Consider the following 141,077-nt stretch of genomic DNA (forward strand, 5'->3'; position numbering starts at 1 on the left):
AGCCTGACAGTCGGGCGACGGGCGCGCGCTGGCGGCTCGGCGGGCGAGGTCGCGAGTGGGAGAGCCCCGGTCGCAGGTGGACCCGCGGGCACCCGCAGCTCGTCGACAGAGTTAGGGAAGTGGGGGGAGGGGATAGAGCCCCGTCCGGCTCGTCGACCCGCGGCTCCTGGCGGCTCTGCGGCCGAGTTAGGGAAGGAGGGGGGGAGGGGCAGACTCCCTGACAGCCGGGCGATGCGCGCGCGCCGGCGGCTCGGCGGCGCAGGTCGCGAGTGGGGGAGGCCCGGCCGGCAGGTGGACACGCGGGCACCGCCAGCTCGGCGGCAGAGTGAGGAAAGGGGGGGGAGGGGCAGACACCTAGACAGCCGGGCGACGCGCGCGCGCTGGCGGCTCGTGACCAGAGGTCGCGTGTAGGGGAGCACCGGCCGGCAGGTGGACCCGCGGGCACCGCCAGCTCGGCGGCAGAGTGAGGGATGGAGGGGGAGGGGCGGTTTCCAAGCCAGGCGGGCGACGCCCGCGCGCTGGCGTCTCGTCACCAGAGATCGCGAGTGCGAGAGGCCCGGCCGGCAGGTGGACACGCGGGCACCGCCGGCTCGGCGGCAGAGTCAGCGAAGTGGGGGGAGGGGATAGAGCCCCGTCGGGCTCGTCGACCCGCGGCTCCTGGCGGCTCTGCGGCCGAGTTAGGGAAGGAGGGGGGGAGGGGAAGACTCCCTGACAGCCGGGCGATGCGCGCGCGCCGGCGCCTCGGCGGCACAGGTCGCGAGTGGGGAAGGCCCGGCCGGCAGGTGGACACGCGGGCACCGCCAGCTCGGCGGCAGAGTGAGGAAAGGGGGGGCGGGGCAGACACCTCCACAGCCGGGCGACGCGCGCGCGCTGGCGGCTCGTCACCAGAGGTCGCGAGTGCGAGAGGCCAGGCCGGCAGGTGGACACGCGGGCACCCGCAGCTCGTCGGCAGGGTTAGGGAAGGGGGGGAGGGGATAGAGCCCCGTCCGGCTGGTGGACCCGCGGGCACTGCCAGGCGGGCGACGGGCGTGCGCTGGCGGCTGGGCGGGCGAGGTCGCCAGTGGGAGAGGCCCGGCCGGCAGGTGCCCGCGGGCAACGCCAGCTGGGCGGCAGAGTGAGGGGAGGAGCGGGGGAGGGGCAGACAGCCTGACAGCCGGGCGACGGGCGCGCGCTGACGGCTCGGCGGGCGAGGTCGCGAGTGGGAGAGCCCCGGTCGCAGGTGGACCCGCGGGCACCCGCAGCTCGTCGACAGAGTTAGGGAAGTGGGGGGAGGGGATAGAGCACCGTCGGGCTCGTCGACCCGCGGCTCCTGGCGGCTCTGCGGCCGAGTTAGGGAAGGAGGGGGGGAGGGGCAGACTCCCTGACAGCCGGGCGATGCGCGCGCGCCGGCGGCTCGGCGGCACAGGTCGCGAGTGGGGGAGGCCCGGCCGGCAGGTGGACACGCGGGCACCGCCAGCTCGGCGGCAGAGTGAGGAAAGGGGGAGCGGGGCAGACACCTCGACAGCCGGGCGACGCGCGCGCGCTGGCGGCTCGTCACCAGAGGTCGCGAGTGCGAGAGGCCCGGCCGGCAGGTGGACACGCGGGCACCGCCAGCTCGGCGGAAGAGTCAGGGAAGTGGGGGGAGGGGATAGAGCCCCGTCGGGCTCGTCGACCCGCGGCTCCTGGCGGCTCTGCGGCCGAGTTAGGGAAGGAGGGGGGGAGGGGCAGACTCCCTGACAGCCGGGCGATGCGCGCGCGCCGGCTGCTCGGCGGCACAGGTCGCGAGTGGGGGAGGCCCGGCCGGCAGGTGGACACGCGGGCACCGCCAGCTCGGCGGCAGAGTGAGGAAAGGGGGGGAGGGGCAGACACCTAGACAGCCGGGCGTCGCGCGCGCGCTGGCGGCTCGTGACCAGAGGTCGCGTGTAGGGGAGCACCGGCCGGCAGGTGGACCCGCGGGCACCGCCAGCTCGGCGGCAGAGTGAGGGAAGGAGGGGGAGGGGCGGATTCCAAGCCAGGCGGGCGACGCGCGCGCGCTGGCGTCTCGTCACCAGAGATCGCGAGTGCGAGAGACCCGGCCGGCAGGTGGACACGCGGGCACCGCCGGCTCGGCGGCAGAGTCAGGGAAGTGGGGGGAGGGGATAGAGCCCCGTCGGGCTCGTCGACCCGCGGCTCCTGGCGGCTCTGCGGCCGAGTTAGGGAAGGAGGGGTGGAGGGGCAGAATCCCTGACAGCTGGGCGATGCGCGCGCGCCGGCGGCTCGGCGGCACAGGTCGCGAGTGGGGGAGGCCCGGCCGGCAGGTGGACACGCGGGCACCGCCAGCTCGGCGGCAGAGTGAGGAAAGGGGGGGCGGGGAAGACACCTCGACAGCCGGGCGACGCGCGCGCGCTGGCGGCTCGTCACCAGAGGTCGCGAGTGCGAGAGGCCAGGCCGGCAGGTGGACACGCGGGCACCCGCAGCTCGTCGGCAGGGTTAGGGAAGGGGGGAGGGGATAGAGCCCCGTCCGGCTGGTCGACCCGCGGGCACTGCCAGGCGGGCGACGGGCGCGCGCTGGCGACTGGGCGGGCGAGGTGGCCAGTGGGAGAGGCCAGGCCGGCAGGTGCCAGCGGGCAACGCCAGCTGGGCGGCAGAGTGAGGGGAGGAGCGGGGGAGGGGCAGACAGCCTGACAGCCGGGCGACGGGCGCGCGCTGGCGGCTCGGCGGGCGAGGTCGCGAGTGGGAGAGCCCCGGTCGCAGGTGGACCCGCGGGCACCCGCAGCTTTTCGACAGAGTTAGGGAAGTGGGGGGAGGGGATAGAGCCCCGTCGGGCTCGTCGACCCACGGCTCCTGGCGGCTCTGCGGCCGAGTTAGGGAAGGAGGGGGGGAGGGGCAGACTCCCTGACAGCCGGGCGATGCGCGCGCGCCGGCGGCTCGGCGGCACAGGTCGCGAGTGGGGGAGGCCCGGCCGGCAGGTGGACACGCGGGCACCGCCGGCTCGGCGGCAGAGTCAGGGAAGTGGGGGGAGGGGATAGAGCCCCGTCGGGCTCGTCGACCCGCGGCTCCTGGCGGCTCTGCGGCCGAGTTAGGGAAGGAGGGGGGGAGGGGCAGACTCCCTGACAGCCGGGCGATGCGCGCGCGCCGGCGGCTTGGCGGCACAGGTCGCGAGTGGGGGCGGCCCGGCCGGCAGGTGGACACGCGGGCACCGCCAGCTCGGCGGCAGAGTGAGGAAAGGGGGGGGAGGGGCAGAAACCTAGACAGCCGGGCGACGCGCGCGCGCTGGCGGCTCGTGACCAGAGGTCGCGTGTAGGGGAGCACCGGCCGGCAGGTGGACCCGCGGGCACCGCCAGCTCGGCGGCAGATTGAGGGAAGGAGGGGGAGGGGCGGATTCCAAGCCTGGCGGGCGACGCGCGCGCGCTGGCGTCTCGTCACCAGAGATCGCGAGTGCGAGAGGCCCGGCCGGCAGGTGGACACGCGGGCACCGCCGGCTCGGCGGCAGAGTCAGGGAAGTGGGGGGAGGGGATAGAGCCCCGTCGGGCTCGTCGCACCGCGGCTCCTGGCGGCTCTGCGGCCGAGTTAGGGAAGGAGGGGGGGAGGGGCAGACTCCCTGACAGCCGGGCGATGCGCGCGCGCCGGCGGCTCGGCGGCACAGGTCGCGAGTGGGGGAGGCCCGGCCGGCAGGTGGACACGCGGGCACCGCCAGCTCGGCGGCAGAGTGAGGAAAGGGGGGGCGGGGCAGACACCTCGACAGCCGGGCGACGCGCGCGCGCTGGCGGCTCGTCACCAGAGGTCGCGAGTGCGAGAGGCCCGGCCGGCAGGTGGACACGCGGGCACCGCCGGCTCGGCGGCAGAGTCAGGGAAGTGGGGGGAGGGGATAGAGCCCCGTCGGGCTCGTCGACCCGCGGCTCCTGGCGGCTCTGCGGCCGAGTTAGGCAAGGAGGGGGGGAGGGGCAGACTCCCTGACAGCCGGGCGATGCGCGCGCGCCAGCGGCTCGGCGGCACAGGTCGCGAGTGGGGGAGGCCCGGCCGGCAGGTGGACACGCGGGCACCGCCAGCTCGGCGGCAGAGTGAGGAAAGGGGGGGCGGGGCAGACACCTCGACAGCCGGGCGACGCGCGCGCGCTGGCGGCTCGTCACCAGAGGTCGCGAGTGCGAGAGGCCAGGCCGGCAGGTGGACACGCGGGCACCCGCAGCTCGTCGGCAGGGTTAGGGAAGGGGGGGAGGGGATAGAGCCCCGTCCGGCTGGTCGACCCGCGGGCACTGCCAGGCGGGCGACGGGCGCGCGCTGGCGGCTGGGCGGGCGAGGTCGCCAGTGGGAGAGGCCCGGCCGGCAGGTGCCCGCGGGCAACGCCAGCTGGGCGGCAGAGTGAGGGGAGGAGCGGGGGAGGGGCAGACAGCCTGACAGCCGGGCGACGGGCGCGCGATGGCGGCTCGGCGGGCGAGGTCGCGAGTGGGAGAGCCCCGGTCGCAGGTGGACCCGCGGGCACCCGCAGCTCGTCGACAGAGTTAGGGAAGTGGGGGGAGGGGATAGAGCCCCGTCGGGCTCGTCGACCCGCGGCTCCTGGCGGCTCAGCGGCCGAGTTAGGGAAGGAGGGGGGGAGGGGCAGACTCCCTGACAGCCGGGCGATGCGCGCGCGCCGGCGGCTCGGCGGCACAGGTCGCGAGTGGGGGAGGCCCGGCCGGCAGGTGGACACGCGGGCACCGCCAGCGCGGCGGCAGAGTGAGGAAAGGGGGGGGAGGGGCAGACACCTAGACAGCCGGGCGACGCGCGCGCGCTGGCGGCTCGTGACCAGAGGTCGCGTGTAGGGGAGCACCGGCCGGCAGGTGGACCCGCGGGCACCGCCAGCCCGGCGGCAGAGTGAGGGAAGGAGGGGGAGGGGCGGATTCCAAGCCAGGCGGGCGACGCGCGCGCGCTGGCGTCTCGTCACCAGAGATCGCGAGTGCGAGAGGCCCGGCCGGCAGGTGGACACGCGGGCACAGCCGGCTCGGCGGCAGAGTCAGGGAAGTGGGGGGAGGGGATAGAGCCCCGTCGGGCTCGTCGACCCGCGGCTCCTGGCGGCTCTGCGGCCGAGTTAGGGAAGGAGGGGGGGAGGGGCAGACTCCCTGACAGCCGGGCGATGCGCGCGCCCCGGCGGCTCGGCGGCACAGGTCGCGAGTGGGGGAGGCCCGGCCGGCAGGTGGACACGCGGGCACCGCCAGCTCGGCGGCAGAGTGAGGAAAGGGGGGGCGGGGCAGACACCTCGACAGCCGGGCGACGCGCGCGCGCTGGCGGCTCGTCACCAGAGGTCGCGAGTGCGAGAGGCCAGGCCGGCAGGTGGACACGCGGGCACCGCCAGCTCGGCGGCAGAGTCAGGGAAGTGGGGGGAGGGGATAGAGCCCCGCCCGGCTGGTCGACCCGCGGGCACTGCCAGGCGGGCGACGGGCGCGCGCTGGCGGCTGGGCGGGCGAGGTCGCCAGTGGGAGAGGCCCGGCCGGCAGGTGCCCGCGGGCAACGCCAGCTGGGCGGCAGAGTGAGGGGAGGAGCGGGGGAGGGGCAGACAGCCTGACAGCCGGGCGACGGGCGCGCGCTGGCGGCTCGGCGGGCGAGGTCGCGAGTGGGAGAGCCCCGGTCGCAGGTGGACGCGCGGGCACCCGCAGCTCGTCGACAGAGTTAGGGAAGTGGGGGGAGGAGATAGAGCCCCGTCGGGCTCGTCGACCCGCGGCTCCTGGCGGCTCTGCGGCCGAGTTAGGGAAGGAGGGGGGGAGGGGCAGACTCCCTGACAGCCGGGCGATGCGCGCGCGCCGGCGGCTCGGCGGCACAGGTCGCGAGTGGGGGAGGCCCGGCCGGCAGGTGGACACGCGGGCACCGCCAGCTCGGCGGCAGAGTGAGGAAAGGGGGGGAGGGGAAAACACCTAGACAGCCGGGCGACGCGCGCGCGCTGGCGGCTCGTGACCTGAGGTCGCGTGTAGGGGAGCACCGGCCGGCAGGTGGACCCGCGGGCACCGCCAGCTCGGCGGCAGAGTGAGGGAAGGAGGGGGAGGGGCGGATTCCAAGCCAGGCGGGCGACGCGCGCGCGCTGGCGGCTCGTCACCAGAGGTCGCGAGTGCGAGAGGCCAGGCCGGCTGGTGGACACGCGGGCACCCGCAGCTCGTCGGCAGGGTTAGGGAAGGGGGGGAGGGGATAGAGCCCCGTCCGGCTGGTCGACCCGCGGGCACTGCCAGGCGGGCGACGGGCGCGCGCTGGCGGCTGGGCGGGCGAGGCCGCCAGTGGGCGAGGCCCGGCCGGCAGGTGCCCGCGGAGAACGCCAGCTGGGCGGCAGAGTGAGGGGAGGAGCGGGGGAGGGGCAGACAGCCTGACAGCCGGGCGACGCGCGCGCGCTGGCGGCTCGTCACCAGAGGTCGCGAGTGCGAGAGGCCCGGCCGGCAGGTGGACACGCGGGCACCGCCAGCTCGGCGGAAGAGTCAGGGAAGTGGGGGGAGGGGATAGAGCCCCGTCGGGCTCGTCGACCCGCGGCTCCTGGCGGCTCTGCGGCCGAGTTAGGGAAGGAGGGGGGGAGGGGCAGACTCCCTGACAGCCGGGCGATGCGCGCGCGCCGGCGGCTCGGCGGCACAGGTCACGAGTGGGGGAGGCCCGGCCGGCAGGTGGACACGCGGGCACCGCCAGCTCGGCGGCAGAGTGAGGAAAGGGGGGGGAGGGGCAGACACCTAGACAGCCGGGCGACGCGCGCGCGCTGGCGGCTCGTGACCAGAGGTCGCGTGTAGGGGAGCACCGGCCGGCAGGTGGACCCGCGGGCACCGCCAGCTCGGCGGCAGAGTGATGGAAGGAGGGGGAGGGGCGGATTCCAAGCCAGGCGGGTGACGCGCGCGCGCTGGCGTCTCGTCACCAGAGATCGCGAGTGCGAGAGGCCCGGCCGGCAGGTGGACACGCGGGCACCGCCAGCTCGGCGGCAGAGTCAGGGAAGTGGGGGGAGGGGATAGAGCCCCGTCGGGTTCGTCGACCCGCGGCTCCTGGCGGCTCTGCGGCCGAGTTAGGGAAGGAGGGGGGGAGGGGCAGACTCCCTGACAGCCGGGCGGTGCGTGCACGCCGGCGGCTCGGCGGCACAGGTCGCGAGTGGGGGAGGCCCGGCCGGCAGGTGGACACGCGGGCACCGCCAGCTCGGCGGCAGAGTGAGGAAAGGGGGGGGAGGGGGAGACACCTAGACAGCCGGGCGACGCGCGCACGCTGGCGGCTCGTGACCAGAGGTCGCGTGTAGGGGAGCACCGGCCGGCAGGTGGACACGCGGGCACCCGCAGCTCGTCGGCAGGGTTAGGGAAGGGGGGGAGGGGATAGAGCCCCGTCCGGCTGGTCGACCCGCGGGCACTGCCAGGCGGGCGACGGGCGCGGGCTGGCGGCTGGGCGGGCGAGGTCCCCAGTGGGAGAGGCCCGGCCGGCAGGTGCCCGCGGGCAACGCCAGCTGGGCGGCAGAGTGAGGGGAGGAGCGGGGGAGGGGCAGACAGCCTGACAGCCGGGCGACGGGCGCGAGCTGGCGGCTCGGCGGGCGTGGTCGCGAGTGGGAGAGCCCCGGTCGCAGGTGGACCCGCGGGCACCCGCAGCTCGTCGACAGAGTTAGGGAAGTGGGGGGAGGGGATAGAGCCCCGTCGGGCTCGTCGACCCGCGGCTCCTGTCGGCTCTGCGGCCGAGTTAGGGAAGGAGGGGGGGAGGGGCAGACTCCCTGACAGCCGGGCGATGCGCGCGGGCCGGCGCCTCGGCGGCACAGGTCGCGAGTGGGGGAGGCCCGGCCGGCAGGTGGACACGCGGGCACCGCCAGCTCGGCGGCAGAGTGAGGAAAGGGGGGGCGGGGCAGACACCTCGACAGCCGGGCGACGCGCGCGCGCTGGCGGCTCGTCACCAGAGGTCGCGAGTGCGAGAGGCCAGGCCGGCAGGTGGACACGCGGGCACCCGCAGCTCGTCGGCAGGGTTAGGGAAGGGGGGGAGGGGATAGAGCCCCGTCCGGCTGGTCGACCCGCGGGCACTGCCAGGCGGGCGACGGGCGCGCGCTGGCGGCTGGGCGGGCGAGGTCGCCAGTGGGAGAGGCCCGGCCGGCAGGTGCCCGCAGGCAACGCCAGCTGGGCGGCAGAGTGAGGGGAGGAGCGGGGGAGGGGCAGACAGCCTGACAGTCGGGCGACGGGCGCGCGCTGGCGGCTCGGCGGGCGAGGTCGCGAGTGGGAGAGCCCCGGTCGCAGGTGGACCCGCGGGCACCCGCAGCTCGTCGACAGAGTTAGGGAAGTGGGGGGAGGGGATAGAGCCCCGTCCGGCTCGTCGACCCGCGGCTCCTGGCGGCTCTGCGGCCGAGTTAGGGAAGGAGGGGGGGAGGGGCAGACTCCCTGACAGCCGGGCGATGCGCGCGCGCCGGCGGCTCGGCGGCGCAGGTCGCGAGTGGGGGAGGCCCGGCCGGCAGGTGGACACGCGGGCACCGCCAGCTCGGCGGCAGAGTGAGGAAAGGGGGGGGAGGGGCAGACACCTAGACAGCCGGGCGACGCGCGCGCGCTGGCGGCTCGTGACCAGAGGTCGCGTGTAGGGGAGCACCGGCCGGCAGGTGGACCCGCGGGCACCGCCAGCTCGGCGGCAGAGTGAGGGATGGAGGGGGAGGGGCGGATTCCAAGCCAGGCGGGCGACGCCCGCGCGCTGGCGTCTCGTCACCAGAGATCGCGAGTGCGAGAGGCCCGGCCGGCAGGTGGACACGCGGGCACCGCCGGCTCGGCGGCAGAGTCAGCGAAGTGGGGGGAGGGGATAGAGCCCCGTCGGGCTCGTCGACCCGCGGCTCCTGGCGGCTCTGCGGCCGAGTTAGGGAAGGAGGGGGGGAGGGGAAGACTCCCTGACAGCCGGGCGATGCGCGCGCGCCGGCGCCTCGGCGGCACAGGTCGCGAGTGGGGAAGGCCCGGCCGGCAGGTGGACACGCGGGCACCGCCAGCTCGGCGGCAGAGTGAGGAAAGGGGGGGCGGGGCAGACACCTCCACAGCCGGGCGACGCGCGCGCGCTGGCGGCTCGTCACCAGAGGTCGCGAGTGCGAGAGGCCAGGCCGGCAGGTGGACACGCGGGCACCCGCAGCTCGTCGGCAGGGTTAGGGAAGGGGGGGAGGGGATAGAGCCCCGTCCGGCTGGTCGACCCGCGGGCACTGCCAGGCGGGCGACGGGCGCGCGCTGGCGGCTGGGCGGGCGAGGTCGCCAGTGGGAGAGGCCCGGCCGGCAGGTGCCCGCGGGCAATGCCAGCTGGGCGGCAGAGTGAGGGGAGGAGCGGGGGAGGGGCAGACAGCCTGACAGCCGGGCGACGGGCGCGCGCTGGCGGCTCGGCGGGCGAGGTCGCGAGTGGGAGAGCCCCGGTCGCAGGTGGACCCGCGGGCACCCGCAGCTCGTCGACAGAGTTAGGGAAGTGGGGGGAGGGGATAGAGCCCCGTCGGGCTCGTCGACCCGCGGCTCCTGGCGGCTCTGCGGCCGAGTTAGGGAAGGAGGGGGGGAGGGGCAGACTCCCTGACAGCCGGGCGATGCGCGCGCGCCGGCGGCTCGGCGGCACAGGTCGCGAGTGGGGGAGGCCCGGCCGACAGGTGGACACGCGGGCACCGCCAGCTCGGCGGCAGAGTGAGGAAAGGGGGAGCGGGGCAGACACCTCGACAGCCGGGCGACGCGCGCGCGCTGGCGGCTCGTCACCAGAGGTCGCGAGTGCGAGAGGCCCGGCCGGCAGGTGGACACGCGGGCACCGCCAGCTCGGCGGCAGAGTCAGGGAAGTGGGGGGAGGGGATAGAGCCCCGTCGGGCTCGTCTACCCGCGGCTCCTGGCGGCTCTGCGGCCGAGTTAGGGAAGGAGGGGGAGAGGGGCAGACTGCCTGACAGCCGGGCGATGCGCGCGCGCCGGCGCCTCGGCGGCACAGGTCGCGAGTGGGGGAGGCCCGGCCGGCAGGTGGACACGCGGGCACCGCCAGCTCGGCGGCAGAGTGAGGAAAGGGGGGGCGGGGCAGACACCTCGACAGCCGGGCGACGCGCGCGCGCTGGCGGCTCGTCACCAGAGGTCGCGAGTGCGAGAGGCCAGGCCGGCAGGTGGACACGCGGGCACCCGCAGCTCGTCGGCAGGGTTAGGGAAGGGGGGGAGGGGATAGAGCCCCGTCCGGCTGGTCGACCCGCGGGCACTGCCAGGCGGGCGACGGGCTCGCGCTGGCGGCTGGGCGGGCGAGGTCGCCAGTGGGAGAGGCCCGGCCGGCAGGTGCCCGCGGGCAACGCCAGCTGGGCGGCAGAGTGAGGGGAGGAGCGGGGGAGGGGCAGACAGCCTGACAGCCGGGCGACGGGCGCGCGCTGGCGGCTCGGCGGGCGAGGTCGCGAGTGGGAGAGCCCCGGTCGCAGGTGGACCCGCGGGCACCCGCAGCTCGTCGACAGAGTTAGGGAAGTGGGGGGAGGGGATAGAGCCCCGTCGGGCTCGTCGACCCGCGGCTCCTGGCGGCTCTGCGGCCGAGTTAGGGAAGGAGGGGGGGAGGGGCAGACTCCCTGACAGCCGGGCGATGCGCGCGCGCCGGCGGCTCGGCGGCACAGGTCGCGAGTGGGGGAGGCCCGGCCGGCAGGTGGACACGCGGGCACCGCCAGCTCGGCGGCAGAGTGAGGAAAGGGGGGGCGGGGCAGACACCTCGACAGCCGGGCGACACGCGCGTGCTGGCGGCTCGTCACCAGATGTCGCGAGTGCGAGAGGCCAGGCCGGCAGGTGGACACGCGGGCACCCGCAGCTCGTCGGCAGGGTTAGGGAAGGGGGGGAGGGGATAGAGCCCCGTCCGGCTGGTCGACCCGCGGGCACTGCCAGGCGGGCGACGGGCGCGCGCTGGCGGCTGGGCGGGCGAGGTCGCCAGTGGGAGAGGCCCGGCCGGCAGGTGCCCGCGGGCAACGCCAGCTGGGCGGCAGAGTGAGGGGAGGAGCGGGGGAGGGGCAGACAGCCTGACAGCCGGGCGACGGGCGCTCGCTGGCGGCTCGGCGGGCGAGGTCGCGAGTGGGAGAGCCCCGGTCGCAGGTGGACCCGCGGGCACCCGCAGCTCGGCGGCAGAGTGACGAAAGGGGGGGGAGGGGCAGACACCTAGACAGACGGGCGACGCGCGCGCGCTGGCGGCTCGTGACCAGAGGTCGCGTGTAGGGGAGCACCGGCCGGCAGGTGGACCCGCGGGCACGGCCAGCTCGGCGGCAGAGTGAGGGAAGGAGGGGGAGGGGCGGATTCCAAGCCAGGCGGGCGACGCGCGCGCGCTGGCGTCTCGTCACCAGAGATCGCGAGTGCGAGAGGCCCGGCCGGCAGGTGGACACGCGGGCACCGCCGGCTCGGCGGCAGAGTGAGGAAAGCGGGGGGAGGGGCAGACACCTAGACAGCCGGGCGACGCGCGCGCGCTGGCGGCTCGTGACCAGAGGTCGCGTGTAGGGGAGCACCGGCCGGCAGGTGGACCCGCGGGCACCGCCAGCTCGGCGGCAGAGTGAGGGAAGGAGGGGGAGGGGCGGATTCCAAGCCAGGCGGGCAACGCGCGCGCGCTGGCGTCTCGTCACCAGAGATCGCGAGTGCGAGAGGCCCGGCCGGCAGGTGGACACGCGGGCACCGCCGGCTCGGCGGCAGAGTCAGGGAAGTGGGGGGAGGGGATAGAGCCCCGTCGGGCTCGTCGACCCGCGGCTCCTGGCGGCTCTGCGGCCGAGTTAGGGAAGGAGGGGGGGAGGGGCAGACTCCCTGACAGCCGGGCGATGCGCGCGCGCCGGCGGCTCGGCGGCACAGGTCGCGAGTGGGGGAGGCCCGGCCGGCAGGTGGACACGCGGGCACCGCCAGCTCGGCGGCAGTGTGAGGAAAGGGGGGGCGGGGCAGACACCTCGACAGCCGGGCGACGCGCGCGCGCTGGCGGCTCGTCACCAGAGGTCGCGAGTGCGAGAGGCCAGGCCGGCAGGTGGACACGCGGGCACCCGCAGCTCGTCGGCAGGGTTAGGGAAGGGGGGGAGGGGATAGAGACCCGTCCGGCTGGTCGACCCGCGGGCACTGCCAGGCGGGCGACGGGCGCGCGCTGGCGGCTGGGCGGGCGAGGTCGCCAGTGGGCGAGGCCCGGCCGGCAGGTGCCCGCGGGCAACGCCAGCTGGGCGGCAGAGTGAGGGGAGGAGCGGGGGAGGGGCAGACAGCCTGACAGCCGGGCGACGGGCGCGCACTGGCGGCTCGGCGGGTGAGGTCGCGAGTGGGAGAGCCCCGGTCGCAGGTGGACCCGCAGGCACCCGCAGCTCGTCGACAGAGTTAGGGAAGTGGGGGGAGGGGATAGAGCCCCGTCGGGCTCGTCGACCCGCGGCTCCTGGCGGCTCTGCGGCCGAGTTAGGGAAGGAGGGGGGGAGGGGCAGACTCCCTGACAGCGGGGCGATGCGCGCGCGCCGGCGGCTCGGCGGCACAGGTCGCGAGTGGGTGAGGCCCGGCCGGCAGGTGGACACGCGGGCACCGCCAGCTCGGCGGCAGAGTGAGGAAAGGGGGGGGAGGGGCAGACACCTAGACAGCCGGGCGACGCGCGCGCGCTGGCGGCTCGTGACCAGAGGTCGCGTGTAGGGGATCACCGGCCGGCAGGTGGACCCGCGGGCACCGCCAGCTCGGCGGCAGAGTTAGGGAAGGAGGGGGAGGGGCGGATTCCAAGCCAGGCGGGCGACGCGCGCGCGCTGGCGGCTCGTGAACAGAGGTCGCGTGTAGGGGAGCACCGGCCGGCAGGTGGACCCGCGGGCACCGCCAGCTCGGCGGCAGAGTGAGGGAAGGAGGGGGAGGGGCGGATTCCAAGCCAGGCGGGCGACGCGCGCGCGCTGGCGTCTCGTCACCAGAGATGGCGAGTGCGAGAGGCCCGGCCGGCAGGTGGACACGCGGGCACCGCCGGCTCGGTGGCAGAGTCAGGGAAGTGGGGGGAGGGGATAGAGCCCCGTCGGGCTCGTCGACCCGCGGCTCCTGGCGGCTCTGCGGCCGAGTTAGGGAAGGAGGGGGGGAGGGGCAGAATCCCTGACAGCCGGGCGATGCGCGCGCGCCGGCGGCTCGGCGGCACAGGTCGCGAGTGGGTGAGGCCCGGCCGGCAGGTGGACACGCGGGCACCGCCAGCTCGGCGGCAGAGTGAGGAAAGGGGGGGCGGGGCAGACACCTCGACAGCCGGGCGACGCGCGCGCGCTGGCGGCTCGTCACCAGAGGTCGCGAGTGCGAGAGGCCAGGCCGGCAGGTGGACACGCGGGCACCCGCAGCTCGTCGGCAGGTTTAGGGAAGGGGGGGAGGGGATAGAGCCCCGTCCGGCTGGTCGACCCGCGGGCACTGCCAGGCGGGCGACGGGCGCGCGCTGGCAGCTGGGCGGGCGAGGTCGCCAGTGGGACAGGCCCGGCCGGCAGGTGCCCGCGGGCAACGCCAGCTGGGCGGCAGAGTGAGGGGAGGAGCGGGGGAGGGCAGACAGCCTGACAGCCGGGCGACGGGCGCGCGCTGGCGGCTCGGCGGGCGAGGTCGCGAGTGGGAGAGCCCCGGTCGCAGGTGGACCCGCGGGCACCCGCAGCTCGTCGACAGAGTTAGGGAAGTGGGGGGAGGGGATAGAGCCCCGTCGGGCTCGTCGACCCGCGGCTCCTGGCGGCTCTGCGGCCGAGTTAGGGAAGGAGGGGGAGAGGGGCAGACTCCCTGACAGCCGGTCGATGCACGCGCGCCGGCGGCTCGGCGGCACAGGTCGCGAGTGGGGGAGGCCCGGCCGGCAGGTGGACACGCGGGCACCGCCAGCTCGGCGGCAGAGTGAGGAAAGGGGGAGGAGGGGCAGACACCTAGACAGCCGGGCGACGCGCGCACGCTGGCGGCTCGTGACCAGAGGTCGCGTGTAGGGGAGCACCGGCCGGCAGGTGGACCCGCGGGCACCGCCAGCTCAGCGGCAGAGTGAGGGAAGGAGGGGGAGGGGCAGATTCCAAGCCAGGCGGGCGACGCGCGCGCGCTGGCGTCTCGTCACCAGAGATCGCGAGTGCGAGAGGCCCGGCCGGCAGGTGGACACGCGGGCACCGCCGGCTCGGCGGCAGAGTCAGGGAAGTGGGGGGAGGGGATAGAGCCCCGTCGGGCTCGTCGACCCGCGGCTCCTGGCGGCTCTGCGGCCGAGTTAGGGAAGGAGGGGGGGAGGGGCAGACTCCCTGACAGCCGGGCGTTGCGCGCGCGCCGGCGGCTCGGCGGCTCAGGTCGCGAGTGGGGGAGGCCCGGCCGGCAGGTGGACACGCGGGCACCCGCAGCTCGTCGGCAGGGTTAGGGAAGGGGGGGAGGGGATAGAGCCCCGTCCGGCTGGTCGACCCGCGGGCACTGCCAGGCGGGCGACGGGCGCGCGCAGGCGGCTGGGCGGGCGAGGTCGCCAGTGGGAGAGGCCCGGCCGGCAGGTGGACACGCGGGCACCGCCAGCTCGGCGGCAGTGTGAGGAAAGGGGGGGCGGGGCAGACACCTCGACAGCCGGGCGACGCGCGCGCGCTGGCGGCTCGTCACCAGAGGTCGCGAGTGCGAGAGGCCCGGCCGGCAGGTGGACACGCGGGCACCCGCAGCTCGTCGGCAGGGTTAGGGAAGGGGGGGAGGGGATAGAGCCCCGTCCGGCTGGTCGACCCGCGGGCACTGCCAGGCGGCGACGGGCGCGCGCTGGCGGCTGGGCGGGCGAGGTCGCCAGTGGGAGAGGCCCGGCCGGCAGGTGCCTGCGGGCAACGCCAGCTGGGCGGCAGAGTGAGGGGAGGAGCGGGGGAGGGGCAGACAGCCTGACAGCCGGGCGACGGGCGCGCGCTGGCGGCTCGGCGGGCGAGGTCGCGAGTGGGAGAGCCCCGGTCGCAGGTGGACCCGCGGGCACCCGCAGCTCGTCGACAGACTTAGGTAAGGGGGGGAGGGGATAGAGCCCCGTCGGGCTCGTCGACCCTCGTCTCCTGGAGGCTCTGCGGCCGAGTTAGGGAAGGAGGGGGGAGGGGCAGACTCCCTGACAGCCGGGCGATGCGCGCGCGTCGGCGGCTCGGCGGCACAGGTCGCGAGTGGGGGAGGCCCGGCCGGCAGGTGGACACGCGGGCACCGCCAGCTCGGCGGCAGAGTGAGGAAAGGGGGGGGAGGGGCAGACACCTAGACAGCCGGGCGACACGCGCGCGCTGGCGGCTCGTGACCAGAGGTCGCGTGTAGGGGAGCACCGGCCGGCAGGTGGACCCGCGGGCACCGCCAGCTCGGCGGCAGAGTGAGGGAAGGAGGGGGAGGGGCGGATTCAAAGCCAGGCGGGCGACGCGCGCGCGCTGGCGTCTCGGCACCAGAGATCGCGAGTGCGAGAGGCCCGGCCGGCAGGTGGACACGCGGGCACCGCCAGCTCGGCGGCAGAGTCAGGGAAGTGGGGGGAGGGGATCAGCCCCGTCGGGCTCGTCGACCCGCGGCTCCTGGCGGCTCTGCGGCCGAGTTAGGGAAGGAGGGGGGGAGGGGCAGACTCCCTGACAACCGGGCGATGCGCGCGCGCCGGCGGCTCGGCGGCACAGGTCGCGAGTGGGGGAGGCCCGGCCGGCAGGTGGACACGCGGGCACCGCCAGCTCGGCGGCAGAGTGAGGAAAGGGGGGGCGGAGCAGACACCTCGACAGCCGGGCAACGCGCGCGCGCTGGCGGCTCGTCACCAGAGGTCGCGAGTGCGAGAGGCCAGGCCGGCAGGTGGACACGCGGGCACCCGCAGCTCGGCGGCAGGGTTAGGGAAGGGGGGGGAGGGGATAGAGCCCCGTCCGGCTGGTCGACCCGCGGGCACTGCCAGGCGGGCGACGTGCGCGCGCTGGCGGCTGGGCGGGCGAGGTCGCCAGTGGGAGAGGCCCGGCCGGCAGGTGCCCGCGGGCAACGCCAGCTGGGCGGCAGAGTGAGGGGAGGAGCGGGGGAGGGGCAGACAGCCTGACAGCCGGGCGACGGGCGCGCGCTGGCGGCTCGGCGGGCGAGGTCGCGAGTGGGAGAGCCCCGGTCGCAGGTGGACCCGCGGGCACCCGCAGCTCGTCGACAGAGTTACGGAAGTGGGGGGAGGGGATAGAGCCCCGTCGGGCTCGTCGACCCGCGGCTCCTGGCGGCTCTGCGGCCGAGTTAGGGACGGAGGGGGGGAGGGGCAGACTCCCTGACTGCCGAGCGATGCGCGCGCGCCGGCGGCTCGGCGGCACAGGTCGCGAGTGGGGGAGGCCCGGCCGGCAGGTGGACACGCGGGCACCGCCAATTCGGCAGCAGAGTGAGGAAAGGGGGAGCGGGGCAGACACCTCGACAGCAGGGCGACGCGCGCGCGCTGGCGGCTCGTCAAAAGAGGTCGCGTGTAGGGGAGCACCGGCCGGCAGGTGGACCCGCGGGCACCGCCAGCTCGGCGGCAGAGTGAGGGAAGGAGGGGGAGGGGTGGATTCCAAGCCAGGCGGGCGACGCGCACGCGCTGGCGTCTCGTCACCAGAGATCGCGAGTGCGAGAGGCCCGACCTGCAGGTGGACACGCGGGCACCGCCAGCTCGGCGGCAGAGTGAGGGAAGGAGGGGGGGAGGGGCAGACACCCTGACAGCCGGGCGACGCGCGCGCGCTGGCGCCTCGGCGGCATTGGTCGCGAGTGGGGGAGGCCCGGCCGACAGGTGGACCCGCGGGCACCGCCAGCTCTGCGGCAGAGTCAGGGAAGTGGGGGGAGGGGATAGAGCCCCGTCGCGCTCGTCATCCCGCGGCTCCTGGCGGCTCTGCGGCCGAGTTAGGGAAGGAGGGGGGGAGGGGCAGACTCCCTGACAGCCGGGCGATGAGCGCGCGCCGGCGGCTCGGCGGCACAGGTCGCGAGTGGGGGAGGCCCGGCCGGCAGGTGGACACGCGGGCACCGCCAGCTCGGCGGCAGAGTGAGGAAAGGGGGGGGAGGGGCAGACACCTAGACAGCCGGGCGACGCGCGCGCGCTGGCGGCTCGTGACCAGAGGTCGCGTGCAGGGGAGCACCGGCCGGCAGGTGGACCCGCGGGCACCGCCAGCTCGGCGGCAGAGTGAGGGAAGGAGGGGGAGGGGCGGATTCCAAGCCAGGCGGGCGACGCGCGCGCGCTGGCGTCTCGTCACCAGAGATCGCGAGTGCGAGAGGCCCGGCCGGCAGGTGGACACGCGGGCACCGCCAGCTCGGCGGCAGAGTCAGGGAAGGAGGGGGGGAGGGGCAGACTCCCTGACAGCCGGGCGATGCGCGCGCGCCGGCGGCTCGGCGGCACAGGTCGCGAGTGGGGGAGGCCCGGCCGGCAGGTGGACACGCGGGCACCGCCAGCTCGGCGGCAGAGTGAGGAAAGGGGGGGCGGGGCAGACACCTCGACAGCCGGGCGACGCGCGCGCGCTGGCGGCTCGTCACCAGAGGTCGCGAGTGCGAGAGGCCAGGCCGGCAGGTGGACACGCGGGCACCCGCAGCTCGTCGGCAGGGTTAGGGAAGGGGGGGAGGGGATAGAGCCCCGTCCGGCTGGTCGACCCGCGGGCACTGCCAGGCGGGCGACGGGCGCGCGCTGGCGGCTGGGCGGGCGAGGTCGCCAGTGGGAGAGGCCCGGCCGGCAGGTGCCCGCGGGCAACGCCAGCTGGGCGGCAGAGTGAGGGGAGGAGCGGGGGAGGGGCAGACAGCCTGACAGCCGGGCGACGGGCGCGCGCTGGCGGCTCGGCGGGCGAGGTCGCGAGTGGGAGAGCCCCGGTCGCAGGTGGACCCGCGGGCACCCGCAGCTCGTCGACAGAGTTAGGGAAGTGGGGGAAGGGGATAGAGCCCCGTCGGGCTCGTCGACCCGCGGCTCCTGGCGGCTCTGCGGCCGAGTTAGGGAAGGAGGGGGGGAGGGGCAGACTCCCTGACAGCCAGGCGATGCGCGCGCGCCGGCGGCTCGGCGGCACAGGTCGCGAGTGGGGGAGGCCCGGCCGGCAGGTGGACACGCGGGCACCGCCAGCTCGGCGGCAGAGTGAGGAAAGGGGGGGGAGGGGCAGACACCTAGACAGCCGGGCGACGCGCGCGTGCTGGCGGCTCGTGACCAGAGGTCGCGTGTAGGGGAGCACCGGCCGGCAGGTGGACCCGCGGGCACCGCCAGCTCGGCGGCAGAGTGAGGGAAGGAGGGGGAGGGGCGGATTCCAAGCCAGGCGGGCGACGCGCGCGCGCTGGCGTCTCGTCACCAGAGATCGCGAGTGCGAGAGGCCCGGCCGGCAGGTGGACACGCGGGCACCGCCGGCTCGGCGGCAGAGTCAGGGAAGTGGGGGGAGGGGATAGAGCCCCGTCGGGCTCGTCGACCCGCGGCTCCTGGCGGCTCTGCGGCCGAGTTAGGGAAGGAGGGGGGGAGGGGCAGACTCCCTGACAGCCGGGCGATGCGCGCGCGCCGGCGGCTCGGCGGCACAGGTCGCGAGTGGGGGAGGCCCGGCCGGCAGGTGGACACGCGGGCACCGCCAGCTCGGCGGCAGAGTGAGGAAAGGGGGGGCGGGGCAGACACCTCGACAGCCGGGCGACGCGCGCGCGCTGGCGGCTCGTCACCAGAGGTCGCGAGTGCGAGAGGCCAGGCCGGCAGGTGGACACGCGGGCACCCGCAGCTCGTCGGCAGGGTTAGGGAAGGGGGGGAGGGGATAGAGCCCCGTCCGGCTGGTCGACCCGCGGGCACTGCCAGGCGGGCGACGGGCGCGCGCTGGCGGCTGGGCGGGCGAGGTCGCCAGTGGGAGAGGCCCGGCCGGCAGGTGCCCGCGGGCAACGCCAGCTGGGCGGCAGAGTGAGGGGAGGAGCGGGGGAGGGGCAGACAGCCTGACAGCCGGGCGACGGGCGCGCGCTGGCGGCTCGGCGGGCGAGGTCGCGAGTGGGAGAGCCCCGGTCGCAGGTGGACCCGCGGGCACCCGCAGCTCGTCGACAGAGTTAGGGAAGTGGGGGGAGGGGATAGAGCCCCGTCGGGCTCGTCGACCCGCGGCTCCTGGCGGCTCTGCGGCCGAGTTAGGGAAGGAGGGGGGGAGGGGCAGACTCCCTGACAGCCGGGCGATGCGCGCGCGCCGGCGGCTCGGCGGCACAGGTCGCGAGTGGGGGAGGCCCGGCCGGCAGGTGGACACGCGGGCACCGCCAGCTCGGCGGCAGTGTGAGGAAAGGGGGGGCGGGGCAGACACCTCGACAGCCGGGCGACGCGCGCGCGCTGGCGGCTCGTCACCAGAGGTCGCGAGTGCGAGAGGCCAGGCCGGCAGGTGGACACGCGGGCACCCGCAGCTCGTCGGCAGGGTTAGGGAAGGGGGGGAGGGGATAGAGCCCCGTCCGGCTGGTCGACCCGCGGGCACTGCCAGGCGGGCGACGGGCGCGTGCTGGCGGCTGGGCGGGCGAGGTCGCCAGTGGGAGAGGCCCGGCCGGCAGGTGCCCGCGGGCAACGCCAGCTGGGCGGCAGAGTGAGGGGAGGAGCGGGGGAGGGGCAGACAGCCTGACAGCCGGGCGACGGGCGCGCGCTGGCGGCTCGGCGGGCGAGGTCGCGAGTGGGAGAGCCCCGGTCGCAGGTGGACCCGCGGGCACCCGCAGCTCGTCGACAGAGTCAGGGAAGTGGGGGGAGGGGATAGAGCCCCGACGGGCTCGTCGACCCGCGGCTCCTGGCGGCTCTGCGGCCGAGTTAGGGAAGGAGGGGGGGAGGGGCAGACTCCCTGACAGCCGGGCGATGCGCGCGCGCCGGCGGCTCGGCGGCACAGGTCGCGAGTGGGGGAGGCCCGGCCGGCAGGTGGACACGCGGGCACCGCCAGCTCGGCGGCAGAGTGAGGAAAGGGGGGGGAGGGGCAGACACCTAGACAGCCGGGCGACGCGCGCGCGCTGGCGGCTCGTGACCAGAGGTCGCGTGTAGGGGAGCACCGGCCGGCAGGTGGACCCGCGGGCACCGCCAGCTCGGCGGCAGAGTGAGGGAAGGAGGGGGAGGGGCGGATTCCAAGCCAGGCGGGCGACGCGCGCGCGCTGGCGTCTCGGCACCAGAGAACGCGAGTGCGAGAGGCCCGGCCGGCAGGTGGACACGCGGGCACCGCCAGCTCGGCGGCAGAGTCAGGGAAGTGGGGGGAGGGGATAGATCCCCGTCGGGCTCGTCGACCCGCGGCTCCTGGCGGCTCTGCGGCCTAGTTAGGGAAGGAGGGGGGGAGGGGCAGACGCCCTGACAGCCGGGCGATGCGCGCGCGCCGGCGGCTCGGCGGCACAGGTCGCGAGTGGGGGAGGCCCGGCCGGCAGGTGGACACGCGGGCACCGCCAGCTCGGCGGCAGAGTGAGGAAAGGGGGGGCGGGGCAGACACCTCGACAGCCGGGCGACGCGCGCGCGCTGGCGGCTCGTCACCAGAGGTCGCGAGTGCGAGAGGCCAGGCCGGCAGGTGGACACGCGGGCACCCGCAGCTCGTCGGCACGGCTAGGGAAGGGGGGGAGGGGATAGAGCCCAGTCCGGCTGGTCGACCCGCGGGCACTGCCAGGCGGGCGACGGGCGCGCGCTGGCGGCTGGGCGAGCGAGGTCGCCAGTGGGAGAGGCCCGGCCGGCAGGTGCCCGCGGGCAACGCCAGCTGGGCGGCAGAGTGAGGGGAGGAGCGGGGGAGGGGCAGACAGCCTGACAGCCGGGCGACGGGCGCACGCTGGCGGCTCGGCAGGCGAGGTCGCGAGTGGGAGAGCCCCGGTCGCAGGTGGACCCGCGGGCACCCGCAGCTCGTCGACAGAGTCAGGGAAGTGGGGGGAGGGGATAGAGCCCCGTCGGGCTCGTCGACCCGCGGCTCCTGGCGGCTCTGCGGCCGAGTTAGGGAAGGAGGGGGGGAGGGGCAGACTCCCTGACAGCCGGGCGATGCGCGCGCGCCGGCGGCTCGGCGGCACAGGTCGCGAGTGGGGGTGGCCCGGCCGGCAGGTGGACACGCGGGCACCGTCAGCTCGGCGGCAGAGTGAGGAAAGGGGGGGCGGGGCAGACACCTCGACAGCCGGGCGACGCGCGCGCGCTGGCGGCTCGTCACCAGAGGTCGCGAGTGCGAGAGGCCAGGCCGGCAGGTGGACACGCGGGCACCCGCAGCTCGTCGGCAGGGTTAGGGAAGGGGGCGAGGGGATAGAGCCCCGTCCGGCTGGTCGACCCGCGGGCACTGCCAGGCGGGCGACGGGCGCGCGCTGGCGGCTGGGCGGGCGAGGTCGCCAGTGGGAGAGGCCCGGCCGGCAGGTGCCCGCGGGCAACGCCAGCTGGGCGGCAGAGTGAGGGGAGGAGCGGGGGAGAGGCAGACAGCCTGACAGCCGGGCGACGGGCGCGCGCTGGCGGCTCGGCGGGCGAGGTCGCGAGTGGGAGAGCCCCGGTCGCAGGTGGACCCGCGGGCACCCGCAGCTCGTCGACAGAGTCAGGGAAGTGGGGGTAGGGGATAGAGCCCCGTCGGGCTCGTCGACCCGCGGCTCCTGGCGGCTCTGCGGCCGAGTTAGGGAAGGAGGGGGGGAGGGGCAGACTCCCTGACAGCCGGGCGATGCGCGCGCGCCGGCGGCTCGGCGGCACAGGTCGCGAGTGGGGGAGGCCCGGCCGGCAGGTGGACACGCGGGCACCGCCAGCTCGGCGGCAGAGTGAGGAAAGGGGGGGCGGGGCAGACACCTCGACAGCCGGGCGACGCGCGCGCGCTGGCGGCTCGTCACCAGAGGTCGCGAGTGCGAGAGGCCAGGCCGGCAGGTGGACACGCGGGCACCCGCAGCTCGTCGGCAGGGTTAGGGAAGGGGGGGAGGGGATGGAGCCCCGTCCGGCTGGTCGACCCGCGGGCACTGCCAGGCGGGCGACGGGCGCGCGCTGGCGGCTGGGCGGGCGAGGTCGCCAGTGGGAGAGGCCCGGCCGGCAGGTGCCCGCGGGCAACGCCAGCTGGGCGGCAGAGTGAGGGGAGGAGCGGAGGAGGGGCAGACAGCCTGACAGCCGGGCGACGGGCGCGCGCTGGCGGCTCGGCGGGCGAGGTCGCGAGTGGGAGAGCCCCGGTCGCAGGTGGACCCGCGGGCACCCGCAGCTCGTCGACAGAGTTAGGGAAGTGGGGGGAGGGGATAGAGCCCCGTCGGGCTCGTCGACCCGCGGCTCCTGGGGGCTCTGCGGCCGAGTTAGGGAAGGAGGGGGGGAGGGGCAGACGCCCTGACAGCCGGGCGACGCGCGCGCGCTGGCGTCTCGTGACCAGAGGTCGCGTGTAGGGGACCACCGGCCGGCAGGTGGACCCGCGGGCACCGCCAGCTCGGCGGCAGACTGAGGGAAGGAGGGGGAGGGGCGGATTCCAAGCCAGGCGGGCGACGGGCGCGCGCTGGCGTCTCGTCACCAGAGATCGCGAGTGCGAGAGGCCCGGCCGGCAGGTGGACACGCGGGCACCGCCAGCTCGGCGGCAGAGTCAGGGAAGTGGGGGGAGGGGATAGAGCCCCGTCGGGCTCGTCGACCCGCGGCTCCTGGGGGCTCTGCGGCCGAGTTAGGGAAGGAGGGGGGGAGGGGCAGACGCCCTGACAGCCGGGCGATGCGCGCGCGCCGGCGGCTCGGCGGCACAGGTCGCGAGTGGGGGAGGCCCGGCCGGCAGGTGGACCCGCGGGCACCGCCAGCTCGGCGGCAGAGTGAGGAAGGAGGGGGAGGGGCGGAAACCCTGCCAGGTGGCCGACGGGCGCGCGGTGGCGGCTGGGCGGGCGAGGTCGCGAGTGGGAGAAGCCCGGCAGGCAGGTGGACAGGCGGGCACCGCCAGCTCGGCGGCAGAGTGAGGGAAGAAGGGGGGGAGGGGCGGACACCCTGACAGCCGGGCCACGGGCGCGCTCTTGCGGCTCGACGGGCGAGGTCGCGAGTGGGAGAGGCCCGGTTCGCAGGTGGACCCGCGGGCACCGGCAGTTCGCTGGCAGAGTTGGGGGGGGCGCATAGAGACCCGTCCGGCTGGTCGAGCGGCGGGCGCTGGCGTGTCTGCGGGCGAATTAGTGTTGGAGGGGAGGGGCAGAGAGCCTGCCAGCCGGGAGACGCGCGCGCGCTGGCGGCTCGGCGGCAGACGTCGCGAGGGGGAGAGGCCTGGCCCGCAGGTGGACACGCCGGCACCGGCAGCTCGTCGACAGAGTTAGATAAGGCGGGAGGTGATAGAGGCCCGTGGGGCGGGTCGAGCCGCGGGCGCTGGCGTGTCTTTGGGCGAGTTAGGGTTGGGGGGTAGGGGCAGAGAGCCTGCCAGGCGGGCGACGCTCGCGCGCTGACGGCTCGGCCGCCGAGGTCGCGAGTGGGGGAAGCCCGGCCGGCAGGTGGACGCGCGGGCACCGCCAGCTCTGCGGCAGAGTGAGGGAAGGAGGGGGGGAGGGGCCGAGACCCTGCCAGGCGGGAGACGCGCGCGCGCTGGCGCCTCGGCAGCAGAGGTCGCGAGTGGGAGAGGCCCGGCCCGCAGGGGCACCCGCGGGCACCGGCAGCTCGTTGACCGAGTTAGGGAAGGGGGGAGAGGATAGAGGCCCGTCAGGCAGGTCGAGCGGCTGGCGCTGGCGTATCTGCCGGCGAGTTAGGGTTGGAGGGGGGGAGTGGCAGAGAGCCTGCCAGGCGGGCGACGCGCGCGCACTGGCGGCTCGGCCGCAGAGGTCGCGAGTGGGAGACGCCTAGCCCGCAGGGGGACCCGCGGGCACCGGCAGCTCGTCGACCGAGTTAGGGAAGGGGGGAAGGGATAGAGGCCCGTCAGGCAGGTCGAGCGGCGGGCGCTGGCGTATCTGCGGGCGAGTTAGGGTTGGAGGGGGTGAGGGGCAGAGAGCCTGCCAGGCGGGCGACGCGCGCGCACTGGCGGCTCGGCCGCAGAGGTCGCGAGTGGGAGAGGCCCGGCCGACAGGTGGACACACGGTCAGCGACAGCTTGGCGGCAGAGTTAGGGAAGGGGGGGAAGGGGACAGAGCCCCGTCCGGCTCATCAACCCGCGGGCGCCTGCGGCTCTGCGCCCGAGTCAGGGAAGGAGGAGGGAGGGGCGGGCACCCTGACAGCCGGGCCACGCGCGTGAGCTGGCGGCTCGGCGGCTGAGGTCGCGAGTGTGAGAGGCCCGGCCGACAGGTGGACACGCGGGCACCCGCAGCTCGTCGGCAGAGTTAGGGAAGGTGGGGAGGGGATAGAGCCCCGTCCGGCTGGTCGACCCGCGGGCACCGGCGGCTCTGCGCCCGAGTTAGGGAAGGAGGGGGAGAGGGGCAGACACCCTGACAGCCGGACGACGGGCGCGCGCTGGCGGCTCGGCGGCCGAGGTCGCGAGTGGGAGAGGACGACAGGCAGGTGGACCCGCGGTCACCGCCAGCTCGGCGGCAGAGTGAGGGAAGGAGGGCGGGAGGGGCAGAGAGCCTGCCAGCCGGGACACGAGCGCGCGCTGGCGGCTCGGCGGCAGACGTCGCGAGGGGGAGAGGCCCGGCCCGCAGGTGGACACGCGGGCACCGGCAGCTCGTCGACAGAGTTAGATAAGGCGGGAGGGGATAGAGGCCCGTGGGGCGGGTCGAGCCGCAGGCGCTGGCGTGTCTGCGGGCGAGTTAGGGTTGGAGGGGGGGAGGGGCAGAGAGCCTGCTAGGCGGGCGACGCGCACGCGCTGGCGGCTCGGAGGCAGAGGTCGCGAGTGGGGGAGGCCCGGCCGGCAGGTGGACCCGCGGGCACCGCCAGCTCGGCGGCAGAGTGAGGGAAGGAGGCGGGGAGGGGCAGAGACCCTGCCAGGCGGGAGACGCGCGCGCGCTGGCGGCTCGGCGGCCGAGGTCGCGAGTGGGAGAGGACTGGCATGCAGGTGGACCCGCGGGCACCGCCAGCTCTGCGGCAGAGTGAGGGAAGGAGTAGGGGAGAGGCGGAAACCCTGCCAGGCGGGCGACGCGCGCGCGCTGGCGCCTCGGCGGCAGAGGTCGCGAGTGGGAGAGGCCCGGCCGACAGGTGGACACGCCGTCACCGAGAGCTTGGCGGCAGAGTTAGGGAAGGGGGGAAGGGGATAGAGCCCCGTCGGGCTCGTCGACCCGCGCGCTGGTGGCTCGGCGGCAGAGGTCGCGAGTGGGAGAGGCCCGTTCGGCAGGTGGACCCGCGGGCACCGCAGCTCGGCGGTAGAGTGAGGGAAGGAGGGGGGAGGGGCACAGACCCTGCCAGGCAGGCGACGCCCGTGCGCTGTGGGCTCGGCGGCAGAGGTCGCGAGTGGGAGAGGCCCGGCAGGCTGGTGGACCCGCGGGCACCGGCAGCTCGTCGACAGAGTTAGGGAAGTTGGGGGGAGGGCCAGAGTCACGGCCGCCTCTTCGACCCGATGGCGGCGGCGCCGGCGGCTCTGCGGACGAGTTAGGGAAGGCGGGGGGAAGGGCAGAGAACCTGCCAGTCGGGCGACGCTCGCGCGTTGGCGGCTCGGCGGCAGAGGTGGCGAATGGGAGAGGCCCGGCCGTCAGGTGGACCGGCGGGCACCGCCAGCTCGGCGGCAGAGTGAGGGAAGGAGGGGGGGAGGGGCAGAGATCCTGCCAGGCGGGTGACGCGCGCGCGTTGGCGGCTCGGCGGCAAAGGACGCGAGTGGGAGAGGCCCGGCCGACAGGTGGACACGCGGGCACCGGCAGCTCGCCAGCAGCGTTGGTGTGGGGAGGGGATAGAGCCCCGTCCGGCTGGTCGACCCGCGGGCGCCGGCGGCTCTGCGCCCGAGTTAGGGAAGGAGGGGGGCAGGGGCGGAGACCCTGCCAGTCGGGCGACGCGCGCGCGTGGCGGCTCGGCCTCAGAGGTGGCGAGTGGGAGAGGCCCGGCCGGCAGGTGGACCCGCGGGCACCGCCAGCTCGGCGGCTGAGTGAGTGAAGGAGGGGGGGAGGGGCAGACACCCTGCCAGCCGGGCCACGCGCGCGAGCTGGCGGCTCGGCGGCCGACGTCGCGAGTGCGAGAGGCCCGGCCGACAGGTGGACACGCGGGCACCCGCAGCTCGTCGGCAGAGTTAGGGAAGGGGGGGAGGGGATAGAGCCCCATCCGGCTGGTCAACCCGCGGGCGCTGGCGGCTCTGCGCCCGAGTTAGGGAAGAAGGGGGAGAGGGGCAGACACTCCGACAGCCGGGCGACGGGCGCGTGCTGGCAGCTCGGCGGCCGAAGTCGCGAGTGGGAGAGGATGGCAGGCAGGTGGACCCGCGGGCACCGCCAGCTCGGCGGCAGAGTCAGGGAAGGACGGGGGGAGGGGCAGACACCCTGCCAGCAAACTAGCCAAAACGGCGTGGTCAGGCTCTCACACCCACCAGTTGTAAATAATGACTCTGTGACGGCTGAGCTCATTTACAGCACTGCGCGTGTTGAACAGAAGGTACGTGGTCACGAGGCTGCTTCGTGCAGTGTGCAGACACATGCTCCACCTGAAAAGTGGACGCATTACTGCTGCGTTGTAGTTGCATCCACTGGGTCAACCACGAGAGGAGAGAATGCAGTGTGTCTGCTGCTGTGGCTGCCGCGCCAGCCAGGAGAAAAACACGTCTGCATTTCTTAAGGCTCCTTGAGTTTTCTTAGAGCATCTTAGCTTGCACCTTGTCTACCATGGGCTCAGCAAACAGTGCAAAGAGTGTGATACAGAAACACAGTTGGCGCTGTGAACAGGATCAGCAATCTGTTCAGTTCAGTTCAGTTCAGTCCCTCAGTCATCTCTGACTCTTTGCAAGCCATGGACTGCAGCACGCCAGGCCTCCCTGTCCAACACCAACTCCCGGGGCTTGCTCAAACTCATATCCACAGAGTCAGTGGTGCCATCTAACCATCTCATCCTTTGTCATCCCCTTCTCCTTCTGCCTTCAATCTTTCCCAGTATCAGGGTCTTTTCTAATGAGTCAGTTCTTTGGTCAAATTATTGGAGCTTCAGCTTCAGCGTCAGTCCTTCCAATGAATATTCAGGACTGATTTCCTTTAGGATGGACTAGTTGGATCTCCTTGCTGTCCAAGGGACTCTCAAGAGTCTTCTCCAACACCACAGTTCAAAAGTATCAATTCTTTGGCGCTTAGCCTTCTTTATAGTCCAACTCTCACATCCATATGTGACTACTGGAAGAAACCATAGCTTTGACTAGAGGGACCTTTGTTGTCAAAGTGATGTCTCTGCTTTTTAATATGCTGTATAGCTTTGTCATAGCTTTTCTTCCAAGGAGCAGGTGTCTTTTAATTTCATGTCTGCACAGTCACCATCTTCAGTGAATTCTTAGCCCAAGAAACTAGAGTTTGTCACTGTTTGCATTGTTTCCCCATCTACTTGTCATGAAGTGATGGGACCAGATGCCATAATCTTAGCTTTTTGAATGCTGAGTTTTAAGCCAACTTTTTCACTCTCCTCTTTCGCTTTCATCAAGAGGCTCTTTAGTTCTTTGCTTTCTGCCATAAAGGTGGTGTCATCTGCATATCTGAGGTTACTGATATTTCTCCTGGCAATCTTGATTCCAGCTGTGCTTCCTCAGCTCTGCCTTTCTCATGATATACTCTGCATATAAGTTAAATAAGTAGGGTGAGAATATACAGCCTTGACATACTCCTTTCCCTATTTGGAACCAGTCTGTTGTTCCATGTCTGGTTCTAACTGTTGCTTCTTGAGCTTCATTCAGATTTCTTGCCGCGTCCAGCACAGCAGGTGAGAAAGACCTGAAATGGCAGGAGCGCATAATGAAAAGACAAACACATATAACTTGGCAAGCGGGGAGTCAGGGGGCCCTTCTACTCTCCATGGCAGGAAGACAAAATGGCTCCTTTCAGCCGCACTTTTATTGGTAGAAATCACATGAGACCATTGCTGCTGCTACTGCTGCTAAGTCGCGTCAGTCATGTCCGACTCTGTGCGACCCCATAGACGGCAGCCCACCAGGCTCCACCGTCCCTGAGATTCTCCAGGCAAGAATACTGGAGTGGGTTGCCATTTCCTCCTCCAGTGCATGAAAGTGAAAAGTGAAAGTTAAGTCGTTCAGTCCTGTCCGACTCTTCGCGACCCTATGGGCTACAGCCTACCAGGCTCCTCTGTCCATGCGGTTTCCCAGGCAAGAGTACTGGAGTGGGGTGCCATTGCCTTCTCTGCATGAGACCATTAGGGAATAGCTATACTGGTGAGTTTGACTAGCGCAGGCTCTGCTGTTAACCAGGAATTTCTTGTTTTGTTTCCCTGGAGATGGACGCAGGGGAAGGCAGTGAAGCGGAGCAGGGAGCACACCCCGCTCCAAGAATGTCTGTCTGCACGCCTACTAGGAGAGTCACGAGGGTGCAGTGTGCGCACCCTTGAGTTATGGGGCAGGTTCCGGTCTCTGCTCCGCCAAGCTGCAACAATTTCTCAGGAGGTAGATCAGGGGGTCTGGTATTCCCATTGCTTTAAGAATGTTCCACAGTTTGTCGTGATCCACACAGTCAAACACTTTAGGATAATCAATACAGCAGAAGATGTTTTGCTGGAACTCTCTTGCTTTTTCGATGATCCAACACATGTTGGCAATTTGATCTCTGATTCCTCTGCCTTTGCTAAATCCAGCTTGAACATCTGGTAGTTCTAAGTTCACATACTGTTGAAGCTTGGCTTGGAGAAATTCGAGCATTACTTTGCTAGTGTGTGAGATGAGTGCAATTGTGCGGTAGTTTGAATATTCTTTGGTGTTATTTTTCTTTAAAGATAACTGTCAACTCAGAATGCTATTTATAATATATGTGGCAGAAATCTGAAATTCCTAATAAATAGCATCTACAAATCTGTAATAGAGTGAACATTCCTGCAGAAAAATTGGCAAGATAAACTGGAAAGTTGAAATAAAAAAATACAGTAAATAGAAAATAAAAAAAGAAATCTATACAAATTAAGACTGGGACATAGTTTCCTATTCATATTTAGACAGAAAAAATTTTTTAATATAATATCACACCAATTAGCAAAGACTATGGCTTTCATCCATGCAGATCTATGCGCTTTGCCTTTTCCATGCTTGCCCCGCCCCCTTACCCAGCTGACATCCCAGGATCTGCAGTTGCATTTCCTGTGGGTGGAGGGTCACTTCCTGGAGGGTGGCAAGGATGGTGTGGATTCCTCTGAGGACTTAACCCCTGATTAGCTCTGGGATGGGTCTCTGCACCCTGAAGAAGCTACCACGTGATGGGCAGGAGCTGGAATAGTAGCACTGCACAGGGGTGAGGATGGAAATGTGGCTTGCCTCCCTCCGAGAGACACAGTAGGTAATGGTGACTTGGTGGAGGATGAACTGTGCCCAACTAGTAATGCTGCTCACAATTGATGGGTGCCCTGCATGTGACAGGACAGGGGGCACATGGATAGAACAGCTTCACTCACTGCTGGTTGCTGGGGACACCAACATGAAGGCAGTGTGCATGCATGGAGGCTGTGCATCCTGGGCGGGACCTGATTCCTTCACACCTTGGGCAGCACTCCATAGTTTGTGTTCTGTTTTGCTTTTGTTTTGACTTTTCAGACTTCTGTCATTTGTCTAGTACAGTTTGTTTTTGAATGTTGGTTTCTAAGAAGGGTCAGTTCCATTATTGCTCTCTAGAACATGTCATGGTTTCCTGCATTCCAAGGGTCAAATTCTGACCACAGCCTGTGCTAAGGGCCTACAAGCTAGAAAGGGTTTTCATAATTTTAATTTTTTTAAAAAATTATTTAATGAGACATAAGAATTATATGACAGTCAGATCTATAAATAAGTATCTTTTTGGCCCACAGCCATGCTCCTTGATTTATCTTTTATCTGTGGCTGTTTTTCTGCTACAATAACAAAAATAAGTATATGCAACACAGGTCGTGTGGCAAAATCTTAAATATTTACTGTTTGCCTTTCAGAAAATTTTGCCATCCCTGACTGAAGAACTAGTAGTATTTTCTTAACACTACATGATGAGAGGTTTATTAAATAAACAGTTAATTTTTTAGTGGAGTTTACCACTTGAAATAAACCTTTTTGGGTAAATATAAAACTGGTTACATTACTCTCAGTAATCTTCATTGAAATAGAAGGTAAGACACCAGAATTGCAATTATTCTTGTGCTGGGGAGGGAATCTACCTGTTGCCTTCTTTCATCTAAGAAAAAAATTGTTACCAAAAGAGTATGTGGGGTCCGGCTGCTCATCACTCAAAAGCCAATAAACAGGCCAGTTTGGTGAAAAGGAAAATTTACTCTATTTCAGATCTGGCAATTGATGGGGGGTGTGTGGCAGACATTTCTCCAAAGGTTGACATGCACGTCCCTCAACCCCTACCCCCAGCAAGCAAGGGACGACAGCCTTTATGGACAGAGCACAGTCATCTCTGACAGTCATCTTCAAATTGGCCATCAGTGGTCTGAGAAGCAGCATCTTAGTTGTTTTAGGTACAGTTAATCTTCAGTTCCAGGATCCATCTCTTCCTATTTCTTTGTGGCCAGTTCTTGAAACTGTGGAAGCTTATATGTTGAATACAGTCCGGTCATCATGCAGTTAACTTCTCCACCTGATGTACTAATCTCTGTAAGACAGCTCATAGAACGTGGCTCAGAATATTATCTATAACCCTTGAGAAATAAATAAAGATCCTTGATTATGCTTAATGACTACATTGTTACTATTTAGTCTCCTTTGACTGTTCTTTGTTTCAGCATTTCTCACTTCTCTGGTTAAACTTACTCTTTGATTAAAGTTTCCCACAGACAAAAGGCAGGCAAAGGACATGGTGGGTGGCTGGGGCGGGGTAGGGTGGGGGCAAGGACCATAGAGTCCTGCTCCATTTGAATCCCCCCTTTTCTTTGATACTCCCCAGTCTTGAGGAGGGACTAGTACAGAGCAAGAAAGGGAATAAACTTTCATAGTATCCAAATATTTGAAGATTACTAGACATATTACAATGAAGACAATAATCAAAATGCCTCTTTGTATTATTCTGTCTTAATGAATAAAGCAGATGTAGAGTGTATGTTTAATAAGACACAGACAGGCTGTTTTGGTTAACCTAAATTTCATATTAAATGCTGGATAGGCCAGAATGACTTCCCCATACCTCAATATATGAAAATCTCTTCCATCATTTTCCCCTTTTAGTTGTAATTCCTTCCATAGGAGGCATTGATAATCAATATATTTTTCCAACATTGCCAGAGTGGCTCTTTGGCTGCTCTGGTTCCATCCATGTCCCTTGGTGCTAGGCCTCTTTTTTATTTATAGATTTGCCTAGTTGTCCAGTGGGAGGAAATTAATCAGATATCATGAACAGGCTCAGAAGAATGTTAATAGGGAAATGTTTTATAGGCCATATATTTTATCATCTATACCCAATTGTCATACAAACAATATACATGTGCTTTAAGCAGTAAACATAAAGCCAGCAGTGCTATACATCATGAGTAGTTATACTTGGTGACAACTTCATTGGACAATTTTTCCATCCTGAACATTAAGGTCAAAAATATGACTAGAAACCAAACAATTACTTTCCATTAGAAGTCTCTGTCACCAAAATCAGATCAATATTCCAGGAGAACTCTGCTTTCTTAACAGAGAAAAAGAACAAACTCAGTCTTGCATCAGTTTACCGCTAATAACAAAATTCATATACCTAATTAAATTCAGTATAATTTTAATCCTGACAACATACAAAAATCTTTTCTCAAAGTTTCTTTTTCACAAGCCTTTTATCATTTTCTAGATCCAAACAAATTTGTCCTGTATTTCTTCATCCAGAAACCAAAAACTGTAGGAAAAAATTATCATTTTTCTTTAATAAAAATATCTTTTCTTTGCCAACAACACATATCTTACTTGTTTTACACCTGGAAATGTTTCCCTTATCATTTTTACATATCACAACTTTTGCCCCTTGAAGCCTTAATGAAACCAAGTGATTCAAATATTACTCCAGCATTTTTTTATTGGTAAACTCAAGAACATATTCTATAACTGCTAAAAACAGACATGTTTTCCATAGCATAATTTTTCTTCAGTAATACAACATACAGGTTTAATAAACCAAAACATCTTTAGTTTCCATCTTGTCTTACAACACAAAAGTAAGTAAATTTATATTTCTTTGACTTGTAAGTGTCATATTTTTAAGGCCAATTAAACAGAGCTTCTTTACAAATTAACCTCAGCAATATTATACAAAGACAAACATACATGTTGAGACACACAAACATTCAGACAGAGATCTCATTGTTTCATCTTTTTTACATTTCATGAATTAGGCATTGCAATTAAACTTATCAGTTTATGGATAATAGAATAACCAAATTTACATACTTATTCTTTTTTTTAATAAATTCATTTATTTTAGTTGGGGGCTAGTTACTTTACAATATTGTAGTAGTTTTTGCCATACATTGACATGAATCAGCCATGGGTTTACATGTGTTCCCCTTCCTGGACCCCCATCCCTCTGGGTCATCCCATTGCCCCAGCCCTGAGCATTTGTCTCATGCATCGAACATGGAATGGTGTTCTGTTTCACATATGATAATATACATGTTTCAATGCTATTCTCCCAGAACGTCCCACCCTCACCTTCTCCCTCAGAGTCCATAAGACTGTTCTATGCATCTGTGTCTCTTATTCTGTCTCGCCTATAGGGTTATCGTTACCATCTTTCAAATTCCATATATATGCATTAGTATACTGTATTGGTGTTTTTCTTTCTGGCGTACTTCACTCTGTATAATGGGCTCCGGTTTCATCCATCTCAATAGAACTGATTCAAATGTATTCTTTTTAATGGCTGAGTAATATTCCATTGTGTATATGTACCACAGCTTCCTTATCCATTCATCTGCTGATGGACATCTAGGTTGCTTCCGGGTCCTGGTTATTATAAACAGTGCTGCGATGAACATTGGGGTACACGTGTCTCTTTCAATTCTGGTTTCCTCGGTGTGTATGCCCAGCAGTGGGATTGCTGGGTCATATGGCAGTTCTTTTCCCAGTTTTTTAAGGAATCGCCACACTGTTCTCCATAGTGGCTGTACTAGTTTGCAATCCCACCACCAGTGTAAGAGGGTTCCCTTTTCTCCACACCCTCTCCAGCATTTATTACTTGTAGACTTTTGGATAGCAGCCATTCTGACGGGCGTGAAATGGTACCTCATTGTGGTTTTGATTTGCATTTCTCTAATAATGAGTGATGTTGAGCATCTTTTCATGTGTTTCTTAGCCATCTGTATGTCTTCTTTGGAGAAATGTCTGTTTAGTTCTTTGGCCCATTTTTTGATTGGGTCGTTTATTTTTCTGGAATTCAGCTGCAGGAGTTGCTTGTATATTTTGAGATTGTTTGCCTGTTCTTCGTTTGCTATTATTTTCTCCCATTCTGAAGGCTGTCTTTTCACCTTGCTTATAGTTTCCTTTGTTGTGCAAAAGCTTTTAATTTTAATTAGGTCCCATTTGTTTATTTTTGCTTTTATTTCCAATATTCTGGGAGGTGGGTCATGGAAGATCCTGCTGTGGTTTATGTCGGAGAGTGTTTTGCCTATGTTTTCCTCTAGGAGTTTTATAGTTTCAGGTCTTACAATTAGATCTTTAATCCATTTTGAGTTTATTTTTGTGTATGGTGTTAGAAAGTGTTCTAGTTTCATTCTTTTACAAGTGGTTGACCAGATTTCTCAGCACCACTTGTTGAAGAGATTGTCTTTTCTCCATTGTATATTCTTGCCTCCTTTGTTGAAGATAAGGTGTCCATAGGTGCGTGGATTAATGTCTGGGCTTTCTATTTTGTTCCATTGATCTATCTTTCTATCTTTGTGCCAGTACCATACTGTCTTGATGACTGTGGCTTTGTAGTAGAGCCTGAAGTCAGGCAGGTTGATTCCTCCAGTTCCATTCTTCTTTCTCAAGATTGCTTTGGCTATTCAAGGTTTTTTATATTTCCATACAAATTGTGAAATTATTTGTTCTAGTTCTGTGAAAAATATCATTGGTAGCTTGATAGGGATTGCATTGAATCTATAGATTGCTTTGGGTAGTATACTCATTTTCACTATATTAATTCTTCCAATCCATGAACACAGTATATTTCACCATCCGTTTGTGTCCTCTTTGATTTCTTTCATCAGTGTTTTATAGTTTTATATATATAAGTCTTTTGTTTCTTTAGGTAGATATAGTCCTAAGTATTTTACTCTTTTTGTTGCAATGGTGAATGGTATTGTTTCCTTAATTTCTCTTTCTGTTTTCTCATTACTAGTGTATAGGAATGCAAGGGATTTCTGTGTGTTAATTTTATATCCTGCAACTTTACTATATTCATTGATTAGCTCTAGTAATTTTCTGGTAGAATCTTCAGGGTTTTCTATGTAGAGAATCATATCATCTGCAAACAGTAAGAGTTGTACTTCTTCTTTTCCCATCTGGATTCCTTTTATTTCTTTTTCCTCTCTGATTGCTGTGGCCAAAACTTCCAAAACTATGTTGAATAGTAGTGGTGAAAGTGGGCACCCTTGCCTTGTTCCTGACTTTAGGGGAAATGCTTTCAATTTTTCACCATTGAGGATAATGTTTGCTGTGTGTTTGTCATATATAGCTTTTATTATGTTGCGGTATGTTCCTTCTATTCCTGCTTTCTGGAGGGTTTTTATCATAAATGGATGTTGAATTTTGCCCAAGGCTTTTTCTGCATCTATTGAGATAATCCTATGTTTTTTATCTTTCAATTTGTTAATGTGGTGTATTGCATTGATTGATTTGTGGATCTTAAAGAAACCTTGCATTCCTGGGATAAAGCCCACTTGGTCATGATGTATGATCTTTTTAATATGTCATTGGATTCTGTTTGCTAGAATTTTATTAAGGATTTTTGCATCTATGTTCATCAGTGATATTGGCCTGTAGTTTTCTCTTTTTGTGGCATTTTTGTCTGGTTTTGGAATTAGGGTGATGGTGGCCTCATAGAATGAGTCTGGAAGTTTACCTTCTTCTGCAATTTTCTGGAAGAGTTTGAGTAAGATAGGTGTTAGCTCTTCTCTGAATTTTTGGTAGAATTCAGCTGTGAAGCCATCTGGTCCTGGGCTTTTGTTTGCTGGAAGATTTCTGATTACAGTTTCTATTTCCGTGCTTGTGATGGATCTGTTAAGATCTTCTATTTCTTCCTGGTTCAGTTTTGGAAAGTTATACTTTTCTAAGAATTTGTCCATTTCTTCCAAGTTGTCCATTTTATTGGCATATAGTTGTTGGTAGTAGTCCCTTATGATCCTTTGTATTCCTGTGTAGTCTGTTGTGATCTCTCCATTTTCATTTCTAATTTTGTTGATTTGATTCTTCTCCCTTTGTTTCTTGATGAGTCTGGCTAATGGTTTGTCAATTTTGTTTATCTTCTTGAAAAACCAACTTTTAGTTTTTTGATTTATGCTATGGTCTCTTTTGTTTCTTTTGCATTTATTTCTGCCCTAATTTTTAAGATTTCTTTCCTTCTACTAACCCTGGGGTTCTTCATTTCTTCCTTCTCTAGTTGCTTTAGGTGTAGAGTTAGGTTATTTATTTGATTTTTTCTTGTTTCTTGAGGTACACCTGTATTGCTATGAACCTTCCCCTTAGCATTGCTTTTACAGTGTCCCATAGGTTTTGGGTTGTTGTGTTTTCATTTTCATTCATTTCTACGCATATTTTGATTTCTTTTTTTGATTTCTTATGTGATTTGTTGGTTATTCAGAAGCGTGTTGTTTAGCCTCCATATGTTGGAATTTTTAATAGTTTTTTCCTGTAATTGAGGTCTAATCATACTGCATTGTGGTCAGAGAAGATGATTGGGATGATTTCTATTTTTTTTGAATTTACCAAGGCCAGATTTATGGCCCAGGATGTGATCTGTCCTGGAGAAGGTTCTGTGTGCACTTGGGAAAAAGGTGAAATTGATTGTTTTGGGGTGAAATGACCTGTAAATATCAATTAAATCTAACTTGTCTATTGTATCATTTAAAGTTTGTGTTTCCTTGTTAATTTTCTGTTTAGTTGATCTATCCATGTGTGTGAGTGGGGTATTAAAGTCTCCCACTATTATTGTGTTATTGTTAATTTCCCCTTTCATACTTGTTAGTATTTGCCCTACATATTGTGGTGCTCCTATGTTGGGTGCATATATATTTGTAATTGTTATATCTTCTTCTTGGATTACTCCTTTGATCATTATGTAGTGTCCTTCTTTGTCTCTTTTCACAGCCTTTACTTTAAAGTCTATTTTATCTCAAATGAGTATTGCGACTCCTGCTTTCTTTTGGTCTCCGTTTCCATGAAATATCTTTTTTCCAGCCCTTCACTTTCAGTCTGTATGTGTCCCTTGTTTTGAGGTGGGTCTCTTGTAGACAGCATACATAGAGGTCTTGTTTTTGTATCCATTCAGCCGTCTTTGTCTTTTGGTTGGGGCATTCAACACGTTTACATTTAAGGTAATTATTGATAAGTATGGTCCCGTTGCCATTTACTTTGTTGTTTTGAGTTCGTGTTGAAACACCCTTTCTGTGTTTCCTGTCTAGAGAAGATCCTTTAGCTTTGTTGGAGAGCTGGTTTGGTGCTGCTGAATTTTCTCAGCTTTTGCTTGTCTCTAAAGCTTTTGAATTCTCCTTCATATCTGAATGAGATCCTTGCTGGGTACAGTAATCTGGGTTGTAGATTATTCTCTTTCATTACTTTAAGTATGTCCTGCCATTCCCTTCTAGCCTGAAGAGTTTCTATTGAAAGATCAGCTGTTATCCTTATGGGGATCCCCTTGTGTGTTATTTGTTGTTTTTCCCTTGCTGCTTTTAATATTTGTTCTTTGTGTTTGATATTTGTTAATTTGATTAATATGTGTCTTGGGGTGTTTCCCCTTGGGTTTACCCTGTTTGGGACTCTCTGGGTTTCTTGGACTTCTGTGACTATTTCCTTCCCCATTTTAGGGAAATTTTCAACTATTATCTCCTCGAGTATTTTTTCATGGCCTTTCCTTTTATCTTCTTCTTCTGGGACTCCTATGATTTGAATGTTGGGGCGTTTCATATTGTCCCAGAGGTCCCTGAGGTTTTCCTCATTTCTTTTGATTCTTTTTTCTTTTTTCCTCTCTGCTTCGTTTATTTCCACCATTCTATCTTCTACCTCACTTATCCTATCTTCTGCCTCTGTTATTCTACTGTTGGTTCCCTCCAGAGTGTTTTTTATCTCCTTTATTTCAGTATTCATTATATATTGACTCTTTTTTATTTCTTCTAGGTCCTTGTTAAACATTACTTGCATCTTCTCAATCCTTGTCTCCAGGCTATTTATCTGTAACTCCATTTTATTTTCAAGATTTTGGATCATTATTATTATTATTATTATGAGTTCTTTTTCAGATAGATTCCCTATCTCCTGTTTTGTTTGGTTTGGTGGGCATTTATCATTTTCCTTTACTTGCTGAGTGTTTCTCTGCCTTTTCATCTTGTTTATATTGCTGTGTTTGGGGTGGCCTTTCTGTATTCTGGTAGTTTGAAGTTCCTCTTTATTGTGGAGGTTCCTCACTGTGGGTGGGGTTGAACAGGTGGCTTGTCAAGGTTTCTTGCTTGGGGAAGCTTGTGTCGGTGTTCTGGTGGATGGAGCTGGGTTTCTTCTCTCTGGAGTGCAATGGAATGTCGAGTATTGAGTTTTGAGATGTTTATGGGTTTGATGTGACTCTGGGCAGCCTGTATATTGATGCTCAGGGCTATGTTCCTGCGTTGCTGGAGAATTTTCATGGTATGTCTTGCTCTGGAACTTATCGGCTCTTGGGTGGAGCTTGGTTTCAGTGTATGTATGGAGGCTTTTGGATATCTCTTATTAATTAATGTTTCCTAGAGTCAGGAGTTCTCTGGTGTTCTCAGGTTTTGGGCTTAAGCCTCCTGCCTCTGGTTTTCAGTCTTATTCTTGCAGTAGCCTCAAGACTTCTCCATCCATACAGCACTGATAATAAAACTTCTAGGTTAATGGTGAAGAGATTCTCCACAGTGAGGGATACCCAGAGAGGTTCACTGAGTTACATGGAGAGGTGAAGAGGGAAGAAGGAGATAGAGGTGACCAGGAGGAGAAGAGGGGGACTCAAACGTGAAGTGAGCAGTCTAGCCAGTAAACACTTCCTTATGTGCTCTCCACAGTCTGGAACCCTCAGAGAGGTTCACGGAGAGACATAGAGAGGAGGGAGGAAGGTGATAGAGGTGAGCATGAGTAGGAAGAGGGGGATCAAGAGGGGAGAGAGAGATCTGGGCAGTATTCTGTTCCCAAAGTGTTCTCTGGTGCCCAGAACGCCCACAGAGATTCACAGAATTGTGTTGAGAAAAGAAGGAGGAAGGGGGGAGATAGAGGTTCCCTGGGAAAGAAGAAAGAGAGTCAGTAAGGGGAGAGAGTAATCAAGCCAGTAATCACACTCCTGAGTAAAAATGGGTACTAAAGATTGGGTTCTTAAATGTACAAAATTGATATCAAATATATAAAACAAAGATTAAAAATCTAGAGTAGAGGTTAGACTCTTAAAAAAAAAAAACCATATCAAAAAAAATCACAAAAAGTATATGTATGCAGTTTGCTTTAAAAATAGGGTCTTTTTTTTTTTTGCAAGGTAATAGTGGGTTATAAAAATGAAAATTAAAGGTGTAATAGAGGACTTAAAGAAAAAAGAAAAAAAATTTTTTAATTAAAAAAATGATAATAGTAAAAATATATCCAGGGCTTTCTCTGGAGCTGTTGTGAGCAGTGTGGGGTCAGTTCAGTTTCAGATAGATGCTTGTTCCTGCTTATACTTTTCAAGATCTATAGGCCCCTTTCAATGTAGTCGGTGTTAACTACAGGGATTTTAATCTGTTGACCTGTCACTTCCAAAGTGGTTCCTCTGTTTATTTGGCTCTGTTTGCAGGGCTCTTCAGTGTCTAATTTCAGCCCCGACACAAGGGGGTGGAGGGGGTTTCTTTAGGTTCACTTGTTCAGTCGTTCTGTGGGGAGGGAGGAACACTGCAAATCAATATCACTGGTGTGTGTGTGGAGAGCTTGCAGTGTCTCGGCCGCACTGGGTTTGCCCCCGCTCACAGCGTGTGTCGTGTGTGCTTTCCCCATCTACCCTGCTCAGGCTTCAGGTTACTCTGCTGTGGAGAAGGCCCTGAGATGAGTGCACTTCCCAGGTCTAAGCCGCTCAGGTTCAGGTTCCCGGGTACTCCACAAAGGCGCAGACTCAGTTGGGCCTGCGGTTTGTGCCGATCCCGGTCAGAGCAGCTCAGGCAGCCAGGTGTTTGGCGAGAGCACTCTCCCCTGTTGGGGAGGTGTGACTTATCACCTCCTTGGTCCCCGCCTCGGTTTCTGGGCGCCCCCGGCTCCAGTGTGCCTTTTGTCAGGTCTGGGGAGCTGGTCTCTGGCTGCAATCCTCTCGGCGGATTTCAACCCTCCAGGATCTCAGGCAGTCTTTGCTTAGAAACTGGAAGCCTGTTTGCAGTTTGGTAGGGGGTGCCCTCTCTGGGGCCGAGTTTGCCCCTTTCCGGCTCTGGCTGGCCCCGCCTGTCCACTGCGTCTGGTGGGGGATGGGGCGGTCTGCAGCCGGCTAGCTCTCCTCTGGTATTGCTCAGTCCTTTGTTCTGTGAGTGGGCCAGCAGTGTCTTAGATTTGGGCTTTTCAAGGGATAGTTCTCTCTCTCTGGCTATCCCACAGTTTAGGTAGCTATCTCACGTTAGCTCCCTCAGATTGCCCTCAGGGCATTCGGGCCCGCTCCTCTCCGTTCAGCCCCCACTTGCTGGCGGCGGATGCCAGCGTCTGGGGTGCTTTGTTGGAAGTTGCCTTTAGGCACGTAATCTGTGGGTTTTATTTATTTATTTTTCCTCCCGGTTATGTTGCTCTTCGAGATTCAAAATCTTCCCCCAAACCTGCGGGCGAGAGGGTTTCCTGGTGTTTGGAAACTTCTCTTTTACGACTCCCTCCCTGGGACGGGTCTCCGTCCTTAACTCTTTTGTCTCTCTTTTTATCTTTTATATTTTGTCCTACCTCCTTTTGAAGATAATAGGCTGTTTTTCTGGATGCCTGATGTCCTTTGCCAGCGTTCAGAAGTTGTTTTGTGAAGTTCGCTCTGCGTTGAGATGTTCTTTCGATAAATTTGTGGGGGAGAGAGTGGTCTCCCCGTCCTATTCCTCCGCCATCTTAGTCCTGCCTCCCATACTTATTCTTAAAAAGCTTCCTTCCTTTTTCTTTTTTTTAACTTGAAGTTTTACCCGATTAACCAAAGGCCAAAGTCCCAGGCAAAGTGGGCTATGTTTGTATTTCAAGGATTCGATAAGAGTTAACTTCAAGCTTTCTCCTAGGCATATTTTTGTTTCCTCAGGAGCTGGGAAAACTGTTTTATCAAGCTAGCTTTCCCTAACTGCATATACCAAAAAAGAACCAGTTTTTGTGAATTTCAAGAGTTTCATCTTAACCACTTTTCTCTGAAGTTTAAAAAACAATGCTGCCACTCAGTTGTGTCCTGCTCTTTTTGACCCCGTGGACTGCAGCACGCCGGGAGTCCCTGTCCTTCACTATCTCCTATTGCTATATCTCATCCAAAAAAATCGTCTTTCTTTTTCTTAGTTATAATTTTGTAGCTAAAATTTTTCCTAATTCATTGAACCTTAATGAATTGTAATTTTACATAAGGCAAGAATACCAAGAATACCAATCAAGCAAATGAAATACAGTCTCACACACTGAATGACAGATCAGTCACAAACCCTCTCTGAGGGAGACCAGTACAGAGTCCCAAAGGAACAGTCCTCATGGGTAGCGATGTGACTGAATTCACAAGCCCATGTGCCCGGCGCACAGTGAGGCTCATCAATACTAAACATTATAATGAGCTTGGAACAAAGAAAGGTTTATTACAGATTCATACAAGGAGATGGGTCGCTCATGCCTTAAGAACCCCAAAGTTACTGAAGCCTTTCAGCAAGCCCCTTTAAAAGCAAAAAGTGAGGGATGGGTGTGGTTAGTTGTTGCAGACTTCTTGGGGTCAGAACCTTTGTTCTGAGGTCTGGTCATGGTCAGGTAATGATGTTCCTGTGAATCTCTACCAGATGAATGTTATTCTCTGTCCTGACAAGAAAGGACAATGTCCCAAGGCACATCTTTCACCCTCCAAGGTCCCAGTCCTGGTTAAGAGGAAGCAGATCTCAGTTGGCAGCTCCTTCAGGGCCAGGTTTCCACAGCCTGCTCAGCTGTCACCCCTGAGGGAGCCAGGCACCCAACCCAACTGGCCCTCAGTCTCCTCAGCTGCCCAAATGGGGACACCAGGTCCCACAAACTGACTCATATGGATGGCCACTGCTATTATGTCACAGAGACGGGGTGAGAAAGAGGTTCACCGCTGCCTCAAGGGCTGGGCCAAAGCCAGTGGAGGCCTTAGTGAGGGCTCTGGAGCCCTGCAGGGTGTAGCCCTTACTCTGTTTCTGGGCCCTCCAGCTCACCTATGGACCCAAGGCTGGGGAATCTGGAGGGCCTCCTGGAGAAGGCCTGAGTCTGCCTCTTACCTCACTCTCCACTTGGTGACCAGGACCCCACTGACCCTCGACTGAATCGCTTCCCCAGTGGTCCCTCACTGACAGTTACCAGTGGGCAGGGCCCGCTGTGGTGCTGACCAATAGCTGAGCAGGACAACTAACGGTCACTCGTTGACAGTCGGTTGCTTGTGGGCGGGGCCCGCTGAAGCGCCAAGCAATGGCTATACAAGACCTGTTGCCTAGTAACAGGGTGCAGAGTAGTGAGGCATAGCAATGGCAACCTGATAAGGGCTGCGCTCATCCTGCTCTGTTAGTCAGGAGTCAGAACCAATTGGTAAAAATGCCTAAATAGCAATCAGTGCTCACAAATGATCCTCAACATCAGATACACATCAGGACCAACTGGCAAGAAAGCCCAAATAGCACTAATACTCACACATGAGAAGGTTACCTGTGCTCACACCAGTGCACAGTGGACTTACCCACTCTTGGGGCTAGTCAGCTCCTCCCAAATTCAAGTTTCCATTCTGCCAATAAAAAGCATAAATTGGCTGCCAGTGCCAAGCAGGGGAGAAACAGAGAGGATTCTCAAAACAAATGGTTTTGATAGCTGCTAGGAACATCCCACAAATCCCTACTAGGGGCTAGCTAACTGCAGGCAGCAGTCTCATACACTATCATGGCCATAGATCTCCCCTGGAAAACCCAGGAGAGCCAGGTGCCCTGAAAGCATAGGAGCCGGCAGCAGCCAGCCCCATCCGGGGTGCCAAAATCTGTTACAAAAGAGTGAGTATGGCGTCTGGTTGCTTGCAGCTCAAAAGCCAATAAACAGGCCAGGCTGGTGGAAAGGAAAGTTTCTCTATTCAGGTCTAGCAACTTGGATGGGGAGAAGGTGGCAGACAACTGTCCAAAGACTAACTCCCCCCATACTCAACAAGCAGGGGGTGAGAGCTTTTATAGATAGAATGGGGTGGGACTACAAGTAGAAACAATACAGTTATCTCTAACAGTCATCTTCAAATTGGTCATTAGTGGTCTGACCAGCATCATTTTGGTTGTTTTACATACAGTTAATCTTCAGTTCCGGGGTCCATTTATTCCCATTTCTTTGCAGCCAGTTCTTGGAATTATGACAGCTCATGCCTTGGGTACAGTCTAGTCACCATGTAGCTAACTTCTCCCACCTGGTGTTTTAGTATCTATAAGACAGCTCACAGGATGTGGCTCAGAATATTATCTATAGCCCTTGAGAAAGGTCCGTCTAGTCGAAGGTAAGTCATGTCCAACTCTTGTGACCCTGTGAACTATAGCCCTCCAGGCTCCTCTGTCCCTGGGATTCTCCAGGCAAGAATACTGGAGTGAGTTGCCATTTTCTTCTCCAGGGGATCTTCCTGACCCAGGAATCAAACCAGGGTCTCTTGTATTGCAGGCAGATTCTTTACCCATTGAGCTACAAGGGAAGCCTCTAAACTCTTGTCCTTTGAGCTGGATTCAGTTATACATACATACATACATACATATATATATATATATATATTTCTGATTCTTTTCCCTTATAGATTATTACAAGATAACAAGGTCTCTTGTGCTATACAGTAGGTCCTTGTTGTTTATCTATACGGCACCCCACTCCAGTACTCTTGTCTGGAGAATCTCATGGACGGAGGAACCTGGTAGGCTACAGTCCATGGGGTCGCTAAGAGTCGGACTCGACTGAGCGACTTCACTTTCACTTTTCATTTTCACACACTGGAGAAGGAAATTGCAACCCACTCCAGTATTCTTGCCTGGAGAATCCCAGGGACGGTGGAGCCTGGTGGGCTGCAGTCTATGGGGTCGCACAGAGTCAGACATGACTGAAGCAACTTAGCAGCAGCAGCAGCAGTATTTTTGGCTGTGCTGGGGTCTTTAGTGCTGTGTGGGCTTTTCTCTGGTTGCAGCAAGCAGAGGCTTCACTGAGGTTGTGGTGCCTGGGTTTTGCATTTCAGTGGCTTCTCTTGTTTTGGAGCACGGGCTTTAGATACGCAGGCTTCACTTGTTGTGGCACATGGGCTTAGTTGCAGTGCACGCGGGATCTTCCCAGATCAAGGACTGAACCTGTCTCCTGCATTTGCAGGTAGGTTCTTTACCACTAAGCCAGCAGGGAGCCTTAAACATTAAGTTTTTGACTGAGCACGTGACTGCTTAAGACTAGAGATGTTCCCGGCCTCCTTCTCAAAGAGGTTGTTTGTGAGACTAAGCTCCCTCCAGGATGGAAGAAAATCAAGCTGTGCAACTTCCAGGATGTTTTCTAGGAGGGAGAGGAAGGCCCTTTCTCCTCCCCTCTTTTGCTTCAGGGGATGTAAACCCAGAAACGGTAGTTCTGTCCTACCCCTCATCCACCCTGGGTGACAGAGGAGCTCTCTGGATCAGCCCTGCAAGAGCAGTGCTGGGCTATCTGCCTCGAGATCTGGATGGGAGACAGAGGCACGCTTCTCTTTGCTGTGACTATGTGGGGACTTTGCATATTGTAGGCAAGCTGAACCAGCACAGCAGGCTCTGTGTACTGCCCTCGCCAGGCTGCTCCGAGAACCTCAGCTGTCTGGCATTTTCAGCTCTCTTTTACAAAGGGTGACAGCCAAGCTCAGATCCAATCCACTCTCCTCTCCAAGCACTTCTCTGAAAATCTAATGTGTGAACATGGATGCTCTTAACTCCAAGAATCAGAAGCTGATCCCTTCCATGGATGTGGACATGCTCTCTCCCCTCCACTGTGCACCCCCTACTCTCCTAAAGACACAGCTGGTTTTGAAACATGTGCTCTTCCCCTGCTTACATGGACAATTTCTAACTGCACACCTCAAAGAACAGGCATCTCAAATGTGATGTAACTTGATTATTGCAAGAAAGATGAGTTTGAATCTGGTAGGTTCTCTGTTAAACTGATGCATTGAAAAGCTTAATTTGAAAACCTCAATTTGAAAAACCATCTGAATTTTCTATTTGCAGTAAAAAGCTAGAATGTGGACCTTGGGTAGAGTTCTCAGTTCAAGGAGACATATTTAGGACTTCCCAGGTGTTGGATCTGGTCCGTATAATAATTTCTTATATGCCCTCCATCCTTATGGAACCTGCAATGTTATGGAGAAAGAAAGTCTAATAAATAAAATATTAAACTGAGAAAGTTATAAAAAGTTTTATAATTCATTTGTCCTTCATTTTATCATAGACAATTTTCTACAAAGTGTCTTCTCATTCATGGCTAATTTAAAATATAGTGTAGTAATAGAGTATTTCCTTCGGGTGATGTAAGTGTTATACGAGTGTATACAAGTCAGGTTGGGAGATGAGAGTGGACTCTGGGGAAGCTGCCGCTGGACAGGAACATTCCAATGATTCAGAGCCATGGTTTCTTTCCTTACCTTAGATTTTACAGTGAAGAGTTTGTTTTGTTTTTCCACCAGAAAACCCCCAAATAAAACAAGTCCATATCTTCATGTTTGAGGAGGTGTAAGATGATAGTAGACGTGGTCAGAGTCCCATTTCCACTACGTGCTCAGACTCCAGGGGCACATACACCCCTTCACTAAGACACAAGGCCCTGTCCCCTCCCCTGCCACCCATGTGTGTGTCTGCCTCCACGGGTTTACTCTTCACTCTGGCTGATGGGTCCTAAAAGAGAAAGTGCTGGGAGAAAAACCAACCTTGAGAGCATGTCTTCTTTGGAAGTTAAACCAACAAGAAGTCTAGTTAGGGAGCGGTGGGGGCTGCATCGTACATTCTGGTCTCTGTTTGGTTTAATAGCCTTTTCTTTGTGGCCAAACAGGCATCAGATCCTTGAGGTCTTTGATGTTCAATGGCTTGAATCATGGTTTTCAAGATGGCTAATTAGCACGTAATGTTCGCTGCAACATTCCTGTATATTTGTGTGTGTGTTTGCATTCCCGCGTGCTTGCACATACACTCACACACACATAAACAAGAAAAAGTAAGGAAGAGAGTATATCATCTTTATTATCCTTAAAGGAAACTGTGAGTCCACAATCAATGAGATAAATGTGTCATGTAGGAGAAGATTGTCTAGATTACAATTCTTTCACTAATCAAATTTTTAATTATTAATAAATATTTATGAAGAACTTCTAATATTTTAGAACTTTAATACTTTAGAACTTTGTTATGAGGAGTAAAGTGTGAATAATACAGTGTCCTCCCCTTCACAGAAATCTGCAACCAAATGCAAATAATAGAAATACTCTAGAAAATAAGATCTTGATATTAAAAGAAGACAAAATGTCTATCATTGTCTAATTACAGGTTGTTTACAACTAATCTACTAGGATATATGGGCACTTTATAAAATAAAAAAAATTATGTTTAAAACATTGTCAATTGTAGGAATTTGAAAGAGTATATATTTTTAGAATGATTAGGTTACTACAAATATTTTACAAAGTTCTGAAACCTTGGAAAGGTATTCTTAAGATGTGAGCAGAGGAAAGTTAGATTTCCTTTCATAAGAGTCAGATTTCCTGTTTACTATTATAAAAATGTGTTAGTCACTCAGTCGTGTCCAACTCTTTGCAACCCCACAAACTGTAGCCTGTCAGGCTTCTTTGTCATGGAATTCTCCAGGCAAGAACACTGGAGTGGATTGCCATTCCCTTCTCCAGAGGATCTTCCTGACCCAGGGATCGAACCTCTCCTGCATCACAGGCAGATTCTTTATCATTTGAGCTACAGGGAATTCCTATATTATATCATGCAGGACTTATAAAACAAGTACTCGTAAATATAATTCTTTGAATTCAAATTAGGTTTTTGAAAAAAATGCTTTTTATAAGAAAAGAAAATATTTTCTACATGCACCATAAAATTCCACATATCAGCTATTTTACTTGAGATTCAGTAAGTTTCCATTTTAAAGATTAGGAGACAAAAGGATATCTATTTTGATTATTGTATTGGGGTCCTAATTTCCTTCTAATTTAATTGTATATAATTCAAAACAACACAGGATAAAACATTTTTGCTATATAAACTATCAATAAATTTAAACAAAAATGTACTTATAAATAGTTAAGAAAAACTCAAAATGTCTTTATCTATGTGTTTTTATTATGAAGAATGCATTTCAAGACAGAAACAGAGCACCAGATGGAACAGTACACCTGGAAGTTGCATGAAAATGCATTTTATTTCATAACAGAAAATGATGTGATTCTCATATTACTTTTATAAAGTTTTCATAAGTGTATGTAATTTTTGTGTTAATCATGTCATCAGTGTGACCATTTTAGCAGTTTTCTTTTCTCCAGGTATAATAAATAGAACTTAATAAATTCTGATAGTTTTCTATCAATGATTTTTTTTAAAAAACTTATGTTCAGTGTACTTTAGCAAACACTGCTATAGTCAAAACAGATGTATCTAAACCAAAGTTCAAAGTAGATTTATGGTTTACTCTTCCCCAGTTTGAAGAATGGAAATACTGACAGTCTTTGTAGTTGATGCTAATTCAGATGGGAGGTGTATTCCACCTATGCTGATTTGTGATGATTCTTGAGTGAAAGAAGGCAACAGGTGAATTCCCTTCTCAGTGCAGTAGTAATAGCACATTTGATGTCTAGGGTTTATTCTGAGATCTATTGGGGGCAAAATTCACCAAAAGTTTACCTGTTTATTAAGTAAAATCCTCATCACATAGTTTTAAGAAAATACTACTTTTCTTGAGAAGGGGTTGGCAATTTTTTCTAAAAGACCAGAGAGTGAATCTATTAAACTTTGCCACGTGACTTTGGCTTATCCATCGACTCTGCCATTGCAGCAGAAAAGCAGCCTCGGCTAAAACGTTAGTGAAGGGCCATGCAGTTGCCCAATAAAATTTTATTTATAAACACAAAACTGTGAATGTCATACAATTCTCATATGTTGTTAAACAGTATTTAATTTTTTTTCAACACTTAAAAATATAAAAACTATTCTTAAGTTGCAGGTCCTACCAGTACAGTATGGGGGTAGAACTTAGTCTGTGAGTTGTAGGATGCTATGGCTGGGTCTATAGAACCACCACGTAACTGAGAGACCAGCATGTCTTCTTTGAGACCAGCATTCCTCAACAAACTGATTGCACTGATTGAAACTGAAAGTGTTGGTTACTCAGTCGTGTCTGACTGTTTGAGACCCCATGGACTGTAGTCCACCAGGCTCCTCTGTTCATGGGATTCTCCAGGCAAGAATATTGTAGTAGATTTCTATGCCCCCTCCTCCAGGGGATCTTCATGACTGAGAGATTGAGATGTAACAGAAAATATGAACACAACGCACAACAGAAACCAAGTTACCAAGCTCCGCCCAAGGTGTGAGTGGATCAAGTTCTTCCCTAAGATGCCTGCCCCCTGCTCACACACAGCCCCCTCGGGCTGGCATCCCCAGCCCCAGCAGTGAAGGAAGGCTGTCCTGTCTCTGGCATGCAGAGTGCCGGTTCGTTCTGAGCAGCAGTTCCTCCCTGGGCCCTGTCCATCATCCGTCAGGTCCCCACTGCCTACCCTGGGAGGGGCAGAGAGCTGCCTCTTCATCCTCAGGCTGTGCTGCAGCTTCCCTGACTGGTGATGGCCCAGGGGAGTCCAGCAGCTATTCGGGGCTCCATGCACCCAAAAGGAGCCAGGACTAGGACTTGCCCTGGCTGCTCACAGCCAATGCCTGTGGATGACTCTGGCAATTTTAGTTCACTTGACACCTTACTATGGCAGAGAACAGAATGCCTTTTCAAAACATTTGTAAAGAATAATTTTGTCAAGAATGGGAAATCTGGGCCCCTTCACACCAGAGATGAAAGCTCAGAAAAGAAGCATGCTTGAGCATGTGGATTTGGCTGCCACCTTGTTGCCCCACATGGGCCCTGTGTGCAGAAAGACAGACAGCAACAGGGGCCTGGGGCATTCCCTCATCCTACTCTGTGGCTGTAGCCTGGAAGCTGGCAAAGCAAGAAGTGCAATGCTCCTGCCCCCTGATTGGCCCAGAGCCCAGGCAGACAGCAGGCGTGAGCAGAGACAGATGGCCAGGGCCAAACTGCGGGCCAGCACACATCCTGTAAACAAGGGGGCTTTGGGCAAAGAAAATCAGAAACCTCTGGAATGACAGGAAACCACACATTTTGGGATGATAAATGTCTTGGAAGCAAACAGAAAGCTGGGAAAAGTGGAAATCTCTGGTGTCTCACTGTAACTTTTGCTCATTATGCACTCATTACAATAAAATTAGCTTTGCAGATAAGAAGTTCCCATCAGGCACTGAGGCTCTGACTTAAACTCCCTCATCCCCTTGGGAAGGTAGAGCTTGGTTGAAATTTAAAAAAAATGTGGCCCCAGTCTTGAATGGTTGCCTGGTTACAAGGGAGGATTTTGAGGCTGTAAGGTTCCAGGTGGCAGCTGGCAGTAGACACTGTTTTGAGAATGACTGATAGTGTCCTTGTGTCTGATGCTGTAATAGGGAAGAACAAATCTGACTGTCTATTAGATCTGTTTCTTTTACTCTAATCTTTATACTCTATGGTTTCACTTTGAGTTAAGAATGTTGTCTATAGCCTGAAACATACAGCACAGCTCATTCCCAAGGCTCTGATCTTTAAGAGTATAACATTTTTCCATTCATGGACACAAAATTTTCAGACTAGAAAGTTACATTTACTTTGTGGGATGTTTCCAGGAACATGGTGACCTGACCTTCAGGGACAGAGAATTCCTGCACCAAGAAGTTTGCAACAACCAACCTCACAGCTTGTTTTTGGAAAAGTTGTGCTGAGAGCTTTGGGGGAGTTCGGGTGTTTTGTAGGGGCATGATCCCTCCATTCTTCTTACATGGCTCCAGCAACAAACTTTTCTCTGCTCCAAACTCAGTTGTTTCCATTTTCTTGGTCTCACTATGCATTGGACACATAAACTTGACTTCACTAACAACACAGGTCAGTTAATTGAAGCACTCAGTAATCCAAGGATGTGTCTGAAACCACATTCATAGTGGCCACCTGGCTGCATTTTGAATGCCTAGCTGGACCATAGTTGCCCCATTTGATTTTTAAATGCACCACTGCCCCCTCCCCCAACAGTGGTTAAAGCCAAAGTATAGTGCATGCTTAATAGGCTGTAAACAGGATGTTAGGGGTAGCCAAAATTCAAGTTAAGTCATATATAAGCCAAAATGACTTCTCCATCCTTAATATGTGAAAATTTCTCCTATCTGTATAAAATAATTTTATTTCAATTTGTACAGAAAAGGTAGTGAAGTCAGCAGAATAATGACCCTTCAAAAATCTGCTAATTTCCAAAGATATGAATATATTACCTTACGTGACAAAGGGAACTTGTATTGATGTGCTTAAATTAAGAATATTGACTTGGGGAGGCTCTCAGGAGTAGTTTGTGAGTGCAAGAAAATCCAAGCATCCTAGACAAGAAGGAAGAGGGACAGAGGGTCAGAGCCAGAGAAGGAGATGAGAGAACTGGGGCAGAGACAGTGATGTGACTGCAGATGGGACCAGGAAGCGAGGAAGTCGTGTAGTCTCTGGAAGCTGGTGAAGGCAAACATCAGACTCTGTCCAGTTCCTCCAGAAGAGCCTTACTGTCGCTGTAAGCTAGTCCAGTGAGCCCCACTTTGGATTTCTGACTCCAGAACTCTAAGAGAAGGAACTTATGGTAATCTGTTACATCAGCAACCAAGAACTAATACAGACAAAGAAATGTACCTGTTTTTCAAAAGAAATGTATAACACAGGTAAGTGGAATTATTTTGCATCAGGGAGTTAGAATGAGAAAGGGTTAGGTAATGTTGCTCAGGAAATCAATGGAAAGGCCACTGTCCTACGGGAGGAGCTGTGGGCAGAGGCTCAGGCCCCTCTCTGCGGGCATGGGAGCTGTGGGAAGGGGAGGTTCTGGCAGCCAAGCAGGGAGGGACCGTGTGCTTAGAGCCTCTGAGAGCATCTGGGCCGGAAGACGGAGGCCTCCCTGAGACCTGTGCTTTGGCACCTTAACCAGCAGCTGAGCACAGCTTCCAAAAATGAGAAGTGGAGAAAAGAAATGAGCCATGGGAATTAATCAATATATTAATTAATGAAAATATGCTTCATTTATGTTTCTCTTTTCCTTATTACACTTAGTAAAAAGTGACAGCAGAATTTCATTTACTGCTTTAATAAACTTTTATTTTTTTTACTTTTCAAAAGATTCAGCATAGTAAGTTCCTTCCCCAAACGTGAATTAAAAACTGCTTGTGTTACATGTGGCTTATCCATTTAGACATGAAAATGCTGGGAGGAAATATACACGCTGGTCCAAATTACACAAACATTTGCATCCTAGCTCTACCCACTCCCTGTCTGTGAGGCTGGAGAGGCCAACTAACCACCTCTAACCTCACTTTCTTTACTTCTAAAGCAGAGACAACAATGTTATTATATCATATAGCTGTATGGAGAATTGCATGAGATAACGTGTGTATTAGCTCATATCTGAGGTCACACTATAAAGTAAGCTGAGTGCCAAAGAATTGATGCTTTTGAAATGTGGTGTTGGAGAAGACTCTTGAGAGTCCCTTGGACTTCAAGGAGATCCAACCAGTCCATCCTAAAGGAGATCAGTCCTGGGTGTTCATGGGAAGGACTGATGTTGAAGCTGAAACTCCAATACTTTGGCCACCCGAGGGGAAGAACTGACTCATCAGAAAAGACCCTGATGCTGGGAAAAATTGAAGGCAGGAGGAGAAGGGGATGACAGAGGATGAGATGGTTGGATAACATCGCCAACTGTAGACATGTGTTTGAGTAAACTTTGGGAGTTGGTGATGGACAGGGTGGCCTGGTGTGCTGCAGTCCATGGGGTCGCAAAGAGTCGAACACGACTGAGCAACTGAACTGAACTGAAGTCACACAAGCACTTCCCAAATGGCTTGGTGGTAAAGAACCTGCCTGTCAATATGCAGGAGACATGGCTTCAGTCCCTGGGTTGAGAAGATCTCCTGGAGGAGGAAATGGCAACTCATTCCAGTATTCTTGCCTGGAAAATCCCACAGACAGAGGAGCCTGGCAGGCTACAGCCCATAGGGTCGCAAAGAATCACATGAGACTGAGTGAGCCCTCACATGCAAGGTCACATACCAATCCCAATAATCCCAATGAATGATTTGAAATAATATGTGTTACTTGTCTACATGGTCCCCAGGGTGATCACTCTTAGTGTCAGACTTCGGTCAAGCATTAGGCCCTTCTCATTTCCCACGGGCTGTTTCTACTTTTCCATCTGCAGCCATCCACACTGATGTAATTACTTCCAACTGAAACTCCATCTTCCCTTGTATGTGGTTGAAGGGGTGGGTGGGAAATAGCCTTCCTCTGTGCCCACTGAGCCCTTAAATTCAAGATCTTATTTAATCCTTATAATAAGCCTCTGACATAGCACAGCTATTCTTATTTTCCAAAACACAGAACTGAGACTTGGAGCTTTTAGGAACTTGGCCAGGATTGATCTTGTATGGTCTCTACCTGCAGCGATTTGAAGCAGGATTTCAGTTCCTTAACCAGAGATTGAAGTCAGGCCACAGCAGTGAGAGTGCTGATCCTATCCACTAGACCACTGGGAGCCAGTGGCCAGTGAAAATGTCCAGGTCAGTCGACGTTGTAGAAATGAAATCTGACAAAAAAGATGGAAAATATTGAAACGAGCCAAGTGTTTATTAGAAGGAAGAAGGGTATGCTTGGACACAACACAGGATGGCTCAGAGAGAGAGTTGCACCCTCTTAGTCTGAATCCCTTACATGGGGTATTTCTCCCAGGTTCCCTCTGACCAGTCACCTTGCTTTGCTGAGCTCTGAGTCTGTGCTGGGTGTGTCTCATGGTCCTACCCTGTGTGAGCATGCGCATCTCAAAGCCAAGATGGGGTCTAGTGAGGAGGACTAAGGTAGGTTGACATCACCTACTATGGGGTGGTGCCTCCTCCTTTTGACTTCCAAGGAGCCTTTCTCTGAATGTGTATTCAGGGAGGTGTCCTTGACCTGGAGAATGAGAAATACACGTCTCTTTACCTGGGCACTGCTCAACTTCTCCTTTCTCCTGTCATTGTCTTCATCTTGCAGTCTGTCCACAGGGGACAAACTCCAGCTGCTCAGCTTGGGACCCATGTTTCTGGTGCCTCAGAATCACAGGGTGAATGAGTTAGTGAGTGAGAACCCAAAACTTAAACTCAGACCAGTCTGATTCCCGGGCCCTCATACCCACAGGAAATTCTCCTCCTGTTCTATTCAGAACTCAGTGATTGTACTTTTTTAAGTAGCTCCTATAGATTTCTCTTGTTGCCAAAATACTGTCTGTCTATTTATTTATTTCTTGTAGCCAGATTTGAAAATATTTATAATCGTGAAAGAAGAAATTTTAATTCACCCGTAACCCACAATCCCCCAAATCTACCTATTAGATATGATCTCTCTTGACTTACTTTCTTTCCATTTTAAATATTTCCTGATATAAAAATTACTATTGCCCAGCTAGCTCAGTTGGTAGAGCATGAGACTGTTAAAAGGTACTAGCTTTGTTTCACCAAATTGTTATTGTTGAGCTTTTAAGATTAGTTCTCATTTTAGAATAAATATTCTAACAGGTAAAACTTTGTACTTTATTATTTACTTGGTATAAATCCCCAGATGTGAGAAATGAAATTCCTAGGCCAAATAGGAAACATTTTAAAGGGTTTTTATTTGTATGTGCCACCAAAGACCCAAACAAGACAAATTGTAGAGTACACAGATCTTCATGAATGAAAGCTATAGTCTTTGTTAATGGGTAAGATACTATATTCAAAGACCGTTATCTCTTTGTGGGGAAGAGAATGTTATTTCACTCTTAATTTGGCTTCTTTTTCTATTTTCTGGCAACAATTTATATTCTTCATTTCAATTTTTTCACTTATGTATCTTGCCAATTTTTCTGCTAAAATGTTTACACTGCTATATATTTATAGGAATTATTTATTAGGAATATCAGTGGTGCTGGAGTGGCGAGTGGCTGAGAGGAGATACCCCACATCCAAGGTCAGGAGCGGGGGCCATGAGGAGATACCCTAAGTTCAAGGTCAGCAAAACCCCAGTAAGATGGTAGGTGCTGAGAGAGGGCATCAGAGGGCAGACAGACAGAAACCACAATCACAGAAAACTAACCAATCTAATCACATGGACCACAGACTTGTCTAACTCAATGAAATTATGAGCCATGCCATGTAGGGCCACCCAAGATGGACGGATCATGGTGGAAAGTTCTGACAAAACATAGTCCACTGAAGAGGGGAATGGCAAACCACTTCAGTATTCTTGCTTTGAGAACCCCATGAACAGTATGAAAAGGCAAAAAGATAGGACACTGAAAGGTGAACTCCCCAGGTCGGTAGGTGCCCAACATGCTACAGGAGATCAGTGGAGAAATAACTCCAGAAAGAATGAAGGGATGAGCGAAAGCAAAAACAACACCCAGTTATGGATGAGACTGGTGATGGAAGCAATGCCCGATGCTGTAAAGAGCAATGTTGCATAGGAACCTGGAATGTTAGGTCCATGAATCAAGGCAAATTGGAAATGGTCAAAAAGGAGATGGCAAGAGTGAATGTTAACATTTTAGGAATCAGTGAAATAAAATGGACTGGAATGGGTGAATTTAACTCAGATGACCATTATATCTACTACTGTGGGCAAGAACGGAGAAGGCAATGGCACCCCACTCCAGTACTCTTGCCTGGAAACTCCCATGGATGGAGGAGACTGGTGGGCTGCAGTTCGTGGGGTCGCGAAGAGTCCGACACGACTGAGCGACTTCACTTTCACTTTTCACTTTCATGCATTGGAGAAGGAAATGGCAACCCACTCCAGTGTTCTTGCCTGGAGAATCCCAGGGACGGCAGAGCCTATTGGGCTGCCATCTATGGGGTCACACAGAGTCGGACACGACTGAAGTGACTTAGCAGCAGCAGCAGCAGTGGGCAAGAATCCCTTAGAAGAAATGGAGTAGCCATCATAGTCAACAAAAGAGTCCAAAATGCAGTACTTGGATGGAATCTCAAAAACGACAGAATGACCTCTATTCGTTTCCAAGGCAAACTGTTCAATAGCACGGTTATCCAAGTCTGTGTCCTGACCAGTAATGCTGAAGAAGCTGAATTTGAATGGTTCTATGAAGACCTACAAGATGTTTTAGAACTAATACCCCCAAAAGATATCTTTTTCATTATAGAGGACTGGAATGCAAAAGTAGGAAGTCAAGAAACAGCTGGATTAACAGGCAAATTTGACCTTGGAGTACAAAATGAAGCAGATCAAAAGCTCATAGAGTTTTGCCAAGAGAACGCACTGGTCATAGCAAACACCCTCTTCCAACAACACAAGAGAAGACTCTACACATGGGCGTCACCAGATAATCAACACCAAAATCAGATTGATTGTAGTCTTTGCAGCCAAGAATGGAGAAGCTCTATACACTCAGCAAAAACAAGACCAGGAGCTGACTGTGGCTCTGATCATGAACTCCTTATTGCCAAATTCATACTTAAATTGAAGAAAGTGGAGAAAACCACCATACCATTCAGGTATGACATAAATCAAATCCCTTATGATTATACAGTGGAAGTGAGAAATAGATTTAAAGGACTAGATCTGATAGAGTGCCTGATGAACTATGGATGAAGGTTTCTGACATTGTACAGGAGACAGAGATCAAGACCATCCCCAAGAAAAAGAAATGCAGAAAAGCAAAACGGCTGTCTGAGGAGGCCTTACAAACAGCTGTGAAAAGAAGAGAAGCGAAAAAGAAAAGAGAAAAGGAAAGATATACCCATCTGAATGCAGAGTTCCAAAGAATAGGAAGGAGAGAGAAGAAAGGCTTCCTTAATGATCAGTGCAAAGAAAGAGAGGAAAACAACAGAATGGTGAAGAGTAGAGATCTCTTCAAGAAAATTAGAGATACCAAGGAACAGTCCATGCAAAGATGGGCTCAATAAAGGACAGAAATGGTATGGGCCTAACAGAAGCAGAAGATATTAAGAAGAGGTGGCAAGAATACACAGAAGACCTGTACAAAAAAGATCTTCATGACTCATATGATCACGATGATGTGATAACTCACCTAGAGCCAGACATCCTGGAATGTGAAGTCAAGTGGGCCTTAGGAAGGATCACTATGAACAAAGCTAGTGGAGGTGATGGAATTCCAGTTGAGCTATTTCAAATCCTGAAAGATGATGCTGTGAAAGTGCTGCACAATATGCCAGCAAATATGGAAAACTCAGCAGTGGCCACAGGACTGGAAAGGGTCAGTTTTAATTCTAATCCCAAAGAAAGGCAATGCCAGAAAATGTTCAAACTACTGCACAACTGCACTCATCTCACATGCTAGTCAAGTAATGCTCAAAATTCTCCAAGGCCGGCTTCAGCAATACATGAACCGTGAACTTCCAGATGTTCAAGCTGAATTTAGAAAAGGCAGAGGAACCAGAGATCAAATTGCCAACATCTGCTGGATCATCAAAAAAGCAAGAGAGTTCCAGAAAAACATCTATTTCTGCTTTATTGATTATGCCAAAGCCTTTGACTATGTGGATCACCACAAACTGTGGGAAATTCTGAAAGAGATTAGAATACCAGACCACCTGACCTGCCTCTTGAGAAATCTGTATGCAGGTCAGGAAGCAACATGTTAAAACTGGACATGGAACAACAGACTGGTTCCAAATAGGAAAAGGAGTAAGTCAAGGCTGTGTATTGTCACCTGCTTATTTAACTTATATGCAGAGTACATCATACAAAATGTGGGCTGGATGAAGCACAAGCTGGAATCAAGATTGCTGGGAGAAATATCAATAACCTCAGATATGCAGATGACATCACCCTTATGGCAGAAAGTGAAGAACTAAAGAACCTCTTGATGAAAGTGAAAGAGGACAACGAAAAAGTTGGCTTAAAACTCAACATTCAGAAAACTAAGATCATGGCATCCAGTCCCATCACTTCATGGCAAATAGATGGGAAAGGAGTGGAAAAAGTAGAAACAGTGTCAGACTTTATTTTTTTGGGCTCCAAAATCACTGCAGATGTTGAGTGCAGCCATGAAATTAAAAGACACTTACTCCTTGGAAGAAAAGCTATGACCAACCTAGACAGTATATTAAAAAGCAGAGACATTATTTGCCAATGAAGGTCCATCTAGTCAAGGCGATAATTTTTCCAGTAGTCATGTATGGATATAAGAGTTGGACTATAAAGAAAGCTGAGAGCCGAAGAATAGATGCTTTTGAACTGTGGTTTTGGAGAAGGCTTTTGACAGTCCCTTAGACTTCAAGGAGATCCAACCAGTCCATCCTAAAGGAGATCAGTCCTGAGTGTTCATTGGAAGGACTGATGTTGAAGCTGAAACTCCAATACATCCACCTGATGTGAAGAACTGACTCATTGGAAAAGACCCTGATGTTGGGAAAGATTGAAGGCAGGAGGAGAAGGGGATGACAGAGGATGAGATGGTTGGATGGCATCACCGACTCAATGGACATGAGTTTGGGTAAACTCTGGGAGTTGGTGATGGACAGGAAGGCCTGGCATGTTGCAGTCCATGGGGTAGAAGATTCAGACATGACTGAGCAACTGAACTGAACCAAATCAATCAACTGTCAGAAATGTATTATTTTTTTTGTATCTGCCATAACAAATGACCAGAGGCTGGAGGGAAGCAGGGAAGGAATCTTAAGCAGCAAAAATGCATTTCCTCACACTTCTGGAGGCTGGAAGCCCCAGGTCAAGGCATGATGAGCTGTGGTTTCTCCTGAGGCCTCTCCCCGGCCTGGCAATAGGGAGCCTCCTCAGTGTGTGCTCACATCATCTGCCCTTGTACACACAGCCTGTGTTCTTTGTGGCTCCAAATTTCCTCTTTTATAGGGAAGGTGCGTAGTCTGATTGGATTGGATCCCAATTTAACAGCCTCATTTTACTCTATTTAACTCTTTAAAGACCATAGATATATGTTTAGTCACACTTCGACATACTGAGGGTTAGGGCTTAAACATGTGAAATTGGGGGACAAAATTCAGTTCATGCTGCTGCTGCTGCTGAGTCGCTTCAGTTGTATCTGACTCTGTGTGACCCCATAGACGGCAGCCCACCAGGCTCCTCCATCCCTGGGATTCTCCAGGAAAGAACCCTGGAGGGGGTGCCATTTCCTTCTGCCATTCAGTTCATAAGAGTTTATAAATACCTTCCTTGTCTCGTGATCATAGAAATATTTTTATTTTCATTTTGAAGTTCATGGCATCATGTTTTCTATTTAAATTCCACTTGGAATTTATTTGGTAGTGTGGTACTTTATTTTTTTGGGGAAGGGGATACATACAGAAAGTGCATAGGTAATATAAATGTATTTAAATATAAAAGAGTAAACAAGAAATCATATTCTCACCACCAGTCTTCAGAAATAGGACATTCTAATTCCTTTGTATCTCAACCCCCTGACATTTCCCCGTTTTTATTAGAGATTCCCACTTGCATATGAATTCCTAAAAAATACTTTGAATTTTCCTTTTTCTGGTCTTTGTATAAGTAGAATCACACAATGATTATCCTTTTGTGGTTTGACTATTATTTTGTTTCCAATATTGGTTTCTGAGATTTGTTCCATGTTATTGCGTGCAGGTGATTTATTTTTACTGTTTAGTAGTCCATACTTTAAATATACCCGTGGTGGTGGTTTAGTTGCTATGTTGTATCCGACTCTTGCAACTCCATGGGCTGTAACTTGCTAGGCTCCTCCGTTCATGGAATTTCCCAGGCAAGAATACTGGAGTGGGTGGCCATTCCCTTCTCCAGGGGATGATTCTGATCCAGGGATCCAACTTTTGCCACCTGCATTGGAGGTGGATTCTTTACCACTGAACTACCAGATATGGCCTTTTATTAATGAATATTGAAATGTTTCCTGTGCCCATTACTATTGTAGACATAGTTCACATGTGTCTGCTCTATGGCTTGGGTAAGAATGAATAAAGCCTGGGGAATGAACACAGTTGACATACCTATTAACCAAAAACAACAGTTTATGTCATTCTATATCTGAGCTAATATTTTTACTGTCATTTTAAAATGTTTACTCAACTGGGGCATGTGGAAAAGTGTTTGACTATGATTCCAATTTGCATTCAATTTATTACCAATGAGCTTGACCTTCTTTTAAATTTTTCATTGGATATTCATATTTTGCCTTCTGTGAAATAACTGCTTATGTCTTTTTCACATCTTTCATTATTTAGTTTTGAAAGTTCTTTATATCGATGGCACATATCATCTACTTCATGTCTTTTCTTTCATTCTTTTTATGATGTCTTTTAATGGGCCATTCTTAATCATAACATGTTTATATTTATCCATCTTTTCTTCATGGTTTCCACTTTGTGTGTCTTTTAAGGTTCTTCATTGCCCTGACATTTTATGTATAGTTCTAAAGGTTTTGTGTGTGTGTTTCACACAGTCACCCAGTTGTGTTTGACTCTGCAACCCCATGGACTGCAGCGTGCCAGGTTTCCCTGTCCTTCACTATCTCTTGGAGTTTGCTCAGACTCGTGTCCATTGAGTTGGTGATGCCATCCAACCATCTCATCATACTTATTATTTGTTTTATATCTTCACTGTGAAATTAGAGATGCTTTACTGAAGACATCCTGGTGACTCAACTGGGTACATAGATGGGTTTTCTTTACTTCGTGGAATGAATCCCCACATCAAGCAGCCTCATTCCATTTTAGTCCTCTCCATCTTGGTCTGCACTCTTGGTATCATCTAGTTCCTCTTTCTTTTCCCCTTTCAGATTTTACTGTGTCTTAAATGTTGAGTTTTGTCTCCAGTTGTGGCCAGTGTGAAATGTTAGGCATCCACCACTGGGTACACGTGAAGAGGAATAAAGCATGTGGAGCCCAACCATCCTGTAAACAAGGAGATTTCAGAGCTCACTTTCAGTTGATGATAGTTCCAAATCCATTTAAAAATCAAAACGGAGTAACCATGCTTCAGGGATCCATATAGAGTTGGGTGCCCTTTGTGAATGAGGTTTCAAGTACATCCCTGAGAACTTGAGTTTCCTAAGCTACATCAAACTCAAGGACATTAATAGTCATTCTCCAAACAGCATCTACCCAGCAGCCACCAGTTACAACCCTGTAGTTTCAAAGTCTCCCACCTTCAAACCTGTATATTCATTTTAAATGCAAATCAGTCCTTGTTTAACAAGTCCCTTCTTGATAACTTCTTGACAACTTATGTAACCCTGGAGGTTTTTGTCTTTATAAACTTTCCCATTTTGTAGTCTGGCAGAACACAAGTCATGTGCTTCTTGGATCTGTGTCTCCCAGGCTGATTCTTAAAAAACTCCAGACAAAAGCCTTTTTATTTCAAACAGGACCACAGGACTGTTTTCTCGGAATTCATGGGTAACAAAGGGTGGCTTTTCTGTCTGCTTCCTGTTTTCAGGGCACCATTCTCCAGGAGGTCAAAGTTCACACTCTGTTTCTTCACAGGACCTGTGTTGAGCCTTTATTCACATAAAAGTGCTTCAGCTGAATAATTTACGATTAACATGTAGCTATTTTACAGATCTTCTCTCACATGTACTTACATAACTTGATGCTGTATACCTTGACAAATTATTTGAATTTTTTCAAAGCGTTAACAAAGGAAATTTAACTTAGTAAATTTTAAGAACTTGTTGGCTTCAATCAGTGATTCATGGGTCTGGCACCATTCCATCTTGCAGACAGAAAGGAGCTCCAAGAGCTGAAGAATGCAGATTTATAGGTGGAAGGGAGCAGAAGCCAGGAAGTTACACTAGGCTTGTTGATCATTACAGGATTACTTTCATTTACAGGAGAGGAGGGGTCTCTGAGATAGGCGACTTAACTAGTGCTGATCAGGAGATTCCTGATTGAGTGGTTTGAGATTCCATTTCTGGGAGAACTGAAACAGTACAACAGTTCAGTCTCAGTTTGATGACATTGGGCTTAAAAGGTACCCCCATTTGGTTCAATTTTTCTATTATTTACAGAAGGTAGTAAATAGAGACTCATCTTTAAGGCAAAAGAAGTTAACATTCAGAACTTAAACACTTTACTTGGTGACTCAATGGCAGAGCCAGTAAGTGAACCAACATTTGCTACCCAATCATTTTCTTCTGAAAGATCTCAAAGCTTCTCTTGATTGATCTGTAAGTCACATCATTGATACACACACACAAACACACACACACACACACACACACTCTTATTGCAGGATCGCAGCCCCTGCTTTCATTCATAAACTCTGAAACTGGTGATCTCCACCACTCAAAGAGTGAGTGAGATGCTGTAAGTTAACCCCACATCTTGCACAACAGCCAGAAATTTGGAAGGAAATTACAGAAATTACAGATGGGACCCAAATGAATAGTTCATCCACTTATGGTGAATCCTTGAAAGCCTCAAAAAAAGCCATTCTTGGCTAGAACTGCTTACTATTTTTGATTGGGCAAATAATGATTCCTGCTTTAAAGCTTTTTTTCCTGTGGAGAATTGATTATTAAGTGTTCCATCAAATGTACTTCACCATATATTTTCACTTTGGTCTTTTCATAATGAGCAAGTAATGGAAGATGAAACAAGCTTGCCTGAATTACTAGAGGCTGATTCTGTGCAAGCGTTCTCATTGAATCTTAGCCACATAATTAAAAGCATAAACTATAAAATAAAGCCATAGCTCTGGTGTCAGAGTTCTTTGTATTCCTATACTTAAAAAATAAATCTTGGAACTTCCCTGGTGGCCCAGTGGTTAAGAGTCTGCCTTCCAATTCAAAAGATGTGAGTTCGATGCCTGGTCAGATGACTAAGATCAATAAAGCAAAACTAGATGTTTTTCTGGAACTCTTTTGCTTTTTTCATGATCCAACAGATGTTGGCAATTTGATCTCTGATTCCTCTGCCTTTTCTAAATCCAGCTTGAACATCTGGAAGTTCACAGTTCACATACTGTTGAAGCCTGGCTTGGAGAATTTTGAGCATTACTTTGCTAGCATCTGAGATGAGCGCAACCGTGTGGTAGTTTGAACATTCTTTGGCATGGCCTTTCTTTGCGGTTGGAATGAAAACTGACCTTTTCCAGTCCTGTAGCCACTGCTGAGTTTTCCAAATTTGCTGGTATATTGAGTACAGCACTTTTACAGCATCATCTTTGAGGATTTGAAATAGCTCAGCTGGAATCCCATCACCTCCACTAGCTTTGTTCATGGTGATGCTTCCGAAGGCCCACTTAACTCCACATTCCAGGATGTCTGGCTCTAGGTGAGTGATCACTCCATCATGGTTATCTGGGTCCTGAAGATCTTTCTGTAGAGTTCGTCTGTGTATTTTTGCCACCTCTTCTTAATATCTTTGGCTTCTGTTAGGCCCACACCATTCACATCACACCTGTGAACTCTGTTAAGCTCTATACATATGCCACTACCCACTGCTGGAGGGTGAGGAACAACAGGAACGGCCCCTCACTCCTGGGATGCACAATAGTCACTCTGTAAGACAGCTGGGCAGTTTTTTCCAAAGCTAAACAAGTTTCACCTTGGTATCCAACAATCACGGTTTCAGTATTTAGTCAACTGCTTTGAAAATCTATCTGTAAATTCAAACAAGGATGCAATTATGCACAGCAGCCCTATACATAATAACTAAAAACTTGATGAAATCGGGATATCCTTCAATAGAAGAATGCAAGGTGGAGTACATCCATGTTAAGGCGACTAGAATATGCAGCCCCAAAATATGACTCTCTGGCATAAGGATTATTACAGTGTTCTCCCCGCAAGATCCGAGCAAGGTGCAGACAGGCATAGTCTTGCAAGCTCTCTCCTGCAGAGCAAACATGAAGAAACAGCTGTGTGGAGGTTGCCTTTACATTCTCTGAGAGTTTGGGAGCCCTCCTTGGTCGAGGGGCCCCAGGGGTCATTGCTACTGAAAAATGACCTCCCAGCCAGCACTTCCCAGCTGGGGGTGACTCTCAGCCTGAAGGCAGCTGGGGACGATATCTTCCTTGGAGGCAGGAAAGGCAGCCCCAAAGAGTGAGTTTTCAGGACTCTATCGGACAGCACGGGTGGGGCTCCTCAGACACCAGACCTCCATGCCTGCTTCCAGGGCCTCAAACCCGAGTCAGGGTCCTTTGCCTGCCTGCACTCTGGGAGCCTTGCAAACACATTCCTAGGTCAGCGCGGTCCTGCCCATGGTGAAGGAGGCTGCGGGAATGCATCTGAGGGGGCCGGGTGCCACGCTGGGGTCACCTGGCGGAGGGCACCTGGCCCCTCCCACTGGCTCCCGGGGAGGGGTGGCGGGCTCGCCCCTGGCTTGCCAAAGGCTGCAGCAGGGAGCTAGCTCTGGCAGAAGGAAGCAAACAGCCACGGGAGGCCTTTGCAAGCAGTTACTGGGCCGCCCCGCCTTAGGGCTCCCGGGGCGAAAAATGCCAGTTTGGGCCCCTAGGTCCGGGCTCCAGGTGGGCACCCAGGGTGTTCTGCCCGCAGGAGCAGAGCACGGTGCAGACAGGCCTTGGCTCGGGAGCTCTCTCCTTCCTGCAGAGCAAATGGGATGTTCCCTGGGAGTGTAGGAGACCTCCCTGGGCGCGGGGCCCCAGGGGCCAGTGCCACTGCAAAATGATCTCCCAGCCAGGGCTTCCCAGCTGGGGGTGACCCTCAGATCACAGGCGGCTGGGGACGCTATCTTCCTTGGAGGCAGGAAAGACAGCCCCACAGAGTGGGCAAGGGGGGCCTCGGGTAGGGCGAAGGGGTGGGGTTGATGGGCTCTGGTCGACCACGCCCTGGCAGATGCCCGGCAGGATGGGCGCTCAGGGCCCTGGTTGGGCTGTGCTTAGGCCTGCAGGAGGCTCAGAGGACCGCGGGCCGCGGGCAGCGGCGGCACCGAAGCCAGACACCTCCGGGGCCATGTGGCCCTGAGCAGCGAATGTGACAGAGGGGTGGGGGGGCGCCAAGACCTCTGCGTCCCTAGCCCCATCCCCCCACCCCGTCGGCACGCACGCCCGGCCTCTCGTGGTCCCGGAAGCCCTCTGGGCCCCCGCGCCGGGCCAGGCGGCTGCTGGCCAGGGGTGGCGGTGTGCGGGGGCGGGGCGGCATCGGCCGGCCAGAGTCCGGTCGCGGGGCGTAAGGCTCAAGTGCAGCGCGCGCTCCATGGAGAGCTGCGGCCGGCTGGCCTGACCCACAGGTCAGAGCCAATGGGAGGCGCAGCACAGGGCTTTTAGGGCGCCTGGCGGCAGCCGCCTCTATCTACGGCCATACCACCCTGAACGCGCCTGATCTCTTCTGATCTCGGAAGCTAAGCAGGGCCAGGCCTGGTTAGTACTTGGATGGGAGACTGCCCTGGAATACCGGGTGCTATAGGCTTTTTGCCTCCCCTCTCCTTTTGCCCCCAGCCCCCACGGCGTCCCAACTCTTGGGCCCCCGCAGCCCCAGCCCCTCCCTGGGTGGATGGCCAGGGGCCTGACTTCCGCTGCAGACCTGGGTTGCTTCCGCGCGGCCTGCAAGCCCCTCTGCATTTGGCTTCCAGGAAACCAGACGACTGTCGGGGGTCTCTGTCTGGGGCTCCCTTGGCACACCTCAGGCAATCCTCGGCGCGGCCCAGCCCCAGACCCAGCCCCAGCCCCATCCCCATCCTCGCAGGAGAACGCATGGACTCACTCACACACGAGCGCTCACACACAGACACACACACAGACACACATACACACAGTCTGACTAGGGGCCCTGGGCTGTGGGGACAGAAGGAAGGGGGTTGGCTTGGGAGGGTGAGTCACCCAGGGTGACAGCTCCAGGGCCCTCTGTGACAGTGGGGATCAGGAGCTGTAAAGATCCTGGTCCCAACACCTCAAAACCAGCAGCTGTGCCCCAGTCTCCATAAGCCTTCCACCCCAAGACATGTCCGGATGTATAGCCCCAGCTCCAGGGGAGACTGAGCCCCGACATTAAAGAAGCCACCACGCCCCGTGTTCTCAGCGCTCCTCGCCCAGGAGGCTGGCGGCCGTCTGACCCTGAGGCTTCAGAGCTTGGAGCCCCCACCTTCTCTCCTGTCCTCTCTGACCTCAGGCTGCCCTGGCTCCCACCTCAGGAACCCAGACCCGCCAAGCTGGGAGCCTTTCGGACCTTCCAAAAGCCACCCCAGGGACTGCCCGTGGGGCCTTCAGAGACAGGGTGGGTTGGAGGGTGGGGGGCGCACCGTCGGGAAAGGAGGCCCCAGGCTGCCGGCTTGTGTCCCTGTCCCATCCCCTCCCCTCTCCCGGCCCCCAAATGAGAGCAACTTTACCGCCCTCAGCACCTCTGTTTCCATATCCTTCTTTGCCCCGGTGAGCAGGATTTTCCACTGTAGTCCCAACTCACTGCTGCGTTGTGTTTTGTGTTGAATGGACTCTAGTGAGGCCATCAGGGTGAGACTAAGTGTTGGAGAGAGTGGAGAACCTGCACCAATAATTGAAGTGAGCGGCCTCGGTGTCTCAGGGACACCCACACCCACAGCCATATCCTGCCCTCCCATCATAACGTCTGGGGCTCCTCCTGCCTAAACCCCACAGCAGGTCTCACTGTCCACTGGATTCTGTGCCTGTGTTCCCCGGGGTCCTTTTCTGACCCACCCCTGGCAGTGCAGACCCCACCTGCCCCCCTCTACCTTCTCCGCCAAGGAGCTTCCTTGACAGGGTGTTATCCACATAATGGGCTGTCCTTGCTTCTTGTTGGTGAAAAATTAGCAAAACATTGTTCTAGATCCATCTATCATGACCTACCCTGATTGCCCCCCATTGTTTTATTATTTGTGGCTCATATTTTAGGAGTTGACTATATTCTGTGCTGTTGTGAAGAAAGCTTTCAATTGTGTAAAATAATATTCTTTCAAGTAGCACAGAGAGGTAATGTGGTCAGCAGAAAAATGGCTCCTCAAGGGTGTCCAAGTGCTAATCCCCAAGGCTTATGAAGATGTTAAGTCACATGGCAGAAGGGACCAGTGTGGGTATGATTCGATTAAGGATCTTGACATGGGGTGACCCTCTTGGGTTACCTGTGTGGGTGTGATATAGTCACAAGGGTCCTTGGAAGTGAGAGAGGGAGTTAAGAGTCACAGTTGGAGAAGGAGATGTGAGGACATGAGGTGGGAGTGAAGTGGCTGCTGGGCCACTTTATCTAGGGTAAAGAGTAGACCTTTGGAGGTAGACTTACAGATGGATCTCTAAGGGGCAGTGTTTTCCTTGAGTCAGTACATTTACCCCTGTTGTTCTAACAGACTCTAGAAATGGGACTTTCCATGTCTGTGATAATCTTCCACCTTCTAGGTTCCAAGATATCTCTCTGTTCCTCTGGGGAAAAAATCCTTTGGCTGCAAAATTCTAATGTAGGAGATGAAGTACTGCCTTATTCAGGTCTTGGAATATTCCTGTCTGGGTACACACAATTCTCCTTGCTTAAAGATGAAATTAATTTATACTTTTTAAAATTTATGAAGGAGATAATAAATGAAAAATTTTAAGTAACAAAAGTAATTGAATTAATGCCCACTCTGAGTTCTCTGTGTGTGCTAAGGCTGGAGCTCCCACGGAAGGTTCTTCCACCATGATGACAGGGCTAGGGTTTATTTTCACATGACTTTCCTGGTGGTTTAAGAAAGAAAACTGGCTGGAGGGTCTACCTCATAGGGTGTCTCTTCCTGCATTCTCTGTGCATATAAATGTGAGAGGGTTATCTAAGGATTCTTCTCCATTCAGAATTTTGACATGATGACTAAGGTCATGTCTTCGTCTAATGCTTTTGCACATAGATGACACTCATATGGTTTGTCTCCAGCATGAATGAGTCCATAACTTTGAAGGAATGAAGATTCACTCAAAGCTCTTTCATAGTCTTTCCCTCCTTCACAACATTTATGGGGGTCTCTCCAGGGTGAGTTCTCTCATATTGTCTAAGTTTAGAGCATTGACTAAAGCTTTCCCATATAGATAGTTTCTAAATGATCTCTCTGTAGTTAAATTCAGCTTCTGTTTATTAAAACATGAATAAAGAATGGCCAAAGGCTCTTCCAACTTGGCAACAGGCATAGAGTTTTTCTCTTGTCTGAATTTTTGGTGCACATAAAGGCAAGTGCTCTACTTGAATTCTTTCCCACATTCATAACATTTAGTGGGGTTCTCTTTGCATGAGTTAATATATGTGGAGTTGACGTTGTTATGTGAAATCTTCCTCATATGCATTCCATTCAATGGCCTCTTTTCCAATATGAAGTCTCTGCTAATATGCGAGGAGAGGCGAGGCTGTGGAAGACTGCCCACACACACCCATGTACTAGTTCTCTACATACTGACAGTGGTCTGCTCTCTCTGTGATGGTCTCCTTTTGAAACTCTCCATGTTTGTCTTATTTTCATGTGGTATCACTTTGCTGAATTCATAAGGATTTTCTCTTTTGTAGTCTCTCACCTGCATAACATTCTAAATGAGTTTTAAGTCTTCTTTAGTTTTCAAACATTATATATACAAGCTATACTGAGGCAATTACTCTTTCATTAAAGCTGAAGTTACAGTTTGGCTTCAAGACAATATTATTCCAAAACTTCTACTATTCAAAGCTTTTTACTGGGATGGCATTTATGCTCAGGCTTATTTTTCTCCAGAAGATTGTGCTGAATCCCTAACTCAACCCATTACCAGGTCGCTAATGTGATGAGCAGATTTCATCCTCAAGAAACTTACCACTGATCTGCAGATAAATGGGCCCTTCCTGAAGGTATCCTGTGTGGGTATCCTTCTATGCTTTCTAGGTCCACTGTTCATGTCTGAAAAAAGAGGGAAAAGAAATAAGTAGAGTGACTTAGGGGAAGAAACATTTTGGAAATGTTTGCAAAGCTAAGGTACATATGTGTTAAGTATCAGCTTTTAACACAGAGAAATGGGAGAATATAATAGTGATTAGATATACAATATGGAACATTGATGATGTAGAATATTTTTAAGGGTAAAATGAAAGAAAAATAAAATGAGGGTTTAACATCAAGGAAAGCCAATAAAGGGGAGAGACTGAAATAAATATGGCTACTTGAAAGTTTAGCTCCAATAATAATAGAAAGAACTTTCTCTGAAGCCAAGGAATGTATACAAAGAGGAATCAAAATTAATATGTTCAAAGAGTTAGGACACTATCAGAGGGAAATTTCTGCATTGGCCTGACAAGATGTCAGAAGACCTTTCCCTGAAGAGATTCTGTGGCTGATGTGACTGGACCTGTTTCTCCCTGAGCAGTCTCCTCTCCACACAGAACCCAGGAGCCTGGACCCCACCTGGACCTGGGACTCTGAGAATCCATTCTGCCCTCCACAGCTATTCTCCTGGTTCAGCCAGGAAATCAATCTATGTAGAGTCAAAAACCCTCTGTGGGAAAATGCACATGGATGTGGAGTTCTGTGTTGAGACCTGTGTGTGGTCTTCAAGTTCCAATCATGAGGCAGAGGCAAGGTGAACAGTAAAGAGCAGTGCAGGAAAAGACGTCCTGAGCCCTGGGCGCACCACCAGCCCTTCCCCAGAGCAGGGAGGACACTGATGCTGGGCTCACAAGTCCAGGAAGTGTCTACTGATGCTCACATCCAGGCCCGAGGAGGGTGACAGAATCCCCTTTCCCCACTTCCTCTGACCACTGTGAATCACCTATTCTATAGTGGATTGAACTTTATTTTCAAAAAATATCCAGTAACATAACTCAGTCCCAACTCCATGAATTGTAGTTTAAAGGGATAATGTCTGCTCTGTTTAACTGTATACGGTTACATTCCAGCAGAATAGTTTTTAGAAAACACTTAATACAAATAACTATCCATTTAATGCCCTCATGAAATGAGTGCCCAGCACTGCTCTGAGTGTTCTATATGGAACAGTAAGAAAGACATACGATTGTTTTCAGAAAGCCTACAATCTCTTGACATGCTCAAGATGAAATAGCCAAATGAACAGAATCTCTTCCTCCATGCTGTAAGTGCCTTAGGAGTGTGTGTGTGTGTCTGGGTAGGAAGGGGAGTGAGCTCTGGGGAAGCTCTTCTAGGTGATTTTCTAGTAAGTAAATAAATGCTGACAGTCTCACCCACAGGGAACAGATGAACAGATGGCTGCTGTTCTCTAGCATCGCATCCTTATGCAGCTTCCTCTGGGAAGGGCCTGGCAAGGCCATTCTCTTTGGATAAAGTTCACAGTCACACTTTAAAGGTCACCGATTCCTAAAAGCATGCTGGACATTCTGGTCCAGGTCACTCCATGCCCCCAAATGTCCAGAGCTGATGGTTTAGGATGACGGTGCTAGGAAAGGGCAGCTGTATGTATCAAAATCACAAGCCTGTTTGAATTCAAGTCTGATATTTCTTTGGGCTGACTTGGCATTTGCCTTTCAGATTTATCAGAGATGTACACACTTTGAATACACAATGACTTTCATGAATGAAGGAACATCACATGAGAGGTGGGGTGAAATAACATGGACGTTCTCCAACAACACATGGTAAATTCCTACTTACTGACTGATGATTATAAAGTTTTTACTTGTGAGTTTATAAATATACTCTGCTCCACATCAATTTTAATTAAATCTACAGACTAAATACAAGGTAAGCCATAGCCATGTTCTGCCCTTTACCAGCTTTGACGATGGACAAATTATGCCCCCTTTTGAACCTCACAATTTTCATGTGTGAGTAAGGTTCATTACCTCCTGAGAGAGTAGAGTGATTGAAAGATCTAATAGGTAAGTGCTTGGTACAGAACAAGATTCAAATAAAAACTACATATTATATGTTATTTACTACTTATCCAGGAATATTCTCATTAAAAAGTCAGTCTTGATGCAATATCCACAACTCTGCATGACTGAAGTTTATACTAAACTTGGCGTCAGGAGGTCGTGCCTGTATCATCTCCACTCTCATCAGGTATTGCCATCAGATGTGAGGAGAAAGTGGGTACCATGTGTCCATCAGCCAAAGTTCTGTTGTCCCCTTGGTTGGCCCCTGCTGTGGGAAAGATTGTTCTTCCTGTGGGAAAACAGCTCAAGACTCATGGAGAGAAGACTGCACCCATGCGGGGTGGGGCTTGCAGCCCCTGGGGGGATGATGAGGGAGCTGAGTGAATGGCGGGTCGGGGGGAAGGGACACCAAGGATGAGGAAGGGGGCCCGAGCCCAGGTCTGTAGAGTCGAGATTGCCTCCCACCCCACTGGGCTCTGGGTCCAGGTAGAGCAGAGACACTTAGGGGCTGGAATGCCAGTTGCCAGCCTGGAGGCTGTAGTCAGAGGAGGCAGAAAAGTAGGAGGTGTGGCCCATCTTTATTTCTAGAGACGTTCACCTTTCTGACTCCAGAGACTAGGTTACAATGAAGACTTGATTTTTGCTTTTTGTAATTGATTGAGAAATTCTAATTCCTTTGCCTTTCCATCCAAATTTCTTTAAATGATGAACATTCTATTTTTTGAAAAATAACACCATTGGGAGTTCTACAACGTCTTGTTTTCATTGAATAGTTCATCCTCAACTTCTTTCCAAGTACCTGCAGATTTATCTCATTTAAAAAACATTAATAACCAAAACGCAAATTGCCGATTTTCTTCTCTGCTTGTACTAGAATTTACCTACCTACTTTCTCTTAATGGCTATACTTCCAAATGCCCTGCTTTTATATTAAGTAATGCTGATCTCAAATTTTTTATTACATGTGAATTTTGCACAAGTGTTTCCCAGATACCCGTTTGTTAACATGGGTCTTTGTGAAATACGTAAAGATCAGTTTGTAGTCAAGTTTATGATTCATTTCTTTGATGAGAGCCTGAGCTCTCTTACGGAGACAAGCGAGCAGGTGCGACTTGTACTCAGAGGAAGCACAGCCTTCTGGGAAAACGGGAAACCTGGAGATGAGCGGGTGAAATGGAAAAAAAAAAAGATTATATTTCTTATCTTTTTAGAAGATGGAGAGCATCAACTAAATGTCAGAATATGTTTTGAGTGGGCGCACAAGTTTATTCAATGAAGAATGTAATTAGTTCAATTATTCTTCCTTAAAGACAAATACGTTCCTAGACAAAATTTGGTTCTTCCCTCGTAGCTCAGTTGGTAAAGAATCTGACTGCAGTGCAGGAGACCTGGGTTCATTTCCCAGGTGAGGAAAACCCCCTGGAACAGGAAATGGCAACTCACTCCAGTATGCTTGCCTGGAGAATCCCATGGACAGAGGGGCCTGGCAGGCTACACTCCATGGGCTCACAAGAGCCGGACATGACTTAGTGACTAAATGACCAACAACAATACAAATATTATGAAATGAATGTTTCTGCCAATAATATTTAATAGGACAGAAATCCATGTAGTATTTCATCAATGTCTCTGAAGGTGTCAACTAGATTTCACCCCAAATTAAACTTCCTCTGTATTTGATGAGCATGTCAGCCCTGTGGGACTGTGATACCTACCAGGGGACTTATGATGGATGTACTCCTGCTTCTTTATGGTAATGGGGAAGCACCAGCATTAGATGGGGTAGTCCAAGAGTGCTCATCTGAAAGGTTAATATCTGAGCTGCCATCCAGATGAGCAGAAAATAGCAGCCATTATAAGCTTTAGGCAGAAGGAAGAGCAAGTACAAAGGCCCTGAGATGTGGGTCAGCTTGGAGGGTGAAAACACGTGGAGGCCCCATTGCCATGAGTGAGCGCACACATGATGATGGGAAGGAGGGTGGGGTGGGGGAGTCAGAGCCCAGCTCAGCGCTGGCAGTCTGTGATCCCAGGATTTGATCCTGCTCCAAATGCTTCTCACATAAATGCAGCACATTAGATGTCCCGTGCCCACACAGATGGATGACACAGGGCCCTGGTAGTCAGTCAGAGTGTATGCAGTAGTCAAGGCACCAGCAAGGTCACAGGATCTGAGATCAGCAGGGACCTTGATGGTACCCGAGAGCCTATTTTAAACTCAGGAGACTGAAGAGCAATTTTTCTAGTCTTGGCCAGTATGAACCAAAATGAATTTATTCCTATAGTTTGCAGAACTGTTGCCTCAAAAAAAAAAAAAAGTTGGGCTTTTTATGAAGCTTATGTAGAAAGGATACATAGAACCCATGCCTAGAAATCCTACTTCCATGGGAGAAAGCCACCAGGAAAACTGCTTGGACAGTTTAAGGAATGTGACTTTTAAATTATAAAAGAGAAAGACACTAAAATGCAAGAAAAGTTCAGAGACAAAAAGGGTTGATCCAAAGCCGGCAGGCTTTGTCCTGGTGAAGGGTAGCTACCCAGCATACAGCACACCTCCCCACATTGCTGAGATTATCCCTATCATGCTTTCCCATGGACTGTAGCCCACCAGGCTCCTCTGTCCATGGGATTCTCCAGGCAAGAATACTGGAGTCGGTAGCCATTCCCTTCTCCAGGGGATCTTTCCAATCCAGAGATCAAACCCATGCCTCCTGCATTACAGGCAGATTCTTTACCACCCGAGCCATTGCACTTTATATGGTGCTAATTTAAAATTCAGTTTAAGTAATTTTTTTTTCAGGTTAAGTAATTCCTAAGAGCAAAATAGCTCCCCCTTGATGTTATCTGCACACTGGCACGAGTAGTCTGCAAGAACTCCCCCTTCCCTGAATACCTCCAGTCACCAGCCTGTCCACGTGTCTCCTATCACCTCTGTCCACCGGTGTCATGGGCTCTCTGCTCGCCTCTGCACAGAATTGTTGCTGTTGGGATTTCTTTTTAGGCAGGGAATCATTCTGTCAGCCATCACCGAAACTTCAACGTCCTCCCATCTGAGATTGTATCTCTATGTTCCTTAAAAGAGCATTTTAACAAAATCTCAATTTGAACATGAATGGGTTTTACCTACCGATTTTTATCTGTCTTTCATTGCATCCTATGGTCTGATTTTGCCCTTAGCCTCTCATGGAAAAACTTGCCAGGATTTATTAATGACTTCTAATCCCCTTTTCCATTTGCCTCCACCCTCTGTGGCACATGCTTCTATGACGCGTCCTTGTTGCCATGACGCTCTCTCCTTCCTTTCGGAATGCTTGCTCCTGCCTTCTTGCCTCTCTGCTGCGTCCTGTCCCCGTGTGTGTCTCTCCCTGGCACTCGCAGCAGGTTCACAGCAGACTCACTCACACGATCTTCCCTTTGGAGTCCCCTCCTTCCGTTTCAGCTGTGATATTTGGGTACAAATTCCCAAGTATGTATCTCCAACCAAGACTCCTGCTCCCATGTCTGGGCTCTGTAGAATCTTCACCTGAATAACTACCATGGGTCAAACCCCTTACACCTTTCCCTCTCCCCAGTTACATCCCTTAGGGACCCTCCCTCTCTCCTGGGCTCCAGGCTCCCTGGTTCAGATCATCCATGACCCATTTCTCTACACTCAAGGAGTTATCTGGCCTCGTTGGCTCCAGCTCTAACGGAGTGAGCTGAGCAATGATGGACACAGAGAAAAGTGGAGACAACAAGGATGTACCAGGTGAGGTTGTAACTGCACTGAGAATAAAGGGCAGTGCTGATGAAAGGAAAGATTATAGAGGGTTTCTGAAGGTTAGAAAACATCGGAAAGCAGTTTTAAACATGGGTGGGGGAGTGGTGTGATAGAGAAGTTGCAGTTTAAAGAGAAAGGCTCATTGCTGGCTCAGAAGGATCTTACTGATAACATCTTATCAAATACTCTCTCTGTCACAAATACTGCAGGTTACAAATCCTTTAGCAATATATCCTACACATTTGCTAGCAGCAGAATAACACAGGTCAAAGTTATACATCACAGCATTGTTCATAATATAAATAGATTGTTGAATATCAGTGTTCAGCCCAGTGTGTGTGGGCAAAGTGTATTATAATAGGACATCATCCATTCACTGTACTGCTGTGCAGGAAATTATGTCCTGATAGAGGACAATTTCCGAGGTATTGTCAAATAAATAAAAGCAACATGTAACAAAACACCATGCTTAATATACCACTCTTTGTGTTTTTAATTAGGGCATGAAGGAGAAATATATTTTCATATTTGCTTGTCAGGCACTCTAGAAGGACCCCTAAGAAACAAAATACTCCCTGTGGAAGGCAGATGCCCCTGGACAAACAGACTAACTGATAGGAGGCACAAATTAATGCAAAGCATATTTTCAGTATCTTGAATCATGTATCTGTATTATAACCTGTTTGGAATTTTTAATAAATTGAATTTTTTAAAACATGCAAAGAATAAATGCATTTTATGATTTTTATTTTACTATTTTACTGTTTTTACCATCTGAATGAATTTCTGGTTTGTTTTACTGCGACTATTATTTGGCTTCTCTAAAATGTCTATCCATAAGTCTTTTATGGTGGTTTTGACTTTTTTATTTTAGCTGTGGTAAGAAACAAAGGAAGAGATTTTTCTCAACACCCTAGGTAGTGAGTCCTTTTCTTTTTTCCTCCTTTCAGATACTTTATATACTTTACATGTTTTGGCATTATTTTCATAACTTTTATTTACAAGAAAGAGGATAAAGCTATGCTAGCTTGCTAGGGTTGCCAGAATAAAATACCACAGACTGAGGCTTAAATAACAGAATTTCATCTAGGTTATCCAATTTTATAGCATTCAGCTCTTCAGAGTACTCCCTTGTTATTTTATTTTGTCATATCAGCAGTTGTATTTCCTCTTTTGTTACTGATTTTAGCTGTATTTTTTCTTAGTCAATATAGATAAAGATTTGTCACTTTTGTTAACCTGTTTGAAGTAACTTGTTTAAAATGATTTCTTTGGTTTTCCTCTTCTCTATATTTATCTGAGAGCTAATCTTTACTATTTTCATTCCTTCTTCTAGCTTTGGGTTTGGTTTGATCTCCCTTTCCTCCTTAGGTGTAAAGATAGGTTGCTTATTTGAGCTTCCTTTTTAATGTATGAGTTAACAGTTATACACTTCATTGTTGGTGATGTTTATGCAGAATTCCATACATTTTGGTATGTTGTGTTTGCATTTTTATTTGTCTCCAGGTATTTTCTAAGTTCCTTTTTCATTATTTCTTAGCCTATTGGTTATTTAAGAGTGTGTTTAATCTTCACATATTTGTGGATTTTCCCACTTTTCCTTCTACTACTAATTTTTAGTTTCATGATTGTGACAGGAAAAAGTTCCTTTGTATGGTTTGAGTCTATTTATAGAAGACTTATTTTCTGGCCCAACATGTGGTCGATTTTGGAGAATGTTCCCCGTGCACTTGTGAAAAATATGGAATCTGTCTGTCTTTGCCCAGGTCACTTGGTGCCTTAGCCTCAGGCTTTTCAGGGGTCCCTTCTCACTGTCGGTCGCAGCTGTTGGGACGGTCGGCCATTTTTGTGCCTTTAGTCGCAAGGAGAGATCACTGGGACAAAAGGGACGCCTTTCTGTCAGCCGGTGACTCTCAGTATCCCCTTTCTACGGCAGGTAGGCTAAGAGTGGACTCTGGTACATTCCGGGAGCCTCTCTCAGACTCACCCCTTGGCTACATTCTCAGAAACTGGAAAATGTTGACCCTGCAAATGGCCTGACCCCAATACAAATTGGGGGACCCAAACAAAATGGCCTCTGAATGGCACACTAGCTTTTGCCGAAAGCAGGGAAAGGACTCAGAATTTCCTTACGTTCAGTCCTTCATGGCCCTCCGTCAGAATCCTGATTTCAGGGACTCATGCCGCATGTCTTCCTGTTGCCTCCCTGTCTCCTGTCCCCCTCTGTCTCTCTCCATCAGATTTCCTAGGCAACCCCTACTCGACCTTTCATGCCCACGGGATCTCTAGGAAAGGATTCTGAGGTTCCCTTTCATCCACGTCTTTCTCCTATATTCAAAAGCCTGAAGGATCAAAAACCCTCCCAACCTTCTAAAGATCCCCTTCTAACTGCGCTTGTCTCTCAGGTGGGGAGGGAACCAAGTTTCCCCCACTCCTGAACATCCTAAAGAATTCCCTTCTAACTACTCCAGTTTCTCAGGGAGGGAAAAGACCAAGCTTCCTGACTCCTGCAAATTCCCTTAACCCTTCAGATTCTTCTGATGAGACAAAGACCTCCCTTCCCACCAGAGGGACAATCCAAGATTTTTATCAGCTGATCTGCCCCTGATATCAGAGTCAATTTGGGCACTATTTGGTCTATAATTTAGGTATGAAACTATGACTACAGAAAGGCAAGGTGACTTTTTGACACAGGAAAGCCATGATATTCTTCAAACTCTGGAGAAAACTGGTTAAAGTGAAATTATTTTTTTATTGGAAATTGCAAAACCAGTTCTTTTTGCATATGCAATTAAAAACAACTAGCTTGTTAAAAAGCTGGCCTAGGGGAAATCTTGAAGTTAACCCTTTCCATGTCCCTGAAATACACAGCCCCCTTTGCCTGAGACCTCAACCTTGAGCAAATTAGAACTTCATAAAAAAAGGGGGGTGTCAAAGAGACATTTTAAATAACAAGTGGAAAACTATGAGATCTCTGCCTGTCTGTCTGGATTTATGTATGTCTCAGTGTGTGTGTGTGTGTGTGTGTGTGTATGTATGTGTGTGTGTGTTTAATAATGTTACTGAAGTTGCAAATGAGTTCTAATTTAATTGGCCTAAAGAAAAGTAAGCACCTACAAATCAGACAATTCTAAACACAAGAGAAATTAACCTAAATGAATATCAGATTCAAGTGAACTGGAAAATAGTCAATATTAAATATCTAGTATTAATGTTTCTTTGCTAATCTAATAGAGACATGTCTGAGAGTCATTAACATTAAGCATAATATTTTCATCGTGCCTAGGTTTATTATAAGGTAAATATTGTTATATTGTTATATCTGTTACAAGTTTGTCAACAAGGAAAGTGTCTCTGGTGGGGTGTGTGTGAGAAAACTCCTAAAAAGATAAATGAGACACGAGCTTTGGATAAACTATTAAGAATAATTATACTTTAGGGATGTCTGTCTAAAATAGTCTCTCCAGATTGGGGTAACTTGATTTTCTAGGGGTGTGCTAAAGTAAGTGACAGAAGTTTATTGAATAGCTAGGTCTTTTCCAAATAAAATAAGATTCTGAAACATTCATTACTAAACACTAACTGCCTCTTTCAGAGAAATTAGAGATTTTGGAATATTAATGAATAATGTTTGATGCCATTCTGAGATGTCCTCTAGAATATTTTTTAGAAATTATCACTGGTATTTATGTTCACCAGTCTATAGAATGCTAATATAAAGGTCAGTTCTTGGTTGCTTAAGGAAAGTAGGATGTGTGTTTTCAGTAAAGAAGGTATGAGGAATGAAACTGCACTTTATGAAGGGAAAAGGAAATAGGTCTGACTTACAGGTGGCTGTTTCAGGATGGGAGAGCAAAGTAATGGGTGCAGAATGTGATAAGAAGGTTTTAGGGAAAGTGGACCCCAAAGGAAGAGTTTTGTGCACAAATACAAGTTTTCCTGAGTTGTTGAATTGCCTTTGATAATGGATTTTAAGTTCCAGTACTCTTGCCTGGAAAATCCCATGGACGGAGGAGCCTGGTAGGCTACAGTCCATGGGGTCGCTAAGAGTCGGACATGACTGAGTGACTTCACTTTCACTTTTCCCTTTCATGCACTGGAGAAGGAAATGTCAACCCACTCCAGTATTTTTGCCTGGAGAATCCTAGGGACGGCGGAGCCTGGTGAGCTGCCGTCTATGGGGTTGCACAGAGTCAAACACGACTGAAGTGACTTAGTAGCATCTCTGAAGTGATCTGTTTTGTGTTTACCTTTGAAATCTTTTGTTAACTTTGGCTAAGTGGGTAACAATTGTTTCATAGTGACTTATATGATCCTAACTGATTGAGTGTTATAAACCCTTTTGACGTTTATTGAAAACACTTCTTAAATCATTTGACTTCTAGCTAACTTTGGGATGCTTCAGAGAGTCCCTGAGACATCCCAAAGAGAGATATTAAACTACCTGAGTTCATTTGACATGTTAAATTACATGGGAAGTATTGTTGGAGGAGTGATAAATCTTCTCAGGTTATATTGTGTGGTTGATGGTACTAATATAGATATCCTAGAAATTAAGTGAAATTCATGAAAATCTGATATGTCCTGGTAAAATGTTGTCAGTTATAATTCTAGTTATCATATTAAAGTGTTACGTATCACAGCAATGACCAGGCTACTTTGTTAATTGCAGTTTAATCAGATTTTAAACATGTCTTCTGTGGTTTCACTCTGATGCCTTTGCAACAATCCTGCTACTTCAAGATTTATGGAAAAGTCTTCTAAGGTTAACCGATAAACACATTTTGGTTGTTATCTGGTAAGCTGGTACAAGACTGGAATTTAGTCTACTCTCTATGTTAAGAGAACAAAGTTTTCTTAGAGTGAGTCTTTCAATAACAGATTATGAATTTATTTGCCTTTAAGTGATTTAAAGTTGTTTTGAAAATCTTTTGTTAGTTTGGGAAAGTAAGCATTATTTAAAGATTATGGTACATGCAAAAGCTCATTCTGCTTCCACAAAAAAACAACTCCTCACTGTTAGACTTTTGCTATTCGGATGTTCTTAAAACATGGCAACAGTCTACTCATAAATCGGGGAATTAAAAATGCATGAACAGTAGCTGTAAATCAGAGAGTCAGGGCTATGGGAAATCCAAGATGGCTGCTTAGATTTTCCCGGCTCCCTGAAAAACCTCATTTTTATTTGATGGGTTAAAGCCTTCCCTGGCTACAGGGTTAATGCCCTCACAATGAAAATATATATATATTTTGCATAATAGTAAGTTCTAGTTTTGTTAGTTAAGGTCTGTGTTTACTACGACTCACTTCTGAGATAGTTCCTTGTTGTTATGTTATATTGCAAGAAGGTTTAATTAATTAAGTTATTAAAAAGGACACTCTAAGTTTGTTTCTAAAGCTTATCTCTGTAACCAATCTTTGGGTGAAGGTCAGATGCTCCATGATGTACAACCAGGAGATTAACATCTGGCTATAATCATTTAACTAAGTCAGATGACCTGGGCTATACTGGGCTCTACCTAATGAAAGCTCTTGACTTAAATTCTTGCTTGTGACCTTACTAATAACTGCTAGCTATATTATTTTCTATGATGCTTGTTTCACAAGATTGTTTCTTACGTTATTAAATGTGTGACTGACATGATAAATGCTGATATGCAGTTCCATATGAGATCAATGATTGTAATAATGTAACTCTAGATATGGGAAGAAGCAACAAGAGGGAATATTTTCCTGGACCAAGAGACTAGTAAGACAGGCATGGTCCAGAGACTTGCTACTTGCAAGGTCTGGCCTAGTAACTGCACAGAGTGGCCTGTCAATGGAATCTTCATTAGACCCGGGACACAAGGGCCATAAAATGCCCCCAAAGCATGGTCAAATATATGGCTATGAAGGGACCCTGCTGACTGGAAGTTGGCACTTGCCAGCTGTCTCTACAAAGATTACATCACGACCACTGCAAGCTGCTGACCTTCAACACCCCTTTGAAGGGGTTCACAGTGGAGATCAGAAACAAGGCACTCTGTGCTCTGGGAAAAACCCAGAAGAACCGGACTTCAGAGAGTCAGATGTTTTCAGGTAAAGATTTTTATGAGCCCAACTTCTTGCATCTTTTCATACCTAGAGAAACACTAATGTCACAAACCAATGTCTAGTCCTGGTACTCCTGGCTAGCTCCTCAGGAGCTTTTCTACTTCTCTTAACATTTGGGCCATGTATCTTTAAATGTCTTGTTAAGTTTGTTTCTCCTAGAATACAACAAATCTCCAAGTGATAGTTTGACAAGAATATTCCCTGGCCAACACCCAGACAATGCTGAAACAAGCCACCTTATCATTCCATGGCCTCTCATCTCCCTCCGTAAGTGCACCCTGGCAGAGAAAAGGCAAAGGGAACCCAGAGCCCCACGATGCTCCTGTACAGCCTGAAGAAATCAGAATGGTCATCGCCCCTTTCCCCCTGAGACCGGGTTCCCAAATGCCTGAGAAGGGAAATAGGGAGATAGTTAAACGTGAACAGGGTATCAACAGGGGCCAAAGAATTGGCCCTAAAAATAAAGAGAGGGAGGAAGGTGGAGACCCAAGGACGGAAGAGCAGATAAAACCAAGGAGGTTCTCGGAATGCAGGAAAGGAAAACCCAGACACTTATCCTCCTTCCCTCCCCCATGGTGTAACTATTAACGGGTTTCAGGTCCTCCTGAGCAGTGTAACCTGTCTCCCCTCCTACCTTATAGGGAGAAGGTATTTGCCTTACTCTCCACCCCGCGCCTCCCAGAATATCTGCCTCATCCAATCAGCAAATGACCCGCAAGACCCCCATCCCACTCCCTGTACCCTGAGTATAAAAGTGGACTAAGGACCCCTGTTCAACGTCGGTTCTCTCTTGAGCTGGCCCGCTATTCTAATAGCGTCTCCCACTCTAATAAACTTTATTTCCCTCTCATTTTGTCTCAGGTCGGGAAATTCTTTTCCAATCGGCGCCCAGACCACGACAATTTTCCTTACTGTTGTAACAAAATTTGATTAAATTTTTCTATCTAAAAATAGGAATGTCTGGTTTACTTAAAGGGATGACTGTAACTGACACAGGAAACCCCACGAGGCCATCAGGGGATTTCTCAGAAGAAAACTACAGGCCAGGAGAGGGTAAAATGAAATATTCAGAGGGCAGAGCAATAAAAATTGCCAACAAGGAAAACTCTATTCACCAAATTTACCCTTCAAATATGAAGGGAAAATGAAGGCTTTCCTAAAGAAAAGTTGAGGAAGTTCATCACCACCAGACCTGCCTTGCAAAGAATGCTGAAGAAGTTCAAACAGAATAAAAAAAGATGCAAAGTTACACATGAACACGTACAAAAGTATACAACACACTAGGTAACGTAAAAAATATAGCGTCAGATTTAGTTAATTCCAATTACTTAGAAGAATGGTATATTAACAACTTCAAGTATAAAGGTTCAAGGAAAAGATGATTAAAAGTAACTACAGCTAATATACTTTATTTACAAACACACAGCATAAAAGAGAAAACTGTGACATCAAAACATTACAGAGGAAGAATTAAATGGTGGAGCCACTTTACTCGGAGAAGGCAATGGCACCCCACTCCAGTACTCTTGCCTGGAAAATCCCATGGACAGAGGGGGCTGGTAGGCTGCAGTCCATGGGATCGTGAAGAGTCGGAACGACTCCCTTTCACTTTCCACTTTCATGCATTGGAGAAGGAAATGGCAACCCACTCCAGTGTTCTTGCTTGGAGAATCCCAAGGACGGTGGAGCCTGGTGGGCTACCATCTATGGGGTCGCAGAGTCGGACACGACTGAAGAGACTTAGCAGCAGCCACTTTACTGGCTAATAAAGAGAGGTTGCAATCAGCACAAGACAAACTGTTTTAGGTATAAAATTTTAATGTAAGCTTCATGGTAACCACAGTCAAAGTTTAGAGTAGATGCAAGAAATACAGAAAGGGGAAACAGTACCACGATGAAAAGCCACAAGTTTACAAAAGTAGGCAGAAACAAAGGGAAAAGGAATCAATGGAGGCAAAAACAACCAGAAAGCAATCACTCAGATGGCAGGATTCCATTCTTACATATCAATACCCAGTCTAAATGCAAATAGATTGGGTTCACCAACAAAAAAACACAGATGATTAAAGAAAAAAAGGACCCAACTATATACGGTCTACAAGAAACTCACTTCAGCTTTAAGGATACACAAAGGCTCAAAGTGAGGGGACAGATAAAGGTATTTCACAGGAATAAAAACAGAAAGAAAGGGGGCATAGTAATTCTTCTATCAGACAAAATAGACTTTAAGCAAAAAACAACAACAAGCATCAAAGGAGGCCATTGTATTACAAAGGGGTTAATACATCAGAAAGTATACATACACACACACACACACACACACACATACATATACATATGCAAATATCTAAAACAACATTGGATCACCTAAGTATTTTAAGCAAATAATAACAGATCTCTAGGAAAAACGTACAGGGTTTTAACATCTCGCTGTTAACAATGGATAGGTCATCCAAACAGAAAATCAAGAATGACATGTTGGAATTAAACCAAACTTCAGACCAAATTGAAATAAGAGACACATATAGAACATTTCATCCAATGAAACCAGAATACACATTTTCTCAGGTCTACACAAAACATTCTCCATGGATAGATAATGGGATAGGTAGGACATAAGCAAGTCTAAGAAGATGTCACTGTTGTTGCAGATGTTGTTGAAATGTCAGTCAGTTGTGTCTGACTCTTTGCAATCCCGTGGACTGTAGCCCACCAGACTCCCCTGTCTATGAGATTTCCCAGGCAAGAATCCTGTAGTGGGTTGCCATTTCCTTCTCCAGGGGATCTTCCTGACCCCAGCATCAAACAGAATCTTTTGCATTTACAGGTGGATTTTTTACCATCCGAGCCACCGCAGAAGCCCCTAAGAAGTATATATTACATGCATTACAAATAATTTTATTCCTTTAGAGGGTGAAGTGCTGGCTTCAAAATTACACACAACCTAAAAGTTGAGAGTTATGTTTTCTTTAGCAGGAATTTTTAGGACTTCAAGACAGGGAGGCAGCATCTCAAGAAAACCTGAGAGGACTGCTCTGAGCTGAGGGGGGAGCCAGGTTATATAGAAGTTTTGCAACAAAGGGCAAGTAGTCAGAACATCAAAGATTATTGTTAATTAAAAGAAAACCAGATATCTCAAGTGAATGAATTTAGCACTTTTCTATGTAATGGAAGATGCAAGAGTCTGGGCTCACTGAAATCATTCCTTTGATATGCATCTCAGCTGGTTGGGGCCAGGATCCTGTGTTTTTGTTCTGGAAGGAATAGCAGACTTAGTCTGAGGGGAATTCAGGGTAGAGAAGGAAGTACTCTGTGCTCCAGGGAAACTGGTGGAACAGGCCTTTTAAATAGTCAGATATTTTCAGGAACTGATATCTTGATCCTAATTCTTACACTTCTTCATATCCAGAAAATCAGTAAATCTCATCATGGTGACATCCGCTCCTCCTGACCAGCAGAAAACCTTTCGTAAAGTAAGTACTTGATTGCATTGAACTCCCCTTCACCAAAATCTTATATAGTGACCTTCCCCCACTGCCTCTCTGGAGCAGTCTCTCAGAGTTATCTGAGGTGCTGTCTCCTGGCCTGCAGTCCTCATTTTGCCCCAAATAAAATTTAACTCTGCAACTATCACATTGTGGAGATCTCCAATTTTCTCAAAGAGATCTCTAGTCTTGCCCGTTCTATTGTTTTCCCCTATTTCTTTGCACTGTTCAGTTAAGATTTTCTTATCTCTCCTTGCTATTCTTTGGAACTCTGCATTCAGATGAGTATATCTTTCCTTTTCTCCTTTGCCTTTCATTTCTCTTCTTTTCTCAGCTCTGTGTAAGGCCTCATCTGACAACCATTTCTTTATCTTGAGGATGATTTTGGTCACTGCCTCCTGTAAAATGTTATGAACTTCCATCCATAGTTCTTCAGACACTCTACCAGATCTAAATCCCTTGAATTTATTTGTCACTTCCACTGTATAACCATAAGGGATTTGATTACATCATACCTGAATGGCCTAGTGGTTTTCCCCACTTTCTTCAATTTAAGTTTGAATTTTGCAATAAGGAGCTCATTATCTGAGCCACAGTCAACTCCTGGTCTTGTTTTTGCTGACTGTATAGAGCTTCTCCATCTTTGGATGCAAATAGAATCAATCTGATTTTTATATTGACCATCTGGTGACATCCATGTGTAGAATTGTCTCTTGTGTTGTTGGGAGAGGATGTTTGCTATGACCAGTGCATTCTCTTAGCAAAACTCTGTTAGCCTTTGCCCTACTTCATTTTGTACTCCGAGACCAAACCTGCCTGTTACTCCAGGTATCTCTTGACTTCCTTCTTTTGCATTCCAGTCATTACAAACAAAGCTAGTGGAGGTGATGGAATTCCAGTTGAGCTATTTCAAATCGTAAAAGATGATGCTGTGAAAGTGCTGCACTCAATATGCCAGCAAATTTGGAAAATTCAGCAGTGGCCACAGGACTGGAAAAGGTCCGTTTTCACTCCAATACCAAAGAGGGCAATGCCAAAGAATGTTCAAACTACTGCACAATGGCACTTATTTCACATGCTAGCAAAGTAATGCTCAAAGTAATGCTCCAAGCTAGGCTTCAACAGCATGTAAACTGAGAACTTCCAGATGGTCAAGCTGGATTTAGAAAAGGCAGAGAAACCAGAGATCAAACTTCCAACATCCGTTGGATCATAGAAAAAACAAGAGAGCTCCAGAAAGACATCTACCTGTGCCTCCTTGATGATGCTAAAAGCTTTGACTGTGTGGATCACAACAAACTGTGGAAAATTCTGAAAGAGATGGAAATACCAGATAACCTTTCATGCCTCCTGAGAAACCTGTATGCAGGTCAAGAAGCAACAGTTAGAACCAGACATGGAACAACAGCCTGGTTCCAAATAGGAAAAGGAGTACGTCAAGGCTGTATATTGCCATCCTGCTGAATTAACTTATATGCAGAGTACATCATGAGAAACGTTGGGCTAGATGAAGCACAAGCTGGAATCAAGATTGCTGGGGGAAATACCAATCACCTCAGATATGCAGATGACACCACTCTTATGGCAGAAAGTGAAGAAGAACTAAAGAGCCCACTGATGAAAGTGAAAGAGGAGAGTGAAAACGTTGCCTTAAAGCTCAAGATTCAGAAAACTATGATCATGGAATCTGGTCCCCTCACTTCATGGCAAATAGATGGGGAAACAGTGGAAACAGTGACAGACTTTACTTTCGGGGGGCTCCAAAATCACTGCAGATGGTGATTGCAGCCATGAAATTAAAGGACTCTTACTCATTGGAAGAAAAGTTATGACCAACCCAGACTGCGTATTAAAAAGCCGATACATTACTTTGTCAACAAAGGTCCATCTAGTCAAGGCTATGTCTCTTCCCGGAATCATGTATGGATGTGAGAATTGGACCATAAAGAAGGCTAAGCACCAAAGAATTGATACTTTTGAACTGTGGTGTTGGAGAAGACTCTTGAGAGTCCCTTGGACTGCAAGGAGATCCAACCAGTCCATCCTAATGGAAATCAGTCCTGAATATTCATTGGAAGGACTGACGGTGAAGCCGAAACTCCAATACTTTGGCCACCTGATGTGAAGAACTGACTCACTGGAAAAGCCCCTGATGCTGGGAAAGATTGAAGGTGGGAGAAGAAGGGGACGACAGAGGATGAGATGGTTGGGTGGCATCACTGACTCAATGGACATGAGTTTGAGTTAGCTCTAGGAGTTGGCAATGGACAGGGAGGCCTGGCGTGCTGCAGTCCATGGGGTCGCAAAGAGTCAGACATGACTGAGGGACAGAACTGAACTGAACTGAAAGGCTTTCAAATATCAAGTGATTCTTCGTGCTTATTTTCCTCCAATCAGAGATTCTAGGACCCAGCAACCTTTAATTTGTGGGTTTTCCATCACCAACATATGCTTTCAAATACAGCTATGTTCCTTGGGCTTATTTCACTCAGTTGTAAAGGGAAAATGTATGGTACCTCATGGGGCATGTTTTAATAGGCTGAGTGTACACACGACTGAGCGACTGAACCAAATTGAACTGACACGTGGCAAATATCCCTTTCACATTCCATTTACTTGCTGGGAACCACTTCCATGTGAATTATCTTTGTCCTCAGGGCTCCAGAAAATGTGAGCCTTTCAGAGGCTGCAGGTGGAACTATCAGAAAGCACTCACCTTCTGAGCAGAGCCCTTGGTCCAGTGTCGCTGACTGTGCAAGGAGGCGGGGCACAGGTGCACTCACTGTCCCCAGGCCCACGCATGCCCTCTGGCTTGTTCTGGGACAGAACAGGTGTCCTGGCCACTCCTGCTGCACTCTCACCTGCCTCTGCTAATGTCAGGAACACAGGCCTTCTCCGTCCACTCATGCCAACAACCCATCTATGATTGCTGGAGTCAGAGAACACGTTTGCCTGTGCACGCGCTTATGCAGATTTTTATCCGAGCCCTCTTGGTATAATTTGAAAACTAAAGCCCAGAAAGAGGTAGACTTGCCTAGAACACAGTATGTGAGCAGAGACCAGTAGAAAAGTGAGGATCCCAGCTCCCTAAGCCAGTTTGCAGTCCTATCCATCATGCTTGGTTTGGAAATGAGAGACCCTAAGTTCCTGGTGAACTCTACCAACCTGGCCCCACTTGGGTCATTATTCTCTGAGCATTTCCATGGTCACACAGCAGGCACAGAAACAGAGCTCGTAGGGGAGCGATGTGAGATGGTAAAGGAAGAAACCACACAATGTCAAGGCTGGGAGAGCAGGAAGGGCTGGAGGCAGCTCTGCCATGGGGCAGGGGCATCCACAGCCCTCTCCCGGCAATGGGCAATGTGTTCAGAAGTCCAAAGCATGAGGGGGATTCTCCACGTTCCCTGAGTCCTGCCTGGGTGTGGCCCCTCTCCATAGTGTTCTCCAGTGAACACGGTCTCATTGCTACAGTCCACCTTTCTGGGCTTTTAAAACCAGGCTGAGCACACACTCCATTCCCCAGTATAGACAGTGCTACAGGAGAGGAGGACTTACTTTCCTTTCCTACACCTTGTGTGCTTGCTATTGGACTCCCCAAGGGTTCAGTCATTGTGCTTGGGACGTCTGTCGACCTTGGTTCTCCACCATTGACCACCGTGTTCTGAGAGCTTGGAAAAATGCTTTCCACTCACAGAGGTCCCTCAGAGGAGAGAGGAGTTGAAGAAATGAGGGCTTGTAGTGAGCAGGAGAGGGCACAGTTGTGGACCCAGAGTAAGGGTTCCATAAAGAACACCAGTCTTAACCAGGTTCTAAAGGTTCTAATTTGGAAGTAGGAGGAAATTATTGCCCTATCTGAGCTGAGGATGCAACATGAATGAACTAAACACCAAAGAGAGAAGAGGAAATGAAAAGTCAGAAGGAGATTCCTGGGTCTTCTTCACAGCCCTGGGAGCCTGCCTGAAGTACACTTTCACCTCTGGAACTCTGGAGCCTCTGCCTTGAAGACTTGAATGAAGGTTGGGGCTAGTCCTGCAATGCTAGCGCGGGCCGCCAGGAGGCAGTGGCGTCCTGGGTCAGGGTTGCAGGCTGAGCTTTACTGGAGCAACTGGAGCGAGAAAAAGTATGGCTGAGGTCATTCTGGCCATGCCCCTGCCTCAGAAAAAGCATGAGCTTCCTAGTAAGAGTGAACAGCTCAACAGACTGACCTGGACAGAAGAGGAAGGGGATCCCCAGGGTCTTCCCGTTTATTTACTCAGCACCCATGCTTTGAGCACTCACTGTGTGCCAGGTGACTCAGTGGTCCCGAGAGCAGCACCGGAATGACCAGCGCCCCTGCCTTCCAAGGAGCTCTCGGTCTGGAGTGAGGAAAGAGAAAAATATGAAAGCCAGACGTGGAAAGGGAAAAAAAAAAACAAAAAACAAGTGCCATACTGAAAATAAAGCAGGGCATTGTGAGGGAGGGCTTAGAATCACTGGTCAGGAGGGTCTGAGAGGCCTTGCTACGGTGACCAGGATGAAAGGAAGGAGCCTGACCTGCACAGTTTTAGGAGAAGCACTTCTGAGAGAAGGCAGCCCTTACACAGAAGCTTGAAGGCAGAAGTGAGCTGCCCAGGTGAGGCTAGGAAGGTGAGTGTTGTGTCTGGAGGGAGGCTGGAAGGAGATGGTGGTAAGTGGTGGGGTCAGCTCCTGATTCCTGGTAGACTGTGCTTTCTGCTCCTCTCTGAGAGCATTAATCCAAGACTGCACTTATAAACCTTGTTGATTCAACTCCTCATAGTCCCCGGGCCAGAAAATGGCTTATCTGGATGCTTCTGCCTCAAAATCTCTTTGCTGTTGTGGCTGAGAACTCAGCTTCTATTATTTTGGGTCTCCAAAATCACTGCAGATGGTGACTGTAGCCATGAAATTAAAAGACGCTTGCTCCATGGAAAAAAAAGGTATGATGAACCAAGACAGCATATAAAAAAGCAGAGACATTGCTTGGCTCACAATGGTACGCTTAGATAAGGTTATGGTTTGCCCAATAGGCAAGTAAGAATGAGAGAAATGAACTATAAAGAAAGCTGAGCACCGAAGAATGGATGCTTTTGAACTGTGGTGTTGGACAAGACTCTTGAGAGTACCTTGGACTACAAAGAGATCTAACCAGTCAACCTTAAAGGAAATCAGTTCTGAATATACATTGGAAGGACTGATGCTGAAGCTGAAACTCCAATAATTTGGACACATGATGCAAACAACTGATGCATTGGCCAAGACCCTGAAGTTGGGAAACATTGAAGGCAGGAAGAGAAGGAGACAACACAGGATGAGATGGCTGCATGGTGCCACCAACAAAATGAATATTAAAAAGGGAAAATTCTGGGACTAGCCGACGGATATGGAAGCCTGCCGAGTTGCAGTCCATGGGATCTCAAAGAGACGAATACGAGTTAGCTACTGAACTGAACTGAAATGAAGGAAGATTTTTCTTCTAGACGAGGATGACTATTGGTATCATTCCTGTGGGTGATATTTCTGTTTGATTTCACATTATGCTTCCCTTCCAGGACTAGGGGGGTTCCACAGTCCAAGGGTTATGATAGCTGAGGTGTTGATTCCCTTTCTCATTACTGGAAAGAACTGTCCTGACTTCGAGGGCATGATGACGCCCACTCCCGACATCTAACCACGGACACTTTTCTCAGGGAATTCCCCTTGACGAAACCCCGCACGCACTTCCGATCTGGCCCTGGACCAAAGGGCTCTGGATGCAAAGGATTCGGGGGCATTTGGCCTTCCAGCCTTGCCCGCTAGAGATTCACTGACGGGCTTCCAAGTTCAGCACACAATTGCGGGGAGGGAGGAATACCATGGGCTCACCACTCAGAACCTAACACATTACTGTAGAAACATAGTGTGCCTGAGGACAACTTCTGCCCGGACAACAATAAACCCTGGCCTCAACTTTGCTCTCGACTGAGCGCAACTCCAATGTCTATGGTTTCTCACTAGCCATGCTTCCAGCGTTCAGAGTCCTAGCACCAATACAGGACGGAACTGGGGAACATACGCTTTTCTCCCTTCAGGGCCGTTGGTCATGGCCCAAAGCAAGCTCATTTTGAAAGGCATGGGCTTCCTGCCGCTTTGGATTCACTTCATGAGCTCCCTTTCTCTCTCAGTTGCCCATTGTTTTTGTGGATTTTTCTTTCAGGTTTTCTTCTGCTGGGTTTGTTTTTTTTTTTTTTGGTTTGCCTTTTTTTTTTTTTGGAGTTTGTGTTGATTTTATTATTATTATTATTATTTTGGTCCTTTTCATTCTCTTTTTCTATTTTAAATACTCTAATTGACTTCTAGAGTCATCTTTTCAGTTCAGGGGCCCAAAACGCACTACAACTCAAGGCAAAAACAAATTTCACTCCCAGACGAGGACGACTGTTGGTTTCCTTCTGGATGTGTGACATGTGTGTTTGTTTACTCTCCCGTCCTGGATATGATGCTTGCCTTCCAGGACTATGGGGGTTCCACCGTCCAGGGGTTTACCATAGCTGAAGTATTGATTCCGTCGATCCTTACCAGGAAAGTCCGGCCCTGACCCCGCTTTCTTCCTTAGCCTGTTGCACCCCTCCCACCTCCCGCTGCCCCATCCCATGCCAGGACCCTCCCACTCTGTGCTTTATGATCCAAGTGCTCACACCCTTGCTGTCCTTTTGTCTGCTTCCCATGGCACAGAGAAGCGAGATCAGCCAGTATGTTTCTCTCTTTTGCGCGAATTTCCCCCAATCTGAGGCGACCTTCCCATTCCCTCGGCCACGCCGCTCCAATCACCAATCTTCTTTTTCCTCTTCTCCTTCTTCTCCTTATTCTTCTTCAGAGGGTGTGGATGGGGGAAGCAGTAAGTCCGTTTAGGCGATGGGGCGGAGGAAGATGCGTGATGATGATGACTTCGGCCTGTGCGTGGCTGTACTTCCTCATCCGGGGCACGTTTGTTCGTGTTCTTGGGGGAAGATACTGCCCATCTTTCAGTTTGCTCTCTACTTGTGGAGAGCATGGTGCGGTGTCGGTAACCGTGCGGGGGGAAACAGCCCACGGAAGGTTGTCTGTTCCTTTCCCAGCCGACTAGCCGGGTCAGGAGCCACTGTTGTCCCTCGAGGTCTGAGAAGCTACATCGCACCTTCCCGGCCCACCGTTTGATGGAGGGTTTTGGGTTTGAAGCCAACAACCAAGAGAAAGAAAGAAACGACAAGAGGTGATTGACAGGGATGCTCAGGCGCACCGCCACCCCCACCAGGTTGCGGGATCACCAGGCAGTCGAGAAAGCAGCCAGGCGAGGACAGCTTCCCCGCCGCCCCAGGCACATTGGAGGCCGGCCGCATCTCATCGCGTCCAGCGGCGTTTGTCCGGGGCCAAGCTGGACGGGAGAGCTGACTGACAGGGAGGATGGGCAGAGTCGGATGTCCAGTTGTCTTGCTCTCACAATCTAGGGGAGGCTTGGCTCTTTCCTCAGTGTGGGGAGGACCTTTGCTCTCAGAAATGAACGTTGCGTGACCTTTCGCCCCTTAGGAACCAGTGCGATGATGGGGGAGACGTTTCGTTGGGACAGTCTTTGGCTTGCCTTCCTCCCCTTGGCCTTCGTGTTGGTGCTGGTGGTGCTGGTGGTGGTGCTCGTGGCATTGTGGATCGCTTCTCCTGTTCGGCACTCGGAGGTTCTCCAGCATACTCCTTGCACCGGAAATGGAGCCCCAGCGATCTTTGCGGACGAGCGTCCTGCAGGTGACGAACGGATCCCCGCCTCCTTCGGGCCGGACCCTGTCCCAAGGAGCACTAGGCCTCCCAAGGACATCCACCCAGAAAGCCTGGTTGCCCGCCTTCTCCCCGGACCCTGCTCGAAGTTTGGCGGCATTTTCGAGCGTCTGACCGGCCGGAAGGAGACGGTTCATGGTCATGCACCCGCTCCTGCCTGCCCCCCGAAGGGCTCAGGAGCTCGTCTCCTTGCTCGGCTGGCCGTGAGCCTTCCGTGAGGCGTCTCCAGCCCGCGTCCCTCACCAGAAGCCAGCGGTGCGGCCCGTGAATGGAGAAGGGGGAAGAAAGGCAAACCCGCACACGCCCCGTCCAGGGAGGACTCTTCCACCGGCGCAGAAGCGGGAGGCCCTCGGGCCGTGCTCAGGCCCGCTCACGCACCCCATCCTCTCCAGCAACTTCCCAGCAGAGCCAGCCCTCCAGAGCTCAGGCGCTCGGGCACGAACACGTTCAAAGTGAACCCCGAGGCCCCGGGCCCACTCCAGGCCCCGACTTTTTCCAGGAGGCTGCCTCACGGACACCGCCCAGAGGAACTCTTGGTGTGTCACACAGGGCGTGCCGCGAGGGGGCGTGGGCGTCTGCACGCATGTGCATCACAGCCAACCTACCGCCACAGCCCCAGACACGGCCGCGCCTTCCTGTTCTTCCTCTTGGTCCCTCTGGCCCTCCCGCTGGCACAAGGGCCATTGCCGACGTTTGTCGGCCCCGGAGGCTGTGTGTCCGTGCTGGGACGGTCGAGCCGCTTGTGCTCCTGCGCGGGCAGCATGCATTTTCTCCATCCTCCGTGTGTGGACTGGTGAATCACGACTGCGCCGGCAGGCAGGGCAGACTGGACCTTGCGGAGGTCGAAGGCAGGCTTCGCTCGCTTGTGTTCTTGGAGGCGTCTCCACTGCTCTAAGCTGATTCCTTCGACCTCTGTGTCCCCCGGGGACTCCTCCGACCCAGGAGCTCTGCTGCTGGTGCCTCCTGCAGGCTCCCCGGGCTCTGAGGGGTCAGCCCCGAGGGGGGCCGCTGGCCCTCCCCCAGCGCCCCCTCCCGACGCCCCCTCCCGGGCGTAGAAGAGGACATAGGCCCTCGGGCTCAGGGCAGCAGTCTCGTCACAGGCGCTCAGCTTGGCATCGTCCATCTTATACTACTGGCCGTTGCCCGCTCGGTCGTAACAAAAGTAGTGTCCTCGCTCAGCACTCCACCCGGAGTGCACCAGCACGGCATAGAGCACGTAGCCCGGTGGCCCTGCCTTCCGCTCTGACGTGTAGGGCTGCACGTCGAGGCACCGGGGATAGCGCACTTCCTGAGCCCTTTTGGCCCCGCTCGCCTGTGTGAACCGCTTTAGCACCAGCACCAGGACCTGGGGGGTGCTGTGCAAAGTCAACCTCTTGGTGGCAGGTGCCTTCCGGAGACAGACGCCACAGTCATAGGCATTGTCAGCGTCCAGCCTCTCGGGCTTCACCAGCTCTCTCAGAGCTTGCTCCACGCTCTGAGCCACCGTGATGTCCTGGCCGATGTCCAGATAAGGCTGGAACGTGTCCAAAACCCCGAGACAGTGAAGACACCGGCTCTGAGACCTCCAAGTCCCCCCGAAGATGTGACGGATGAGGGCGGTGTCCTCGGAGGGCTGGCCCGATGGCTGGGATGCGCTCAAGCAGCCTTGCCGCATGGCATTCAGAGTGAACATCGGAAACTCGTGGGCATCTTCCTGCTGGTGTCTGTGGAAGGCCGCCAGCAGGTCCTTGCGGGGCCGGATCACCTCTCCCGGGTGAAGGAGGGCTCGGGTCGCGTGAGCTCGCACGGCACAGAGCGTGCAGGAGGTGCGGGCCGGACAGAGGGAGGCGTGCTGCTGGGACACCATCCAGCTGGCCAGGGGCGGCGTGTGGCTCAGACACTGCAGCACTGCATTCACGTAGCAGGTGTTCCCCAGATTCTGAAGCCCAGCCCCCATCCCCCACGGCCCCCTCCAACTCAGGGCGACTTTCTGGCCGGGCGCCAGCCCTGCTGACCCAGGAGCCAAGTCACCCCGCTGAGGGCACCCAACCGCCGGCGACGGCCCCTCAGGGACAGAGGGTCCCCGAAGGGCATTCGCCCCAGCGGCGCTGGGCCGACCACCTGGCCCTCCGGCTAAGGCGTTGAAGGGAGACGGACTCGCACCTCCCGCGTGCGCAGAACCAGCCCCCGGCTCTCTGCAAACAAGGCCCGCGAGGGTTTCCATCTCCTACCTGCAGCTGCACGACGACGCCTCCCTCCCTCAGACGCTCCGTCTCCCAAAAAGGGCCCGGGCCCCGTCCCCTCGGTCCTTGGATGGCTCTCCCACAGCCCCACCCCCGCACGTGCAAGCTCCTCATTGGCTGAGGCGTCCGGGGGCGGGCTCACTCCCACTCCCGACATCCAACCACCACTGACGCTTTGCTCGGGGAATTCCCCTTGACGAAGTCTCGCACCCGCTTCCGATCTGGCCCTGGACCAAAGGGCTCTGCATGCAAAGGATTCGGGGGCATTTGGCCTTCCAGCCTTGCCCGCTAGAGATTCACTGCCGGGCTTCCAAGTTCAGCACACAGTGGCGGGTAGGGAGGAATTCCGTGGGCTCACCACTCAGATGCTAACACGCTACTGTGGAAACATACGTTCTGCCCACCTACCCTCTCTCTTTAACAAGTCTCCCCACCCCAGACCCCTGCCTGAGGACAACCCCTCCCCGGACAACAATAAACCCTGGCCTCAACTGTGCTCTCGACTGAGCTCCACTCCAATTGCTACGGTTTCTCACCAGCCCCGCTTCTAGCGTTCAGGGTCCTGGCACCAAAACAGGCCGGGACTGGGGCACGTATGCTTTTCTCCCTTCAGGGCCGTTGCTCATGGCCCAAAGCGAGCTCCTTTACAAAGGCATAGGCTTGCTGCCACTTTGGATTCATTTCATCAGCTCCCTTTCTCTCTCCGTTGCCTATTGTTTTTTGTTAGTTTGTTTGTTTGGTTTTTCTTTTCGGTTTCCTTCTGCCGATTTTTGTGGGGTTTTTGTTGTTAATGGTTTATTCCGTTTTTGTTTTTTTTTTTTTGGAGTTTGTGATCATTTTATTACTATTATTAGTATAATTATAATTGTTATTATTATTATTACTTTAGTCCTTTTCATTCTCTTTTTCTATTTTAAATACTCCAATTGACTTCTAGAGTCGTCTTTGCAGTTCAGGGGCTCAAAACGCACTATAACTCAAGGTAAAAACAGATTTCACTCCCGGACGAGGACGACTGTTGGTTTCCTTCTGGATGTGTGACATGTGTGTTTGTTTGCTCTCCCGTCCTGGATGTGATGCTTGCCTTCCAGGACTATGGGGGTTCCACCGTCCAGGGGTTTACCATAGCTGAAGTGTTGATTCCGTCGCTCCTTACCAGGAAAGTCCGGCCCTGACCCTGCTTTCTTCCTTAGCCTGTTGCACCCCTCCCACCTCCCGCTGCCCCATCCCATGCCAGGACCCTCCCGCTCTGTGCTTTATGATCCAAGTGCTCACACCCTCGCTGTCCTTTTGCCTGCTTCCCACGGCACAGAGAAGCGAGATCAGCCAGTATGTTTCTCTCTTTTGCGCGAATTTCCCCCAACCTGAGGCGACCTTCCCATTCCCTCGGCCACGCCGCTCCAATCACCGATCTTCTTTTTCTTCTTCTCCTCCTCCTCCTTCTTCTTCTTCAGAGGGTGTGGATGGGGCAAGCAGTAAGTCCGTTTAGGCGATGGGGCGGAGGAAGATGCGTGGTGACGTTGAGGTCGGGCTGTGCGTGGCTCCACTTTCTCGTCCGGGGCACGTTTCTTCGTGTTCTTGGGGGAAGATACTGCCCATCTTTCGGTTTGCTCTCTACTTGTGGAGAGCATGGTGCGGTGTCGGTAACCGTGCGGGGGGAAACAGCCCACGGAAGGTTGTCTGTTCCTTTCCCAGTCGACTAGCCGGGTCAGGAGCCACTGTTGTCCCTCTAGGTCTGAGAAGCTACATCGCACCTTCCCGGCCCACCGTTTGATGGAGGGCTTTGGGTTTGAAGCCAACAACCAAGAGAAAGAAAGAAACCGCAAGAGGTGATCGACAGGGGTGCTCAGGCGCACCCCCACCCCCACCAGGTTGCGGGATCACCAGGCAGTCGAGAAAGCAGCCAGGCGAGGACAGCTTCCCCGCCGCCCCAGACACTTTGGAGGCCGGCCGCATCTCATCGCGCCCAGTGGCGTTTGTCCGGGGCCAAGCTGGACGAGACAGCTGACTGACGGGGAGGATGGGCAGAGTCGGATGTCCCGTTGTCTTGCTCTCACAACCTAGGGGAGGCTTGGCTCTTTGCTCAGCGCGGGGAGGACCTTTGCTCTCAGAAATGAACGTTGCGTGACCTTTCGCCCCTTAGGAACCAGTGCGATGTTGGGGGAGACGTTGCGCTGGGACAGTCGTTGGCTTGCCTTCCTCCCCTTGGCCTTCGTGTTGGTGCTGGTGGTGCTGGTGGTGCTGGTGGTGGTGCTCGTGGCATTGTGGATCGCTTCTCCTGTTCGGCACTCGGAGGTTCTCCAGCATACTCCTTGCACCGGAAATGGAGCCCCAGCGATCTTTGCGGACGAGCGTCCTGCAGGTGACGAACGGATCCCCGCCTCCTTCGGGCCGGACCCTGTCCCCAGGAGCACTAGGCCTCCCAAGGACATCCACCCAGAAAGCCGGGTTGCCCGCCTTCTCCCCGGACCCTGCTCGAAGTTTGGGGGCATTTTCGTGCGTCTGACCGGCCGGAAGGAGACGGTTCATGGTCCTGCACCCGCTCCTGCCTGCCCCCCGAAGGGCTCAGGAGCTCGTCTCCTTGCTCGGCTGGCCGTGAGCCTTCCGTGAGGCGTCTCCAGCCCGCGTCCCTCACCAGAAGCCAGCGGTGCGGCCCGTGAATGGAGAAAGGGGAAGAAAGGCAAACCCGCACACGCCCCGTCCAGGGAGGGCTCTCCCACCCGCGCAGAAGCGGGAGGCCCTCGGGTCGTGCTCAGGCCCGCTCACGCACCCCATCCTCTCCAGCAACTTCCCAGCAGAGCCAGCCCTCCAGAGCTCAGGCGCTCGGGCACGAACACGTTCCAAGCCAACCCCGAGGCCCCGGGCCCACTCCAGGCCCCGACGTTTTCCAGGAGGCTGCCTCACGGACACCGCCCAGAGGAACTCTTGGTGCGTCACACAGGGCGTGCCGCGAGGGGGCGTGGGCGTCTGCACGCATGTGCGTCACAGCCGACCTACCGCCACAGCCCCAGACACGGCCGCGCCTTCCTGTTCTTCCTCTTGGGCCCTCTGGCCCTCCCGCTGGCACAAGGGCCGTTGCCGACGTTCGTCGGCCCCGGAGGCGGGGTGTCCGCGCTGGGACGGTCGAGCCGCTCGTGCTCCTGCGCGGGCAGCTTGCCGTTTCTCCCTCCTCCGTGTGTGGACTGGTGAATCACGACGGCGCCGGCAGGCAGGGCAGACTGGACCTTGCGGAGGTCGAAGGCAGGCTTCGCTCGCTTGTGTTCTTGGAGGCGTCTCCACTGCTCTAAGCTGATTCCTTCGACCTCTGTGTCCCCCCGGGGACCCCTCCGACCCAGGAGCTCTGCCGCTGGCGCCTCCTGCAGGCTCCCCGGGCTCTGAGGGGTCAGCCCCGAGGGGGGCCGCTGGCCCTCCCCCAGCGCCCCCTCCCGACGCCCCCTCCCGGGCGTAGAAGAGGACGTAGGCCCTCTGGCTCAGGGCAGCAGTCTCGTCACAGGCGCTCACCTTGGCATCGTCCATCTTATACCACTGGCCGTTGCCCGCTCGGACATAACAAAAGTAATGTCCTCGCTCAGCACTCCACCCGGAGTGCACCAGCACGGCATAGAGCACGTAGCCCGGTGGCCCTGCCTTCCGCTCTGACGTGTAGGGCTGCACGTCGAGGCACCGGGGATAGCGCACTTCCTGAGCCCTTTTGGCCCCGCTCGCCTGTGTGAACCGCTTCAGCACCAGCACCAGGACCTGGGGGTGCTGTGCAAAGTCAACTTCTTGGTGGCAGGCGTCTTCTGGAGACAGACGCCACAGTCATAGGCATTGTCAGCGTCCAGCCTCTCGGGCTTCACCAGCTCTGTCAGAGCTTGCTCCACGCTCTGAGCCACCGTGATGTCCAGGCCGATGTCCTGATAAGGCTGGAACGTGTCCAAAACCCCGAGACAGTGAAGACACCGGCTCTGAGACCTCCAAGTCCCCCCGAAGATGTGACGGATGAGGGCGGTGTCCTCGGAGGGCTGGCCCGATGGCTGGGATGCGCTCAAGCAGCCTTGCCGCATGGCATTCAGAGTGAACATCGGAAACTCGTGGGCATCTTCCTGCTGGTGTCTGTGGAAGGCCGCCAGCAGGTCCTTGCGGGGCCGGATCACCTCTCCCGGGTGAAGGAGGGCTCGGGTCGCGTGAGCTCGCACGGCACAGAGCGTGCAGGAGGTGCGGGCCGGACAGAGGGAGGCGTGCTGCTGGGACACCATCCAGCTGGCCAGGGGCGGCGTGTGGCTCAGACACTGCAGCACTGCATTCACGTAGCAGGTGTTCCCCAGATTCTGAAGCCCAGCCCCCATCCCCCACGGCCCCCTCCAACTCAGGGCGACTTTCTGGCCGGGCGCCAGCCCTGCTGACCCAGGAGCCAAGTCACCCCGCTGAGGGCACCCAACCGCCGGCGACGGCCCCTCAGGGACAGAGGGTCCCCGAAGGGCATTCGCCCCAGCGGCGCTGGGCCGACCACCTGGCCCTCCGGCTAAGGCGTTGAAGGGAGACGGACTCGCACCTCCCGCGTGCGCAGAACCAGCCCCCGGCTCTCTGCAAACAAGGCCCGCGAGGGTTTCCATCTCCTACCTGCAGCTGCACGACGACGCCTCCCTCCCTCAGACGCTCCGTCTCCCAAAAAGGGCCCGGGCCCCGTCCCCTCGGTCCTTGGATGGCTCTCCCACAGCCCCACCCCCGCACGTGCAAGCTCCTCATTGGCTGAGGCGTCCGGGGGCGGGCTCACTCCCACTCCCGACATCCAACCACCACTGACGCTTTGCTCGGGGAATTCCCCTTGACGAAGTCTCGCACCCGCTTCCGATCTGGCCCTGGACCAAAGGGCTCTGCATGCAAAGGATTCGGGGGCATTTGGCCTTCCAGCCTTGCCCGCTAGAGATTCACTGCCGGGCTTCCAAGTTCAGCACACAGTGGCGGGTAGGGAGGAATTCCGTGGGCTCACCACTCAGATGCTAACACGCTACTGTGGAAACATACGTTCTGCCCACCTACCCTCTCTCTTTAACAAGTCTCCCCACCCCAGACCCCTGCCTGAGGACAACCCCTCCCCGGACAACAATAAACCCTGGCCTCAACTGTGCTCTCGACTGAGCTCCACTCCAATTGCTACGGTTTCTCACCAGCCCCGCTTCTAGCGTTCAGGGTCCTGGCACCAAAACAGGCCGGGACTGGGGCACGTATGCTTTTCTCCCTTCAGGGCCGTTGCTCATGGCCCAAAGCGAGCTCCTTTACAAAGGCATAGGCTTGCTGCCACTTTGGATTCATTTCATCAGCTCCCTTTCTCTCTCCGTTGCCTATTGTTTTTTGTTAGTTTGTTTGTTTGGTTTTTCTTTTCGGTTTCCTTCTGCCGATTTTTGTGGGGTTTTTGTTGTTAATGGTTTATTCCGTTTTTGTTTTTTTTTTTTTGGAGTTTGTGATCATTTTATTACTATTATTAGTATAATTATAATTGTTATTATTATTATTACTTTAGTCCTTTTCATTCTCTTTTTCTATTTTAAATACTCTAATTGACTTCTAGAGTCGTCTTTGCAGTTCAGGGGCTCAAAACGCACTATAACTCAAGGTAAAAACAGATTTCACTCCCGGACGAGGACGACTGTTGGTTTCCTTCTGGATGTGTGACATGTGTGTTTGTTTGCTCTCCCGTCCTGGATGTGATGCTTGCCTTCCAGGACTATGGGGGTTCCACCGTCCAGGGGTTTACCATAGCTGAAGTGTTGATTCCGTCGCTCCTTACCAGGAAAGTCCGGCCCTGACCCTGCTTTCTTCCTTAGCCTGTTGCACCCCTCCCACCTCCCGCTGCCCCATCCCATGCCAGGACCCTCCCGCTCTGTGCTTTATGATCCAAGTGCTCACACCCTCGCTGTCCTTTTGCCTGCTTCCCACGGCACAGAGAAGCGAGATCAGCCAGTATGTTTCTCTCTTTTGCGCGAATTTCCCCCAACCTGAGGCGACCTTCCCATTCCCTCGGCCACGCCGCTCCAATCACCGATCTTCTTTTTCTTCTTCTCCTCCTCCTCCTTCTTCTTCTTCAGAGGGTGTGGATGGGGCAAGCAGTAAGTCCGTTTAGGCGATGGGGCGGAGGAAGATGCGTGGTGACGTTGAGGTCGGGCTGTGCGTGGCTCCACTTTCTCGTCCGGGGCACGTTTCTTCGTGTTCTTGGGGGAAGATACTGCCCATCTTTCGGTTTGCTCTCTACTTGTGGAGAGCATGGTGCGGTGTCGGTAACCGTGCGGGGGGAAACAGCCCACGGAAGGTTGTCTGTTCCTTTCCCAGTCGACTAGCCGGGTCAGGAGCCACTGTTGTCCCTCTAGGTCTGAGAAGCTACATCGCACCTTCCCGGCCCACCGTTTGATGGAGGGCTTTGGGTTTGAAGCCAACAACCAAGAGAAAGAAAGAAACCGCAAGAGGTGATCGACAGGGGTGCTCAGGCGCACCCCCACCCCCACCAGGTTGCGGGATCACCAGGCAGTCGAGAAAGCAGCCAGGCGAGGACAGCTTCCCCGCCGCCCCAGACACTTTGGAGGCCGGCCGCATCTCATCGCGCCCAGTGGCGTTTGTCCGGGGCCAAGCTGGACGAGACAGCTGACTGACGGGGAGGATGGGCAGAGTCGGATGTCCCGTTGTCTTGCTCTCACAACCTAGGGGAGGCTTGGCTCTTTGCTCAGCGCGGGGAGGACCTTTGCTCTCAGAAATGAACGTTGCGTGACCTTTCGCCCCTTAGGAACCAGTGCGATGTTGGGGGAGACGTTGCGCTGGGACAGTCGTTGGCTTGCCTTCCTCCCCTTGGCCTTCGTGTTGGTGCTGGTGGTGCTGGTGGTGCTGGTGGTGGTGCTCGTGGCATTGTGGATCGCTTCTCCTGTTCGGCACTCGGAGGTTCTCCAGCATACTCCTTGCACCGGAAATGGAGCCCCAGCGATCTTTGCGGACGAGCGTCCTGCAGGTGACGAACGGATCCCCGCCTCCTTCGGGCCGGACCCTGTCCCCAGGAGCACTAGGCCTCCCAAGGACATCCACCCAGAAAGCCGGGTTGCCCGCCTTCTCCCCGGACCCTGCTCGAAGTTTGGGGGCATTTTCGTGCGTCTGACCGGCCGGAAGGAGACGGTTCATGGTCCTGCACCCGCTCCTGCCTGCCCCCCGAAGGGCTCAGGAGCTCGTCTCCTTGCTCGGCTGGCCGTGAGCCTTCCGTGAGGCGTCTCCAGCCCGCGTCCCTCACCAGAAGCCAGCGGTGCGGCCCGTGAATGGAGAAAGGGGAAGAAAGGCAAACCCGCACACGCCCCGTCCAGGGAGGGCTCTCCCACCCGCGCAGAAGCGGGAGGCCCTCGGGTCGTGCTCAGGCCCGCTCACGCACCCCATCCTCTCCAGCAACTTCCCAGCAGAGCCAGCCCTCCAGAGCTCAGGCGCTCGGGCACGAACACGTTCCAAGCCAACCCCGAGGCCCCGGGCCCACTCCAGGCCCCGACGTTTTCCAGGAGGCTGCCTCACGGACACCGCCCAGAGGAACTCTTGGTGCGTCACACAGGGCGTGCCGCGAGGGGGCGTGGGCGTCTGCACGCATGTGCGTCACAGCCGACCTACCGCCACAGCCCCAGACACGGCCGCGCCTTCCTGTTCTTCCTCTTGGGCCCTCTGGCCCTCCCGCTGGCACAAGGGCCGTTGCCGACGTTCGTCGGCCCCGGAGGCGGGGTGTCCGCGCTGGGACGGTCGAGCCGCTCGTGCTCCTGCGCGGGCAGCTTGCCGTTTCTCCCTCCTCCGTGTGTGGACTGGTGAATCACGACGGCGCCGGCAGGCAGGGCAGACTGGACCTTGCGGAGGTCGAAGGCAGGCTTCGCTCGCTTGTGTTCTTGGAGGCGTCTCCACTGCTCTAAGCTGATTCCTTCGACCTCTGTGTCCCCCCGGGGACCCCTCCGACCCAGGAGCTCTGCCGCTGGCGCCTCCTGCAGGCTCCCCGGGCTCTGAGGGGTCAGCCCCGAGGGGGGCCGCTGGCCCTCCCCCAGCGCCCCCTCCCGACGCCCCCTCCCGGGCGTAGAAGAGGACGTAGGCCCTCTGGCTCAGGGCAGCAGTCTCGTCACAGGCGCTCACCTTGGCATCGTCCATCTTATACCACTGGCCGTTGCCCGCTCGGACATAACAAAAGTAATGTCCTCGCTCAGCACTCCACCCGGAGTGCACCAGCACGGCATAGAGCACGTAGCCCGGTGGCCCTGCCTTCCGCTCTGACGTGTAGGGCTGCACGTCGAGGCACCGGGGATAGCGCACTTCCTGAGCCCTTTTGGCCCCGCTCGCCTGTGTGAACCGCTTCAGCACCAGCACCAGGACCTGGGGGTGCTGTGCAAAGTCAACTTCTTGGTGGCAGGCGTCTTCTGGAGACAGACGCCACAGTCATAGGCATTGTCAGCGTCCAGCCTCTCGGGCTTCACCAGCTCTGTCAGAGCTTGCTCCACGCTCTGAGCCACCGTGATGTCCAGGCCGATGTCCTGATAAGGCTGGAACGTGTCCAAAACCCCGAGACAGTGAAGACACCGGCTCTGAGACCTCCAAGTCCCCCCGAAGATGTGACGGATGAGGGCGGTGTCCTCGGAGGGCTGGCCCGATGGCTGGGATGCGCTCAAGCAGCCTTGCCGCATGGCATTCAGAGTGAACATCGGAAACTCGTGGGCATCTTCCTGCTGGTGTCTGTGGAAGGCCGCCAGCAGGTCCTTGCGGGGCCGGATCACCTCTCCCGGGTGAAGGAGGGCTCGGGTCGCGTGAGCTCGCACGGCACAGAGCGTGCAGGAGGTGCGGGCCGGACAGAGGGAGGCGTGCTGCTGGGACACCATCCAGCTGGCCAGGGGCGGCGTGTGGCTCAGACACTGCAGCACTGCATTCACGTAGCAGGTGTTCCCCAGATTCTGAAGCCCAGCCCCCATCCCCCACGGCCCCCTCCAACTCAGGGCGACTTTCTGGCCGGGCGCCAGCCCTGCTGACCCAGGAGCCAAGTCACCCCGCTGAGGGCACCCAACCGCCGGCGACGGCCCCTCAGGGACAGAGGGTCCCCGAAGGGCATTCGCCCCAGCGGCGCTGGGCCGACCACCTGGCCCTCCGGCTAAGGCGTTGAAGGGAGACGGACTCGCACCTCCCGCGTGCGCAGAACCAGCCCCCGGCTCTCTGCAAACAAGGCCCGCGAGGGTTTCCATCTCCTACCTGCAGCTGCACGACGACGCCTCCCTCCCTCAGACGCTCCGTCTCCCAAAAAGGGCCCGGGCCCCGTCCCCTCGGTCCTTGGATGGCTCTCCCACAGCCCCACCCCCGCACGTGCAAGCTCCTCATTGGCTGAGGCGTCCGGGGGCGGGCTCACTCCCACTCCCGACATCCAACCACCACTGACGCTTTGCTCGGGGAATTCCCCTTGACGAAGTCTCGCACCCGCTTCCGATCTGGCCCTGGACCAAAGGGCTCTGCATGCAAAGGATTCGGGGGCATTTGGCCTTCCAGCCTTGCCCGCTAGAGATTCACTGCCGGGCTTCCAAGTTCAGCACACAGTGGCGGGTAGGGAGGAATTCCGTGGGCTCACCACTCAGATGCTAACACGCTACTGTGGAAACATACGTTCTGCCCACCTACCCTCTCTCTTTAACAAGTCTCCCCACCCCAGACCCCTGCCTGAGGACAACCCCTCCCCGGACAACAATAAACCCTGGCCTCAACTGTGCTCTCGACTGAGCTCCACTCCAATTGCTACGGTTTCTCACCAGCCCCGCTTCTAGCGTTCAGGGTCCTGGCACCAAAACAGGCCGGGACTGGGGCACGTATGCTTTTCTCCCTTCAGGGCCGTTGCTCATGGCCCAAAGCGAGCTCCTTTACAAAGGCATAGGCTTGCTGCCACTTTGGATTCATTTCATCAGCTCCCTTTCTCTCTCCGTTGCCTATTGTTTTTTGTTAGTTTGTTTGTTTGGTTTTTCTTTTCGGTTTCCTTCTGCCGATTTTTGTGGGGTTTTTGTTGTTAATGGTTTATTCCGTTTTTGTTTTTTTTTTTTTTGGAGTTTGTGATCATTTTATTACTATTATTAGTATAATTATAATTGTTATTATTATTATTACTTTAGTCCTTTTCATTCTCTTTTTCTATTTTAAATACTCCAATTGACTTCTAGAGTCGTCTTTGCAGTTCAGGGGCTCAAAACGCACTATAACTCAAGGTAAAAACAGATTTCACTCCCGGACGAGGACGACTGTTGGTTTCCTTCTGGATGTGTGACATGTGTGTTTGTTTGCTCTCCCGTCCTGGATGTGATGCTTGCCTTCCAGGACTATGGGGGTTCCACCGTCCAGGGGTTTACCATAGCTGAAGTGTTGATTCCGTCGCTCCTTACCAGGAAAGTCCGGCCCTGACCCTGCTTTCTTCCTTAGCCTGTTGCACCCCTCCCACCTCCCGCTGCCCCATCCCATGCCAGGACCCTCCCGCTCTGTGCTTTATGATCCAAGTGCTCACACCCTCGCTGTCCTTTTGCCTGCTTCCCACGGCACAGAGAAGCGAGATCAGCCAGTATGTTTCTCTCTTTTGCGCGAATTTCCCCCAACCTGAGGCGACCTTCCCATTCCCTCGGCCACGCCGCTCCAATCACCGATCTTCTTTTTCTTCTTCTCCTCCTCCTCCTTCTTCTTCTTCAGAGGGTGTGGATGGGGCAAGCAGTAAGTCCGTTTAGGCGATGGGGCGGAGGAAGATGCGTGGTGACGTTGAGGTCGGGCTGTGCGTGGCTCCACTTTCTCGTCCGGGGCACGTTTCTTCGTGTTCTTGGGGGAAGATACTGCCCATCTTTCGGTTTGCTCTCTACTTGTGGAGAGCATGGTGCGGTGTCGGTAACCGTGCGGGGGGAAACAGCCCACGGAAGGTTGTCTGTTCCTTTCCCAGTCGACTAGCCGGGTCAGGAGCCACTGTTGTCCCTCTAGGTCTGAGAAGCTACATCGCACCTTCCCGGCCCACCGTTTGATGGAGGGCTTTGGGTTTGAAGCCAACAACCAAGAGAAAGAAAGAAACCGCAAGAGGTGATCGACAGGGGTGCTCAGGCGCACCCCCACCCCCACCAGGTTGCGGGATCACCAGGCAGTCGAGAAAGCAGCCAGGCGAGGACAGCTTCCCCGCCGCCCCAGACACTTTGGAGGCCGGCCGCATCTCATCGCGCCCAGTGGCGTTTGTCCGGGGCCAAGCTGGACGAGACAGCTGACTGACGGGGAGGATGGGCAGAGTCGGATGTCCCGTTGTCTTGCTCTCACAACCTAGGGGAGGCTTGGCTCTTTGCTCAGCGCGGGGAGGACCTTTGCTCTCAGAAATGAACGTTGCGTGACCTTTCGCCCCTTAGGAACCAGTGCGATGTTGGGGGAGACGTTGCGCTGGGACAGTCGTTGGCTTGCCTTCCTCCCCTTGGCCTTCGTGTTGGTGCTGGTGGTGCTGGTGGTGCTGGTGGTGGTGCTCGTGGCATTGTGGATCGCTTCTCCTGTTCGGCACTCGGAGGTTCTCCAGCATACTCCTTGCACCGGAAATGGAGCCCCAGCGATCTTTGCGGACGAGCGTCCTGCAGGTGACGAACGGATCCCCGCCTCCTTCGGGCCGGACCCTGTCCCCAGGAGCACTAGGCCTCCCAAGGACATCCACCCAGAAAGCCGGGTTGCCCGCCTTCTCCCCGGACCCTGCTCGAAGTTTGGGGGCATTTTCGTGCGTCTGACCGGCCGGAAGGAGACGGTTCATGGTCCTGCACCCGCTCCTGCCTGCCCCCCGAAGGGCTCAGGAGCTCGTCTCCTTGCTCGGCTGGCCGTGAGCCTTCCGTGAGGCGTCTCCAGCCCGCGTCCCTCACCAGAAGCCAGCGGTGCGGCCCGTGAATGGAGAAAGGGGAAGAAAGGCAAACCCGCACACGCCCCGTCCAGGGAGGGCTCTCCCACCCGCGCAGAAGCGGGAGGCCCTCGGGTCGTGCTCAGGCCCGCTCACGCACCCCATCCTCTCCAGCAACTTCCCAGCAGAGCCAGCCCTCCAGAGCTCAGGCGCTCGGGCACGAACACGTTCCAAGCCAACCCCGAGGCCCCGGGCCCACTCCAGGCCCCGACGTTTTCCAGGAGGCTGCCTCACGGACACCGCCCAGAGGAACTCTTGGTGCGTCACACAGGGCGTGCCGCGAGGGGGCGTGGGCGTCTGCACGCATGTGCGTCACAGCCGACCTACCGCCACAGCCCCAGACACGGCCGCGCCTTCCTGTTCTTCCTCTTGGGCCCTCTGGCCCTCCCGCTGGCACAAGGGCCGTTGCCGACGTTCGTCGGCCCCGGAGGCGGGGTGTCCGCGCTGGGACGGTCGAGCCGCTCGTGCTCCTGCGCGGGCAGCTTGCCGTTTCTCCCTCCTCCGTGTGTGGACTGGTGAATCACGACGGCGCCGGCAGGCAGGGCAGACTGGACCTTGCGGAGGTCGAAGGCAGGCTTCGCTCGCTTGTGTTCTTGGAGGCGTCTCCACTGCTCTAAGCTGATTCCTTCGACCTCTGTGTCCCCCCGGGGACCCCTCCGACCCAGGAGCTCTGCCGCTGGCGCCTCCTGCAGGCTCCCCGGGCTCTGAGGGGTCAGCCCCGAGGGGGGCCGCTGGCCCTCCCCCAGCGCCCCCTCCCGACGCCCCCTCCCGGGCGTAGAAGAGGACGTAGGCCCTCTGGCTCAGGGCAGCAGTCTCGTCACAGGCGCTCACCTTGGCATCGTCCATCTTATACCACTGGCCGTTGCCCGCTCGGACATAACAAAAGTAATGTCCTCGCTCAGCACTCCACCCGGAGTGCACCAGCACGGCATAGAGCACGTAGCCCGGTGGCCCTGCCTTCCGCTCTGACGTGTAGGGCTGCACGTCGAGGCACCGGGGATAGCGCACTTCCTGAGCCCTTTTGGCCCCGCTCGCCTGTGTGAACCGCTTCAGCACCAGCACCAGGACCTGGGGGTGCTGTGCAAAGTCAACTTCTTGGTGGCAGGCGTCTTCTGGAGACAGACGCCACAGTCATAGGCATTGTCAGCGTCCAGCCTCTCGGGCTTCACCAGCTCTGTCAGAGCTTGCTCCACGCTCTGAGCCACCGTGATGTCCAGGCCGATGTCCTGATAAGGCTGGAACGTGTCCAAAACCCCGAGACAGTGAAGACACCGGCTCTGAGACCTCCAAGTCCCCCCGAAGATGTGACGGATGAGGGCGGTGTCCTCGGAGGGCTGGCCCGATGGCTGGGATGCGCTCAAGCAGCCTTGCCGCATGGCATTCAGAGTGAACATCGGAAACTCGTGGGCATCTTCCTGCTGGTGTCTGTGGAAGGCCGCCAGCAGGTCCTTGCGGGGCCGGATCACCTCTCCCGGGTGAAGGAGGGCTCGGGTCGCGTGAGCTCGCACGGCACAGAGCGTGCAGGAGGTGCGGGCCGGACAGAGGGAGGCGTGCTGCTGGGACACCATCCAGCTGGCCAGGGGCGGCGTGTGGCTCAGACACTGCAGCACTGCATTCACGTAGCAGGTGTTCCCCAGATTCTGAAGCCCAGCCCCCATCCCCCACGGCCCCCTCCAACTCAGGGCGACTTTCTGGCCGGGCGCCAGCCCTGCTGACCCAGGAGCCAAGTCACCCCGCTGAGGGCACCCAACCGCCGGCGACGGCCCCTCAGGGACAGAGGGTCCCCGAAGGGCATTCGCCCCAGCGGCGCTGGGCCGACCACCTGGCCCTCCGGCTAAGGCGTTGAAGGGAGACGGACTCGCACCTCCCGCGTGCGCAGAACCAGCCCCCGGCTCTCTGCAAACAAGGCCCGCGAGGGTTTCCATCTCCTACCTGCAGCTGCACGACGACGCCTCCCTCCCTCAGACGCTCCGTCTCCCAAAAAGGGCCCGGGCCCCGTCCCCTCGGTCCTTGGATGGCTCTCCCACAGCCCCACCCCCGCACGTGCAAGCTCCTCATTGGCTGAGGCGTCCGGGGGCGGGCTCACTCCCACTCCCGACATCCAACCACCACTGACGCTTTGCTCGGGGAATTCCCCTTGACGAAGTCTCGCACCCGCTTCCGATCTGGCCCTGGACCAAAGGGCTCTGCATGCAAAGGATTCGGGGGCATTTGGCCTTCCAGCCTTGCCCGCTAGAGATTCACTGCCGGGCTTCCAAGTTCAGCACACAGTGGCGGGTAGGGAGGAATTCCGTGGGCTCACCACTCAGATGCTAACACGCTACTGTGGAAACATACGTTCTGCCCACCTACCCTCTCTCTTTAACAAGTCTCCCCACCCCAGACCCCTGCCTGAGGACAACCCCTCCCCGGACAACAATAAACCCTGGCCTCAACTGTGCTCTCGACTGAGCTCCACTCCAATTGCTACGGTTTCTCACCAGCCCCGCTTCTAGCGTTCAGGGTCCTGGCACCAAAACAGGCCGGGACTGGGGCACGTATGCTTTTCTCCCTTCAGGGCCGTTGCTCATGGCCCAAAGCGAGCTCCTTTACAAAGGCATAGGCTTGCTGCCACTTTGGATTCATTTCATCAGCTCCCTTTCTCTCTCCGTTGCCTATTGTTTTTTGTTAGTTTGTTTGTTTGGTTTTTCTTTTCGGTTTCCTTCTGCCGATTTTTGTGGGGTTTTTGTTGTTAATGGTTTATTCCGTTTTTGTTTTTTTTTTTTTGGAGTTTGTGATCATTTTATTACTATTATTAGTATAATTATAATTGTTATTATTATTATTACTTTAGTCCTTTTCATTCTCTTTTTCTATTTTAAATACTCTAATTGACTTCTAGAGTCGTCTTTGCAGTTCAGGGGCTCAAAACGCACTATAACTCAAGGTAAAAACAGATTTCACTCCCGGACGAGGACGACTGTTGGTTTCCTTCTGGATGTGTGACATGTGTGTTTGTTTGCTCTCCCGTCCTGGATGTGATGCTTGCCTTCCAGGACTATGGGGGTTCCACCGTCCAGGGGTTTACCATAGCTGAAGTGTTGATTCCGTCGCTCCTTACCAGGAAAGTCCGGCCCTGACCCTGCTTTCTTCCTTAGCCTGTTGCACCCCTCCCACCTCCCGCTGCCCCATCCCATGCCAGGACCCTCCCGCTCTGTGCTTTATGATCCAAGTGCTCACACCCTCGCTGTCCTTTTGCCTGCTTCCCACGGCACAGAGAAGCGAGATCAGCCAGTATGTTTCTCTCTTTTGCGCGAATTTCCCCCAACCTGAGGCGACCTTCCCATTCCCTCGGCCACGCCGCTCCAATCACCGATCTTCTTTTTCTTCTTCTCCTCCTCCTCCTTCTTCTTCTTCAGAGGGTGTGGATGGGGCAAGCAGTAAGTCCGTTTAGGCGATGGGGCGGAGGAAGATGCGTGGTGACGTTGAGGTCGGGCTGTGCGTGGCTCCACTTTCTCGTCCGGGGCACGTTTCTTCGTGTTCTTGGGGGAAGATACTGCCCATCTTTCGGTTTGCTCTCTACTTGTGGAGAGCATGGTGCGGTGTCGGTAACCGTGCGGGGGGAAACAGCCCACGGAAGGTTGTCTGTTCCTTTCCCAGTCGACTAGCCGGGTCAGGAGCCACTGTTGTCCCTCTAGGTCTGAGAAGCTACATCGCACCTTCCCGGCCCACCGTTTGATGGAGGGCTTTGGGTTTGAAGCCAACAACCAAGAGAAAGAAAGAAACCGCAAGAGGTGATCGACAGGGGTGCTCAGGCGCACCCCCACCCCCACCAGGTTGCGGGATCACCAGGCAGTCGAGAAAGCAGCCAGGCGAGGACAGCTTCCCCGCCGCCCCAGACACTTTGGAGGCCGGCCGCATCTCATCGCGCCCAGTGGCGTTTGTCCGGGGCCAAGCTGGACGAGACAGCTGACTGACGGGGAGGATGGGCAGAGTCGGATGTCCCGTTGTCTTGCTCTCACAACCTAGGGGAGGCTTGGCTCTTTGCTCAGCGCGGGGAGGACCTTTGCTCTCAGAAATGAACGTTGCGTGACCTTTCGCCCCTTAGGAACCAGTGCGATGTTGGGGGAGACGTTGCGCTGGGACAGTCGTTGGCTTGCCTTCCTCCCCTTGGCCTTCGTGTTGGTGCTGGTGGTGCTGGTGGTGCTGGTGGTGGTGCTCGTGGCATTGTGGATCGCTTCTCCTGTTCGGCACTCGGAGGTTCTCCAGCATACTCCTTGCACCGGAAATGGAGCCCCAGCGATCTTTGCGGACGAGCGTCCTGCAGGTGACGAACGGATCCCCGCCTCCTTCGGGCCGGACCCTGTCCCCAGGAGCACTAGGCCTCCCAAGGACATCCACCCAGAAAGCCGGGTTGCCCGCCTTCTCCCCGGACCCTGCTCGAAGTTTGGGGGCATTTTCGTGCGTCTGACCGGCCGGAAGGAGACGGTTCATGGTCCTGCACCCGCTCCTGCCTGCCCCCCGAAGGGCTCAGGAGCTCGTCTCCTTGCTCGGCTGGCCGTGAGCCTTCCGTGAGGCGTCTCCAGCCCGCGTCCCTCACCAGAAGCCAGCGGTGCGGCCCGTGAATGGAGAAAGGGGAAGAAAGGCAAACCCGCACACGCCCCGTCCAGGGAGGGCTCTCCCACCCGCGCAGAAGCGGGAGGCCCTCGGGTCGTGCTCAGGCCCGCTCACGCACCCCATCCTCTCCAGCAACTTCCCAGCAGAGCCAGCCCTCCAGAGCTCAGGCGCTCGGGCACGAACACGTTCCAAGCCAACCCCGAGGCCCCGGGCCCACTCCAGGCCCCGACGTTTTCCAGGAGGCTGCCTCACGGACACCGCCCAGAGGAACTCTTGGTGCGTCACACAGGGCGTGCCGCGAGGGGGCGTGGGCGTCTGCACGCATGTGCGTCACAGCCGACCTACCGCCACAGCCCCAGACACGGCCGCGCCTTCCTGTTCTTCCTCTTGGGCCCTCTGGCCCTCCCGCTGGCACAAGGGCCGTTGCCGACGTTCGTCGGCCCCGGAGGCGGGGTGTCCGCGCTGGGACGGTCGAGCCGCTCGTGCTCCTGCGCGGGCAGCTTGCCGTTTCTCCCTCCTCCGTGTGTGGACTGGTGAATCACGACGGCGCCGGCAGGCAGGGCAGACTGGACCTTGCGGAGGTCGAAGGCAGGCTTCGCTCGCTTGTGTTCTTGGAGGCGTCTCCACTGCTCTAAGCTGATTCCTTCGACCTCTGTGTCCCCCCGGGGACCCCTCCGACCCAGGAGCTCTGCCGCTGGCGCCTCCTGCAGGCTCCCCGGGCTCTGAGGGGTCAGCCCCGAGGGGGGCCGCTGGCCCTCCCCCAGCGCCCCCTCCCGACGCCCCCTCCCGGGCGTAGAAGAGGACGTAGGCCCTCTGGCTCAGGGCAGCAGTCTCGTCACAGGCGCTCACCTTGGCATCGTCCATCTTATACCACTGGCCGTTGCCCGCTCGGACATAACAAAAGTAATGTCCTCGCTCAGCACTCCACCCGGAGTGCACCAGCACGGCATAGAGCACGTAGCCCGGTGGCCCTGCCTTCCGCTCTGACGTGTAGGGCTGCACGTCGAGGCACCGGGGATAGCGCACTTCCTGAGCCCTTTTGGCCCCGCTCGCCTGTGTGAACCGCTTCAGCACCAGCACCAGGACCTGGGGGTGCTGTGCAAAGTCAACTTCTTGGTGGCAGGCGTCTTCTGGAGACAGACGCCACAGTCATAGGCATTGTCAGCGTCCAGCCTCTCGGGCTTCACCAGCTCTGTCAGAGCTTGCTCCACGCTCTGAGCCACCGTGATGTCCAGGCCGATGTCCTGATAAGGCTGGAACGTGTCCAAAACCCCGAGACAGTGAAGACACCGGCTCTGAGACCTCCAAGTCCCCCCGAAGATGTGACGGATGAGGGCGGTGTCCTCGGAGGGCTGGCCCGATGGCTGGGATGCGCTCAAGCAGCCTTGCCGCATGGCATTCAGAGTGAACATCGGAAACTCGTGGGCATCTTCCTGCTGGTGTCTGTGGAAGGCCGCCAGCAGGTCCTTGCGGGGCCGGATCACCTCTCCCGGGTGAAGGAGGGCTCGGGTCGCGTGAGCTCGCACGGCACAGAGCGTGCAGGAGGTGCGGGCCGGACAGAGGGAGGCGTGCTGCTGGGACACCATCCAGCTGGCCAGGGGCGGCGTGTGGCTCAGACACTGCAGCACTGCATTCACGTAGCAGGTGTTCCCCAGATTCTGAAGCCCAGCCCCCACCCGCCACGGCCCCCTCCAACTCAGGGCGACTTTCTGGCCGGGCGCCAGCCCTGCTGACCCAGGAGCCAAGTCACCCCGCTGAGGGCACCCAACCGCCGGCGACGGCCCCCGAGGGACAGAGGTTCCCCGAAGGGCATTCGCCCCAGCGTCGCTGGGCCGACCACCTGGCCCTCCGGCTAAGTCGTTAAAGGGAGACGTACTCGCATCTCCCCCGTGCGCAGAACCACCCCCTGGCTGTCTGCAAACTAAGCCTACGGGATGGTGCCTGGGTGGACGCGCTGTTTCACCATTGTGAGACACCGATGCATCTGTTTGAGAATCACAAACTGACAGAATGGTGGCTGCTGTTGTGAGGTCGACCAAATGGTCCGACGGGTTGGTGCGGATTTTTGTTAATATATATATTTTAATGTAGGTATCCAATCAGAAATCTTTAAATTAATTGTAGTGAAAATCACCATTATCATTGTTACTCAACAATTCCATAATAAGTACTTTTGTTTGTAGTTTATTTAAGAAAAACTGTTCCAAGTTTATCCACAGAGTATCCTATTGAAGACTAACAGAGAAGAATTTTGAGATGCAGAACTTTCTTAACACACGAGGAAAATAGGAGCCTCTCCTTCCTGTCACGAGGCCCTGCCCTGCAGCAACCGAACTGGAAAACCAAATCCCGGCCTCTGCAGCAATGGGCCCCAGGATTCAAAGCATGGTCAGTTACTGCTGCTGCTGCTGCTGCTGCTGCTGCTGCTAAGTCGCTTCAGTCGTGTCCGACTCTGTGCGACCCTTTAGATGGCAGCCTACCAGGCTCCGCTGTCCCTGGGATTCTCCAGGCAAGAACACTGGAGCGGGTTGCCTTTTCCTTCTCCAATGCATGAAAGTGAAAAGTGAAAGTGAAGTCACTCAGTCGTCCCAGACTCTTAGCGACCCCATGGACTGCAGCCTACCAGGCTCCTCCGTCCATGGGATTTTCCAGGCAAGAGTACTGGGGTGGGTTGCCATTGCCTTCTCCAGGGGATCTTCCCAACCCAGGGATCAAACACAGGTCTCTTGCACTGCAGGCAGACGCTTTAACCTCTGAACCACCAGGGAAGCCCCAGAAACAGTAAAGGATTGGGAAAATATCCTAAAGTAGGAAATGGCCACCCACTCCAGTATTCTTCGGAGAAGGCACTGGCGACCCACTCCAGTGTTCTTGCCTGGAGAATCCCAGGGACTAGGGATCCTGGTGAGCTGCCATCTATGGGGTCGCACAGAGTCGGACACGACTGAAGCGACTTAGCAGCAGCAGCAACAGCCAGTATTTTTGCCTGAAAAATTCCATGAGCAGAGGAGCCTGGCCATCTATACTCCATGGGGTCACAAAGAGTCAAACACGACTGGGCATGCACACACAGACACAGGCATCTTTGCTTATGTCTACAGAGCTTAGAGTGAGAACCAAATAAAGCACTAAGGACAATATCTGGTTTTTGTTATTTTTCAAAAAATTTTCAAATTAATCATTTTAAGTTTAGATATATATTATATACCAAAAAATTCTCCATTGAGCACTATATTTTATTGATTGTCTACTTATATAGTTGTGTGTAAGCCCTGGGATGCCCAGCATCTGTAGGCAAACCGCTCCTGACATATCCTGAAGCCCTCCGGGGGCCCAGCCATCAGGCTGTGACTTGGAGTTCCCAGGAGATTGGTTATCACTCAGGGTATGTGGCCAGTGGCAATAGGGCCTGCCCCTCTGGAAGTGAGTGGAAAAAAGCCCAGTGCTCTAACTAAATGCTGTCCTGGCACCAACTGAGTTTCTCTCACTGACGTCTTCACTGCTTCATCCAGATAGTCCACAAACCACTCGTGTTCCAGGCTGGGATTCTACGGGTGGTCTTCACATGGTTGCAGCTTTTCCCAGTGACCAGTCCCAGGTACCTATGCCTCAACCTCTGGACCCTCACATAGGTAGTACTGCTATCAATGCTTAGGGTTAAAAACAGCAGATCCAAGACTCTGAAGACTTGTCCCAGGTCCTGCAGAAAGCTTAGAACTGAGATCTGGTGGCCTTTAATGCCACCTAAGCCCACACCATCTGCCAGGAGACATGTCAATCTCCAGATAATCACAATCAGGTTGATTAAGTACAAAGAGGGACAAATGTGTCGTGTTGGGAGGAGGGAGGAGGAAATATCACCCCTCTGGTTTTGTCTCCCTACTTTCAGCTACCCAGGGGCCCAAGCCATCTCCTCAATATCCTGTGTTCACATATTGTCCTGTTTTGACTCAGACAACATGGAGGGTCCCTGCCCATCAAGTAGTAATTTTCTCAATTTTGAGGGGTACAGTCATGAAATGTCTTCCAGTGTAAAAATAAAGAAAAGATAATAATCACTCAGACCATTGAATTTCTGTATGAGGTGAGGATGATATAAGGTCCCTTGAACTTCTGTTCTCGAAAGAGGGTGGGAAGAGGAAGAAAAAGCTCATCTTCAGTGAATGTAACCTTCACGTGGACTCTGTTTAGTCATTTAATCTGTACAGTTATTTAGTCATCATAACGTTTATTCAAGGTCTATATGGCCTAATATTTTCATGGAGGTCACAGGCTGAAGTGGTACTCAAAGTGATAGAGCCAGTTCCTAGGCAGGTTGACAAGAAGTCCGGGGGTCCCTGAGGAGACAGGGATCTAGGATTCTTGAGGAGGAGGAAAAGACTAACTTTTTTTTTTTCTCTCTGCATTCCTTTGTCTAATCACATAAAACAGTTTTTTTTTTTTTTTTCCTTTAAGCCCGGAACTTATGATTACACAACTCAGTTGAAACTCTGTACTAGGGATTATATAACAACAATGTCTCCTGCTTGAGGACAGTTTCTCCTTCTTGAAATCCTTCTGACTAATCCTGATATCTTCAAATATATTTTATGGCAGTGGGTCTGGTAGGATCCTTCTCTTGTTAAGTTCGAATCCTGTTATCCTAAATTGTAAATTGTGGGAGTGGGTCTGGTAAAATTTTCACAAACTTGAGACATTCTTTCGCTTTATTATAGTAACTAATTTTAAAAGTGTTTAACTGCCTTGCTAACACTAGCGAGGGGGGCACTCTCCATCCCCCTTCTGATGTCTATGTCAGAGGCTTTCTCTGTCCCTTTCACATTTTAATAAAACTCTGCTTCACAAAAGCTCTTGAGTGATCAAGCCTGGTCCCTGGTCCCGAAGCTAAATCTTCAGAGATCATGAATCCAACATCATTCACCACAAACTACAAAAGCATGATGACACAATGGGCAAGGGGAGGTTCCCAGACAAGCCCTGAGGCAACTAGGATAAGGGGTATTGATTAATAAGGGCTTTGTGGAGAAGGTGACATCTGAGGAGGGCCTTCAATGATGACTTCTCACCTAGACAAAACTGGCACCAAACAGGAACCAAACACAAGACAATGAGTGAGTGAGTGAGTGAACAAGTACATTAAGGAATTGGCATCTCCCTAACACAACACAAGAAAGAGCAGCCGACTGAGGGCAAGGCTTGGAAACACAAGGCACAAGGAGATCAGCGGGCAGGGCTGCAGAGTGATGCCACCTCACTCCATCTATGGGTGTCCTGCCATCACGATGGCCTGTGCTGTGCCTGCTCAGGAAGCCCTTGCCTGTCCTCAGCTCTGGAATACTGTCATTCCCAGCAATGCCTGCCCATGTGGCTTTGGTGGTCCCATGTGTAATTATACTCACTTGAAGGGGGCTGACTGAAGAGGGACAGTTGGTGTGCAGCTCCCCCACTCACTCTGAACATCACAGAGATTCTCAAGCCTATTAGACAAAGCTCAGGTTCTGCTTACACCCTCAAGGTCCTTAGCAACATGGTCCCAAGGAAACATCAGTCTTGTCCCTGGATGGTCCCTACAAGCCCTATTGTCCTGTGCTTCCTATTGTCCAAAGACCAAAAAGAAAAAATGTTCTATATATTTGTCCATTTCTCAGTGTTTATACTCATGACAGACCCTACACCATTTCCTCCTTCATAGAAGGTTCTGGGATTATCTTTTTTCACATGCTTCCCCTTCTGGACTATGAGCTCCCAAGCATAACTAGACTGTACTGGACCCCAGCTGTTGCCTAATTGTAGCATTCACTACAAAATCTTTGTGGTGGTTTATCTTAAAAAGACAGCCATCTTCAACTCATTCCTTCCTTACATACAACAAGACACCCCACGCCAAGGAGACAAGTGGTCTGTTTCTCCAACCTCCCGCATCTGGGCAGGCCTGTGACTTCTCTGACACATAAAGAATTGCAGAAGTGGCTTGGGGCCAGTTCTGAACCTACCTTCTGAGAGATCTGGCAACTGCCACTTCCTTCACTCAGACTCCTGCACCCACGCCAGGGTCCCTGGAAACCCAGGCTCTGCTGTGAGAAAACCAAGCCTCAAACAAAAGTCATGTGCACAGTCTGGCCAACAGGCATGGCTGAGCACCGAGCATCTAGTCCTGAGAGGGGACCTGGTGGAGCCTCTGGGTGATGCTGCCCCAGTTGCCATCCAGTTGCAGTAGCAAATGAGCTCTAAGCAAGAAACGTGCAGCTCAGCCCAGACAACCCACAGAGCTACGGGAGATGATGTCAAGGTATATTTCAGATCACTAAGTTTTGCAATAGTTTGTTACATAGGAAGATTAACTTGATTGAATCTATAACAACCTCTTAAAAGCCAAATATAATCAAAATAAACTATAAGCCCTATTAAAATATAATTCAACTGAGCAAAAGTTTAAAATCTTAGTGCCTTTATTTAAAGATTTATGAATCAGGCAGCATCCAATTTAGCAGTTAGAAAGAATCTCTGAGGACTTACACAAAATAAAAGACGTCTATAGCCACAAGGGATCACAGACAAGGAAGTTGTACTGAGCAAAGAATCCAAGAGGTTATTGTGAGGTTACTTTCCATAAGGGGCTGGCAGGGGTCTCTCAGGCAGATGACTTAACTAGTGATAATCAGAAGATTCCTGGCTGACTGGGTCAAGATTTTATTTCTGGAGGAGCCAAAACTGCATTTACGTCTATTTTGCTAGCCTGGTTGCTAACTAAACAATTCCTTCGGGAACTGTTGTCTGGTTGTTAACAGTCCCCTTGGGGGCAGCAACAAGGCTTACCATTGCTGGTTCCTTGCGCTAAGCACAGTGACTGGTGTGTTCATTCCCCAAATGCTGAGAGCTCTGTGCTCTGTGCCAGGCCCGTGCTGGGGGCAGGGACCCAGCCCTGACACCTCACAGTGCTTTATATTCTAGAGGAGAATAAGACAAAAAAACCCCCACACTTCAGAAAGAAACGATCCTGCTGCTCCCACAGAGCTGACGCTGTGGAGGGAGACAAGGAATAACCAGAAGAACTTGTAGAAGAGTCAGCTCCGTGGAGTGAAGTGTGGGACACGGGACAGCGGGCTGGGAGGGGGCTGGGGCAGAGGGGGGCGGGGAGGAGAGGAATCTGCAGGCCGGGACCGAGGGCCGCTCCTCCGGGTGACGGGCCACCGCGGGTGCTGACAGGGCCGGCCCTGGTGCCGTGAAGGACCGAGGTGGTAAGGGCAGGAAAGGGAAGAACTGTCACTGCCGATGCACTCGGGGACATGTCTCTGAGGTGACATTTAAGCTGCGCTCTGGGCCACTGTCCCTCTCCCCTTGTCACCAGAGCCAGACAGCGAGGATGGCAGCTAACATCACTCGCACTAGTCAGTCCTGAACCTGCGCGCCCCGCTCACTGTTCCCTCCTGAGGAATCACAGTAAAGGCCCCTGTACTGAATCCCCTCCCTCCCTCTCCTGACAAGTCCGCTCCTTTCCCGTGTGGCCCAATGGCGTGGCCTGTCCCTCCTCTTGGGAACTGTAAGCAATCAACTCTCTTTGCAATGACAGTTGTCTCCTGATCTGTTTGACTTATTATGCCTCAAATTCCCTATTAATACACTATATCTAAAATTAGCCAAAAATGACAGCACACTCTGTAGACAATTAAGTGTGGACAAATGGAGAACAAATGAATGATGACACTTGTTGCAATGTCCTCAATCAGTTTAATATTTTGATTGTAGTTTAAGTGTGCGCTTTGTGTTTTCCTGTCTGGTTAGGTTCCTCTGGGTTAGCTGAGCATTCATTCACCAACTGTTTCTCCTGACAAAATTACTTGCAAGCAAACCTGAAATTCAGAATATGTTCACATTGTTTCCTATATGGCAGGAATCATAGAGCAAAATTCTACGGCAGCACTGATAAGGCGTTCATGGCTTTCTCCAGGTTGGCTAAGAACGAGCATAGTAGTAGCTGTGTAGTGTTAGTTTCTCTGTTCCAGCTCTTTGTGACCCGTGCTGTGAGAGGAGCCTGGCAGGCTACAGGCCTTGGGGTCCCAAAGAGTTGGACACAACTGAACGACTATATATTCTTCCAGATTCTTTCCTGTCATAGGTTGTTGTAAGATAGTGAGTATAGTTCCCCTCACTATACAGTAGGTCCTTGTTGTCCACCGAGTATATACACAGCAGTGTGTGCATATTGATCCCAAACTCCTAACTTACCTCTCCCCACATCCCCCGTCAACCTCCTTGGTAACCATAAGCTTGTTTTCTGTGTCTGTGACTCTCCTTCTGCTTTGTAAATAAGTTAGTCTCTATCATTTTTCAATATTCCACATATGTGATATCATACAATGTTTGTCTTTTTCTATCTGACTTACTTCACTTAATATGAAATCACCATGTTCATCCATGTTGCTGCAAATGGCATTACTTCATTTGCTTTTATGGCTGAGTAATTTTCCACTGTACAAATGTTCCACATCTTCTGGACCAAGCACTTCTTAGACCGTACAGCTTGACTTACTTTCAGTTCAGTTCAGGTCATTCGCTCAGTCGTGTCTGACTCTTTGCGACCCCATGAATTGCAGCACATCAGGCCTCTCTCTCCATCACCAACTCCCAGAGTCTACCCAAACCCATGTCCATCGAGTCGGTGATGCCATCCAACCATCTCATCCTCTGTCATCCCCTTCTCCTCCTGTCCCCAATCCTTCCCAGCATTAGGGTCTTTTCCAATCAGTCAACTCTTCGTATGAGGTGGCCAAAATATTGGAGGTTCAGCTTCAACATCAGTCCTTCCAAAGAACACCCAGGACTGATCTCCTTTAGGATGGACTGGTTGGATCTCCTTGCAGTCCAAGGGACTCTCAAGATTCTTCTCCAACACCACAGTAAAGGAACAAACCTTGTGAGTAAACCTAAGGTTTTTGTAGAGATGGAGAATTTCTCTGCAATGATTCATATATCATTAATTAGTATTTAATAGATTAGGAGACCAAGAATAGTAGGTAAAATTGGTGTGTGGTTTTGTTTTATGTCACTTATGTCAAGTCCTGATAGCAGGGTTAAATTATATTCACAAAATCTGGATTTCTTCTGTTTTCAAGTCTTGATTCTCTAAAATTATGTGGTACTTGTGTGGTCAGTTGTTTTTTGCTTGCATAGCCTTTACATGATCTTCAGAAGTAATTCTTGAAAAATTTTATTTTATAGTCTTCCTTGCTTATTTTTCTTTTGTTATAGCTGCTTTAAATATTGGTCTTGAGAATACATATTTTTCCAGAAAGTAGTCAATTTCTTGAATATTCTAGTATATTTGCAGGGTATATAAAGGGGTTGACATTCATTTTTTTGGGGGTGGGTATGAGATGGACAGGGAGGCCTGGTATGCTGCAGTTCATGGGGTCGGAAAGAGTCAGACATGACTGAGCGACTGAACTGAACTGCTGAGATGATACGACATATACATCGGACCTGCTGTCTGGCACAGGACCCCTAAACGTCTTAAAGTTTCCCGGGGGACAGAAATGTCTTCTGGTTTGTTTTGTGTGTTTTCTGAAAGTGTTAATTGTCCTTTTTCCTGGTAGAAAATGATTACTTTCATAACAGACACTTTTGAGGATTATTGCTAATTCTATGTGCCCTTTATTTTAAGGCTTGTGATTAATTTCATCTCTTTCTCTGTTTTGTTTGTTTGTTTGTTTGTTTTTCGTTTCAGCACTAATACATGCATTTTCTCTCTCAGTTGAATGCCCCACATATTCAAGGAGGTTTCTTCACTCTGGCTGGTGAGGATTCTCAGCTCCACATGAACTTTGGACATTCTTCAATGCATTCAGTTCAGTTCAGTTCAGTCGCTCAGTCATGTCCAACTCTTTGAGACTCCATGGACTGTAGCATGCCAGGCCTCACTGTCCATCACCAACTCCCGGACTTTACTCAAACTCATGTCCATCGAGTCGGTGATGCCATCCAGCCATCTCATCCTCTGCCATCCCATTCTCCTCCTGCCCTCAATCTTTCCCAGCATCAGGGTCTTTTCTAAGGAGTCAGCTCTTTGCATCACGTGGCCAAAGTATTGGAGCTTCAGCTTTATCATCAGTCCTTCCAATGAATATTCAGGATCTCCTTTAGGATGGACTGGTTGGATCTCCTTGCAGTCCAAGGGACTCGTAAGAGTCTTCTCCAACACCACAGTTCAAAAGCACCAATTCTTGTGCACTCAGCTTTCTTTATACTCCAACTCTCACATCATACATGACTACTAGAAAAGCCATAGCTTTGACTAGATGGACTTTTGTTGACAAAACACTGTCTCTGTTTTTTAATATGCTGTCTAGGTTGGTCATAACTTTCCTTGCAAGGAGTAAGCATCTTTTAATTTCATGTCTCCAATCACCATCTGAAGTGATTTTGGAGCCCCCCAAAATAAAGTCAGCCACTGTCTCCCCATCTATTTGTTGAGCTATTTCAAATCGTGAAAGATAATGCTGTGAAAGTGCTACACACAATATGCCAGCAAATTTGGAAAACTCAGCAGTGGCCACAGGACTAGAAAAGGTCAGTTTTCATTCCAATCACAAAGAAAGGCAATGCCAAAGAATCCTCAAACTACTGCACAATTGCACTCATCTCACATAGTCAAGTAATGCTCAAAATTCTTCAAGCCAGGTTTCAGCAATGCATGAACCATGAACTACCAGATGTTCAAGCTGGTTTTAGAAAAGGCAGAGGAACCAGAGATCAAATTGCCAACGTCTGCTGGATCATCGAAAAAGCAAGAGAGTTCCAGAAAAATATCTATTTTTGCCTTATTGACTATGCCAAAGCCTTTGACTGTGTGGATCACAATAAACTGTGGAAAATTCTGAAAGGGATGGAAATATCAGCCCACCTGACCTGCCTCTTGAGAAACCTGTAGGAAGCAACAGTTAGAACTGGACATGGAACAACAGACTGGTTCCAAATAGGAAAAGGAGTACGCAAGGCTGTATGTTGTCACCCTGCTTATTGAACTTATATGCAGAGTACATCATGAGAAATGCTGGGCTGGAAGAAGCACAAGCTGGAATCAAAATTGCTGGGAGAAATATCAATCACCTCAGATATGCAGATGACACCACTCTTATGGCAGAAAGTGAAGAAGAACTAAAGAGCCTCTTCATGAAAGTGAAAGAGGAGAGTAAAACAGTTGGCTTAAAGCTCAACATTCAGAAAATGAAGATCATGGCATCCGGTCCTATTCAATGCATAGGTCTCCAGTAATAATTCTTTCCTCAAAAGTTGTTCCTGCCCAGCCTTGTGGAATTTCACCTGTGTGTGATCAGATGACAGAGACTCAGTGGGCTCATTAGGCACTTGTAATAATTATTCCTCTCTGGGTAGCTCTCTCTTTTTGATGTCCTGCCCCACACGTATCGCCTTCTGCACCACCCGGGCTCACCTGTGTTCTCAGATCAGGAGTTTGCTGGAACACATCTGGGTTCCCCTCCCTCTACCTGCAGCATGGAAATTGCCTGAAGGCAGACAGCCGGGGGTCATCAGATGGATTTGTGTATCCATCTTCACTCTAGGAACTTAGTCCTGCACTGCCTGCTGTCCAGGATCTGAAAACAGTTGTTTCAAGTATTTTGTTCAGTTTTCTAGTTAGCAGTGCTAGGTGAGGACGTTCAAACACTGTTCCTCTTAAAGCTGGGAGTGGAAGCCACATTTTGTTTTTACAGACACTCTTTGAATCAGTAATTCTATACCAGTTAACCGTATATGTTTGAAAGTATCTTTGGCTTCATTTTCTCTGTTTTGCTCTTGCAAATGTTAAAACAAAACCAAATATCAAGAGACACACTAAAACAGGTTTTGTTTTCTGTTTATTTCTGGTTGAACTTTATGCCAACAAATCCTAGGTAAGGAGTTAGGAAACTGCAGTAAGTCAAAGCACCAGCAAGATCACAGGATCTGCAATCAACAGGGTTCTTAATGGTACCAGAGAGCCTTTTTTTTTTTTTTTTGCCCTGCCATAGGAGGTGGATGCAGTAATTGTGGTGCTAGAGAGATCACAGGACATTAATGACACAAGTGAGCCAACTAAAATACAGGAGGCTGAGGCCAGGTGCAGCACGTTTGGTCAGTGTGAGCTGAAACATACTTAATTTTGAGTTTCCAGAACCATTACCTCAAACAAAGTGTTCAACTTCTTCCGATGTTCACATAGAAAGATTGCATAAAATCTTTTGCCTAGAAATTCTACTTCCATGGAAGAAAGCCACCAGGAAGATTGCTTGGAGAATTTAAGAAACGTGTGGTTTTTAGGCGGAGAAGGAGGAAGTGAGTAAATGGCAAGTACATTTCAGAAACAGAAAGGGGTCTGTGCAAAGCCAGCAGGCTCTCTTTGGTGGAAGGCAGGCTGTGCACTCACTGCTCCTTCCCCATTTAGCTGAGATCACTTTTATCATGTATCAGGTAGCTCCAGTGAAAACTTCAAGTACAGGGGCTTCCCTGGTGGTCCAGTGGTTAAAAATATGCCTTGCAGTGCAGGGGACACCGGGTCAATCTCTGGTCCCCAGAAGATCCCACAGGCCACAGAGACATTAAGTCCATGCACCACAAATACAGAGCCCAGGCACTCTGGAGTCCACCGCTGTGCATTAAGAGAAGCCGCCAAAACGGGAAACCCCACCCCCGCAACTAGAGCACAGACCCTGCTTGCTACAGGTAGAGAGAGCCTGCATGCAGCAAAGAAGGCCCAGTGCAGCCAAAAAGAAATAAAATTATAGTTAAACAATAACTACAACAACAAAAAGACCTTCAAGTACAGTGACTCTCAATGGCTCGAGTAACTCCTACTCATTGTTCTCAGCACCCCGGCGTATGGAGTCTACAGGAAGCCCCTTGTCCCATGAAGGCCCAGACTCTCCATCGACCACACGCGTCTCCAGCAGTGTGCTGTGTGATCTCCCGACTCAGCTCTGCACAGAATTGCTTCTGATGGTGTCAGTCTTTAGGCAGGGGAGTCATTCTTGTGAATCATCATCTAAGAATTAATATCCTCTCACCTGCAATTTTATTTCTATATTCCTTTAAAGGAGTTCCTTAAAATCCCAATTGTAGTTCTTAAAAGAGCGTTTTAACAAAATATTGGTTTGAACAGTTATGTTTTTATTTATCAACTTTTATGTCTCCTTCATTGTGTCCTGTGCTCTGGCTCAGCCTCTCTCTTGGCCTCTGCTCTTGGTCTCTCATGAAACAATGGACAGGATGTATTAATTGCATCTGCCGTCCCCTCTCACTGGCTCTTTTCCATTCTCCCTCATCTCTCTGTGACATATGTTACCATAGGCACATCTCTATTACCATGACCCCTCTCCTTCCCTTGGGAAGCCTGTCGTCACCTTCCTGCTTCTTTCTCTGCTGCCCCGAGTATGTCCCTGCCCAACACTCACAGCAGCTTCACAGCAGGCCCTCTCCCTCACTCTCCTCTTCAGAGTTCCTGCTGGAATTTCTGGACGCCACCTCCCAAGTATTTTCCTCTGACTCTGACTTCTTCTCCCCTGTTGTGGGCCCTGTAGCATCTTCCCCTGAATGAAGACCACAGATAAAAACTAAATTCTCCCTCTTCCCCAGCTACTTAAACTCCTCTGAGGCTGTCTCCTTCTCATGCAGGCTCAGTGATTCAGCATCATCCATGAACCATTGTTCTAGACTCAACCATCTATCTGGCCATGTTGATACCACCTCCAGGGGAGTGGGCTGAGCCATGATGAACAGTGTGAAGATGGCAGGTAGAGACCAGGTCAGACAATGAGGCCATGAGAATGGAGGAGAGTGCTAAGAAGAAGAGCAGATTACAGAGAAGTCATAAGGGTAGAGAAGGTTGGAGAATGTTTTTAAAAACAGATCAGGGAGAAATCTGGGAGAGGAGGGGTTGAGTCTTAACAAAAGACAAATGATCATTGCATAGCTCCTCAGGGGGAAAAACAAATCCAGCTACATGCTAGTTTACCAGCAACATCCTATCAGATACTATATTTCGGTTAGAACTACTTCAGGCTACAAATCCATTAGATTTGTAGAAATTCCTAATGCATTAGAAATTTATACAATTTCCTACAATGGAATAAATTAGGCTAAGGTTATGCATTACATTGTTTTTTGTGATGTCAAGATGTCATGTTATATTAGTGTTTACTCCAATGTGGACCACTAAAGCATATTATAGCACATCATCTATTCAGTGAACTGATTTGTGGAAAATAGTGCCCCAAGAGAGAATATTCCCCAAGATATTGTCAGCTGAATATAAGCCAGATACCCTAAAACAGTGTGCACAGTGTACTGCCATTTATGGTTTTAAAAGTGGGTGTGTGCTCAGTCACTCAGTCACGTCCAACACTTTGTGACACTATGGACTGTAGCCCACCAGGCTCCTCTGCCCATGGCGACTCTCCAGGCAGGGATACTAGAGTGTGTTGCCATTTCCTTCTCCAGAGGATCTTCCAGATCCAGGGATTGAATCTGAGTCACTTATGTCTCCTGCATTAGGGAGGTGTGTTCTTTACCACTAGCACCACCATGTGACGTGAAAAGAAATAGATATTTGTAGTTGCTTGGCCCCTCACTCCAGTACTCTTGCCTGGAAAATCCCATGGACAGAGGAGCCTGGTAGGCTACAGTCTATGGGGTTGCTAAGAGTCGGACATGACTGAGCGACTTCACTTTCACTTTTCCCTTTCATGCACTGGATTAGGAAATGGCAACCCACTCCAGTATTCTTGCCTGGAGAATCCCAGGGACGGCGAAGCCTGGTGGGCTGCCGTCTATGGGGTTGCACAGAGTTGGATACGACTGAAGCGACTTAGCAGCAGCAGCAGCAGTGTGAACATAAAATGACATTCTGGGACATCTCTCCTGATCTAGTGGCTAAGACTCTGCACTCTCATTGTAGGGGCCTGAGCACAATCCCTTGTCAGGAAACTAGACCCCCATGTGCCACAGCTAAGAGTTCCCATGGAGAAGGTCCTGCAGGCACAGCCAAATAAATACTTAGAAAAAGGAATCAACCTCTGTAAGCCATTCCTGAAAAAGAAAACACATGGCTGACCGTGGAAGCAGCAGGGCCTTGACAGTAAGGGAGGTGGTAGGAGGAACAATCTGATATAAAGTATATTTTTAGGTTCTTGAACCTTGGACATGTACTATAAGTTCCTCAGAAATGCCAAGACATTACAAAAAACTTTAAACCTCTAAGGAATAAAGCTCACAGCATTATTTCTACCAACTGAATGAAAGTCAAGTTTGTTTTATCAGAAAGATAAAGATCTGGCTTCTCTAAAACATCTTCTCAGGCTTTTTCCATTCTACCCAGACAGTGGGCCATAGGGCACTGTCTGGATTCTTGTCATAACTCGAAGTGAGTCTTTTACACTATCCTGGGTCCTTGATGTCCGGCAAATGAAGGATGACATCATCACGTCCCTGGTGGCAGGAGCCCTGTTAGTTGGCACCGACCTCTACTTGCCAATGGAGCAGTACATCTACAGAAGGAAAAGTGATGGCGTCTACATTAGGAATCCAAAGACAACCTGTGAGAAGATTCTATTGGAAGCTCATGTCATTGTTGCCATTGAAAACCCAGCCGCTGTCACCGTTGTGTCCTCCAGGAATCCTCATCAGCGAGCTGAGCTGCAGTTTGCTGCCACTGCTCCTGTGGCCGGCCGCTTCACTCCTGGAGCCTCCACTAACCAGGCCTAGGCAGCTTCCAGGAGCCAAGACTCCTGGTGGTTACGATCCGAGGGCTAACCGCCAGCCTCTCACAGAGGCATTGATGTGAACTTGCTTATCATCGGTCTGTGTGACACAGACTCTCCCCTGCATTCTGGAGAGGACTCATTCCCGACGACAAGGGAGCTCAGTTGGTGGGTCTGACTTGGCGGATGCTCACCCGGGAATTTCTACCCGTGCGTGGCACCGTTTCCTGTGAACACTCTTGGGAGGTCGTGCCTGATCTCTAGGTCTGCAGATTCTGAAGAGATTAAAAGGGAAGAGCAGGTGGCAGCTGAGCAAGCTCTGAGCAAGGAGGACTTCACGGTGAATGGGTCACTTCAGCACCTGAGTGCAACGCTACTGGCTCTGAGGTGGGGGCCTAGTCCACAGGCGGACAGGCGAGCTTGCTGCCTACTCAGCAGTTCCCCCTGAAACCTGGCCCGCAGCGCCCACTGCTCAGGTCACTGGATGGGTAGGGACAGCCACTGAGTGGGCTTCAGCTCTTCTTTCACAGACTCTTTTCTTGGGTGGGGGCTGTGCTGGGTCCATGTTGCTGCACAGGCTTTGCTCTGGTTGCGGTGAGCGGGGCACACTCACTCGTTGTGGTGCACGGCCTTCTCACTGCAGCGGCTTCTCTTGTTATGGAGCGTGGGCTCTAGGGTCCCCAGGCTTCAGTAGTGGCAGGGCATGGGCCCAGTAGCTGTGGTTCCCAGGCTGTAGAGCACAGGCTCAGTGGTTGTGGTGCATGGGCTTAGTTCCTCTGAGGCACGTGGGATCTTCCTGGACCAGGGATTGAACTCATGTTCCCTGCATTGGCAAGATTCTTTACCATGAGCCATCATGGAATCCCCACAAACTCTTAAAATGGAAATAGGTTGACAGAAAATAAACAGTTTCTAAATAAATAAATATGTCTACTCATAAGAATGTTCTGTGACTTTTGCTTTTTTCTTTTCACATATGAGGAAAATTTCCTAATTCATAATTCATTATGTTCTTCCCTCAAACAACATTTACCACTGCTAATTTTATTAGCTAAGCTTGATCCAATATTTAAAATACTTTTCTGCCACTTTCCCCTATGCATTGTACATTCATTATCAATTGAGATCATATTTTATCATTGTTCAGTCACTCAGTCATGTCCAACTCTTTGTGACCGCATGGAATGTAGCACACCAGGCTTCCCTGCCCTTCACCATCTCCCAGAGATTATATTTATATACTGCATATGGACAGGGTCATTATTTGACTTCATACTTGAATTATTTCTCTGAATCTGATATATTAATGTGCTAGTAAGATATAAAACACTTGCCTGACTTCAGCACAATAAAGAATAATAGAATCAGGTGACTATATCTTCAGACTGATTATACAACCAGCAGCCATGTTGACGTTGAGGAGTAGTGACACATGGGGGGACATTTTATGTGGTGAGAGAGAGGCGAGCTCTCTTCAGGGATTTAAAGGGCTGTTTGAAAACAGAGTAGAACTAGGCTCAGTGGATGGGCCTCATGGGAGCCACTTCCCAGGGACACAGGGGACAGAGTCTTGAGTGTCTTGAGTGCCCCTCAGGTGGTCTGAAGCGGTGGCCACGGCACCCCTCTGTGTATCACTGGAGATGGTAGTTGTATTGTGTGTCTGTACGAGTCTGTTAAGGTGATCTTGCATGCAGAAAAGTAAATTTGACTAAATGGCAGATGACCTCAGCTCTAATAATAAGATCTTTTCTTGAATCAATTTCTTTCTCCTCTCAGCTTCTCCATCCCAAAGGAGTCACTCTGCATGTGACCCATTCTCTTGTAATTCCATTCTTCAAAGCCTCAAATTTTGTAGCTTTTTTTCAGGAAGTATCTTTCCATCTTTATTCCTCAGACAAGATAAGCAAAAGTAAAATTTTCTTAATGGGCTTTAAAGATAAGCAAATACTTTTAAAATTAGACTTTCTAAAAGTTCTAAATTCATTCATGTTCTCACAGTAGTATGTTCAATCCTAAGTCTGTATTGAGCATTTTTACCTGATTCAAACACCACTCTGGGGAGAGAATTGGTGGTGGGTGGGACTTCACAGACCACTGGGATTTTGAATTCTTGACAGTTAGATCTCCTTTTACAGAAGTGTTAGCAGCCAATGGAACAAGGAGCATATAGTGCCAGATTACAGGGCTGACAGCAGGGAAAGGCAGTTTATTGATGACAGAAAAGATCTGCCTTCTGACAAGCAGTCGCCTCTCACGGTGAGACAAACCGGAAGTGCCTGCAGACTCAGAGACGCCTGCGCAGAGAGTAGGATGGCTTCAGCCACATCTGTTGTCAGAAAAGCCTTCAGCAAGGGGTCGTTCCTTGACCTGACTTGTGCTTCCTGTTCCTTTAACTCTCTGCGCTTCGGGGCTGCTCTGCTGAGTTGGACTCCCCTTTGCTTTTCCTAGATTCCCTCTGGGGCCTTCTCAGAGCACCTGGCAGCAGGCAGGAGGCAGTGGGTCCCTTGCGCAGGTCTGGGACAGCATGCTGAGCGTCCACCGTCCCTCTCACCGGTGTGGCTGTGATGGGACCAGAGGTCAGAATCGGGAGGGTGGTAGGGGCGCCTTTGTTTTCTTTCACTCCAGGGCCAGGAGCTCTTAACCTGAGGGATTTGGAGAGCCCAGGGAGCCTGTGGCCTCCCTGAAGTGATGTATAAAATGCCTCTGTGCACAAGCTTTGGTTCAGATAAAATTAAATGCCCTGGATTCACCCCTTCAGAATATTTTAACATTGTTCTTAGTCTATCGAGATCCTGTGCATTGGAGGAGAACATGGCTGCAGGGATTGCATCACATTTCCATTGCTACCAGTCCCTAGTAAAAAAAGCTTTCAGAATCAAAAGAATCTGGTGGCTGACAAGGTTTAAAATCATCCTATGAAGTACCTAAAATCAAGAGCATTTGACCTGTACTCTAGTGGAACATTTTAATGTCTGGTAGTTTGCTTTTCACTTGTGAGCAGCTCGGTCAAATTTTTCCAAACAAGAAAACTGAACTTTATAAAGTCTAAGTGTCTGACCAGGGTTACGCGACACAAACTAGTTTGGGGCAGGTCCCAGGTTGACCTGAGATTCTGTCCTTACCAAAAATTACAGTAGCAAAGAGCATTTGTGACACAAACACCAAAAGTGTTTTATTACTGGATAATTTGGCTTGGGAAGATCCCCTAGAGAGGGGAATGGCAACTCACTCCAGTATTCTTGCCTGAAGAATTCCATGGGCAGAGGAGCCTGGCGGGCTACAGTCCACGGGATCGCAAAGAGTCGGACATGACTGAGTGACTTTCACTTTCTTTTTTCAGTTTGGATCTACAAACAGGTCAAGTCTTCTCTGTGGATATTTGTAAATGCTTCCTACAGATCCAGCTAAATGGCTTTATGCTTTTCTGAAATTGCTCCCATGACATTAATCTGGACTTCATACACTTATGTGCCAAATTACTTTGTTTTCTGTGCAATGGTGGTAAAACAGTTAAAAAGCAAGTAAACAAGCTAAAGCCCGTGAACTGTTTTTTAAACAGGCTGAAAGTGCCACCTACTGACCAATCTGTAGATATGCCCAAGGAATGTAATCTGAGCCCTATGGCCTGAGAGCCACAGAAACTAGGATATTAAGGTAAGTTAGATTCACATCTAACTATGCTTTCTACTTATATGCTATTTATAATGAGCTATGTAGTTATATTTATGCTCTCTCCTTAGCATTCTCAATCTTTGGTAGCAGAAAGTAAGATAGCGAAAATCACTGAAGTGTGGCAGTTGTAAGAAACAGTATCAGGCTATTATATGCTTTCCACAGGTCCAGATTATCCAACACCAAAATGCCTTTAGAGTTCTGGAGCAAAAACGCTCTTTGCTACTTTAACTCCTAGTAACGACTGAGGCCCAGAGCTGCCTGAGTAGCAGCTCCTGTTGGAGACTCCACTGTATTTATTTTGCATGTGTTTAAGAGATGAGAGAAAAAGAGAAAGCTCTAAAATGGCAAAAGCTTTCAGGTACAGCAAAACGGTGGTTTTTAATCTTGGTTTGAGTGTTTTGTTTTTAATGGAACAATCCATTATTCAACAGGCCAAAATAAGTTTTGAGAAGAAAGTGTACATTTTCTTCCCCTCAGAGATATTGGCAGCCAAATTAATTAAAACATGTCTTTACTGTGGGCCTGGCATAAATTCAGACTTGCCTTGGACAGGTAACTGATTTCCAGGCTGCCGTAAACCCAGCAAGTGTTCAAGGAATGTTCTAGTGACTGGAGTGGACAAGAGTGTGCAGCCAGCGTTTCATTGTTTGTGCTGCTCGTGTGCTCATTCTGTCTTTAACCCTTCAGTGAATATTCACTCTCTTCTACATAGCTTGTCATTTGTTTGACTCTGAAATACACTGGTTCAGTTTTTATGATAAGCTAGTTCTGTACAATCGTCTGTTAAGTGTTTATTTAAATACAAACAATACACATTCTTGTTCAAGTTCATCCTGAGTTAAAAGTAGAGGGAAAAACTGGATAATTTAGAGTAAAAGTAAAATTTCTCTTTCCTCCCTATCAAAGTATTTGTGGTTCATTTGTATATATTCCTCCAGCTTTTTGAAAAACATTTTCAACTATAGATATATTTACACACAGATGATACAGTTTCATTTTTAGTTCAGTAATACAAATAATGTGTGTTGTTTTGCAACTTGCTTTTGTCATATAACAGTACGACTTTGAGGTGTCACCATTTCCTGTTTGGGGGTTTTCCACTGGTTTTAAATAGGAATATAAAAATCTTTCTTTAGAACAACGTGATTCCGCTCTAAGCAGACTAGGTTCATCTAGCCTCGACATTTAGGGAATTCAGAAATGTCTTTAGTTGCCCTGCACATCCCACCATCTGGAAGGGAGGAAACTGAGAGCCAGGAACGTCTCAGTAATAAACACCAGGCACCCGGTTAACCCAGCTCCACAGGAGGAGGAAGGGCAAGGACAGCTCACTGACCAGAGGGAAGGTCTTGTGATGCCTGTGTCTCCAGCCTGGCAGGTACCAGCCTGAGAGAATCAAGGAAAGAGAGGCGGTAGCAGGAGAAGAGTGGAGGGCAGTAAACTGACCTCCCAGCGGCAAAGCCCAAAGGTCACAGCAGAGACAGGGAGGACGAGAGGGCCTGTGGGAAGAGCCGGACGAGAGACACCTGGAGGCGGCTTCCTCCCACTCACCCCACTCCAGGAGGGGCCGATGGGCCGGTGAGGGGCTCACATCCGCTCCCCTCACTAAGACGGTGCTGCTCAGGTTGGTCTGGGAAACACACTTCCTGTTTCACTGGAGTGATTCAGCTGTGTCTCCCCTGTAGTTTCAGGTTGGGTCTTCTCTGCCTGCCTCCCCCTCACTTTTCACTCAGGCCTCAGTCTTCATTTTTTTCTGGCAAATAAAATATGGTCAGTAGGCAGAGTTGACCAGGCAAAAGGCAAAGGCCTGCCTCTGAGGAATACTACATACTCATATTGTTATACTAGTTTATTTGTACTTATTAATTTAATTTATTATAGCATTGATGACCTTGGTGCTTTGTTTTTTATTTTTTATTTTTTTAAGATGCCACGTGTAAGTGAGGTCACCCTTTTCCTGTGCACCTGTAGGACTAGTGCAGGTCTTAGTAGGTCCTGGATCTGGTACCCTCTCAACATTGCGTGCGGAGTCTTGGGGCTGCTGTGTGAGAATGACCATTCAGCGGATGGGAAACTCGGTGAAATGGGAATGTGATCTCCCACTGCCTGTCATGGGGCAGATTCTCCCAGCCCTGGTGTGTGGCCCTGGGGCACTTCCACTCCACATCAGTAAACTGTGTGCTCATTCAGTAAAGACTCTGTTTCCAACAATGGTGATAATGGACACCACCTTTGATAAAGGCTTCATTAATTAGAGCAACTGCTGTTTGGAAACACAAGTGCAGACTAGAACCTCTCCCCTTGTAGTGTCAAACATCTGGCAGGAAAACAGCTCCCTAGGAGACTTTCCCTAGATTTTAGTCACAGAGTCAGCTGACCGTGAAAACTTCACATGTTCTATAGGCCTTTACAGAAGGTTGCTTTTATGTTAAACCATAGGAGTGGGTTTGAACCTGCCCTAATCCTAGACATCTGTAACTCAAGGAACACTAACTGTGCACTTGGAATCTATGGACAGATATGAATGAGAATTCACTCATGTAAAAAGCCACAAGCAAAGACCTTAACTCATTCTCAAATTTTAATTGGAGGTATGGCTGGCAGATTTTTGCCCTGTATATTCCCCATTTCAGAGATCATTGAAAGCTTTGAATAAAGTGAAATTCCCACGGGGAGGACCCCTTGTGTTTCTAGAGTACAAGTTTCAACCTGTTTGATTAGTCCCCCCAGAGGGACCTGCTGCTAAGTCGCTTCAGTCGTGTCCGACTCTGTGTAACCCCACAGACGGCAGCCCACCAGGCTCCGCTGTCCCTGGGATTCTCCAGGCAAGAATACTGGAGTGGGTTGCCATTTCCTTCTCCGATGCATGAAAGTGAAAAGTGAAAGTGAAGTCACTCAGTCGAGTCCGACTCTTAGCGACCCCATGGACTGCAGCCTACCAGGCTCCTCCGTCCATGGGATTTCCCAGGCAAGAGTACTGGAGTGGGGTGCCATTGCCTTCTCCGCAGAGGGACCTGAGGTGAGGGAATTAAAGGAAAGTTGATCATCAATCACTTTCCAGTGTCAGTATTTACCAAAATATAAAAACTGCCATAAGTTAACTTCTCCATTGGCCTCGCATGGCTAGTACCTAGGCCTTCAGAGATAACACTTGGTTCTTTGGCTACAGTGCTTTAGTACCCAGGAAACTATCTGGCCCAGTGCATGACTATGTGATTTTGGTGGTTATTCTCTGAACTGTGTAACTGCAGAAAGATCACAGAAATTATGTGGATTATTTTATGTGTGTACCAAGCAGCTGTCACTCTTAACTCTTTTATCCACAGCCTAATCTTGAATTTCAAGTCACTCAGTACAACCAGTGTTCAACCAAACATCCAGGAGCAAATGGAACAGGCTGGGGGTAAACCTAAAGATTAATACATATCAGAGCTGATGAACGTTAGAGATTACCTAGTCCAGTCTCCAAATCCTCTGCAGATTTGTGGCATCTCCTGATCATCGCAGAGCTAGGCCCTTTCCAGCACACCCGTCACTCATCCTTCAATCATCCATTCAACAGTGACTGAGAATCAACTCATGTCAGGTGCCAGGAAAGAAGCGTGAACAGGACACAGGCCTGCTTTCCCGAAGGTTTCACTCCAGCAGGAACTCACCTAAGAACTGACAATCTGATGATATTACAGAGGGTGAACACAGGTGCTCGGGAGGCGACAGAAGGATTAGGGAGACTCCCCTGGACCAGGGGTACTGAACATGGAGATGAAAGGACGGGGAGCTGGTGGAACAAGGGGTAGGGAGGAGAGCTCCCCAGGCAGGAGGAGCAACGTGTATAAAGCCTTGTCCCAGGGGAAAATGTACAGTGCCAGGCACTAGAAGGAGTCCAGGATGGCGGGGAGATTAGAGTGAGGAGAAACACAGGGGTCATTCACGGAACGTCCTGGAACCTTGGGCTGGGTGGTAGTGAGGAACTATTGAAGTTTTTAAGCAGGTTTTTTTTTTTTAAGTAAAATTTTCTGCTCTAGGAAGGATAGATTGGAAGGAATGCAGAGAGACCCTTGGGCGGGGTGGGGGTGGGGGCTCAGGGGGCGGGGGGGGGGGCCCAGGGGGCCCAGGGGGGCGGGGAGGGGCAGGGGGCGGGGAGGGGCAGGGGGCGGGGAGGGGCGGGGGGCGGGGGGGCAGGCAGATATGCAAAATTGGACAAATCAAGACAGAAAAGAGTGGGAGATCCAATTAAGTGTGATGTTTGAGACAGGAATTAGAGTAAACACTCTTGAGAACTCAATTCAGCTCGACCATTCTCCTGAGAGGTTTTTCTGTTGGCTCAGATGGTAGAGAATCCGCCTGCAGTGAGGGAGACCTGGGTTGGGAAGATCCCCTGGAGGAGGGCACGGCAACCCGCGCCCGTATTCTGGGCTGGAGAATCCCATGGACAGAGGAGCCTAGCGGGCTACAGTCCCTTGGGTCACACAGAATCGGACACGACTAAGCGACTCAGCACAGCACAAACGCATCGCGGAGAACACGGAGCAACTGAAGTGGCCTCTGAGCAGCCCCACGGCCACGCCTGCACCGGGCGAACCGGCGACCCAAGGCGGCGAGGACGCCCCGCCGGGTGGAGACACACGGACGACGCCGGGCACGGAAAGCCCCTCCCGCAGAGGCGGCAGGACGAAGCGTCTCCGCGGCAGGAGGGCGGCAGGCCGTGCTGGGCGGCCCGCCCCGACCAGCTCTCCTCGCCCAGGGAGCGCGGCGCCGGCCGACCACGGCGCTCTGTGTTCCGTCTGCAGAGAGCGAGCGTGCCCGCGGCCCCGCCGGGACGAGGCCGTCAGCGCCGCCGCTGCCCGGGGCTTTCCCGGCCCTGGCGGCCGAGTCAGCCTCGCGGAAGCCGCCGGAGCTCCGGAGGGAAGGAGCGGTACAACAGTGACCGCCAGGGGCTCCCGACAACCGGCACGAACCCCCGCGGCACGGCTCCGGATCGCCGGCTGCCCGAAATCCGAGCTCGTCCCGGGTGCGCGGCCCGAAGCGCTCTGCTGGCGCGGCCCCGGCAGCGGACCGGGCTGGAAGATCCGGGTACGAGGCTGCCGCGACGGGGATGACTTCCTTGTGCTTTGTGAAGAACACTGCAGACCCGGCTTCCTTCTGTCCTCAGATTCTTCCCTCGTTTACAGGAGCCCCTAGCAATTCGCTAGTTTGCCCCAATCGCCCCTGTCCCTCTGACAACCGCAGGGCTCTTTTCTCCCAGACCTAGAGCTGCTTTCCCGAGGGAAGGACACTCCCAGCCCATTGTAGGTGTGAGCCACGGGCATAAATCGAGCCTTTGCATCTGGATCTATTACAGAAACTTTGTACATTCAACCCGGGAAGATGTGAGACTGAGAGAAGCAAGCTCTTTACCATCTCATGGCATTGCTTTCATAAAACACTGAAGCACACTCGACAAGGCCAGGGGTGTCAGGAAGGAGAAAGAAAGACACACACACCTGCACACGCATGCACACACAGACACACACACACAGACACACACACACGGGTCTAATAGGAACACGTAACAGGACTGGCATTGATGGGAGCAGAAAGCCCACTGTTGCACTTCTGGGATGCCCCAGCTCACTCAGACAGATCCTGGCTGTTTTCTTCATCTCATTGTGGGGGCGCGGTGGTGAGGGCTTGGGGCTCCCGAATCTATCGTTTGCTGACCCGTGCCCTACATTTTGTTCCGTCTCCTATGCCCCTTTTCCTCAATACACAGTCACAATTCAGAAAATAAGAATCTGTGGACATTACATTCAACTTTCAAGTTTGAATAAAGGTTAAGAACACAAAGGAAAACACTTATGCAAACAAGTTTGCTAAGGAACTTCTTCTTTTTGAGGCCATAAAAAATATTTATTAGTAGACTATAAAAACTTTAATATTTTTAAAATTAGGAAAAATAAGTCATTCTTCCTTGCTCTCTCTCAGGGAACCCATCACCCACCACAGCACCTATGACACACGACCCACCTGATGAAACACCTGCCTTCCTCCTGGTAAAGCTGGTGCTGCCTTCTCCACTGTGTCAGAGACGCAGCCACTCTCTGTGTGTGCTGAGGCTGGAGTCCCAGGTCTGGAGACACCTGTGCTGAGCCATTCTCCACTCCCTGTGGTCATCACATCCCTAAGCCCATTGCGCCCACTAACATGATGAAGGAGAATATGATTTCTCCACTGAGCCCAAGTGATGAACTTTAAAAACAAAAACAAACAAACAAACAAAAACCTCTTTCATCTGTGAAGTCACATTCTTAGTGAGATCTGGAACAACTGAGTGTAAATTTTGGGGAGAGATTATGTCTTCTTTGGTTCCTGATCTGCCTTATGCATAATAGGGCGATTAATAATAATGACATTACTATTTCCTGGGCACACTTAGAAACTCTGGGCAAAAAGGAGAAACCTGACCAACTGGCAAATGATGGATCAATTCATGAGGCAAAGTCAGTTTCTTCTCACTCGCTTCATTATCAGGAACTCAGCCACCACTTCATTTCCTCTGCATCCTCGTGCAGGGATAGTCTGAAAACCAAGCAGATACAGCTGAGCAAGGAGAAAGTAGACGTGAGAATCCAATCTTTTAAAGCATTACTAGATAGAGACTTCCCAAGTGTTCCAGTGGTTACGAATCCTCTTTGCAATGCAGGGGACATGGTTTGATACCTGGCCAGGAAACTAAGCTCCCACATGCCATGGAGCAACTAAGCTCTTGGGCCACAACTGCTGAAGCCCATGTGTTCTGGAGCCACCGTGACACAACTAGAGACCCTTGTAAAAGTAATGCACACAGGAGCTACTCCAGCCAGAGAGCCAGCTTTTATTCACACCAATAAACTCACGTGGGAGAGAAGCCCTATGTTTGGAATCACTGTGGAAGATTCAGTGACCACTGATCCTTTTGCTGTATCAGGCACATTCACACAGGAGAAAAGCCACATGAATGTTGTTTATGTGGAAAAGCATTTAGTCAAAGCTATCAGCTTGGTCATCAGGTGGGAGGTTGCAGTGAAGAAATCCTATAAACGCAGTGAATGTGGAAGAGCCTTTAGACCCAGCTGTCACATTTATATGGGCTTCCCAGGTGGCTCAGTGGTAAAGAATCTGTCTGCCAATGTGGAAGACACAGGAGATACTGGTCTAATCCATGATCAAGAAGATGCCCTGGAGAAGGAAATGACAACCCATACAATACTGTTGCCTGGAGAATCCCATGAGCAGAAGAGCCTGGCAGGCTACCGTCCACTGGCTCCCCAAGCGTTGCACACAACTGGGTGACTGAGCACACATGAACCTCACACTTATATGCACTAGAGAACCCACAGGGGGTCACCCGATGGCTGGAACCCATGTGGTGTGGCCTGTACCCAGAGCCCCTATGTTAACAAACACCAGAAAATTCAATCAAGTAGTAACCCTGTGTCTGTAATCAATGATATCGAGACTTCAGCTAGAAGTTATCCCTTTAAACCACCAGGAAACACATGTGGAGAGAAACTCTAACCTTGTAATCATGGTGGAAGCACCTTCAGCTGGGACTCCAGCCTCAGCATGCACAGAGAGTGGCTGCATCGCTGACACAGTGGAGAAGGCAGCACCGGCTTTACCAGGAGGAGAGCCCTTTTGGATACCTCAGATAATTACCACCATAGAATTATTCCAGGGATATCAATATATGAATCCCATTACTAATAGAGCCAGCCCTTGTAGGACAAGAAAATTCACACTAAATAAAATAGATTCAGTGTAATGAAAGAAGGAAATTCTTCAGTGATTCCTTACTCCTGGGGGAACAAGAAAGCCCTCACACAGAGATGTCAATTCTAAAGACAATGTGCAAAATCCTTCATGTCCTTCTTACATCAGAAAACTCATGCCAGGAAAATACTCTAAAAAGAATGTGTTAGTATGCAATTGAGAGAAGAATTAAGTCCTTCAGCAACTGTCTTACTATTGAATATACAGCATAAAGAGGTAGACAGTGAAGTGTTTTGAGAAATTCTGAAAGCAATGTTCAATATCAAGTAACAAACCTGCTTCAGTAGATTGGTATTGACAAATATGTATGCAGTATTGAGTGGGTATGTGTCATTCAAAATTAGGAAATATTGTGCTGAGTAAGAATGGCCCAGTTTTCTGTTAATATTCTTTCACCCTAGTCGAAATCATAATGACAATGACTAGGATCAATCAGGAAATAATGCTGAATGTTAACTGAAAATGTAGAACATAATATGATGTGTGTTAACTCTTATATTAGTACCCAAATATGTGTATACATGTCTGGAATGACTGGCAACAAGGATAAATAAATACATGTTTTGTGATTAAACTTTGATGTTTCCACTAATTCCATTATTTTGTTTTCATTTAATATTTCCCGTATGACTTTTAGAAAGAGTTATACATTAATTGTATTTAAGGAAAGATGAATAATTGTCAGTACCTGGACAGGAAAATCTCAAGGATTCAGAGTCAGACTCGTTTAATCCCTACCTCTTCATTTTGTAGCCAAGGATTTCTTTGTTTTTTTCACCAAGAATAGACAGGTATCTTTAGGACTGAGAAAATGGAAGAGCCTTGCAGACATGAAGAGAATTCTACTTTCAGAATGTGTTAGGACGACAAGAGGTGCATATACTAATTCATGTAAACACAAAGGAGATCCCTCAGAGAGCCAATGGAGAGTCTACACTTGAAAGATCTACCCTTTGATCTAGACAAATAGTACTAAAAAAAACTACTAGGAGAAAGATCAACATAGAGACAACGTCTAGTTTGTCAATTAAATGTACAAGAAGGCGAGCTAGGAAGCGCATGGGAGCTGCATGATTAGTTCTGTCCCTATTCCAGTTCGTTACTTCTTTGCTGATCAAAATATTCATTATAACCCTGAGGTTCACTGAAGTCTAATGCGTTGAGAAATGAAGTTCTAGGGTCTAAAAAGCCTATCATGTTGGCTGCAACACTGCTGTGTGTCTGCGCTCCTGTGTGCGTGTACCCACACCCACACCTACACACGCCCAAGCAAGCAAGGAAGGGAGGGGCCCTGTAACAACCACCCAATCCTAAAGGGAAAATATGACTCAGAAATTAATGGTGTAAAGGATTCGTGCAAGAAAAAGAAATCATCTAAATCACTTTATTCGTTCATTTATCAACGTTTTAATTAGTCATAAATATTTACTCAGAACTTCCAACATTTTAAAACTTGGATTGTTTGAGGATTATACTGTAAATAATACAATGCTTTTCTCTTCATAAAACTCTATATTCTAATGCAGGCAATACAAATAAACTGCAAAATAAAAATTGTGACATAAAAAAACGATGTGGTCATGCATTGTCGAGTTACAAAATGTCACTACTGGTCTACAATAAAAGGTTGACACTTCATGAAATAAAATGGACATTTAAAACATTCTCAGTTCTGGAAATTTGAAAGGCTAAATATTTTTAGAAAGACTGGTTCTTAAAATATTTTATAACATTCTGAATTTTGAAAAAAAAATGATTCTGCATGAACTAGGAGAGTAAAGCTGGATTTCCTTTCCTCAGATCCAGGTTTGCTGTTCACTATATTCCAAAATAAGTACTTTCAAAATTATTAGAATTCAAAACTATATGTTTGAAACTCATTAACAATTTTTCTACGCGTAGAAACTCTGCAGTACATACTTCTTCAAATTCTTTTCATTTTCCATTTTACCTGAAAGGCAATGGGCTACCCATTTAAAGGGTACCAGACAAGCCAGTTGCTGTTTTGTTCTTTATATTGAGCTCTTGATTTCTTTCTAATTGTTTGGGATAATCCCAAACCATCCAAAATAACAAATTATAATCATATAAACCAGAATTTCCCAATGTATTATGTATAATATAGTGTTGCATTGGGACTATATGCACTGTTAATAAATTCAAACAATTGTATTTATAAATACAAAATAAAAATCTAAAAATGTATTGTTAATATGGACTAATGCCATTTTAAGAATGAAATGGTTACCCAGATGCCAGAAAGCTGGAAGTTGCATAATATGCTTTTATATTTAATAATGGCAAATAAATAAGTGATTATTTTTGTTGTTCTACATTTTTAATATTCATGTGTAAATTGCATATTAATTCCTTCACCATTGTGATTGTTTTTCTAGTTTGTTTTACTCTAGTGCAAATCATTGACAATGATGCATTAACTCTTGATAGTTTTCTGTTAGAAAATGATTATTTAAAAAATTCTCCATGGTCAATTAACATTGGTGAGCATTGCCATAGCCGAGGGATGTAGCCAAACCAGAGTTCAAATGAAATAGTTTTGTGGCTTACAACGCCCCATTTTGAGGCTCAGAAATATCTAGCAGTTTGTGCAGTTGATGTTCATTCAGATAGGTGCTAGATTTTGCGAACACTATTTTGTGATTATTTCTTAGATTGAAAATAAAGAAGGCAGCAGATGGATCCCCTTCTCTGGTACAAGAATAATTGTGAATTAGTATTCTGGGCTTCCTTGGTGACTCGGGGGTAGAGAACACAATTGCCAATGCAGGAGAAGCAGGAGACACCCGTTCAATCCCTGGGTTGGGAAGATCTCCTGGAGGAGGAACTGATTACCCACTCTAGTATTCTTGCCTGGAAAATTCCATGGACAGAGGAGCCTGGTGGGCCGCAGTCTATAGGGTCACAGAGAGACACAACTTAGCAACTGAGTAGCAACTGAGTACACAGGCGCAGTGTTTATTCTAACTGATACTGAGAGTAATGTAACCAGTTTTAGATCTACTTACAGGATCCTTGTTTCAAAGAACAAAATTCACAATGTAACTGTTTCTAAAGTATAGCTCTCAGCATATGTGTTAAAAAAAAATAGAGTGGAGGTTGGCAAACTGCTATAAAGATCCAGAGAATAAATATTTTAGCTTTGCCATATGACATCTGTTGCATCTACTCAGTTCAGTCATTATATCCAAGAAGCGCCGCAGATAAAAGGTACATAAAAGAGCCTGTCTCAATAAAGCATTATTATAGACAATGAAATTTGAATGAGTATGATGAATATAATTTTCATGCTGCAAATACTCTTTTTAAAAATTATTTTCAACCTTTTAAAGATATAAAAACCATTTTTAGCTTTCAGGTCCTAGCAGCAGAAGCTGGGAGTGGAATTTGGCCCATGGGATATAAGATGCAATGGCCTAGTCTATCCAGTTATAGTGGAATCTCCCACCCGTTCATTTCAGTTCAGTTTAGTCGCTCAGTCATGTCTCACTCTTTGCGACCCCCTGAACCGCAGCACGCTGGGCCTCCCTGTCCATTGCCAACTCCTGAAGTTTACCCAAACTCAGTCCATTGAGTCAGTGATGCCATCCAACCATCTCATCCTCTGCCATCCCCTTCTCCTCCCTCCTTCAATCTTTCCCAGCATCAGGGTCTTTTCAAATGAGTCAGCTCTTCACATAAGGTGGGCAAAGTATTAGAGTTTCAGCTTCAACATCAGTCCTTCCAAAGAACACCCAGGACTGATCTCCTTTAGGATGGACTGGTTGGCTCTCCTTGCAGTCCAAGGGACTCTCAAGAGTCTTCTCCAACACCACAGTTCAAAAGCATCGATTCTTCTGCGCTCAGCTTTCTTTATACTCCAACTCTCACATCCATACATGATTACTGGAAAAACCATAGCCTTGACTAGACTTGACTTTGTTAAAAAAGTAATGTCTCTGCTTTTTAATATGCTGTCTAGGTTGCTCATAACTTTCCTTCCAAGGAGTGTCTTTTAATTTCACAGCTGCAATCACCATTGGCAGTGATTTTGGATGCCCCCAAAATAAACTCAGCCACTGTTTCCAGTGTTTTCCCATCTATTTGCCATTAAATGATGGGACTGGATGACATGATCTTGGTTTTCTGAATGTTGAGCTTTAAGCCAACCTTGTCACTCTCCTCTTTCACTTTCATCAAGAGGCTTTTTCGTTATTCTTAACTTTCGGCCATAAGGGTGGTGTCATCTGCATATGGAGAAGGCAATGGCACCCCACTCCAGTACTCTTGCCTGGAAAATCCCATGGACGGAGGAGCCTGGTAGGCTGTAGTCCATGGGGTCGCTAAGAGTCAGACATGACTGAGCGACTTCACTTCCACTTTTGCTGTTCATGCACTGGAGAAGGAAATGGCAACCCACACCAGTATTCTTGCCTGGAGAATCCCAGGGATGGCGGAGCCTGGTGGGCTGCCGTCTATGGGGTCGCACAGAGTCGGACACGACTGAAGCGACTTAGCAGCAGCAGCAGCAGCATCTGCATACATGAGGTTATTGATATTTCTCCCTGCAATCTTGATTTCAGCCCAGAGTTTCTCATGATGTACTCTGCATATAAGTTAAATAAGCAGGGTGACAACCTACCGCCTTGACGTACTCCTTTTCCTATTTGGAATCAGTCTGTTGTTCCATGTCCAGTTCTAACTGTTGCTTCCTGACCTGCATACAGGTTTCTCAAGAGGCAGGTCAGGTGGTCTGGTATGCCCATGTCTTCCAGAATTTTCCACAGTTTATTCTGATCCGCACTGTCAAAGGTTCTGGCATAGTCAGTAAAGCAGAAATAGATGCTTTACTGGAGTTCTCTTGCTTTTTCGATGATCCATCGGATGTTGGCAATTTGATCTCTGATTCCTCTGCCTTTTCTGAAACCAGCTTGAACATCTGGAAGTTCATGGTTCACGTATTGCTGAAGCCTGGCTTGGAGAATTTTGAGCATTACTTGAATAGCATGTGAGATGAGTGCAATTGTGCGGGA

At 52.3% G+C, this 141,077-nt stretch overlaps 5 protein-coding genes, 4 long non-coding RNA genes and 2 pseudogenes across 9 annotated transcripts; 3 read left to right on the forward strand and 8 right to left on the reverse strand.

The window, feature by feature from the left end:
• Positions 1–29,896: 29,896 nt before the first annotated feature.
• On the reverse strand, positions 29,897–41,294 carry LOC145518746 (uncharacterized). The gene is made up of 2 exons (XR_014063245.1): positions 41,208–41,294; positions 29,897–30,287 (listed from the first exon to the last, which is right to left on the reverse strand). It is a non-coding gene; the product is annotated as an uncharacterized LOC145518746 (long non-coding RNA).
• Positions 41,295–63,503: 22,209 nt separating this feature from the next.
• On the forward strand, positions 63,504–63,622 carry LOC145519163 (5S ribosomal RNA; annotated as a pseudogene).
• A 2,085-nt stretch (positions 63,623–65,707) lies between these two features.
• On the reverse strand, positions 65,708–69,263 carry LOC145518921 (uncharacterized). The gene is made up of 3 exons (XR_014063459.1): positions 69,159–69,263; positions 66,967–67,049; positions 65,708–66,693 (listed from the first exon to the last, which is right to left on the reverse strand). It is a non-coding gene; the product is annotated as an uncharacterized LOC145518921 (long non-coding RNA).
• Positions 69,264–69,556: 293 nt separating this feature from the next.
• Positions 69,557–72,257, reverse strand: LOC145518919 (uncharacterized). Its single transcript, XR_014063457.1, has 3 exons — positions 72,190–72,257; positions 71,886–72,064; positions 69,557–70,149 (listed from the first exon to the last, which is right to left on the reverse strand). It is a non-coding gene; the product is annotated as an uncharacterized LOC145518919 (long non-coding RNA).
• Positions 72,258–72,362: 105 nt separating this feature from the next.
• Positions 72,363–73,482, forward strand: LOC145518920 (uncharacterized). Its single transcript, XR_014063458.1, has 3 exons — positions 72,363–72,458; positions 72,650–72,740; positions 73,253–73,482. It is a non-coding gene; the product is annotated as an uncharacterized LOC145518920 (long non-coding RNA).
• A 12,874-nt stretch (positions 73,483–86,356) lies between these two features.
• Positions 86,357–93,564, reverse strand: LOC145518974 (ubiquitin carboxyl-terminal hydrolase 17-like protein 6). Its single transcript, XM_081524238.1, is given in 3 exon segments — positions 86,357–86,438; positions 91,054–92,129; positions 93,550–93,564. Coding segments are annotated over 3 exon segments (1,173 nt in total).
• Positions 93,241–98,178, reverse strand: LOC145518975 (ubiquitin carboxyl-terminal hydrolase 17-like protein 6). Its single transcript, XM_081524239.1, is given in 3 exon segments — positions 93,241–96,080; positions 96,083–96,743; positions 98,164–98,178. Coding segments are annotated over 3 exon segments (1,437 nt in total). The 3' UTR covers positions 93,241–95,319.
• Positions 98,179–98,293: 115 nt separating this feature from the next.
• On the reverse strand, positions 98,294–102,793 carry LOC145518976 (ubiquitin carboxyl-terminal hydrolase 17-like protein 6). Its single transcript, XM_081524240.1, is given in 3 exon segments — positions 98,294–100,694; positions 100,697–101,357; positions 102,779–102,793. Coding segments are annotated over 3 exon segments (1,437 nt in total). The 3' UTR covers positions 98,294–99,933.
• Positions 102,470–107,407, reverse strand: LOC145518977 (ubiquitin carboxyl-terminal hydrolase 17-like protein 6). The gene is given in 3 exon segments (XM_081524241.1): positions 102,470–105,309; positions 105,312–105,972; positions 107,393–107,407. Coding segments are annotated over 3 exon segments (1,437 nt in total). The 3' UTR covers positions 102,470–104,548.
• Positions 107,408–107,522: 115 nt separating this feature from the next.
• LOC145518978 (ubiquitin carboxyl-terminal hydrolase 17-like protein 6) lies at positions 107,523–110,714 on the reverse strand. The gene is given in 3 exon segments (XM_081524242.1): positions 107,523–109,923; positions 109,926–110,586; positions 110,709–110,714. Coding segments are annotated over 3 exon segments (1,428 nt in total). The 3' UTR covers positions 107,523–109,162.
• A 13,212-nt stretch (positions 110,715–123,926) lies between these two features.
• On the forward strand, positions 123,927–133,548 carry LOC145518979 (small ribosomal subunit protein uS2-like; annotated as a pseudogene).
• The last annotated feature ends 7,529 nt before the right edge of the window (positions 133,549–141,077 follow it).

Source organism: Giraffa tippelskirchi, chromosome 8 (genome assembly GCF_054371585.1).
Source record: "Giraffa tippelskirchi isolate mGirTip1 chromosome 8, T2T-mGirTip1v1.2.pri, whole genome shotgun sequence".
Taxonomy (NCBI): Eukaryota; Metazoa; Chordata; class Mammalia; order Artiodactyla; family Giraffidae; genus Giraffa; species Giraffa tippelskirchi.